General features: G+C 47.3%; 4 protein-coding genes, 1 long non-coding RNA gene, 1 other non-coding gene and 4 pseudogenes across 6 annotated transcripts; 3 read left to right on the top strand and 7 right to left on the bottom strand.

Moving 5' to 3' along the window:
- The first annotated feature begins 7,646 nt into the window (after positions 1 to 7,646).
- On the top strand, positions 7,647 to 11,209 carry LOC139039116 (pyruvate dehydrogenase E1 component subunit alpha, somatic form, mitochondrial-like). The gene has a single exon (XM_070479427.1). It carries the CDS (start codon positions 7,662 to 7,664, stop codon positions 8,949 to 8,951), a length of 1,290 nt encoding a protein of 429 aa, XP_070335528.1. The 5' UTR covers positions 7,647 to 7,661; the 3' UTR covers positions 8,952 to 11,209.
- Positions 11,210 to 12,517: 1,308 nt separating this feature from the next.
- Positions 12,518 to 12,617, top strand: LOC139039254 (U6 spliceosomal RNA; annotated as a pseudogene).
- Positions 12,618 to 14,499: 1,882 nt separating this feature from the next.
- LOC110135193 (large ribosomal subunit protein uL15 pseudogene) lies at positions 14,500 to 15,104 on the bottom strand (annotated as a pseudogene).
- Positions 15,105 to 15,741: 637 nt separating this feature from the next.
- LOC139039117 (cytochrome c oxidase subunit NDUFA4 pseudogene) lies at positions 15,742 to 17,245 on the bottom strand (annotated as a pseudogene).
- A 2,928-nt stretch (positions 17,246 to 20,173) lies between these two features.
- On the bottom strand, positions 20,174 to 46,853 carry TOP2A (DNA topoisomerase II alpha). Its single transcript, XM_020890111.2, has 35 exons — positions 46,661 to 46,853; positions 45,627 to 45,782; positions 45,326 to 45,416; positions 44,993 to 45,056; positions 43,554 to 43,699; positions 43,269 to 43,366; positions 42,421 to 42,633; positions 41,919 to 42,092; positions 41,618 to 41,719; positions 41,373 to 41,510; positions 40,202 to 40,340; positions 39,063 to 39,220; positions 38,638 to 38,763; positions 38,264 to 38,374; positions 38,014 to 38,119; positions 37,813 to 37,922; positions 37,245 to 37,337; positions 36,731 to 36,845; positions 36,519 to 36,640; positions 34,138 to 34,286; positions 31,893 to 32,124; positions 31,569 to 31,703; positions 31,252 to 31,452; positions 30,879 to 31,074; positions 29,238 to 29,329; positions 28,970 to 29,134; positions 28,760 to 28,843; positions 27,555 to 27,737; positions 27,147 to 27,237; positions 23,221 to 23,373; positions 22,861 to 22,981; positions 22,703 to 22,746; positions 22,162 to 22,302; positions 21,522 to 21,721; positions 20,174 to 21,199 (listed from the first exon to the last, which is right to left on the bottom strand). Exons 1-35 carry the CDS (start codon positions 46,679 to 46,681, stop codon positions 21,071 to 21,073), a joined length of 4,599 nt encoding a protein of 1,532 aa, XP_020745770.2. The 5' UTR covers positions 46,682 to 46,853; the 3' UTR covers positions 20,174 to 21,070.
- Positions 46,854 to 66,087: 19,234 nt separating this feature from the next.
- On the top strand, positions 66,088 to 79,382 carry IGFBP4 (insulin like growth factor binding protein 4). The gene is made up of 4 exons (XM_020890114.2): positions 66,088 to 66,685; positions 73,495 to 73,652; positions 74,417 to 74,551; positions 76,509 to 79,382. The coding sequence occupies exons 1-4, from the start codon at positions 66,337 to 66,339 to the stop codon at positions 76,641 to 76,643; spliced, it is 777 nt and encodes a 258-aa protein (XP_020745773.1). The 5' UTR covers positions 66,088 to 66,336; the 3' UTR covers positions 76,644 to 79,382.
- Positions 79,383 to 81,059: 1,677 nt separating this feature from the next.
- On the bottom strand, positions 81,060 to 83,754 carry LOC139039118 (uncharacterized). The gene is made up of 2 exons (XR_011492321.1): positions 83,049 to 83,754; positions 81,060 to 81,617 (listed from the first exon to the last, which is right to left on the bottom strand). It is a non-coding gene; the product is annotated as an uncharacterized lncRNA (long non-coding RNA).
- Positions 83,755 to 90,432: 6,678 nt separating this feature from the next.
- TNS4 (tensin 4) lies at positions 90,433 to 113,471 on the bottom strand. Its single transcript, XM_070479429.1, has 13 exons — positions 113,375 to 113,471; positions 109,060 to 109,588; positions 102,467 to 102,890; positions 100,943 to 101,367; positions 98,682 to 98,768; positions 98,227 to 98,352; positions 96,718 to 96,810; positions 96,548 to 96,625; positions 95,323 to 95,394; positions 94,299 to 94,467; positions 93,458 to 93,526; positions 93,171 to 93,197; positions 90,433 to 92,665 (listed from the first exon to the last, which is right to left on the bottom strand). The coding sequence occupies exons 2-13, from the start codon at positions 109,496 to 109,498 to the stop codon at positions 92,524 to 92,526; spliced, it is 2,151 nt and encodes a 716-aa protein (XP_070335530.1). The 5' UTR covers positions 109,499 to 109,588; positions 113,375 to 113,471; the 3' UTR covers positions 90,433 to 92,523.
- Positions 113,472 to 117,655: 4,184 nt separating this feature from the next.
- LOC139038960 (ATP synthase F(0) complex subunit C1, mitochondrial pseudogene) lies at positions 117,656 to 118,272 on the bottom strand (annotated as a pseudogene).
- Positions 118,273 to 121,847: 3,575 nt separating this feature from the next.
- Positions 121,848 to 121,954, bottom strand: LOC139039360 (U6 spliceosomal RNA). Its single transcript, XR_011492666.1, has one exon. It is a non-coding gene; the product is annotated as a U6 spliceosomal RNA (small nuclear RNA).
- Between the last annotated feature and the right edge of the window lie 19,056 nt (positions 121,955 to 141,010).

Here is a 141,010-nt window from a genome sequence, read left to right on the forward strand (position 1 = left end):
CTTCAGGGCTGGCGCAGGGTTTGATGCTGGTGTTAGTAGCACTGGTATTTTAAGCAGCAGCAGACACCTGCTAACTCTCCTTCAAGCTCTGACATTACAAGTCACTTAGTTCTTCTGGGCCAGAGTCTCCTGGCTTGTCAGCTAAGAAGCCTGGGCCAGCTGGTCCCTAAGTTCCCTTCCAGCTCTGCGTCTTAATGCTGAGGTCCCAACCATGTCACAGAAAACAAACAAACAAAAAAAACCCAAGCCCAGAAAAATTTCCCTTTTGGAAAAACATTAGGGTATCAAGGGTGTCTGGCCTTGGGACTTGAATAAAAGCTTTTGCTTCCTTCCTGCTTTTCTGTAACTTCCAGATTTACTGTAATGAGCATGTCATTTTATAATATGAAAAGTAAATAGAAAGGTTTCTTTTTCCCTCACAAGGCTCTGAACTGAGTCATCTTCTACTGCTCTAGGTAGCTGGAGAAGCTGTCCTATAGAGAAGGGCAGTTAGGATGACCAAGGGTGACCTGAGCGGCCAGGGAGGAGACACTCCCAGGTTAAGTGCTCATTTGTCCTCTCTGCCTTTCCAGGAGTCTGGACCCACACCGTTCTCCTCCTTCGTCTGTGCAGTTGCTCTGGGTTGGGCCCCAGGCCCCACTCATCATAAGAATTAGCTCATGTCATCCTCCTGACAAGGATGGGAAGCTGAGACTCAGAGGGTCTAAGGCACAGTCACGCAGCAAGAAAGAGAGGGTCCTGGCCTCACACCCAGCCTCACTGGTTTGGAGCCCACATTCTGAAGCTCATGGTGGAACTGTCCCGGTTCCAGCCTGCCTGGACTTCCCAGGGTCTGGCAGTCCCCAGGGCTTTGTGTGGGGCTGGCGGCAGCCATGCCAGGACTCACCTCTTTGGTGACACTTTCTCTCCTCTCCGGCCATGGGGGCCTGTCTGGTTTTCCATGTGCTGATGGGGATCCCTGGCCCGATTTCAAGAAGGGGTGGGAAATGTGTCCTTCACCCACACTGGCTCTGGCCCAGCCCTGTCTGGAAAAACCCTAGGTTAATGCTCGGGAGTGCTGGGGTTCCCTAGGGATTGGGCCTGGGTGGGGAGACACTAGCCTGGATCAAGTCCAAAGGAAAGCACATGGTGGGGCCCATTCCAAAAACAGGATGTGGGCTGGGGGCACCGGCGACCTCCCCAATCCCTACCTCCACCTGCTCCTGGAAAAGCTGCTCCCTGACCCCAGCCATGGGGGCCCAGGGACACGCCTCATCGCCCCTGGAATAGTCCCTGCCCTGACTTCATGGCCACTGCCGGGTCAGCCCACCAGCCCAGCCTGGAAAAATCCTCATCAGAGCAGGCTCATCTGCCTGTGGAGAGCGGAAAGTGGCAGAGGTGGCGGGTGGGCAAGGGGGGAGCCGTGGAGCCGTGGTTCCCCTGCACTGTCCCCAGCTCTTGATACCGCAGGGCCAGACACAGGAGACTCAGCAATCTCTGGGGCCCATCCTCCTTCTCAGATAGTGCCAGCCTGGGAGGAGGTGTCACTGATGCTGCCCAGAGCTGGTGGCACTTGGCCCCATTCTTGGCCCAACTCGCAGTCTGGGGCTGGGCTCAGACTGGTTCACACTCGGTCTCCATCCTAGACACCTCACCCTGGTCCATTGGACTGTGGAAACACTTCCCAAGTCCATCACACATGAACACGCATAGGCAGGCACACACATGTTGGTAAATTAATACCCATGACATCAGCAATCCACAACTATATTTTCTCTCCACTGTGTCCCTCTAAGATTTAAAATAATCTTTACATAAATGCTGCCTTTTAATAAGGCCTTTCCTAGCTGCCCTAACTGGAATTTAACCCCTGACTTCCTATTTCCTTTCTGAGCTTTATTTCCTTTTCACTGACCACTTCATAACATACTTCATATTTTTCTTATTTATTCTGTGTAGCATCTGTCTCCTTTATTAGCATGGAAGCTCCAGGAGGGCAGAAATCTTTGGTGCTTTATATACTGTCCTGCCCTCAATGCCTAGACAGTTCCTGGCACTTTAGTAGATCTGTGTGGTGGCTGAATGAGTGAATAGGGGTGGAAGGGTTTTAGAGGGTGCAGATCTTCTCTGCCTCAAGAGGATGACGCTGCTGGGTTCCTCGCCTCGGTTGTTCCCTCTGATCTCCTCCAGGGCTTGTGATCACTTAAGTGACTATTCAGTCTGAGATCAGCAATCAGAATGTCCACTCTTAGGTAGAAAAGAAAACTCCAAAATCGGTTAATGGTGAAAATCTGCCCCAGCTCAAACAGAGCAGGAGGGAAGAGTGGGTGAGAGGCAGGGGGCATGGCCGCTTCTCCTTGATTACTCCCTTCAAGTCGGCTGCAGCCCCGCCCCCACAGAGCTGCGCCGTTTCTGAGCTGGTCCCCAGGCTGGTCTGAAAAGCCTCCAGACCGGATGATCTTCTGGTCACTGGCCGCCCCAGCTCTCTTCCTCCTCCCCTCTGTCCTCAGCCTTTGGTTCCCCATAGATCCCTCAGGCTCTGCGATTTATCACCAGCTGGGACCTGCTTCCCTGTCCAGACTTACTTCCTCCCTTAGCTCTATCATTATTTAAGATGAGGTTCTGCTGTAAGAGCAAAAACACTAAGCAGTGGCTCAAACCAGAGGGAAGCTTGTTTCTCACATAAAAGGATGGCGGGGGCTGTCAGCACGGGCAGAGCAGCTCCGCGCCCCAAAGTCCTAAGCAGGGGGCAGTTGGCTTCTTCCAAACCCCTCCTACAGGATTCACAGAATCTATCAATCATATTCCAGGCAGCGGAGGGAGAAAGCGATGAGGTGGGAAACCAGCGCAAGAACATCTCTCTAAAAAGTCCCGAGAGGCTGCCACGTGACCCACCTGCTCACATATCATTGGTCTTCCCTCTGCAAGGAAGCCTGGGAAATGGCGGCTTTATTCTCAGTGGCCTTCCGTGGAAGAAGCGAGAATGTAGCCCTCACTGTCAGGAGTCCACTTCTAGTATTCACCTTCCGCACTGAGATGGGGAGTCAGGCAGATTCGGTCTCCCCCAGGTCTGCCCCCACCAGCTGCTCCCTGAGGAAGGGAGGCCGCCTCAGTCTACCTTGTCCTCAGGTCCTGCCAAACCAGTGCACCTTCATTCACGGGCCTCTACCAGGCCTTTGTTCTCGTCCTTGGGCAGAAGAGTCACTATGGCCAACTGGAGGCCCCACCTGGTCTCTTTCCCCAGATCACACTTTTCTAGGTTGTACGTGTGGCAGCTTTGTTCAGAAAGGACAATAACTGGGCCTGAGGGTGGTTGGGCCCTGCAGGCTGCCTCATCTGAGACAAAGAGGCTTGGGAGTTCCTCTTCCTTTCCTTGAAAGCCTAGAGTGAAAGACGGAGGAGAGAAACTGCTTTGCGACGAGGTGGGGAAGGGGACAGGTTTGTTATCAAGAAGCGTCTTTCCAAGTCCCATTTCCCTCCCCGGAGCTCTGAATAGCTGATATTTATAACTGCCAAGATCCGTAAGCTGCTACAATCGCTGCTGGTGGACCGGTGACGTGCTCTCCATCACCCTGGGACAGAAGTGGGATCAGGTTGACTCCAGATCAGTTGATGGTCAGACCAAAGTAATTCCCTCCCTGAAAGCGATACTCCGGGGTGCAAAGGAGTGCTGCCCACCAGGTCCTGGAAAATTACAGAAATACTGGAAGACAAAGTCACTTAGGGATTCGGCTTCCTTTTCTCAAGCTAAAATATCTTTTTGCATTCACCGGGATGTATTGGGGCCACCTTGAGGCCATTGAAGATACTGTCTTACTCAAAAGAAACAAATCTGATTCCAGAAATTACTGAGGAAAAAGGTAAGGGGTGGGGGGTGTAAAATGATACAGCTTCTTTGAAAAGTTCCAGCAGGTTCTTAGAAAGGCAAAGATTTATTAGATGACCAACAATTCCACTTGTAGGTACCCAAGAGACATGAAAAAATATGCATATAAACAAGGTTTGTATTCTCATGTTCATGACAGTTTTATTTTTAATGGGCCCAAACTGGAAACAACTCAACTGTCCGTCAACAGGTGAATGGATAAACAAATCCATACAATGGAATGCACGCGTGTGTGCGTGTGTGTGTGCGTATGTGTTAGTTGCTCAGTTGTTTCTGACTTTTTGTGACCCCATGGACTATAGCCCACCAGGCTCCTCTGTCTGTGGAATTCTCCAGGCAAGAATACTGGAGTGGGTTGCCATTCCCCTTCTCCAGGGGGTTGTCAGGATCCAGGAATAGAACCTGGGTCACCTTCATTGCAGTCAGATTCCTTACTGTTTGAGTCAGCAGAGAAGTCCTACAATGGAATAATATTCAGCAATTAAAAAAAAGAATGACTACTTGATACCTAAATATGGTTAAATTTCAAAAACATGATGTCAAATGAAAGGTCGGACACAAAAGCATACATTCATATACATATATATATATGTATATGAAGTTAAAAGCATATATATTTATGTAAAGTTCTAGAATAGGTAAAATTAACCTATAATGGTAGAAATCAGATCAATGTTGGGAGGCAGGGTTGAAGAGACACTTAAGAATTTTGGGGAGTGATGGAAAAGTTTTATATCTTGATAGTGATAGTGGGTATGCATTTGTCAAAAGTCATCAGTATGTATAGTTATAGTGAGTGCATTTTATGTATGTAAATTATACCTCAACAAAGTTGATTTTAAAAGAAAAAAGTAATGTTGGTTTGTGTTGAAATTCTTTTGCAGGAGTGATGAGGGCGATTAAGACTTTGTTAAAGTCATTTTTACACCTCTCTCTCCAATTCTTTTGGCAACTCTCTTTCCTTTTCCTCTCCCTTCACCCTCTTGTCCCTCCACAGTCCACTCTGGTCATCCTTCCCCCCTTAACGACTGCCTCTTTCCCATTCTTTATGAAATAGAGCAAAGTGGCTTTTTCTTACCAATCTGAGTTTGATGTCTGAAGGACGCTTTTGTGCACAAAATCAGTAACTTTGGGTTTGAATTTGGGTTTCAATTTATTAAAACAAAAAAATTCTGACTTTTTCTTTTTTAAGTCTTCAACTTATACACTTTGCTCTTTTATACAGGTAATATAATTTGAGTATAAAAATAATAATCATTTTCACTTGCTCTTTCACATTCAATTATAATTTTTAAGTTAAATTTGCATAATGGACAGTAATTACAAACCTGATTAATTAAATTTCCAAACACTTCCAATGCCTGATGGGACTGAAAACTCTAACAAATAATTATCTTCTGATGCATTAAAATAACTTCTGTAAACCTAACAAACCAAATGTACAAATGTACAAATTCAAGTTCATTTCAATTTTATGGTAGTGTTTACAAATTTAATCAAATCTGTTAAACTTTTGAGAATTCCCTGGCAGTCCAGTGGTTAGGACTCTGCACTTTCACGGCCAGGGGTGCAGGTTCAATCCCTGGTGGGGGAATTAAGATCCTGCAAGTTGTGTGGCACACCTCCCCCAAAGTTAAAATATCACCTAAAAATATGTTACATATTTAAATTGAAATTACACTGAAAGAGCAAAAAAAAAAAGTATGAGATTACAGGGTTAATCTACCAGATTTCTTTACTTAAATTCGTTTAAACATTAGGAACATTAAAAATATGTAATACAGGGACTTCCCTGGTGGTTCAGTGGTTGGAACTCTGTGCTTCCAGTCTGGGAAGGGCACGTTTGATCCCAGGTTGGGGAACTAAGATCCCACATGCCACATGTGGTGCAGCCTAAAAATAAATGAGTGAATAAATAAGTCTTTTAAAAAATACGTAACACAAACACATTCTGAATGATTACGAAATGTTCCTAAATTTAACACAAAATCATAAAGACTGTGAGTTTGACTGCTTCATCATTTCTATAGTTCTATCTTTACCTTCAAGTTTGTATGTAGAGTCATTTACCCAACTCAAAATGGTTTAATCATGTAAGGTGGACTGAAATTTTTTAAAAAAATTGAAGCATAGTTCTTTCTTATAATGTGTTAATTTCTGTTGTATAGCAAAGTGATTCAGTTATACATACATAGGCATTTTTTAAATATTCTTTTCCATTTATCACAAGATATTGAATGTAGCTGCCCATGCTCCATTCATGAACGTGCCTGTCCACAGCAGGACCTTGTTGTTTATCTGATCTGTATATAATAGCTTACATTTGCCGACCCCAACCTCCTCCTCCTCCTCCTCCATCTCTCCTCCAGCCCCTTCCCCCTATGTCCGTGAGTCTGTTTCTGTTTCTATTTTGTGGATAGGCTCGTTTTTAGATTCCACGTATAAGTGATATCATATGTTATTTGTCTTTCTGACTTACTTCACTGACTTACTGATAATCTTCAGTTGCATCCATGTTGCTGCAAATGGCATTATTTTGTTCTTTTAATGACTGAGTAGTCTTCCATTGTATATATGTACCACATCTTCTGTATCCATTCATCTGTCAATGGACATTTAGTTTTTTTCCATGTCTTGGTTATTGTGAATACTGCTGCTATGAATATAGGGGTGCATGTATCTTTTTGAATTAGAGTTTTGTCTAGATATATGACCAGGAGTGGGATTGCTGGATCATATAGTAGCTCTATTTTTAGTTTTCTGAGTAATCTCCATACTGTTCTCCATAGTGGCTGGACCAACTTACCTCCCACCAACAGTGTAGGCATCTGCCAGAGCTCTCTCCACCATGTAGCTCTCCAAACTTTTTGCTTTGGAATTTATTAAAGGTATGTGCTTATGTTCTCATTTTTAGCCTTTTCATGTTTATTGCTTCATGTTTTTTGTTTAGCAAAGACCATTACAAAGCACATAATTTGAATATGTGCCCCGGAATTCTATAACCATACAGGTGGTAAAGTAATTATTTCTCCATCCAATTCAGACTTCTCTGTGCCATCCAGCGAGAGAAGATACAATTGTGATTTCCATGGAGATTCTTGAAGGTGGGATTGTTAGTTTCCCCATCATGCTAATGCTTAGTTTCTCAGTTGTGTCTGATTCTTTGCAATCCCATGAACTGTAGCCCTCCAGGCTCCTGTGTCCCTTGGGTTTCCCAGGCAGGAATATTGGAGTGGATTGCCATTACCCCATGGTGCATGGCAAATCTCTCCCCAGTAACTGCAATGTTTGTTCTGGAATGGGCTTCCCTGAAAGCCCAGCTGGTAAAGAATCTGTCTGCAATGCAGGAGACTCTGGTTCTATTCCTGGGTTGGGAAGACCTGCTGGAGTAACAGGCAAGTTTGACCTTGGAGTACAGAATGAAGCAGGGCAAAGGCTAACAGAGTTATGCCAAGAGAACACACTGGTCATAGCAAACATCCTCTTCCAACAACACAAGAGATGACTCTACACATGGACATCACCAGATGGTCAATACCGAAATCAGATTGATTATATTCTTTGCAGCCAAAGATGGAGAAGCTCTATACAGTCAGCAAAAACAAGGCTGGGAGCTGACTGTGGTTCAGGTCATGAACTCCTTATTGCCAAATTCAGACTTAAACTGAAGAAGGTAGGGAAAACCACTAGGCCATTCAGGTATGACCTAAATAAAATCCCTTACAATTTTACAGTGGAAGTGACAAATAGATTCAAGGAATTCGATCTGATAGACAGAGTGCCTGAAGAACTATGGATGGAGGTTCATGACATTGTACAGGAGGCAGTGATCAAAACCATCCCCAAGGAACCCACCTGGGCTGCACTCCTCGGCTCATTGGAGGTTCACAGCTGCAGCCACTGCCTGCGCTCCATGAGGAAGATGCTCGCCGCCGTCTCTCGCGTGTTGTCGGGCGTCGCCCAGAAGCCGGCAAGCAGAGTGCTGGTGGCATCCCGTAATTTTGCAAATGATGCTACTTTCGAAATTAAGAAATGTGATCTTCACCGGCGGGAAGAGGGCCCTCCTGTCACTACAGTGCTTACCAGGGAGGACGGGCTCAAATACTACAGGATGATGCAGACCGTTCGCCGAATGGAGTTAAAAGCAGATCAGCTGTATAAACAGAAAATTATTCGTGGTTTCTGTCACTTGTGTGATGGTCAGGAAGCTTGTTGTGTAGGCCTGGAGGCTGGCATCAACCCCACAGACCATCTGATCACAGCCTACCGGGCTCATGGCTTTACCTTTACCCGTGGACTCTCTGTTCGGGAGATTCTCGCAGAGCTTACAGGACCAAGAGGTGGTTGTGCTAAAGGAAAAGGAGGATCGATGCATATGTATGCCAAGAATTTCTACGGAGGCAATGGCATCGTGGGAGCTCAGGTGCCCTTGGGAGCTGGGATTGCTCTGGCCTGTAAGTATAATGGAAAAGACAAGGTCTGTTTGACTTTGTATGGTGATGGCGCTGCTAATCAGGGTCAGATATTCGAAGCTTACAATATGGCAGCTTTGTGGAAATTGCCTTGTATTTTCATCTGTGAGAATAACCGCTATGGGATGGGAACATCTGTGGAAAGAGCAGCAGCCAGCACTGATTACTACAAGAGAGGCGACTTTATTCCTGGGCTGAGGGTAGATGGAATGGATATCCTGTGTGTCCGAGAGGCCACAAAATTTGCAGCTGCCTATTGTAGATCTGGAAAGGGGCCTATACTGATGGAGCTGAAGACTTACCGTTACCATGGACACAGCATGAGTGACCCTGGAGTGAGTTACCGGACCCGAGAAGAGATTCAGGAAGTTAGAAGTAAGAGTGACCCTATCATACTCCTCAAGGACAGGATGGTGAACAGCAATCTCGCCAGTGTTGAAGAATTAAAGGAAATCGATGTGGAAGTGAGAAAAGAAATTGAGGATGCTGCTCAGTTCGCTCCTGCTTATCCAGAACCGCCTTTGGAAGAGCTTGGCTATCACATCTACTGCAATGATCCACCTTTTGAAGTCCGGGGCGCAAACCAGTGGATCAAGTTTAAGTCCATCAGTTAAGGCGAGATACACACACCTTCAGGGAGTTCTTTGGCAGCAAGTGTAAGGAATGCTTTGTGTTCTCAACTTTGTCAAGGAGGAAAACCCATAGAGAGAAGGCGTGTAGATTGGGATAGTGTTTGCATGTGGTTTGTACAGTGTTGCATTAAAAGAGGTGATCACACACATAAGGTTATTTTAGTTCTATAGGTGTAAAATAGGTAATAGTTTGCTTAACCCTCCAAATTATTTCTTTAAAATAGTTCTATTTGATTTAGTTGTATACTAGTTTTAACACATACTTTAGTTACTAAGGGCTTCCCTTGCGGTTCAGCTGGTACAGAATTTGCCTGCAATGTAGGAGACCCCAGTTCGATTCCTGGGTCGGGAAGATCTCCTGGAGAAAGGAAAGGTTACCCATTCCAGTATTCTTGGGCTCCCCTTGTGGCTCAGCTGGTAAAGAATCCGCCTGCAATGCAGGAGACCTGGGTTCAATCCCTGGGTTGGGAAGATCCCTTGGGGAAAGGAAAGGCTACCCACTCCAGTATTATGGCCTGGAGAATTCCATGGACTGTATAGTCCATGGGGTCTCAAAGAGTTGGACACGAGTGAGCGACTTTCATTGTTACTCAGTTTCCAAAAGGAAAAACGATTCCTTGTATGTCTGTCCAACTCTGCCACCACCTTGTGGGGGGATCAGTGTCCTATCCCTCGCAGTGCCCAACAACTCACTTAGTGTACCCTAGTGTGCACACACGCCCCTGTTAGTGTGCACGTTGATGCTGAAGCCTGTTCACACTGAACCATCATTTCTCCTTAATAAAGCACGATTATTTATTATAACTTGGCAGGGGTGGGAGGACAATTCCATGTTTAAATATAACTACTTCATTTCAATGGCCAAATAAGTTAGTTTTTTCCATTTATACATTCAATATAAATATGAAGCTATTTTCTTAACAGTTTCTATTTACATTCATATCAAACATTATTAAATACAAGACAGAGTCTTGTTGATTTTATCTTTTTCTAATTTTAAGTGCAATTCCAGTTAATGTATGGAATGTATAATTGAAACAGTGATTCCCAGCCTTTTTGTTAAACATTTTCCCATAATTCTTTAGAACTTCAAGTTCTTAAATCTGTTCAATGAACAGTGGTGTTTTCCTTGTGGAATCACAGCAAGATTGGTGTGTATGTAACAGAAGCTTTAACAAAGATGTCAGCTCTGGCTTCCCTCTATCCCCCACGTGGCTGATTATTAAGCCTCATCTTGGTTTGCTGGGGCCCCCTGAGTCCGTCTTCTGTACTGGGAGACTGCAGTCCAGAGCCTGCAGAGAAGGCCACCGCTACGAACAAACAGAAGTCTTCCTTAGAGTGAGTCATAAGAAAAGATAACTTCAAAGCAGTACCACACAATACTTCTTTAAGAAGCCCTTATGGCAAAAGCTATAGTATGTACTTTTAGACTTGTCTAGTTTTGCTGGCTAGTCTTAAAAACGCAGTCTCTAACTTAAAAACTAAAATAGGGATATGTTCCCTTCACATATGGAAGTGAAATTTCTACCCCAGCACAAGTGGGATGTGGCCTTAGAGGTATGTACAGGAGTGCCAGGGCATCTGTGCTAAGTAGGCTATTAAAGATGACCAGTGGAGGAGAATGAAAGGGTTTGCGTGTAGCCTGCTGTCAACTCCTGTCTTTCCTCATTCCACTCCCAGCCTGGCAGTCTGTTTGTTGACTTTGCCTACTGGGCCTTTAGTTTCTGCTCCCTCTCAGCTTTTCCCCAACTTTACCCTTGGAAACTCCAGAGTTTGGAATGAGGTTGGGTAGTTTTTGTTTTCTAAGGGAAAGGGGGAAAGTTACCAGCACTTTGTTTTCTGCTGCTTTTATGTAAAAGCCTATCCACACCAAAAAAGCCGTTTTCTGTTACACAAAATGTTTTGAGGCTATTCTTACCGTAGTCTAAGGTACCTTAGGTCTTCCTTAGTGATATCATTAAGAATATCAGACAGTGTGTAACCCTCTTCAAGAATCTGAAACAAAGATCACATACATCAAGAGCTAAGCAGCTTTGTAATAACAGCCTAGGAATGGTTTGATTCTCAGCTTACCTTTTCAGTTATTCTCGTATCTGCTCCTTGCAGTTGCAACCAATCGACAAGCTCTTTATCTGTTCGCTGCTCATGAAACCCAGGAGGGGACACTGAGTTCTCTGTAATGATTAGAAATGTGTTATGTTGTATACTGATGTGTAACAGTAAAAGTCTTTGAGTAGCAAGTTGGATGAAATAAACTATTCCAGAATGTTAAAAAAAAAAAAAAAAAAAAAGACCATCCCCAAGAAAGAGAAATGCAAAAAGGCAAAATGGTTGTCTGAGGAGGCCTTACAAATAGCTGAGAAAAGAAGAGAGGCTAAAGGCAAAGGAGAAAAGGAAAGATATATTCATCTGAATGCAGAGTTCCAAAGAATAGCAAGGAGAGATAAGAAAGCCTTCCTCAGTGATCAATACAAAGAAATAGAGGAGAATAATAGAATGGGAAAGACTAGAGATCTCTTGAAGAAAATTAGAGATACCAAGGGAACATTTCATGCAAAGATGGGCACAACAAAGGAGAGAAACATAAGCAGAAGATAATAAGAAGAGGTGGCAAGAATACACAGAAGAACTATACAAAAAAGATCTTCATGACCCAGATAACCATGATGGTGTGATCACTCACCTAGAGCCAGACGTCCTGGAAGGTGAAGTCAAGTGGGGCTTAGGAAGCATCACCATGAACAAAGCTAGTGGAAGTGATGGAATTCCAGTTGAGCTATTTCAAATCCTAAAAGGTGATGCTGTGAAAGTGCTGCACTCAACATGCCAGCAAATTTGGAAAACTTAGCAGTGGCCACGGGACTGGAAAAGGTCAGTTTTCATTCCAGTCCCAAAGAAAGGCAATGCCAAAGAATGCTCAAACTATCACATAATTGCACTTATCTCACACACTAGCAAAGTAATACTCAAAATTCTCCAAACCAGGCTTCAACAGTATGTGAACCCAGAACTTCCAGATGTTCAAGCTGGATTTAGAAAAGGCAGAGGAACCAGAGATCAAATTGCCAACATTCACTGGATCATTGAGAAGGCAAGAGAGTTCCAGAAAAACATCTATTTCTGCTTTATTGACTACACTAAAGCCTTTGACTGTGTGGATCACAACAAACTGTGGAAAATTTTTAGAGATGGGAATGCCAGACCACCTTACCTGCCTCCTGAGAAATCTGTATGTGCAGGTCAAGGAGCAACAGTTAGAACCAGCCATGAAACAACAGATTGGTTCCAAATTGGGAAAGGAGTATGTCAAGGAGGTATATTGTCACTCTGCTTATTTAACTTATATGCAGAGTACATCAAGTGAAATGCTGGGCTGGATGAAGCACAAGTTGGAATCAAGATTGCTGGGAGAAATATCAGTAACCTCAGATATGCAGATGACACCACCCTTATGGCAGAAAGTGAAGAAGAACTAAAGAGCCTCTTAAAAGTGAAAGAGGAGAGTGAAAAAGTTGGCTTAAAACTCAACATTCAAAAAGCTAAGATCAGTGCTCGCTTCGGCAGCACATATACTAAAATTGGAACAATACAGAGAAGATTAGCATGGCCCCTGCACAAGGATGAGAAACAGATCACCAGCCCAGGTTGGATGCATGAGACAAGTGCTCGGGCCTGGTGCACTGGGAAGACTCAGAGGGATTGGGTAGAGAGGGAGGTGGGAGGGGGGATCGGGATGGGGAATACATGTAAATCCATGGCTGATTCATGTCAATGTATGACAAAACCCACTACAATATTGTAAAGTAATTAGCCTCCAACTAATAAAAATAAATGGAAAAAAAAAAAAAAAACCAAAAAGTTAAGATCATGGCATCTGGTCCCATCACTTCATGGCAAATAGATGGGGAAACAATGGAAACAGTGACAGACTTTATTTTCTTGGGTGCCAAAATCACTGCAGATGGTGACTGCAGCCAAGAAATTAAAAGATGCTCCTTGGAAGAAAAACTATGACCAATCTAGACAGCATATTAAAAAGCAGAGACATTACTTTGCCAACAAAGGTCCATCTAGTCAAAGTTATGATTTTTTCAGTAGTCATGTATGGATGTGCGAGTTGGACCATAAAGATAAAGAAAGCTGAGCACCGAAGAATTGGTGCTTTTGAACTGTGGTCTTGGAGAAAACTCTTGAGACTCCCTTGGACTTCAAGGAGATCAAACCACTCAATCCCGAAGGAAATCAATCATGAACATTCATTGGAGGGATTGATGCTGAAGCTGAAGTTTCAATACTTTGGCCACCTGATGCAAAGAACTGACTCCTTGGAAAATACCCTGATGCTGGGGAAGGTTGAAGGCAGGAGGAGAAGGGGACGACAGAGGATGAGATAGTTGGATAGCATCATCGACTTGATGGACATGCGTTTGAGTAAGCTCTTGGAATTGGTGATGGACAGGGAAGCCTGGCATGCTGCAGTCCATGGGGTCACAAAGAGTTGGACACAACTGAGATACTGAACTGAACTTCCATGCTTCCGCAGAGCATGTATTGAAAGCAAGGAATTCCTCCCATTCACTTGTTAAATTAACACTGTGATTTTCCACAATTATGAAAGACCTGTCTACTCTGTCAGAAGGGAGTTTTGTGCACTATACGAAATATTATTACCAAAAGCTTCAGTCCGGGCAAAAGATGTGCTAGTCTGTCTTGTGGCCCCTGTTTCAGACCTTGGGAAGCTACTGTCGAGGTTCAGGATCATCACATGATTACAGTGTGGAGCATGACTGCTGAGCACAAGACAGTGGGCTCATCCATGTCTGCTCATCCTCCTGTGTCATACCTCTCAGCAGGTCTCTAAGTTCTCTGTCCACACGCTCTCCTGCAGTTTATAGTTGTAGCCGTCACAGCAAAGCAAAGATGGATACATGTGGACAAAGAGCTTCAGGACCTTTGGAAATCTTGCTGTTGCATCAGTAAAAGTAATTCCAATTCCCCACCACTTTGGTAACTGTAAGTTTGCTTTCTACATCCATGACTCTACTTATGTTTTGCAAATAAGTTCATTTGCTCTCTCCCCGCCCTGTTTTTTTTTTTTAAGATTCCATATATAAATGATATCATATGGTATTTGTCTTTCTCTTTTGACTTACTTCATTTACTATGATAATCTTTAGGTCCATCCATATTGCTGCAAATGGAATAATTTTGCTCTTTTCTTACTACTGAGTAATATTCCAATGTATGTATGTACATCTTCTTAATCCATCCCTCTGTTGATGGACATTTAGGTTGCTCCCATGTCCTGGCTATTGTAAATAGTGCTGTATGTATCTTTCTGAATTATGATTTTCTCCAGGTACATGCCCAGGAGTGGGATAGCTGGGTCATATGGTAGCTCTATTTTTAGTTTTTTAAGAAACTTGTATTCTGTTTTCTTTAGTGGCTGCACCAATTTACATTTCCGCTAACAGTATAGGAGGGTTTCCCTTTTCTCCATACTCTCTCCAGAGTTTATTATTTGTAGACCTTTTTTTTCATTTGTTTAAAGCAGTTGTTAACATTTAATACATCTCCTACCACGTGGCTTCAAGCTACTAGGACACATGCCCTACTCACATCCTTAACCTTCCCAGATCTTCTACTGAAGAATTTGACCTTCACCATGACAGGCTGCTTTGGGATCTTTCCCTTGTTCAGAACTTTGTATTTAGTAGCCCAACTGCACCGCATTGACGATAGGAGCAGCTCCTCTTTTCCTTGGCAGTGTTTATACCCATGTCTGTTCACTGACCAAAGTCCACAATTTATCAAGGTTGACATCTGGGCAGAAGTTCTGGTTCCTCTTTTTTTTTTTTTTGGCTGCACAGTATGTGGGGTCTCAGTTCCCCAACCAGGGATCCAACCCATACTCCCTACACTGGATGCTCAGAGTCCCAACCACTGGATCACCCTCAACTTCAGGGAAGTTCTGCTCTAGTTCCTCTTTAAGTGGTAATGCCTCGTACCAGCTTGCCCCAAGTATCCTGGGTGATATTTGTTGAAGTTGAGCCTGTGGTGATGAATGCCACCAGTACTGTCCCAGCCTCCTGGGTACTTCCAGTGTTTGTTGATGCAGCCGAGGCTATGGCTCATGTGGCCCCTATGTTTCCAAGCCTTCCTTAGTCTGATGGCTGTAGATTTTTAAAAAATATATTTATTCGATTGCACTTGGTCTTAGTTGTGGCATGTGGGATCTAGATCCCCAACCAAGGATCAAACTCAGGACCCCTGCAATGGGAGCATGCCTGCCGCGTCTTAGCCACTGGACCACCAGGGAAATCCTGGCTGTAGATTTTTTCATGATGACTCTTCTGACTAGTGTGATACCTCATTGTAGCTTTTGTTTTAATTTGGCTGTGCCGGGTCTTCACTGTGGTATGCAGGATCTTTAGTCTTGGCATAATGGGCTCTTAGTTAGGGCATGCGAACTCTAATTCCCTGACCAAGGATGGATACCAGGTCCCTTGCATTGGGAGCGTGGAGTTTTAACCGCTGGCCCACCAGGGAAGTCCCCTGCATTGTAGATTTTTTTAAAAAAGAAATTTTAAATTAGTTTATTTTTGGCTGTGCTGTGTTTTATTTTGGTTGCTGTGATCGGATTTTCTCTAGATGTGGAGAGTGGGGACTACTCTCTAGGTGTGGTGTGCGGGCTTCTCACTGACGCAGCTTCTCTTGTCGCAGAGCATGGGCTCTAGAGCACTCGGACTTCAGTAGCACCTGGGGGGCACTTGGGGGGCACTTGGGGGGCACTTGGGTTCAGCAGTCATGGCTCCCGGGCTCGAGAGCACAGGCTCAGTAGCTGTAGCACACGGGCTCGGTTCCTCCTTGGCCTGCGGGATCTTCCTAGATCAGGGCTGGAAACTATGTCTTCTGCATTGGCAGGTGTATTCTTCACTGCTGAGCCTCATTGTAGTTTTTTTTTTTTTTTAAGTTTCAGACTATTATTAATCAGTGTCAACCCCGACACAATACACTAACATGGTTTTGTGCGTTTAGAGGGGAAATATTTCCTGGTTAGGTGGAAAATTGTGTGAATGGCTTCGGGAAGACCTTCATTCTAAGCAACTTTATAGCAAAATGCTTCATTTAGAAGTCTGGACCTTCTTTCTTCAGTTTGCTGTAATCTACACTCACAGAGTAGAACTTGTACGGATCATTAGGTCCCAGCTGGTCCCAGGGGTCCGGGTTATTCTTTCTGTCCCAACTGACAACGGGATTGAACAATGCCAGGCATGTGACATACAATGCCGTTCTAGTACCTAGTACCTCCTGGGCCGATAAATATGAAGAGGGGGATCAAGCTAGAATACTTCTTGGTCTGACCAATGTCCTGGCGGAGCATGGTTTCAACAAAAGACTTGAGTCCAAATGGAGAAAAAACTAACCTGCAAGGCACGGGATTAAGCAGTCACCCCTCACTGTACTTTTTATTTGCATTTCTTTTCATGTCCGTGTGATCTTCTCTGCAGCTATCAGAACCAAGGCTGCCACATCCACTATCCTAGGTCGTCTTTGGTTCTTTCGGTACCAAAATGGACTTCGGAGCTTGTATAGGTAGGATTCTCCAGAAAAACAGAACCAATAGGATGTATGTATATATATATATATTTACGTAAGAGGAGATTTATTATAGGAACTGGCTCACATAATTATGGAGGCTAAGTCCCACAACCTGCCATTTGCAAACTGGAGAATTGGGAAAGCTAGAATGTAATTCGAGTCCCATGGCCTGAGAACCAGGAGTATGGATGTCCAAGGGCAGAAAACAGACACCTCAGCTTAGAGAGAGCGGATTCGCCACACCTCTGACATTTTTGTTCTTTTCAGTGGAGTGGTTAATCTCACCTGCATTGGTGGGAATTATCTTAACTCAGTCTACTGATTCAGATGCTAATCTTTTCCAGAGACACCCTCACAGAACACACTCAGAAGTTCTATTTTACCAGCTATCTGGGCATGCCTTAACCCAGTCAAGTTGACACATAGTTAACCATCACAGTTTTCAATACAGACTGCAGACATCCTGCTGAGATTTGCAAGGGTGCAGCCCCGGAGTGAAAGAGAAAAAGCCCTGAGGGCATTTCCTGGAGCGCTAACAGTTCAGCGTCATATTAGAACCAGAACCCATACATTACCTGTGCATGCTGCTCACTCAGTCGCAGCCGACCCCATGGACTGTAGCCCGCCAGGCTCCTGTGTCCATGAAATTTCCCAGGCAAGAATACTGGAGTGGGTTGCCATTTCCTACTCCAAGGTATCTTTCTGACCTAGGGATGGAAACCACATCTCTCACATCTGCATTTGCAGGCGGATGCTTTACCACTGAGCAACTTGGGAGTTCACATTATTTTCAGAAGCAGACAAAAATATATAAAGTTACTTTCATTTTGAAAGAGAACACATAATATTTACTATTTTTGTCAACCATAGGAAGATACAAAGAAGAAAACAAAAAGCACCCAAATCTATTATCCAGAGCAAAGCAACTGACATTTTGCTGCAACTTACAGTAAGGCCTTTCAATGCACACTGCATTGGTTCTCCATCACGATTAGGTGGAGGGCTTGTTAAAACAAGCGCTTTTAAAAAGTCAGTAGTTCTGGGGTGGACCTGGTAAGAAATTGCTTTTTAAAATAATTTTATTTAAATATATTTTATTTTCCTGGGTCGGGAAGATCCCTGGAGGAGGACATAGGCAACCCACTCCAGTATTCTTGCCTGGCGAATCCCATGGACAGAGGAGCCTGGTGGGCTAGTCCATAGGGTTGCAGAGTTAGACATGACTGAATCAACCTGGCATGCATGCACTTATGTATCTAAGCAATGTTTCATATGTGTAGGAAATCACTATATTCTCTAAAGGGTTTAAGTGTGTATAAACACTAAGTTTATTAGAACTAGAATTTTCATCTCCTAGAATGTCAGCAGCTTAAGGATTGAGGAGTCAAGGACTGAATTCACTTGAAGTCTTTTTAGTTAGCAAGTACATTAATGATCAGGAGAGAACTTTTGGTTTCTGAAGGGAAACATTTCTGCTGTTTTTTCTTCCCAAAGGTTTATATGCCTTTCTCCCACCTTCCCATGATTCATTTTATAAGCAAATGCATACACACCAGACAGGGATTTCACCTTTAATTTGCAACTTGCTTTCTTCACTTAGCAATGCCCTAAATATCTTTTCAAGTAAGATAATCTCCATGACTTTTTAAAAAATCTTTTGGTTGTATGCCAAGTGGGATCTCAGTTCCTTGACCAGGGATTGAACCTGCACCCCTGCACTGGAGTGAGTTTTTTTTTTTTTTAATTGCCATGGTTTTTGCTGCTGTGCTGGCTTTCTCTAATTGCAGTGAGTGGGGTTATTCTTCATTGTGGTGCGTGGGCTTCTCATTCCAGTGGCTTCTGCTATTGCAGAGCATGAGCTCTAGGTACTCAGGCTTCAGTAGTTGCAGCACATGGACTCAGTAGTTGCAGCTCGAGGGCTCTAGAGCTCAGGCTCAGTAGTTCTGGCGCATGGGCTTTGTTGCTCCATGGCACGTGGAATCTTCCCAGACCAGGGATGGAACCCAAATCCCCTGCATTGGCAGGCGGATTCTTAATCCATTATGCCACCAGGTAGATCCTCGGAGTCTTAACCACTGGACTTCCAGGGAAGTCCCCGCATGATCGTTTGGTGAGCACTTGGTATTCCTCATTGTACCATAATTTGTTTTACTAGATGTCTCTTGTTGGACATTTAGGTTACTTTCAGTTTTATTATTATAGAAACTTTACTAGGGCACCTTTGTATGTAACTTTTTTTGTGTGATATTATAGATTTACATGTAGCTGTGAAAAATAAAGATCGATTGTACACTTTGCCTCCGTGTGTGTTTGTGCTCAGTGGTGTCTGCCTCTTTGCTATCCCATGGACTGTAGCCTGTCAGCCTCCTCTGTCCGTGGAATTTTCTAGACAAGATACTGGTGTGGGTTGCCATTTCCTACTCCAGGGGATCTTCCCGACCTAGAGATTGAACACTTTGCCTACTTTCCCCCATGGAAGCATTTTGTAAAATTATGTTGTAACCAAGACATTGATATTTCTTGTTACTTGAACTCTCCTTTGTATTTACATCAATTTTCGCACATGTCCCCTTCTCCTAAATTTCTTAAGGTGATAATTGCTGGGACAAAGAGCTTGACCTTTTTGTCCAGGTTCTGATAAAAGGGCTCATTTTCCATTCTTTGTCAATGCCACCCTTGGGGATGTGTTTAGGATGGTTATCCCTCTGTAACTTATGACTTTCCTTCTAGTACTTCTTTAAGTAAAAAAAAAAAATTATGGCTATACTGGGTCTTCATTGCTACTTTTGGGTCTTCTCTAGTTGAGGCAAGTAGGAGCTACTCATTGCAATGGCTTCTCTTGTTGTGGAGCACAAGCTCTAAGTGGGTGGGCTTCGGAGTTGTGGTGCAGGGGCTTAGTTGCTCCGTGGCATGTGGGATCTTCCCGGACCAGGGATCGAACTCAGGTCCCCTGCACTGGCAGGTAGATTTTCTAACCACTGGACCACCAGGTAAGTCCCTTCAGTTTTGTTTTTGATAGTTAATAGTCTATGTGAAGAATTTCCCTGGTGGTCCAGTGGGTGACTCTCAGTTCCCAATGCATGAAGCAGGGGTTTGATCCCTGGTTAGGGAACTAAGATCCTGCATAATGTGTGCAATGTGGGTGGGGGAAGGGAAAAAAAAGGTCTATTTGAGTTTAACTTTCCTGTAAGATGAGAAGGGGTTGGGCTTTTCTAACATTTTTTTCCCCCCTCTAAATGATTAGCCAATTGTCCCAATATAATTTACTGATATCATCAAGCAGTTGATTGGATTATCAAAATATTGTTAAAGTAGGGAATCGGAATTTATATTTAAAGCTATTTATTGATGGAGGGTCAACACCTTTTGAGTGTGGAAAAGATGACTTTAGCACCCATGTTTAAAAGCTCAGGGAAAACTCTGCTTGGCCCGGTTAGTTATGGTGCCTTTCTCTTGGAACTATCTATCACTGTGGCCAGGAGTTATGAGGGACATCAGAAAATGAGAACAGTTCTCAAAGCTATTTTATAGTGAATAGTGAAGAGGATATATTTCAGACTAAGATAAAGAGTGTAGTGCAGGGTGAAAAAAGGGCAACAATCAAGGGTTGCAATGTTTACAACATTTTATTAAAGTACAAAATAGTTGGAATTAAGCTAAATAGAAAAACAGTAAATATTTACAAAAACATCGATAATATCACTCAAGTCACACACATGTAATGTATGCAGGAAGGTCTTAAAAAGTTTATAAATTGAAAATTATGGAGATTTCCCAAAATGGATATAAAAGCTCACTGCTGAGTATGGCATCAATATTCTTTAAGAATATTTTGTTCCTCCTTTGCAATCTGAGGGGACAAGTGTTGAGATAATCACAACTTAGGGTCTAATTTTCTTCACTTTATTGACTGTTATAAAGACACAGCCATGGAGTTTTTCTTCAGCTTCTGCTGATATTCAAAAGGATATGAAGAATATGAACAATTTTTCACTGCTTAAAAATTCAGCATATAAAAGGCTGAGTGAGGAGTATTTGGAACTGGAACTACATAGAGTTCTATCAGATGGAAAATTACTTATAAAACTAAGATAAAACAGAGAACTAATCATGCTCTACTTCATATTTACTGAAAGTAGGCAGAGTAGAAACTTTTATGTCAAAGAGCTCCAATTTTGGCTTACTGAACTGTCAAACTACATTATGCTGAAGTTATCACACAATTATCTCAAGAGGCCAGAAGAACCTAAAACCATACTTTAAAAGACAAAAGAAAACAGACTCAATACATATACAAAGCAGAGAAGAAAACAAAACGCTGTCCAGGAGATGGTCACAGTATCATACAGTATTATAGAGATAAAGGGCACTTGGGCTCTACATACTTCACTTTAATGGTTCTGAACTAAAACTACCTTCCCCAAACTAAATTCAGAGGGGAGGAAATTGAGACATTTACCTAACTTTAAGATCATTACTTAAAATAATCACCTCACATTTTAAAAGAAATCATCTTCATCTGATTCTTCAAGGTACTTTATAGGTTTCTTTGTTCTTCCAGATTTTGCCCGAGAACCCACAGCTGAGTTCAAGTCCAGATGGAAATCATCGCTTTCCTCCTTGGGTTTCTAAAAAAGAAGAGCACAAGTAATTTCCAGTATCAACTGGACAGTAGAATTTCAATGCAAAAAATATACCAACAGACTACAACTCAAGGAATTTCTCACCTTCTAACAAGTAGTAAGAAATAGACCAAAGACAAATCTCTCATTGACTAGTTAAATTTAGCTGTTTTACAACTAAACTCCATAGAGTAAAAGGAATGGATTTAAATTAATTTTCTTAAAAATGTGCCAAATTATTAGCAGCAAAACTTGATTACGTGTTTAAAAATAACTTTTCAGTGAAAAAAAAAAAACCTATAGTGAAAGGACTGACTAGAATAAATACCTTGCTTGTGACTGTTTTAGAGATCATTTTCTCAAAATTAGAGTCGGAATCATCAGAAGAGGATGGCTTCCTTTTGCGGCGAGTCTTGGTTTTGGGGGCATTAGGCTTTTTAGAGACCTCAGAATCCAAGTCTGGATCCGTTTTGGTTCTTTTTGGCGCGGCCCTTTTCCTGGCGCCTGTGGTCGAGGTGGAAGGCTGACCTGTAACACAGGCATTCATCAGTCACTCTTAGCTGAACTGCTTCTACAGTGAACTTTCTCGAGCAACTTGTTTTCCGCTTATATTTAATATAGGAAAAGACAACATAATCGAGACTAAAATGCATTAGAGAATCAAAGTATTCTTAAGTATCTGATTTTTTTGTAGTTATATGCTTCATGTTAAATGTTCGTAACTGTTTCTAAGTCCCATCCCTGTCATAGATATGAGTTAGGATAACACCTGGCATTTTGAGAAACACTCTTTTTAAAAATCTTTTGACTAGCAATTTTGATTATAAAGATCTAAGGATTTGTTTGCATTTAGACAAGGTCTTTATTTTAATATCTATAGTAAATTTGGAGAATAAAAATTTGAAGTTGACTTGTAGAAGCCAGTTAGTTAATCCCAATATTAACCCAATTCAAAGACTGAGGCTCACTTTTTGCTGCTGTCTTCTTTGCTGTCACATTCTTTTTAGGAACAGGGTTTATGGTTTCAGTTACAGCTGGGAAATCAGCAGCAGGAGAGCTTGGAGGAGGTGGTACATTATCTTCAGCATCATCAGCATCAAGCTCTGTTACTTCAAATGGAAAGGAAAGTAGTACATATAAGCAATATATAAAAATCTGTGCTTTGTCCCTGCTCTGAATTCCTATTCAAACACCATGTCTGTGACTTTTCTGGAATATTTCAAACACACTTTTATAACTTTGCTCTAATTTCTGGGTCCTTCATCAGCAAAGTTAGTTTTTGTATCTCTAGCACAGTACCTTGCAAGCACATGGTTACTTTTCTTATATTAAATGGAGAACTTATTCATGTGCAAAACTGAATATAATGACCAATATCAATGTAATACTAATAAGAATCCACATTTATTTTCAAAGACAGGACTTGGATAATGTAGTCTGGGTTAGAAGACAGGTGGACCTGAGTGTCCAGTAAAGCAGACATCTCACTATTTTCACTTAAATACCTACCTGATGAGGCACTCTTCAGTGGCTTCAGTTCTTTGTTAGTATGTCTAGAATAAAACAAAACAAAACATCCTGGTGACCAGTTCTAAATGTGTCGAACAAAGAATATATCAACTATTAAAAACAATCATGCTAAAATCCCTATCAGAGAGGATACTTACTTTGGGGAAGTTTGGATCTTAGGTGGACTAGCATTTGATGGGAAAAAATCATCTTGAGTGTCTTCATCAAAATCTGAAAAATCTTCATCTGAATCCAAATCCATTGTGAATTTGGTTTTTGCTATTAAAAATATACATATGCAAAGAATCAAAGAGGACAACAGGAGAAATATTTAATCCACAGATTAATATAATATGTCCTGAAGATATAAGCGTCAGTTTAATCTTTGAAAAGATGTCTTAATTTCTCAAAAATTTAATTACTGCTCTAAGATAACAATTTCTGGGATTATGTGCCTCGAAATACACACATCATTTGAATCTTTCAGAATATGCAGCATGTTCTTCACTTTTCCTTACCTGCTGCTCTCCGTGACTCTTTTTCTCGTGGAGGGACATCAAAATTACTTTCGTTACTGCTCATATCTGATTCTGAATCAGACCAGGGGTTTCTTTTCTTTGCTTTCTTGATTGGTTTAAATGGCAATGTAGCTTGTTTCTTTGTCTTGGTAACTGGAAAGGAGATAGGAATTAACCATCTTTATATATTCTCTGACTCACTTTTCTCCATCTATCCTTCAAATATTAGGTTGGCCAAAAAGTTCATTTGGCTTGAAGTGTAAAAATAAAAGATATATTTTTCATATTTACCAAGAACTTTATTGAACAAAGCAGTCACTAACTGAATGAACTTTTCGGCCAACCCAATACTTAACTCTGTGCTAGTACTGGGAATACAATGGTGAACAGAAACAGACATAGTCCCCCTTGCTAAGGAGCTTTTATCTTGGTCATCTAATCCCATAGTAGTAGTAATCCCACATTAAATGTGTTTACATAGGGCATGCATCAATAGTATGCATGTGCTAAGTTACTTGCTAACTCACTTCAGTCGTGTGTCTGACTCTGTGCGACCCCATCCCTGGGATTCTCCAGGTAAGAACACTGGAGTGGGTCTCCATTTCCTTCTCCAATACATAAAAGTGAAAAGTGAAAGTGAAGTCGCTCAGTCATGTCTGATTCTTCGCGACCCCATGGACTGCAGCCTACAAGGCTCCTCCGTCCATGGGATTTTCCAGGCAAGAGTACTGGAGTGTGGTGCCATTGCCTTCTCTGAGTATGCGTGTATATGTATATAAATATGAGGCTTTTGCGAGAAAGAGATGTTTGAGCTGAGATCTGAAGGTTAGACAAGATTTAACTAGTTGAAGGGAAATGGATGACAAACATTCTAGTTCAGGATATAACATGTACAAAAGTTCTGTAAGAAAATACAGTGCATTTAGGAAGCTGAAAGAAATCCATTATGGCTGGAAAACAGAAGTCAGGGGGAGAGTGGCTGGTCTTGTCAAGAATTTTGTTTTTAAACAGGGAACTTGTTTTAAACAGGGCCAGATTTGCATTTTTAAAGAGTTCTTGTAGGCTACAGTGTGGAGACGGGAAAGGCCCAAGACTAGCTGCAAGATAACAGGCTATACTGCTGAAGTCAAGGCAAGGGAGACGATTCAAAATGCAAGAACGGCCTGGCCCAAACCTTAACGGGCACTTAATGGCTGAGTTGAGGAGGTTTAAAGTCACTAAGTCTTGTCAATTCTTAACCCCAACTGTCTCTCATACCCACCCTTTGCTATTTATTTCCCTCATCTAGGCCCAAAGATAAGGACAGTCTCCTTACTGGTCTACTTAGTTCTTGCTTCATATACCTAGTTGAATCCAACATATCCATCCTCCCCAACAAGCTGGTTTCCTAACTCTCCACAATCTGATATAACTATTTGCTACTATTTTTCAAAATAAACCCTCCCAATCTGCGAAGGGGGCCTTCTCATTGTCCCATGCATATAATTTTTCTTCTCTTAGTCTAGAATATCTAAATCTTACTCAATCTTTAAGACTCTAACCCAAGTGTTATCTATTTCACAAAGCCTGCATGTACCCACACTGATCCCACTTTTCTCTAAATCACTACAGTGGCTAGTATGTACTGCTTTACTTCTCTTTCCTAATAAACCTCTTGAGGGTAAACACCATGCTTCCCCATTTCTTGTGTCCTCACAATATTTGAGATGGTGATGGGAAATGTAAATGCTCAAAATACTTATTTGATTCATTGGTTTTATATGCTAATTGATTGTTTTGTGTTGTTCAGTTGCTAATTTGTGACCCACTCTTTGTGACCTCATGAACTGCAGCCAGGCTTCCCCATCCTTCACTATCTCCTGGAATTTGCTCAAATTCATGTTCATTGAATTGTTGATGCTATCTGTCTCATCCTCTGCCACCCTCTTGTCCTTTTGCCTTCAATCTTTCCCAGCATCACGGTCTTTTCCGGTGGCCGTTAGCATCAAGTGGCCAAAGTACTGATTGCTAGGTAGTTTAAACAGCGTAGTATATACAACATACTTTTATACTTTTTTGGAGGATAATTGTACAACGTTGTGTTGGTTTCTGCCATACAACAATGTTAATCAGCCATAACTATATATATATTCCTTCCCTCTTGAGCCTCCCTCCCATCTTCTTACTACTTCTTTTTCAACACTAAGATGTTTAGGGGACAACAGACATGGTTGGATAGCATCTGAACATGAGTTTGAGCAAACCCTGGGAGACAGTGAAGGACAGGGAAGCCTGGAGTGCTGTAGTCCAGGGAGTCTCAAAGACTCAGACGTGACTGGTCAACTGAACAACAACAAAAGATGCTTCTATTTGTTTTATTCATCTTTGTACTCCCCACAGAACTGAGCACACATTACCTATCAAAAGTAGGGACTCAAGAATAGATATATACATTAATCAATGGAATAGAGTTGAGAATCCATAAATAAACTTTAGATTTTTGGCAAAAGTGAAAACAATTTAATGGGGAAAGTTTTTTCAATATATGGTTCTGGGTCACCTGGATATCCACACGCAAAAGAATGAAGCTGGACCCCTTCCTTATACCATATACAACTTACTTTAAAATTACCTAAATGTAAAAGCTAAAACTAAAAACTCTTAGAGGAAAATAAGTGGTAAATCTTGTATTCATTTTTTTTGGCTATACCACTGGGCTTGCAGGATCTTAGTTCCCCAACTAGGGATCAAACCTGGGCCCTCAGCAGTGAAAGCATGCAGTCCTAATCACTGGACTGTCAGGGAATTCCCTAGGTGTAAATCTTTATGACCTTGGATTTGGCAAAAGATTAGATATGACACCAAAAATATGAGCAACAGAAGAAAAAGGTAAATTACACTTCATCAAAATTAAAAACTGCTTCAAAGGACACCATCAAGAAAATGAAGATATTTCACAGGCTGGCAGAAAATATTTGAGAATCATATATCTGATAAAGATCTGGCATCTAGAATATAAAGAACTCTTGCAACTAACTCAACAAAAAAAGACAAATAATCCAATGTAAAAAATGGGCAAAGGATCTGAACAGACACTTTTCCAAAGAAATATAAAAGCCCCTCAGTGGAAACAATCCAAATATCTATCAGCTGATACCAAATAAATATAATGTGGTATATTCACACAATGAAAAACTATTTGGCAACAAAACAGAATGAAGTACTGATACATGTTACTACATGGTTGACCCCTGAAAACATGTTAAGTGAAGAAGTCAGCCACAAAGGAAGATATTACATGATTCCATTCACATAAAATGTCCAGAATAGACAGAAAGTAGATTGGTGGTTGCCTGGGGGGAGGGGGAGTTGGGAGAAAATGGGGAGTGACCATTAATGGGTACGGTGTTCTTTGTAGGGCAAGAGACTGTTCTAAAACTGAGTATACTAAAATCACTGAATGGTACACTTTAAATGAGTGAATCTGGCATATGAGTATATTAAAACATTTCAATGAAGATGTTAAAAATAAGTAGATATTCAGTAAAGGCATAAACAAATGGTAAGAGTTGTTACTTCTATTTAATTCACGAGTGTTAAGTACTCCCAGGTACAGTGCTGAATACTAGGAATAAAACAACATAACTAAGATGTGGTGACTGTCTTCAAGAAATTTTATATATGAATATATTATACAAATTAAAACCTCGTAACTAGCTAGAAATTGAAACTTAACAAACTGAGCATTTTCTTTAGATCCCAACAAAGTATTTCATTACAAAATGATCTCTTCTAAAATAAATCAAATACCAAGGAAAAAGACAGGGAAGTTCAGATATAGTCCTTCATGTACCTCAAGAACTTCTGAACATCTATGTGGGATATACTAAGTAACAAACATAATTTACTCTCAACTCTACATCATTTTTCTTAAGATGTTTCAATACCTGGCTCTCTTTTCTGTTTCTTTTCCAATCTCTGTTTTAGGCTTTCTATTTCCATTCCATCCTCTTGAGGGCTTCCTTCAGTATTTTCACTCTAAAAGACAGCACGACAAAAATGGTCAAATTCTGCCAGCTTATTATTCAGAATAATATAGGGTCAAATATACAAATATATATTTGGTCAGAAAGAGGATTTTTTTTTTTTCTGTTTTGGCTAAGAGCTCTGAATATCGGTATGGGTATGACTTTTTCAAGATACTTAAACACTGAAAGTAAATCAGGCTCATAAGAATGGGAAGTTATGATGAGTTGATAAATTCCAAACTATGGGATTAGAAGTTTTATGATTAGTTCAGTTCTAAGTGGAAAAATGCTTAAAGTGTTTTATGTATAAGTTTTCAAGAGTATTACCTTAATTTTCTTTTTAATTTTCTTTTCTGCCTCTGCTTTCATCTCTACGGTCACGAGGGGGATGACTCTCTTTCCACTTGGAGAAGGCAAAATTTCTGCCATTTGTGTTTTTTTCCCCTTTGCTTTCCCACCTTTCCCAGGAAGTCCTATTTGTTCATCTTGTTTCTCCTTTGCTTCAACAACCTAGAAAAGGTTGATATAAGAAAGCAAGTCTATGGGGAGGAAGATGGGAGGGAAGTTCAAAACAGAGGGGATATATGTACACCTATGGCCGATTCATGTTGAGGTTTGACAGAAAACAAAAAAATTCTGTAAAGCAATTATCCTTCAATTAAAAAAAATATATGTAAATGGGGTCACACCAAAAAAAAAAAAAAAGCAAGTCTATAAGCTAAAAAGGACATTACAGCATTGATGTCACTTTATCCCTAGAGACAGAATAAAAGGCAATGATTAAAATGATTAACTGATTTCAGTTTGTTACATCTTAAGGTAAATTTGTGGCAAGCTATTCAAACATTAAGGCACACTTTGAAAAGTGGAGACAAAAGACTGAGTTTTACGTTTGATTCTACAACTTAACCATTGAGGAAAAATGGGGAATCAGAATTAAGGATAAAATACACATACACACACATAAATGTATACATTTATAAACTCAAATAAGCAGAAAGGATGTGATTCCAGTCATGTATCCAATCACTGATTGCAAGCTAGACATCCAAACTGAAGTGCAATAATATAAAACTTCACATTAAAGATTTTAGCTTAATTTATGAAATTAAGATACTTTTTCTTATGTTAATGTTGGAAAACAATATTACTGATTTGGTAACAAAGGATCTCCTTAAACTACTGATTAGCCAGCCCTGAAGGAAACTGTTTTTGTCCTTTCAGGTTTACTTGGGGGGCTGGGCTGGTGTTCGTCTACATTTAAATTCTCACTCCCAATAGGTCAAAAATCAACTTTTGTCCTTTCCCCTCTTTGTGTGAAAACTTCTAGGTAGTGTGTTTCCTGGTACCATTTACTTTATTCTAACTTGTTTCTAACAATCTGTCACTTTATATGTTATCTTAAAATGTTTCTTCATGCCTCCTATATTCTTTCTGTTGTCCACTGTGAAATTTCCTGACAAACAGGTATATTGCTAGAATACCTTACTTCATTAATACAAATTCTAACATGGGCATTATAAACTACGCACCTCCAGCTCTTCAACAAAAGCAGCCAAGTCTTCTTTCCACAAATCTGATGGACTCTTTCTCTTTAATGTTTCTAGTTCTTGCTCCTTCATTAAACAGTCAGAAATTTAAGAGTTAATTTATGTGCACAAACAGCATTTTCCCAAAGCCCACAATTTTCTTTCACCGTTAGAAGACAACCAAGAAACATGTACTATCTATCAACAACTCACTTTTTCCTTTCTCAGTTTGCACAGTTCATCTTTCTTTTCCTTGGTTAGATACCAAAGAGGCATATCAAGAAGGTAGTTGAAGCTAGGTCCAGAATCTGTTACAGAGTCACTCTTTTCAGTTTCCTTTTCATTGTCACTCTCTTCATTTTCTTCTTCATCTGGAACCTAAACAAGAAATTAAAATGTATCTTTAATAGGAAATGTGAAACACAGACATTAGACTGTACACAATCTCTAATAACATAGAAAATGCTAACCAAGAAATTACCTTTTGCTGGGCTTCTTTCCAAGCCTTCACAGGATCCGAATCATATCCTCTCTGAATCAGAACTTTAATTAACTCTTTCTTAGGCTTATTTTCTATTTAAACAAATGTGAAAACAGACAGTAGTTTTGAGCAATATTTTAGGAAAGGATAAAGTTTTTACCATATTAAGTCAAAAGATTAAAACTGGACATTATCAGGTCTTCTTGTATAAAATTTGTACATCCTGGTAGACAACAAGTCTTCTCCCTAAACCACTGATAAATATAAATTACCACAAGGGGGCAGTCAAATCATATATGAGGTGATCTAATCAGAGGGAGAAGGCAATGGCACCCCACTCCAGTACTCTTGCCTGGAAAATCCCATGGACTGAGGAGCCTGGTAGGCTGCAGTCCATGGGGTCGGGAAGAGTCAGACGTGACTGAGCTACTTCACTTTCACTTTTATGCATTGGAGAAGGAAATGGCAACCCACTCCAGTGTTCTAGCCTGGAGAATCCCAGGGATGGGGTCACACACAGTCAGACACGACTGAAGTGACTTAGCAGTAATCATAACAGAAGACAATCAAAACCTTTATTTCTGATAAATATCAACCTCAATTATACTCTCTGTTCTTTTAATTTCAACACTTAAGCGGGCAAGTTCTTACTGCCACCATCCAAACATTGATTTCTCTTGATTATGGTCCCTTATAATGCATTTGTTTCCTTTTTTTCTATAGTACCCCTCTCTCAATGTCTACCACAGTCAATTTATTAGACTTTGAGGGATACTGAATGTTACTAGCTGTGATATAATGAGGTTCTAAGTGCCAATTAACTTGACATAAGTCACACCTTTAGGCCTTCTATATTAACTCCTCAAGAATTGCAGAGTCTCTAGTATTTCCTAAATTCTAGTCAACTAAATATAATCTTTACTTTTTATTTGAGTCATACCCAATATTATTTATTTTAGCTTTGTCTTAAGTAGTAGCATCTGTGAAATTAGGGGATGGAGATGCCACTGTTATAGTATTTTAAAAGTTATATGAATATGTAACTACTAAGCTAAACGTTTTTGTGCACCATTAGAAAATTATCCTGTGATCACTACGTAACTTGTGTTGTCATGTTTTGGGACTTGCTACCACAACCCATAGTTACCTGGCTTTTCTAGTTACCCCGGCCAGAGCTGAGGCTTCTAACTTCAGTCAAAACTGTTTTCTTCCTGGTAATACTTAAACTTTGATTTTGTTGCTTCTGGAATGTCTTAAAATTCCCTTAGACATGACTTTCAGTCTTGAGTATACAATTTACTTATAATATAATCCATTTAAAATCCTCCTTCCTTTTTGGTTTTTCTATCAGACTTATCTCTGCTGTTTATCAATCAGTTTACACAGGGGCCTCTTCTAACTCTCCATTCTCTTCCTGTCTAAATGTTAACTAATTCCTGATTTCTCAAGATGCTCAGTCTAGGAAAAGCTATCTCTTTTAAATCATAAATGCTTATTTAGATATATGAAAGATACACATGGAACCAGTAGAAATAAATGAATTTTGCCTTCCCTCCCTATCATTCCTCTCACCAAAAATGTTTAAAGAAGTGAGGCAAGATTGTAATTTTAGTACAGGAAGTTATCGGTCCAGAAACATACCAATGATTATTTTGCCATCTATTTTCTCTAAGATAAAGCGAGCCTGATTATTCAGTTTAGCAGATTCAGCACCAAGCATTCCTAGAAGCCATTCTTTTCTTAATCCATAATATTTAAGCCTGAGTTCAAAGAAGTCTCTTAGAATATCCAAAACTGTGTCGTATTTCTTTAAACAGCCTACATGGTCAAAGAGGACCTAGAAAAGAAAAAACAAGATTAGAGTCAACAGTAGATAAATTGGCTAAACGTTAATGGTTTTAGAGGAATGACCTCATTCTTTGAAAATGTAAAAGTAGCCTAAGATATCCTTTAAAAATTGATATTAACCTTTAATATACATGGAAACATGTGTTTATCATAAAACAGGACATACCATAGAGTTGCATGTGAGACTAGTTTGGAGTTTGAAGACTTTGTGTAGTCCAACTCTCTCTGCCTCTGCCAATTTTTCTTCTGTCATCTTCACAACAAACTTCACAGTGGTGTCTGTGTGATATTCCCTATAATCTGTTATGAGAGGGGGTGTCTTCTCAGTGCCATTCAACATGGGCTCAAGAACCTGTTCTTTATACGTCTAAAAGAAAGAATCCTTTTGTAAGTTTCTAAAACTTAGGCTCCTGTATATTCAACATACGTTAGTATAAAAAATGTTTCCCCATCACAGAAATCAAAAAAGAAATTCTCACTTACCTGGGTCCACGTTCTGATGGGAAGCTCTGAGATTTCAATGGTTGTAGAATTAAGAATAGCCACTTCACCACTAATCACATACTGATTTGGAGCCAGCTCCTCAACAGTACCCTTGAAGTTCTTGTAACTTGGAAGCTAAATTGGTATTTAAAAAAAGAATGTTTTTGAAATGTGATACTAAAACAAATCCCAACAGCATTAAACAGTAAATCTAACTAACATTAAGCAATAAAAAAATTTTTATGCTTGTGTCCTCTTTAACTACACCATCTGCTGAATTGAAACCAGAGGAAAACTAAGGTTCTTAGTCCATAGACTAGTTACCATTGGCAAAGGTTCTTCTCCATCCATCAAACGTCTGATGTTATTCACAACTTCACGAACATCAAAGTTGGGGATTTTGCAGGACCACCCAGTACCAATTCCTTCAGCACCATTTATCAACACCATGGGTATAATGGGAATGTACCATTCAGGCTCAACACGCTGGTTGTCATCATATAAAAACTTTAATGTGTGGTCATCTTTTGCTGGAAATAACAACCGAGCCAAAGGGCTAAAGAAAACAAAGAATGTTGATTTAGAAAAATATTGGCTTTGACACAACTTTCATGGAAAGAACATGTGTTATCTCAGATATACACATAAAAATTACCTTGGCTTTACCTGTTAATATTCATTTACCAATATTATTTATTGAGTATTTTCTACATACATGTGAAGCACTGCAGATATTAAGTCTCAGTCTTTAAGGAGCTCAGTACAGGTAGATACTCTAGTAGTACAGCCAATGAATGTACATTTTGTCAGGTATGGTAAATGTTAAATAGATAAAGTAGCTAAAATCGGTTGAGGGGCTGCTAAGGAATGGTAAGCCCTTTCTGATAGGATAATATCTGAACACAGAAGAAACTGAGAGAAAGATTACAGCAAACAGAGGACCCAGGAAGTTGAAGGCACTGAGGGAGCGTGCTTGGCCCGTTCGATTATAGGCAAAGAGGCCAGGTGTGTCTGAAGGAGAGCTAGCATGAGATGGAATCAAGACACGGGGAGGGGGAGCACAGATTATATAGGGTCTGGCTTGCTAAAATAAAGCTCTAGTTTTTCTCTGAATGAAGTTGTTCCAGTGGTTAAGAATCCACCTTCCAATGCAGGGGGCAGGGCTCGATCCCTGGTCGGGGAACTAAGATCCCATATGCTGTGAGGCAGCTAGTGAGCCTGTATGCTCTAGAGTCCATGCACCACAACTAAAGAGAAGCTCATGTGCTGCAACGAAGATCCTGCCTGTGACAACTAAGACCTGATACAGCCAAATAAATAAACAAATATTTTTTTAAAAGTTGGAAGGTTTTGAACTCGAGTAACCTATTTAAAAAAATTAATCGACTGCCAACAGAAAGAAGGGTGGTAGACTATAATAGGCTATATAATGAATGGGGTGACTAAGTATTTTTACAGTTCAGAGTCCGAGGGACTTGCCGATGAACTGGATGCAAGTGTAGAGAAAACAAGTCAAAGGTCACTCCAAATTTTTAGCCTGAGAATTAGGAGGATGATATTTCATTTACTGAGACAGGGACTAAGGGTGTGGTTTTGAACTTATGTTTGTTTTGAGATATTTATTAGATATCCAAGTAGTAAAAGCTGAGAAGCACATGAAACTTAAGAGGTCAGGGCTGGAGCTGAGACTGGATGCATGAGATATCATCCCTGGATGGAAAGGCAGTGTACTTAGTGGAAAGAGATCAGATGAAGAAGCCCCAGGGCAAGCCATAATTTGGAGGCTGGGAAGATGAGAAGGACCTAGTGAAGACGACTAATAAGGAGGAGAACCAACAGCGTGGTGTCCTGGAGGACAAATAGAGAAAAAAAGATTTTCACGGATGGAATTATTAATTATGCCCTATGCTGTTGAAAGGTTGAATAAGATGACAGTTGAAAGTTGACCAATCATAGTGTACTTTCCACAGACTTGTAAAGGAAGTAGAATTTCCACTTGTGGTATTTAAGAAGAATTAAGTTCTAATCTTGACTCTGGCTCAAACTCTATATCAGAGTTTCTTAATCTTGGCACTACTGGGTCAGATAGTTCTGTGTATGCGAATGCTGTCCTGTGCATTATAGAGCGTTTAGCAATACCCCTGGCCTCTGCTCACTAGATGCCAGGAGCATGGCTCCCCTAGTCATGACAATCAAAAATGTCTCCAGACATTGCCTATGTCCCCTCAAGGGTGAAATCTATCCTGGTTGATAACCACAGCTCTAGATGGAGAAAAGAGAAGAAAATAAAAAGAAACAAGAGTAAAACATTTATAGTTTGGCAAGGAAACATTTTAAGGGATATAAAGGCTAAGCTATCAAACTGAAATAGAATTTTGATTTTCTATTAATTGCAAAGATTAGACTAATTAAACTTTAATGAGCTAGTTTAAAACAATTAAGAATGCAAACATTTGCATAAAAAAATCCATTTTCTGATTAACTGAATTTTTCTGTTTTTGGTCAATTAATTCTCACAATACTTCAAAATTGGAAATGGCAATTTACTAAAAATTGGAATCATACCCACCTGAGCATTGTGAAGATGTATCGAGGACTAGCAGAGTCTTTGCCACCATGTAACCTGGTACCAAACTGACCAATGGGCTGCAAAAGGTTCAGATTATTGCTGCCCACAAAGTTCTGAGCCAAATTGATAATGGTCATCATTAGTGACATCTGGGGGAATAAAAGATTCATTAGTCTCATCCATAGCCTCTCAATAATAATGTGTCTATTGTTATGACTATATTTCACTATAATCCTGTAATTTATGAAGTGTAGATGTTTATTGGCTTTTCCAAGATAAATATCATGGCAGACGTAGTACCTAAACCTAAGACTTCTGGCTCCTAGTTCAGGGTGCTTGCCCTCCAGCAATTTCTATAAAGTCTTAACCCTGAAGGCATAGCTCCTCTATTCACCCTCTGCAGAATGAAGTATTTCCTCTTTGTGTTAAACACTTTACTCCTTTCTATTCTAGCATGTTTCACTCTATTCTATAGTTGTGTGAGTGTATGTGCACATGTGTGGTAGCCCTCTGGCTTAACTGTGATTATATGTTAAGGTAGAGAATATATATAATTTAACTTTGTGTACCACCCTTATGGCAGAAAGTGAAGAAGAACTAAAGAGCCTTTTGATGCAAGTGAAGGAGGAGAGTGAAAAAGTTGGCTTAAAGCTCAACATTCAGAAAACTAAGATCATGGCATCTGGTCCCATCACTTCATGGCAAATAGATGGGGAAACAGTGGCTGATTTTACTTTTCCGGGCTCCAAAATCACTGCAGATGGTGACTGCAGCCATGAAATTAAAAGGTACTTACTCCTTGGAAGGAAAGTTATGACCAACCTAGACAGCATATTAAAAAGCAGAGACATTACTTTGCCAACAAAGATCTGTCTGGTCAAGGCTATGGTTTTTCCAGGGGTCATATGTCGATGGGAGAGTTGGACTATAAAGAAAACTGACCGCAGAAGAATTGATGCTTTTGAACTGTGGTATTAGAGAAGATTCTTGAGAGTCCCTTGGACTACAAGGAGATCCCACCAGTCCATCCTAAAGGAGATCAGTCCTGGGTGTTCATTGGAAGGACTGATGCTGAAGCTTTAACTCCAATACTTTGGCCACCTGATGTGAAGAGCTGACTCATTTGAAAAGACCCTGATGTTGGGAAAGATTGAGGGCAGGAGAAGGGGACGACAGAGGATGAGATGGTTGGATGGTATCACAGACTCGATGGACATGGGTTTGGGTGGACACTGGGAGTTGGTGATGGACAGGGAGGCCTGGTGTGCTGCGGTTCATGGGGTTGCAAAGAATCGGACACAACTGAGCGACTGAACTGAACTCTGTACATGGTAAGCATTAAACAAATATTTACTAGGTGAACACCTACAAAGTACCTGCTATACTTTGATTTGAAGCAACAAGCAAGACAAACATCTCTTGAAAAATCTAGAAACTTATAGGCAATCTTATTCTTTAAAACTGTTTTATATAATAAATGCAAAAAAACCAATTTCAATTACAAAATAAAAAACAAATAGATGTATGTTTGTATAAAGGCAATCAATTCAGACATATATTAAAAATTGGAAAAACTGCTCTTTCCCATTCCCAGGGATAACCAAAGATAACAGTTTGGAGTATATTATTATTCTGCTCTTCTTTTCCCTCACTTGATAATAGATCATGGATGTTCTTCAGTGTTAGTACCTATAGATATGTGGTTGTTGCTAAGTCATGTCTGACTCTTTTGTGATCCCATGGACTCTAGCCTGCCAGGCTCCTCCTCTGTCCATGGGATTTCCCAGGCAAGAATACTGGAGTGGGTTGCCATTTCCTTCTCCAGGGGATATTCCTGACCCCAGGATAGAACCTGTGTTTCTGGCATTGGCAGGCAGATTCTTTACCTCTGAGCCACCAGAGAAGCCCCCACCTATCAGTTATATCACTGATTCCTCGTACAGATGTCATAATTTATAATAATTTTTCAGTTGATGGACACTTTCCATGTCTAAATTTTGGCATAACAAAGTTATAGCAAACATCACTAAATATTAACATCTTTGAATGTAGATCCTTGCCTATCTTTTGATTATAGTAGCCTTGTGTTAGACATTCCTTTCTCCAGGGGATCCTCCCAACCCAGGGATCGAATGTGGGTCTCTTGCATTGCAGACATATTCCTCACCCTCTGAGCCACCAGGGAAGCCCATTATAGGAACATTATTTTTATAAACAGATTGTTAGTGACAAAATAGGCAATTTTATAGTTTGATATATTTCAACAAATTGTTCTCTACTATGGATGTACCAGCTTATACTTTCACCAACTGTTTGGAGAATGACTTTGCAGGTATTTCTCCTATAATGCTTTCCAGAAACATTATAGATTATGTATTTACCTCACCATGATGATAAGAGGACATCTCAGCTACTGACCCAGCTAACTGGGCAACCTTCACCTCTCGCTTGTCATTCCGTTTGAAACATGTAAACAAAACCTTTCTCTGACCTGGTTTCAAACCTTCAAAATGAAAGAAGTCCAAATATTAATATCCTTAATTAAATAATTTCTAGGCATTGATTTTCATCTTATGGTAAAAATAGAACTCACCGTCCACCATAGATGGGATAGATCTTTCATTATCAGAATTTGAGAACAGGATAAGTTCCTTGTTTATGAAGTCATTGTATGTCAGATATGTGGTAGCTTGCCCATACAAATAATCCTGAGGAACCAAAGAGAGTATTACATGATCTAGTTTAAGATAAAAAACATCACCGGTCTTAACAATGCTTAATGCAAAAATAAAACAAAGTATTATCATTTCTATGATAATTCTTAAAGTCCTTCAAAAACAAAGAATTATAAAGTATTCTATGTTTTAAAGACAAAGCAAATTTATTTGCTGCACAATTAGGAAAAAAGTTTATTGACTGTAGTTTCTTTCAGGTCCAATACATTTATGCTACAATCATTAAATAAGAGTAAGGATATTATAAGTAGTTATCTATTAACTTTTTTTTTTTACTGAAACATTTATTTAGTAGCCTTAATTTGCTATACCATCAATTCTAAAAGGTCAGTAAATAGTACATTTTGTGGGATATATTTAAAATTTTCTTACCTCAGGAAGGCCAAGTAACTTTCGTTGCCTTCTATCTTCCATGAAATGAGTTAACCATTCCTTTCGATCATCTATCTGCTTTTTGCTAAAGGCCTACAAATTAGAAGATAAAAAAGATGTTACCAGCACTAACAAATATCAGAATATTTCTTCTAGAAAAAACTAACAAACCACAAAAACTCAGTTTCTAAAATATCTGATTCCTTTCTTTGGAATATGTGTATTGAAAATCATCTATTTTATAAAACATTTTATTATATGAAAATTTAAATGTTTCAGTTGACTAGTTAAACATTGATTTCTAAAACCAGTGTGTGTATGTGCTCAGTTGTGTCTGACTCTGCAACCCAAGGGACTGTAGCCCACCAAGCTCCTTTGTCCATGGGATTTTCCAGTCAACTATACTGGAGTGGGCTGCTATTTCTTTCTCTAGGGGATCTTCTCGACCCAGGGATGGAACCCATGTCTTTTGCATCTCCTGCATTGGCAGGCAATTTTTTTTACCACTGTGCCACCTGGGAAGCCCCTCTAAAACCAGAATGTATTTGTGAAATACACTCAAACTCACCAGGCTGATTGCAGCATCATCTTCGGGACCGGAATATTTGAATTGGATACGATGTCTTTTCATATCTGCAAAGTACTCTTTAGCTTCCTTTGATGTGCTGGTACCCAAACCTACAAAAGCAAGAACACCAAGTTACTCCATATAATCCTGTACAATGGTATATAACAAAATGAGAAGTTCTATGTGAGTTTCAGTACAAACCTTTGTAATACTTGACTTTCCATTTTTTATGATTTGGTGTAGAACTCTTCCATTCTTCAAACTCAGGAAGGCTATAGAATGCCATTTCTTGCTTGTTTTTAGACACCTGAGGTAAAAAACACATTGCTGTCACTTTCCACACTGCTGGGTTCCCTGAATACCATCACACATCACTGAGGTTATATGTGTGTCCAGGGCTGAGGAGCAGAGCCTTCAAATATCCATTATGGTACCTTAGAAATTAGTATACCTTTACAATGGGAGTGATAAATTCCTCCAAGAAACGATGTCGCAGAAGAGAGGGCCAGTTATGATGGATAAAATTAATCAGCAAGCCTTTGATATGGGAACCGTCTTGGTCCTAGAAATGTTTGGAAAGCCAAACACAAAAGATTTGCTTAGAAACTAAAAAAAAAAAATTGTGACTGACATACTGGCAATTTCTCAGAAGTTTTTCTGTGGGGATTAAAAAAAAAAAAAAGCTATTCAAATTTAGACTCAGTTAACCTGTATTATATAATATACATAAAATAGAAACATATCTTATTAGATGTGGACTAAAGATAAATAATTTCCTTTCATGGCAGGAAAGCAATGCAACAATAAGACATGTTTAATACTGACCTGATCTGTCATAATCATTATCTTTCCATAACGTAGAGTCTTCAATGAATCTTCATCTTCATAGTTTTTCTTGTACTGAAGACCAACAATCTTGATTATATTGTTAATTTCAGCATTTTCCATTATCTGAAAAGGACATATAGCCAAAAAAGTAAGATTTTGTTTACAAACTTTAAAGGAACAAAGAATTATAACAGTATATGTTGCTTGGGTTTTTTCGAACTCCAGTATTTTTGAGTTATTTGCAGTAGCCTATACTTGACTAAGTCAGAAAGATCTGTTAAAATATGCTACATTATACCCAATTTTCTAAAATAACAACAAACTAAGATATGTTTAAAAATATCTTATGTATATCTTATATCCTCCCAATAAGGGGATGAAATAGAAGCTTAGATTCTGAAGATAGTTTTTATATACTCTACCTGTTTATGAGAAGCTTCTCGAACATTGAGTATTTTCCCTCTAAGAGGGAAAACCCCATACTTGTCTCTCCCAACCACACCAAGGCCTGAAACAGCTAAAGTTTTAGCTGAGTCTCCCTCTGTCAGGATAAGTGTACACTCAGTAGAGTTTCGACCTCCTAAAATAAATGAATATTAGCATATTTAGTTCAACCTCAAATATACTAACTCAGACGTGATAAAACACAAATAACTTACAATTCATAATAAGTTGGCTTGAGAGTCAAATAGGGCTAAGTAATTGGACATATAGTTTAACTAAAGTTTGTAAGTAGTTTCTTAGACTAATCTTTCATGATGATTATACTGTTGCAAACATTTGCTTGATCATATTACATTTAACATATTTTGTGGGTAATGAAGTTTAGAACATGCCTCCAAAATATGGCACCTTGGCACATTGATTATCTTAAGCTCAGGGAGTTTTGAGAAAAGAAAACTTTGGTAGAAGCAAGATCTCTCCCCTAGACTTCTCCCCTGAAGCAGGTCATAAGATCCTCATGCAAGAGGTGCTCGCCTTAAACCCAGAAGAAAGGAACATTTTAATCTAAGATTAACGGTCACCAAGAAGAATCTGAATGAAAAGGCCATGCTAAGTTTCCCCAGGTTTATTATAATCAGCTAATAATCACTGTCCTATCATATCTTTCCAGAACTTTGCATTCTTCATCAAAGCTAGCATAAAACCACTTAGGTTTGGCCATTTTTTTGGGTTTTCACTTCCTTACAGATTTTCTGGTCACATGAAACTATATTAAATAAATACACTTGCTTTTTTTCTGTTAATGTCTGTCATTTTATTTTTCAGAGATAGCCAGGGACTTAAGAAGGTTGAGACTTTTTCCTCCTCTACATTAGGTAATAGATTACTGTATAAACATTCTTGTTTTATACACCAAAATAATCATTTCAAAACTATTTGTAACAGTTAAAAACTGAAATGACCCAAGTGTTCAGTAACAGAGAACTGGTTGATTTTTAACAAAGTACAAATATTCTGTTGAACATTAAGTGTCAAGGGAAAAATATCCACAGTATGCTGTCAATGAATCAAATCAAGTAAGTGTAAGATTTAAACTTTGGAAACATTAAATGTGTACCTGCATCATTGGCATCATCAAGTTTGGGAATTCCTTTGATTCTGTTATGTTTTACAGCGGAACACTTCTTGTTTAACTGGATTTGAGCCTTAAATTTCACCCAATTTAGTATACTTTCTACAATACCACAGCCAATTGCCTGAAAATGAGAAGATTCATGTTAGGGAAGAAGAGTTCTGTCAGAAATACAGAATACAAATGAACTCCCACAAAAATGGGCAGAATGTGGCACATCTTCCTGTCTCAGGTTATCACTACTGAGGGAGCTGGTTCCTTTGGGTTTTCATCCAATATTTACTGACTACATACTTGGTGCCAGGCACTGAGCTCCAAGTGGAGATCTAGTGGTTAAAACAAATTAGCCACGGTCCTTGTCCTAAAAGAGTTTAGTATACAACAAGGAAGACAGAAATAAAATGAGTGATTACAGTGTGAAGAGATAAGTGGAAAGCATATCATGTATAATAATATATGGCCAGTGTCTTATGGGAACAAATTTTTAGGGAAATGAATAGAACATAAAGGTTTTCCTAAAGAAATGACAGTTAAGACCTAAAGTAGTCAGCCAAGTGAAAAGCATTTCAGGCAGGGTAATCCCTCTGTCTGAAATGTGAAAAACTTCTAAGGAGGGAAACAGTACTCTGTTTTTGAGTAATTTAAAGCCAGTAGGAGTGAGGCTTAGGTAATGTGGGAAAAGTGGTACTGAGGTAAGGCTGGAAATGATAGCCTACTTTCTTGTAGGCTGAATTAAGGAATTTAGGTTTATGCAACCTCCTAGTTGGTTGGGGCCTTTGACTAAAACAGGACATAGTTTTGTTTTTTTGGGGTGGGGAAGTTCCATGAATGGTGATTAGTGAGTATGGAGAGAACTGATTCAGTTTTGGATGTGTCTGCTGAGAGCAACTTAAGGCATTCAATGCTTGGTAAGTAGTTAGATGAGATAAATTCAGAAGCGATCTGAACTGGTGATATGTAATGGGCAAATAAATAGACAGCATATAGAAGATAATTAAGGGCTTGGTGAGACCTGGTAAGAGGTGAGGGTTGTTTTTTTAATTTCCTTTTCAGAGAGAAAAGACATGTGGGAGGAATTTTGGTTTCTGCAGAGCTGAGAAGGGCAATGGAAATAAAAGAAGATGCTTCTATCTTTTATTTCCTTCTAAGTACTCACAGCTTTGATGAATTTTTCACTCAGCTGGCATGTTGATCCAAAGCTCTTGACTTGTAAAGTCATGTTCTCTTTTGTCTGGGAGTCGAAGGTTGGGTTTTCAATTAAGGCATTCACAAAAATCCACATGTGATTTTTTACCTGCAGTAAAAATTGACAGTAAATTACTAAAAATTTACTCTTGCTTTATTTATAGACTTTTGCTTCTTGCTTGACTTTCAAGAAAGAACAGTGTTAAAGTATCGTACCTGATGGGCTTTTACTGCAACACCACCCTTGTTCTTTTTCTTCACAACATCAACAAGTTTAGTCACAATCTGATCAGCTACATAATCAACATGTCTGCCACCCTAATAAGGAAAAATACCAAACTGTAAATCCATTACCCTCAAAATCGTAATAATAATCAAACATTTAAAAAAAGCTAATTTAGCTCCCTTGATGCCAAGGTAGCCAAATATTCAAGTTCATTTTATATATTTAAAACAAGAATACTTATATGAAATGTGTAAAGATAAATCATGATTGATAATTCAAAAATAAAATTACCTTGGAAGTAGCAATGCTGTTGACAAAGCTAATTTGCTGAAAGCCTTTTTCACTCATTGTTAAACATACTTCCCACCTGTGGTTTACTTGTTCATGGATAATTTTCAATGGATTGCCAGTTTCATCTACCTTATCCTTCAGATACAGATCTACATAGCTACGGAATCCTTTCACCTAAAAAATAATAGTATTAATTTTTTTAAAGTAAACAAAAAAGTAGGTTATAAAGATTTTTCAAAATTAAAGGAATGGTGTTCACTGATATGCATAAGAGGATGGTCATTAAAGGACACAAAAGGGTTTATTTAGAAGATTCTTTGAGAAAGACTTCAGTGAACTTAAAATGAGTTAACTGATTTTTAAAAGTGGCATAATGCTTTCTTTCCAGGAACATATCTGAGAAGTGGTAAGAAAAACAAATGGGAGGGAAAAAAAAAAATCAACTTTGTTTTTGACAATAGCCACAAAGTACCTCATTGCCCATATCCAGTAAAATACTTACTGGAAGCTTATTTCCATTGAGATAGACCTTGACATCTTTAGTGGATCCAGCAATATCATATGCTCTTCTAACCATCAGTGCAACAATATCTTTGTCTAGGCTTTGCATTTTAAACTTAGACAAATCAGGGTGGAAGGTAATACATGTATAATCTTCTCCACTAAAGGGTTTGAGTTCCATCTCACCAGCTTTCCCCATGTTATCCATCCATGTCTATGGAAATAAAGAATAGAGGAGAAAAAAAAAATAGAGGAGAGAAAAAAAATTCAAGTTATCTCACAAACTAGAATTAAATAACACAAATTTACAAGTCCTTAAAAAAAAAAACAACCCAACCAACCCCCCCCCCCCACCCCCCACCTCCCCTAATAGACATTTATGAGTAACTCTCTGAGCTTCCCTAGCGGCTCAGAAGGAGAAGGCAATGGCACCCTACTGCAGTACTCTTGCCTGGAAAAACCCAGCAACGGGGGAGCCTGGTGGGCCGCCGTCTATGGGGTTGTACAGAGTTGGACACGACTGAAGCGACTTAGCTGCAGCTGCAGTGGCTCAAGAGGGTCAAGTGTCTGCCTGCAATGCGGGAGGCCCGGGTTTGATCCCTGGGTGGGGAAGATCCCCTGGAGAAGGAAATGGCAACCCACTCCAGTACGCTGGCCTGGAAAATCTCGTGGACGGAGAAGCCTGGTAGACTACAGTCCATGGTGTTGCAAAGAGTCGGACAAGGCTGAGTGACTTCGCTTTCCCTTTCCCATGATTTAATAGATCATAAACTATGTTAAACCATTAATGCCACTATAAATTGCTACAGCACAATTTATAATCAAGGCACAAGATACTCATTTACTTACCTGTTTGAACATTTTCTTGTATTCTCTACTTGCTGTTTCCACAGTAAATTTGGTACTGAATATGTTACACAGTTTGGCTCCATAGCCATTTCGACCACCTGGGCAAATAATTGTAAAATACAATTTAACTGTTCTTATCTCATTTATAGCTTTATTTCTTAATCATTGGCAATGCTATTTAATTATAGAGATTTATTCCCATATTTTTAACCTTTAGGCTACAATCTTTTAAAAGATGTATTTTTTCAGCAACAAATGTGTTTTTTATTTTCCTCAATACTCTACCTGTTACTTTCTTTTCTTCATCATCATAGTTGCTAGAAGTTAGGAGCTGTCCAAAGATGAGAGCTGGGACATACATCTTCTCAACTTTGTGTTCTACAACAGGAATACCTTTTCCATTATTCCATATACTAATTAAATTGTTTTCCCTAAGAAAAGAAGATTGAATTTTTTTTTTGTAAAAGAGATGTTAAGCTAGTGTTTAATTCTTTTCATATTTAAATACCATTGTCTCTAAAACACACACGTCTCAATTTCTTTATGACTCTTTTTCATATATACCTCTGAATTTCAGCATACTTAGTTCCTAACACTCATGAAATAGGAGCCAAGAGGGGAAAAAAAAAAAAAAATCAATCCTTTTCCAACACCTGGGCAGACACTGATAATACTGAAAAAATATGAAGCTTTAAAATGTTAGGATAAACAAAGGGAAATGACTTATGCCTAATGGAAAGAAAAGGACAAAATTTGGAAACAATATTATTATAGCGCTTTTAAGAGGATCATTTGCACTGTCCCAGCTCCCTTAGCTCTCCCACCTGACAAAGCACACTGGCAAAACAAATATGAAAGGGCATTATCAATTGTAAACGTCCCTGCTCACCAAAAAAATGTTCAAAATTTATTTGGACTTATATTTTAGTTCTAACAACACATACTATGGTTCTTATTACACATAGCTTAAAACTAGCTTAATATTTTTTAAAAGACTATGGTACCAAGTCCTTAGGAGCACTGAAGCACATCATTAACACATTTCCCAAAAAGAATCTAAAGTATAGTTTATGTTATAACTGATTAGGATAACAAAGGGAAGCAACACCCTGACTACCCACAAAAGGATATTTATAAGCAGAAATGTTAACTCAAATTATTCTTTATCACCACCTACTGGTTTACTATTTGAATAGCATAATGAGAACAAGTTATAGCTACAAACTCTGGAATACTTAGAGAACTTATTAGAGATGTTTATTGAAATATTTGGAGATAAAATGTTATAATGTCTATAATTTATTTTGAAATGATTAAAAAATATAGATGGGGGGGGGAGAGGAGCCAAGATGGCGGAGGAATAGGACGGAGAGACCACTTTCTCTCCTACAAATTCATCGAAAGAACATTTGAATGCTGAGCAAATTTCACAAAACAACTTCTGATCGTTAGCAGAGGACATCAGGCGCCCAGAAAAGCAGCCCATTGTCTTCGAAGGGAGGCCTCCGGGTTCTAGCTAAAAAATATAGATGGTACCAATATGGCAAAGTGTTGATAACTGTTGAATCTAGATGGTAGTTATCTAGATTGTTCATTTTAGCAATCTACCTTTCTGCACTTTTGCAAAATTCCATTTAAAAAAAGCTCAACTTTACTATAAATCAAATAAATGCAATTAACAGCAACAGGGTGCTATAAAAAACAAGACTAAGCAGGAGACTTACGGGTCAATTGTGATTCTAATACAAGACATTTTTGGGTCCCTTTGTTTGTTGTCTGCAGCATTGACTGAAAGAAAATACACATTTGTAAAAACTTAAAGTATTTTAGAAAACTCTTTACCTCTAAGATATAAAAACAAACAAAAAAAAAATCTCAAGCAGTGCAGGAGTAACATTAATGAGGTATTCATTTAGCAATTTTTACTTATAGAACTGTTTCTAAGAACTCAACTTCCTAGATTCCTGCAGACTGCCTAACCTTTGCCAACTCTTTTTTGCTAGGAATAATACTTCTCACATCTGACCAGTAGATCTTTGTATTAACAATATACTTACCTAGAATCTCATCAAAGATTTTGTACAAACCAGGAACATAAGTGACTTCCCTATAGTTAATGCCAGTATCTTCATCATAAACCCACATTTGCTGAAAATAAGACAAAGAAACATGGTTACTTCGTATATCTTCTTTGTTTTATTATCACAGTTAGTGTAAAGTCTTCTGAATTAGTATGACAATGTAGATGATAGCTTAGGTCAGTTCCAGAAGACAAAGTACATGAAATATAGAAAATTAACCTGGAAAAGTATTCATCTTAACTACTTAGTAACTACATTTAATTAGCCTGATTTTTACCTGGGTCACTGATTCCACAGAGCCAATGTAGGTGTCTGGGCGGAGCAGGATATGTTCCAGTTGTGTTTTCTTTTGATAGATTCTTTCAATAGACAATCTTTTCTTAGCATCTTCATTTTTCTTTGTTTTGCTGACTTGCATATTTTCATTTACAGGCTAGCAATTTTTTAAAAAATTGAAGAAAAGGGATTTTGAATCATAGGTTTATCAGAAACCAGAAACAAAATACCTATCATAGTGATCTGCTTACACACACCAAAACAAATCACAGCCTTTTGGTAGGTATCAGTGGAGCTGACATAGTTTTGTACAAACATGGCAATATAAGTTAACTGCAGCAGGTTCCCTCCAAGTGTCAGTTTAAACAAACATATTATTTTGCCATGTGTATCTGACATGGAAATACTTTCATGCGTTAGATGCCATCAACAGCACACACCCCCTTCTTTCAGGTACTCCACACATATCTACTGAGTGCCTACCAGGTCTCAGGTACATAATAGATTCTACAGTAGCAGTTTGGGAGGATACGGATCCCATCCTTTGGACACGTTAACGTGTTAAACACAGGAGGGATGTATTTTGAGCATCTCGGACCTGCCGGCTCCATAGTGGGAACCCCGTTCCTTGCTCTGCACTGTCCAAGGTCAGGGTCGTCCAATCCCATTTTCAGCCCCAGGTAGGAGAGGAAGGCATCTCTCAGTGCCGCGTAAAGCTACATGCGGACCACGATCCCATCGACCTACACCGGGACCAAATGAACCTCTAGAAACTGAAACACAACGCCGCACCCTAGAAGCCAGTACAGCCGACAATACTTCACTACTAGCCGACAATACTTCACTACTAGCACCAGAAAAAGGTTTCAGTCTCTTCGCGATCACGCAGAGCCCAGGGGACCCGGGTAGACGCGGACAACGCGCGCCCAGCCCTCCGCGGCCGGACCACGACCCAGACGCCTCTCTCTCACGGGCAGCCGGAGAGATGCCGGGCCGCGCTGAGGCTCCGCGATGCGCCCCTCCCGCGAGCTGTACCTGTAGTGGCGACACCTCCATGGTGACGGTCGTGAAGAGGCTCGAGAACCCTGCAAGTGACTAAACCGGTGGGACCCTCGAGACAATCACGGAGCAAGCCTCTTCTCCACAGACGCACGTCGGTTAGGAGAGCGCTTCCACTCCTGTTTGAACCTTCCGCTAGCCCGCCCAAACCAGATAGACCAATCGTTGACGCGTTCTCACCAGTTCCGTCCCGAGAAACCAATCAGAGCTGGTCTTTTATATTCACCAATAAACAGTTGAGCTAGCCGGGTCTCGTTCGAATGAACCAATTAGACGAGGGAGGCGGACTAGAGGGTTTTAAAAGACACCACTCGAGGTCACAGCTGAGGGACGGACAGGGAATCTAGCCAATGAGGAGGGCTAGTTTGTTTTCCTTGTATAACTTTGGAAAGATGCGCTGTAGAAGTGGGAAGGGGTTTTTTGAGGTCCAGGTTGGGGTGAAAAGAGAAAGGAGAGGATATGTATCCCCCGGAGCTGCTATCTTCTTTCAGATCACTAAAATCTGAAGACTGTCCTCCATCCTGATTTTTTTTTTTTAATTGAGAGAAACGGGAGCCCTAGCTCCGTTTCCTGGAAAAACTGAGCGCCAGCTTTCTGGACAAGCTGCCGGGGCTTTTGGTTCGGTTCAGCAAACCAGGTGTCTGCCTCAAAGCCCGCCTCCCACCCCTCGAATTTATCTTTGAAGAAACAAAAGCCATACTTGGCCGTATGTGAACGTAGCTTGGGTTTTCGTATGATGGCAGCGCATAGAGAGGCCGCATAGAGAGACCAGCGTTCAAAACCCCCGAAAGAGCGGCTTGAGGCAGCGACTTGTCAATTAAAGGGGATAATTTATAGTCACCGCCTCAGGAGTTGAGGGTGGTTTAGGTGCCATTCTAAGACAGTAACTTTTTCCTCAGACGACCAGCAGAATGCCCTCGTAGTTGTTACTTTTGCTCTTTCTCTGTATTGTTCCCTGAACCCTGTAGTCCATATTTAACTAGGAAATGCCAAAGACCGAAATATTTACTACTATGACGTTTAAATGTTCAGATGTGTTTTTCTTCTGTCCTCAATCCACAATGTTAAAATGACAAAAAAGAAAAAAGTCATTGCCCTCACAAGATGCTAGAAAAAATGACTGCACAATTTGAGTGACTGCGAATTCCATCAGAAATATTAATACCTCCTTCCAATCATTATTCCCTGAGTTTCAACCCTGACTAGGCAGTTTCCCCTTTGTGTGGTCTTGATGAAGAAGGCAGCTTCTCAGGTGCTTTCTTTTCCTCTGCTCAAAAAAGGGAATAAAATTAACGGCATTACCTCAGGGTAGTGTGAGGATTATAGGATGTAAACATAAGGTGTTTAGAACAGTAGACTAATAGAATCAGGAAGCAGGGGTTTTCTTTAGGTTAGCATACAATTTGTGGACTTAATCCTTTTTTTCTTTCTAAAAGAAACCAAGTCAACCACCGCAGTGTATCCAGCACCCACTCTGCTGGCAAAGCCCCAGGGAAGGCCAATGAGTCTAGTGAGGAGAGAGTATGTTGTGACAGAAAGTCAAGGATGGAAGTGGCCTGTGTGCTGTGTGCCAAGTTACTTCAGTAGTGTCTGACTCTTTGTAACCCTATGAACTGTAGCCTGCCAGGCTGGGGTAATTGGAAAAGCTGAAGGAATGGTGTTTTGGGATTGCTCTGGTCCCTATCCTCTTGGTTTCCTGGTCTCCAGTAGTTTCTGAGTGTTTTCAGCTCTACTCTGCTCACCATGTACATTGATACAGAAAGGCAACCTTAATGCAGCGGACCACCAGGGTCTCAGAGCAGTAGTAGGGAAGTCCGTTCAGTAGCTTCTGTCCGTCTAGAAGGCTGACCAGGCCCTGGGCTCCAGGGCAAGTCTGTCATTCCCTATTGCTTCCCCAAGACAGAGGATGACCTTGAAAGTCAGAGACCTGCCATGCTGCCTTCTATCTCTTGGAACACAAAGACCCCATGTATTAAGGGTGGGTGGGCATCCTTAAAAATGGCAATGCAGTCTCTGCCTCATGGCCTCCACCTTGCCCAGTCTACAGTTCCCTGCAAGACCCATCTGAGGATGAGGCAATAGGAATTTAATAAGCAGCCCCAGTTCTATTTTCTGGTATCCAGTTTTTAAATCCCCCTTGCATTTTAGCCTGATCCTGACTGTGTGGGTCTTTGTTCCAATGGCCCTGAAGCAGAGCTGGGGAGTCAAAAGGACTGTGGAGTCACACATGCCTGAATCAGATATCTCCCTGAGCCTCAGTTCCCCATGCCATTATCTTTTATCAAAGGTGTGTGTATGTGTGCTAAGTTGCTTCAGTTGCGTCCAACTTTGTGACCCTATGGACTGTGGCCCATTAGGCTCCTCTGTCCATGGGATTCTCCAGGCAAGAATATTGGAGTGGGTTGCCATGCCTTCCTCCAGGGAGTTTACCTGATCGAGGGATCAAACCCACATCTCTTAACGTCTCCTGCATTGGCAGGAGGGTTCTTTACCATTAGTGTCACCTGGAAAGCCCTTTGTCTAAGGTGCACAGGGCTAAATGAGATACGGAAGCACCTAAGACAGCCTTCCAGTCCTCTAGTACAGGGTGGTCTTGGGGTGGGCTGGGGCGGTGGGGGTGGTCTTCTCTTCTGGACAAAGCTCTTTCTCTTTTAGCCGCTCCTCCTTTCCAGAGACTATCACAGAGGATCCTGCAGGACTTGAGTGGGGAAAAGGGGAGGCAGTAAGTCTGGATGAGTGTCCTGGGAGGCATTGTCTACAAACAGGGAGTTCTGGGGGCCTGACAGCCTCTAGTCCTGGGAGACAGGAAGGGATTGGGAGTCAGTTCCAAGGAGCGAGGGGGCTGCTATCATTCTCATGATCCTCCCTCACTCCCACCGTCCCCCAACTCTGCAGGGGCCCAAACTACATATTCTGACCGTGTTCCCATCTCTACCCCGACCTATAGGGGTGAAGTTGAGTACCTGAGTCAGACTGCTGGTTTGTTGGGTGTATGACCTTGGGCAAGTCACTCAGGCTCATTGTACTTCCATTTCTTCATCTAAAATAGAGAGAATGTGGGATGTCCCTGGTGGTCCAGTGGTTAAGACTTCGCCTTTTAATACAGGAGGTGTGGGTTTGATCCCTGTTCCGGAAGATAAGATCTCACATGCCTCGCAGCCAAAAAAGCCAAAACAGAAAACAGAAGCAATATTGTAACAAATTTTCATGTGGACTTTAAAAGAACGGTTCACATAAAAACAATTAAGAAAGATGAGAGTACCTTCACAGAGGGTGGGATAATACATGCAAAGCACTTAGTGCACTCCTTGGCAAATAGTAAGTGCTCAAAACACATTAGCAGATATTATCTCTACTCCTTGTCAAGATCCTCCTCCCTTGTCCCGGGGAGTTTTCCCAAGTCCACGCTTCTGTTGGCTTAAAAAAAAAAAAGCACGATGTGAGAGTTGTGAGTTAAGTTTTATTTGGGGTAAAATGAGTACTGCAGCCTGGAGACAACACCTCAGATAGCTCTGAGAAACTGCTCCAAAGAGGCAGAGGGGGAGGGATAGTTAAATATGTGATTTTGGTGAAGGGGAAATAAATGCAATCAACCACGTATTTTACCAAAAGTTTTCTGCTAGTCTCACGAAGCTTTCTGCTAGTCATGAGGAATAGACATCACCTTGAAGGATTTTAGTGCTTTTCTAGGTATGAAGAGATACAAGAATTGGGCTCATAGATTCACTCCTGAAACTGTCTGAAAGGCCTGTTCTGCAAGCTTGCCCCCAACTCCCCACCTCCCAGTACAGAGTGCCTCATTTCTGCTGTCCACCCTGGACTCCTTTCATGGGGTGTCAAAGGTCAGCAGTTGCAGCAGCACTTGATTTAATCCTTGTAGAGGTAGATGGCAAGTACCCATGGCAAGTGCCAATTTCTAGTTAATGCTTGCAAAACCAATTCAAAATTTTCCTTTTCCAGGGAGTCTCCAGGGACTCTTCGCAGGCCAGCTTATAAAACTGAGGCTCTTTCAAGACCTTTGGAGTATATTTTCATATATGGATGAGATCATTTCATAGCATTTCTTCTAGATGTGCACTTCCTGTCTCTCTGCTCAGAGGCAGGAGGAGGGGCTCCACCTTCCAGCTGGACACCCCCCTTGAAAGGGCAGTATTTCTTTCATCAGAATGAAGTTGATCTAGGTGTACTGACATAGAAATATCATGAAGATATATTGTTAAGTTTAAAAAAGTGAGGTAAAGAGTAGCATGTAGGGCATAATCCCATTTGGGTAAATGTTCATGCTTTGAAAACATCTCAAGGAATTGTAAATACATGGAGGCAGAGAAAAATTTTTGTATTTTCCCTTCTATCCTATTTGAAAAAATTTAAGTTATGAACCTATTATTTTTTAATGTGGAAAGTTAGCTTAAATTAGGAGAATTTAAAAGATTTCCCTCAATAAGTGTAGCTCTCGGCAATTCTGTTTCATTACTTTTTGCCATGTGATTTTCCAAATGTTTTCATCGATGTTCTACACCCTTCTTACTCTCATCCCTTTTCTCCACTTCACTGAAGGCGAGGCATACCTAACTCTGCATGTTTGTGTGAGAATATAAGGTCCACAAGGGAAGTCCCTCTGAGGTGTCTTCTGACATTAATCTGTCTGACTTTAACCTGACAGCTATCCCTCCTGAGTCCTCCACAGGGTTAGGTCTGCAGGGCCCAATTCACAGATGATCTGAGAGACCAGGTAAGTTTGAAAGGGATGGAGTGGAGTTAGGAGCAAGTTATTCACCTGAAGAGAACAGAACCTTTTGTTAGGAGGTTTGAAGAAAATCATGGTCTTTCCAAAGCCCTGCAGCTAAATACTGCTTCCTTGTTTCTCTCTCTTCCCTCTTGATCATGAAAGGAAAGAAGTGACACAGGCAGAAGGCAGGCATTTAACAAAATACAGAGAAGGCTCTCGGAGCTGGATATTAGTCTTTTTAAAAAAAAAAAAAAAAAACAAAAAAAAACTAGAGGAACCAGAGGCTCCAACAGGAGAAAACCTCCATGGGCTTTTGGGATCAACCTGTTTGGAGCCCTCTGAATGTATAAGAAGTTTTGACCTGATAGATAAACATCTAGGGCAAGTGTAAGGGAGTATTCTATTTGAGGTTGGGAAAAATCCAGGATATGATTAGCTTTGATAGGTTGTCCTAAGTCGCTTCAGTTGTATCCAACTCTTTGCGGCTCTATGGACTATAGCCCACCAGGCTCCTCTGTCCAAGGGATTCTCCAGGCAAGAATACTGGAGTGGGTTTGCCTTGCCCTCCTCCAGGGGATCTTCCTGACCCAGGGATGGAACCCACATTTCTTATTTCTCCTGCATTGGCAGGTGGGTTCTTAACCACTAGCACCACCTGGGAAGCCCTTGGATGGGTTAAAAGGAAAATTAATAAGACAGATACTGATGTAAGAAAGTACCATATAAAGAAAAAGTTTCCAATTACAGCTGTCCAAGAATGGACAGTCTTAGGAGAGAGGGCTTCTCCCACCACTGGAATGTTTAAGAAGAGTCTAGATGACCATTTTCCAGGTATTATTGCAGGAGGGATCTCTCCAGAGTGAGAGTTAGACTCAAAGGGCTACCAGATCACTTCTAACTTCAAGGTGTTATGATGATTTTACCTAGAAGTTTACATTTCTATAAGTTGTGCTATAAATTATTTATCAGGTCTAAACCTAGCCCCATGTAACTCTGACATTTTACTAGTTTAACAGTGATTTTTCAAAAAGCCTAATCAAGTGGGGAAAGGTAATATAGCTCCTGTCTGGGGTAGCTTCTGCTTGGAATGACGTCTGTAGCAGTTAATTTTCTGTGTCAGCTTGGTGAGGCTCTGGTGTCTGGTTGTTTAGTTGAACTCTAGTCTAGATATTGCTGTGAAGGTATTTTGTAGATGTTGTTCAGTTGCTAAGTGTGTCTGACTCTTTGAGACCCTAGGGATTACGGCACTCCAGGCTTCTCTGTTCTTCACTATCTCCCTGAGCTTGCCCAAACTCATGTCCATTGAGTCGGTGATGCTATCCAACCATCTTATCCTATGTCATCCTCTTCTCCTCCTGCCCTCAATCTCCCAGCATCAGAGTCTTTTCTAGTGAGTTGGCTCTTGACATCAGGTGGCCAAATTATTGGAGTTTCAGCTTCAGCATCAGTCCTTCCAATGAATATTCAGGGTTGATTCCCTGTAGGATTGACTGGTTTGATCTCCTTGCTGTAGATGTAATTAGCATCATCTACAATCAGTTTATTTTAAGTAAAAAGATTACCCTCTCTAATGTCAGTGGGCCTCATCTGATTGGTTGAAGGCCTGAAAAGCAGAAAACTGAGATTTCCCAGAAAGAAATCTGTCTCAGGACTGTAACATAGAAATCCTGCCATAGTCTCCAGCCTGCTGCAGATTGCATACTAGTCAGCCCCCATAATCGGAGCCTGTTCCTCAAAATAAATCATATATATGTAAATTTCCGAGTGCCAGTTATGTACCAGACACCATAATAAGCACTTTACATAATTTCTCCCCTGATCTTTACAACAACCCTTTAAACTGAGAAAACTGAGGCTTTGAGGGGTTAGGTGATTTTCTCAAGATTGTGAATTTCTACTTATCTTTCAAGACTCAGATCCAGCGTCTCCTCCCCTGAAGTTCTTCCTAACCACTCTGGGTCCTCTCTGTTTTCTTGGCATCCGACTGCATTTCTCTCTCTTACACAGCACTGACTGTGAGGTGTTTGCCTGCAGGTCTCCCTTTTCAGGGGCTTCCCAGGTGGCGCTAGTGGTAAAGAACCTGCCTGCCAATGCAGGAGACGTAAGAGACCTGGGTTCAATCCCTGGGTCGTGAAGATCCTCCACCACAAGCCCTTCTGGAGTCAGGGGTTGCCTGCGCCTTGGAATCCTCAGAACCTTGGCGGGGTCCATGATTCCCAAGGAGGCGCTCGGTGAATGGTACTGACAGTACTATCATTGTCCACTTGGGGGCAACATACTCAGCGGCAAAACCCCTGGTGCAGGAGGGCAGGACTCTGCAGGAAGGATGGCCCGGCAAAATCAAGCACTAATGTGCAGGGAAATGCCTCTGCCTGCGCCCCTCCACTGGAAGCTCAGTTCAGTTCAGTTCAGTCGCTCAGTGGTGTCTGACTGTGACCCCATGGACTGCAGCACGGCAGGCTTCCCTGTCCATCACCAACTCCCGGAGTTTTCTCATGTCCATCGAGCCGGTGATGCCATCCAATCTTCTCATCCTCTGTCGTCCCCTTCTCCTTCTGCCTTCAGTCTTTCCCAGCATTGGAAGCTAGGGCCCACTGTTCCAACAGGTGGCTCCATCCTCTGGGAATTCAGTGGAAACTCAGCACCCATTGCTGATACTAGCTGGGGTGGCTTTGAGGACACCGGCGCTCTCCTGGAGCATCTGTGCTTTGGACTCAAGGATCCAGTGAGGGAGCTGCAGGAAAGAAAACCCAGAGGGATAGAAGGGATTAGCTGCAAGAGCCTCAGGAGAGAATTTCCTGAGTAAGGCTGCATCTTCATGAGGTGAAACGGGGGAGGAGAAAGAATTCTCCACTAGAGCAGATGAATCCTGCTCCTAACTGGAAAGTGGATAAAGAGTCAGCAGCCCTAGCAACCTCATTCACAAACTCCCCTCCTCCACCTCTCCTGCTCTCAGATATTCTGTTCTTTCCAGATCACTTCTAAGGATGGGGTGAGGTGGGGGTACGGATAAGTGTGGTGCCTCACGTGTGCTCAGCAGAGAAGCGGGAATCAGGTTCAGTCTGTCCTCTGGAAGCAGAGATAGGGCAGTCCCAGGGCGTCTCTGTGGACACCCTGCTACTTCTTTTCCAGGGCTACCTGGATGCAGAAAGTTGTGTGCTGGGGGATGGTGATGGGGGTACTGGAGGCAGTGGGGAGGAGAGATGACAAGGGCAGCCACTGATGCCAGAACACACAGAGGCGGAACTGATGAAAGAATGAGGTGGGTGGCAGGGCATTGCAAATGACTTAAATTTGGGGCAAACAAATGTGAAAAGACAGATGGAAGGAAGCATCTGGAACCATTTATTTAGAGAAAAGAAAGATACTCGCACAGACTTCACTGATATATACGAAGTGACATGTCCAAGGTCACACAATTCCCAGACTATTGATGTTCTGCTACACACACTGCCTCCTCAAAACCCATTAGTCTTTAACAGTGGATGGTGAGATCTGAGAGGCCGAAATGAGAACGTTGCTTCAGGGAGGAAAAGGAGGTAAAAGAGAGAGGAGACAGTAGCTATGAAGGAGGGGTTCTCTGCCCTGTCCTCTCAGGAAGATCCATAGATGACATTTCCAGATGGGCCTGGGACTCCAGGAGGCCCCTCCAAGCCTACAGGACAGACCAAGGACATCCATGGAACTTCCCTGTCCTTTTTGGCCCTGTACTAAAAAGGGGCTGCTTCATGGATCACAGTCTTGCCATGGCAAAGGGGCTTGAGTGACTCGATGAAGCTATGAGCCGTGCTGTGCAGGGCCACCCAAGAAGGACGGGTCATAGTGGAAAGTTCTGATAAAATGTGCTCCACTGGAAGAGGGAATGGCAAACCACTCCAGTATTCGTGCCTTGAGCTTCCCTGGTAGCTCAGTTGATAAAGGAACTCCTGCAGTGCAGGAGACCCGGGTTCAATCACTGGATCAGGAAGATCCCCTGGAGAAGGAAATGGCAATCCACTCCAAAATTCTTGCCTGGAAAATCCTGTGGACAGAGCTTGAAGGGCTACAGTCCATGGGGTTGCAAGAGTTGCACCCAACTTAGCGACTAAACCACCATTCTTGCCTTTAGAACAAGATCTGTATAGTCAAAGCTATGGTTTTTCCAGTAGTCATGTGTGGATGTGAGAGTTGGGCCTTAAAGAAGGTTGGGCACTGAAGAACTGATGCCTTCAAATGGTGATGCTGGAGAAGACTCTTTGAGAGTCCCTTAGACAGCAAGGATATCAAACCAGTGAATTCTAAATGAAATCAATCCTGAATATTCATTGGAAGGACCAATGCTGAAGCTCCAATCCTTTGGCCATCTGATGTGAAGAGCCAACTCATTGGAAAAGACCCTGATGCTGAGAAAGATTGTAGGCAAAAGGAGAAGAGGGCAGCAGAAGATGAGATGGTTAGGTAGCATCACTGACTCAGTGGGCATGACTTTGAGCAAACTGGGAGATAGTGAAGGACAGGGGAGTCTGGCATGCTGCAGCCCGTGGGGTCGCAAAGAGCTAGACAAAATTTAGCGACTGAACAACAGCAACTGGGAAGTAGGGTAGGACACTGGGTGTGATGAGCTCCCCAGTCCTGGGGAAGAGCCCCAAGGAGAGAGAGATATCCGCATAGGTGGGACAAAGGATCAGTGAACCAACAGTAGATATTCCTGAGGATCTATTATGTGCCGGTCTAAGACCACAAAGGGGTGCGTGGGACACAGTGTCTTACATGTGAATAGCATTTGTTGTGGGAAAGAGTGGAGGGAAAGGATGGAGATGGGTTGCTAAAGAGAAGGAGGGTGGAAGAGAGAGAAAAAACAGAGGGAAGAGGAGGGGAGAAAGGCCTAGTTGTTGATGTTCAGTAACTCACATTCTAATTGTGGCAATAGGACAACTAGAAAAAGGATGGCTAAAAAGCTCAGTGATAAGTGAGCAGGACCCAGAAGGAAGTTTTAAAGGGTGCTGAGGAAGGTTGCAGGAGGGCATGGGATAGAGGAGATTGAGGACTTGGCTGGCTTGTTTGGCCTGGAGGGAACTCTTGCCCAGAGGGTCCTTACTAGTTCCTGAACTCCACACAAGCCCATGTGGGTCTGGCAAACTTGGACAGCCAGTGTCCCCAGGGTTTCTGGGAACCCAGCAATCCCAGTTCCTAGATATCCAGGTGGTCTTGGAAGCCTTCATGGCCAAGGTATCCCTGAGGTTCTGGAAACCATTAGCAGACAGAGGACCAGGAGGACTAATTCCATCCTATATATGAAAGGAGAGGCAGGAGGGGCAAAGGTGAATCACTGAAGGGAAGTGTGTGTATTTGGAGTAAGGGGCTTCTGTAGGGAATGGCAGCGGGGCACAGTCAAGGAGCTCTGATGAGAGTAGAAAGTTATGAGAGGGTTAGAACTTCTGGCTGACTTCCAGGGAGGAGAGAAGGGCCAGAGATTGAGTTCAATCACCAATGGCCAATGATTTAATGAACCATGTCCATGTAATGAAGCCTCCATAAAAACCCAAAAAGATGGGGTTTGGAGAGCTCGTGTATCAGTGAACACGTGGAGCTGCTGGGAGAGGTCGTGGAAGCTCCACCACCTTTCCCCAAATCTTACCCTATGTCTCTCTTCCATTGGGCTGTTCCTGAGTTATATCCTTTTATAATAAATGGTGGCTCAGATGGTAAAGAATCTGCCTGCAATGCAGAGGCCTGGGTTGGATCCTTGGGTCGGGAATATCCCCTGGAGAAAGGAATGGCAACCCACTCCAGTATTCTTGCCTGGAGAATCCCATGGACAGAGGAGCCTGGCAGGCTACATTGCATGGGGTGGCAGAGTTGGATATGACTGAGCGACTAACACTTTCACTTTCTTTTTTTCTAGTAAGGAAAATGTTTGAGTTCTGTGAGCTATCTTAGCAAACCAGTTAAACCCAAGGAAAGGATCATTGGAATCTCTTATGTATAGCCAGAGCTGGTCAGTCAGAAGTCCAGGTGACAACCTGAACTTTCAAATGGCATCTGAAGTTGTGGGGCGGCAGTCTTGTAGGACTGAGTCTTTAACCTGGGGCTCTGATATGTCTCCAGGTAGACAGCCAAAATTGAGCTAAGTTGTAGGACATCCAGCTAGTATTGGAGAATTTCTTGATGGTATTGGAAAACCCACACATCAGAATAGATGTCAGAATTGCAAGAGGCATTGAGGTGGGAGCATGAAAGGAAGGAGCAGGCTGGGGTGTGGGGCTGTGCACTTCTACCCCATCCATCTGTTTCCCAGGTCATCTCATCTCATTGGGCTCCAAGTTCTTCCCTCCCTCCCCCATCCTGGTTGCTGGCGAGGGGAGCCTGAGTAGAGGTGGAGTGTTGATGTGATTTGACAGAGCATGAAGTCGCTAGTTGTAGCCTGTTCTCTGGGAAGTATGTCCTTTCACTTACACAGATAGCCTCGTTTGATCCTCTGGTTAGTCCTACAGAGTGAAGTAGGGATTGGTGTACCCAATTTACAGATGTGGAAACTGAGGATGGCCATGGTGAAGAGACAAAGCCACAATGCACGGTTAATCAGGGCACAGCTGGGATTTGAATCCCTGGTTTTCACTATAGGAGCTCTCTGCTTTACAGCCTAGGCACCCCAACCTGAGGGCAAAGCTCTTCTCCATTACGGGCTGTCTGGTTTTCCCCTGGTTTCGGGGCCAGCTTCTGCTGTGCTTTAGATCATCATGACTGGGTGGGGGTGAGGAACAGCCTGCACAGATCTTGAGGATTCCTGGCTCCAAATATCGAGCCTCTGGGAATGGGGAGGGCCGAGAGTGGGAGGAATACAGGCTTCAGGAGAGAAGAGGATGGCGGTTACGTGGATGGGAAATGTGGTGGGGGTGCCAGTTGGAACTCTGTCATCCCCCTAATGGGTTTAAATCACATTTAATTGCATGTGACCTTAAGCCAACCTTTTGACTACCTGAGGCCCCATCTATAAAATGGGTTTATAGGTTTACCATGGTGCTCCGTGATCATCATGGCTGATGTGAATCTGTGGGGCACTGTGCTGAGTGCTCTGCGTGGATAGTTGCTGTAGGTTCTCGCACAGCTCTGTCAAGCTGGGCTGGCATCATTCCTCTTTTACAACAGAGGGCATTTAAGGATAAGAAGGAGGATGTCATCTGGCTAAAGTCACAGGGCTAGTAAATGGCAAATCCAGAATTCTGTGTAGGCATTTTTGGCTTCAGGCTCTTCATCGCACGCACTGGGTTGATTATGGCTAATAACTAATACTCAAGGGGTGCGTAACAAGGAGCAGACATCACTGTGAGCATGTTACACAGATTCATTCATTTAATCACTATAGCCACCCTCTCTAATAGTCACTCAAGATGAAAGACAAGGACATTTAGGCACAGAGAGGTGAGCTAACTTATCCTAAAGCTACTGCCAGGAATTGAGCTCAGGCAGGCCAGCTTGAGAGCCTGTTGTTCTTTAAAAAAATTAAACAAAATTTTTTTTTCTTAAAAAAATTAAAGCATAACATGCATACAGAAAAGTGCAGAAATAAGAAATGTTTAGTTTAATGAATTCACCTAGTTAATACACTATGTGGCTAAATAGTAAACATTACCTGTACCCCATAAGACCCCTTCCAGTGATTATTCCAACCCTTCTCCCCAAAAAGTAACCTCTATCCTGATTTCTAAAACCATAGATTTGTTTTGCCTGCTTTTGAATAATAGAATCATACTGTGGTAATCCGTTCAATATGTGATTCATCTATGTTGTTGGATGTAGTGACAGTTTATTCAGCTGTAGGCTCACCTATTTTACTATTGATTCCAATGTTTGGCTGAATAATACCAGTATGAATATGCTTACACATGTGTTTTGGAACACACACAAACACGCACACAGACATTTCTTTTTAAAATTTAATTAATTATTTATTTACTTTTGGCTGTGCTGGATCTTCACTGCTGTGCACGGGCTTTCTCTAGTTGCAGCGAGTGGGGTCTGTTCCCTAATTGCCATGTGTGGGCTTCCCAGTGTGGTGGCTTCTCTTGTTGCGGAGCATGCACTCTAGGCACCTGGGCTTCAGTGGTTGCAGCATACAGGCTCAGCAGTGGTGACTCCTGGGCTCCAGAGCACAGGCTTAGTAGTTGTGGTGTCTGGGCTTAGTTGCTGCACAGCATGTGAGATCTCTCTGGACCAGGGATCGAACCCATGTCTCCTGCTATGGCAGGTGGATTCTTATCTACTGTACCACGCCGGAAGCCCCCAGACATTTCTATTGGGTATATTCTTGGGGTGGGACTGTTGACTGCTTCCAAATGGTTGTACAAATTTGTTTTCTTGCCAACTTTGTATAAGAGTCCCCTTACTCCACATTCAGGTATTGTATTTAAAATTGTTACCAAATCTGGTGGATGTGTAGTATCCCATTATGTTTTCCATATGTATTTATTAAATGAGGTATAATCAGAAGCAACACTCTGCACAGCTTCTCATAACAATTCTATGAGGCTGGTGTTGTTATCATCCCTATTTTGCAGATGAAGAAATGGAGGCCAGAGTTACTCCCTTTCCTCTCTTGCAATCCACTCATTTTTCCTGGGGGGGTCTGCCCCACTGTTCCCCAGTGGTGTTGGGACGTCAGCTTGGGAAGCTCCTCGGGCCAGGATGGGTGAGGAGAAGAGGAATGTTGGGATGAAGAGGGCAGGGGTGGGGAGGAGAGAAAGGACACATCAAGCCTGATGTGAGGGACCAGTGATCCTGGCTCAGGGCGTGGGGTGATGGGGCCAGAGGAGAGGTATGGGACTCAGCAGAAGGCAAGACTGGGGTATTTCTGAATTCTCGGTGCTGGCAGGAATGGGCTTGCTGGGGAATCTCTCTGGAACCCTCTCTCCAGGGTTTTACTGAATCTGAGGACTCCTATCTGAGGTCTGTAATCCTAGAGCCCTTTTGGGGTCATCTCTCTGGGTTCGTGGTGCTTTGGTATATCTCTGGGATTTTCTAAGGGGTAGGTAGCACTTTGTTCTCTGAGGCCAGGGGGCTAGGAGGCAGGGCTTGGAGGTCTTCCAGGGAGTGTGGGGGAAGGACTTGGGGTCTGCTCCAATTCTGGGCTTCTAAGCCATCAGGACAAGAGGCACCTGGCAAGCAGACACCTTGCTCTTTGACTTCGTAGGTGTCAGGACAGATAGGGAGAAATGATTTCCCCTCCTAGCAGCTGTCTTTCTCTGTCCAGAGTCTCTTCTGTGTCTCTACTTCTGCAAGTGTCCTGTGCTAGATTCTCCCGGGTAGCACCTGCTTTTGCTCCCCCCACTTCTGCCTCCCTTGAGTCCTGAACCCATGGCTTGCCAGAGGTGCTCTGGCAGCAGAAGCAACATGGTGCAGGGGGGTAAGTCTGCAGGAGGCAGTCACGATATCTGGCTTAAGTCTTGGCTGGATTACTTCCTAGCTATGTGCCCTCGGGTGAGCCTCCTTACCTCTCAGGGTGGTGACAGCACTCTCTTAGAGCCCAACATCATTCACTTGGCTCCTCTGCTGGGCAGGCTTCTTTGAGCCATGAGAAAGAGACTCTGCTGGTGCCAGTTGACCTGGAAACAGTGCGCACTCTGTTTGGAGGGTTGGAAGCCACACCAGCTTTGGGCCTAGGACCACGTAAAAGCACTTCAGAGGTTCTAGATTCCTAGATAGCTCCAGTTTGGAAGGGGCTTCACAATTCCATGAGTTCCCCTCCCCTATTTTACAGATGGTAAAACTGAAGCTGAGGAAGGGGAAGTGCCGCAGAGCTGGCAGGTGGTAGAGCTGGATGAACTGGAGACATGAAACCAGATCCTGGGCTGCCCCGGGTCAGATGGGTTCTCCTTTCCCCACCCGCTCCCTGCCTGGGTGTTCACTTCTGAAGCCACTTGTCCTATGGGAAGGACCCAGGCTCTGTCCTCTGGACCAGACCTCCCTCTTCACTGTAATGTCTTTTTGGAGATCCTCACTCTCCTGATCTGGTCTGTCCAAGTGTGGGGCCCTGGTAGTCAAGGAGGCAGCTGTACTCGGGCTCCATTGCTCAGCCCACACCTGGGGTGACCACAGAGGATGTATCTGGGACCTGGACATCAGCCAATATGGAGGGAAACAGCTCCCTATTTGGTGTGTGCACAGCGGACGGTCTGGGGCAGCCAGAGAGGGGCTAGGAAGCCAAAGTTACGGGTCAGTCTCCTTCCCATGGCAATGCCACCTCTGCTCTGACCCCGTATACCTAGCTTGCACTCTGTACCATAGCCTTTTACCCTTGGAATTTGCTTAGAATGCTTCTGACAGCTGTTTTGGAAGGCTGTAAAACATCGGAATTAATCATACAGACTCTGGAGCCAGACTGCTTGGGTTCACGACTCTGATCTTCCACTTACTTGCTGTGTGACGTTGAGTAAGTCACATGCCTCTCTGTACTTCACTTTCCCCATTTTAAAAAGGAATAATGATGGGGACTACTTCATGAGGTTGTTGTGAAACGGACATAGTAAAGCACTTAGAACATGTCCAGCATATGGTCTATGCTCATTAAATGTTAACTTTCATTTTTGTGTATATTCCATCCCATATATAGGATGTGTGTGTATATATATATGTATATGGATGTATATTCCACCCTACTCCTATGAGCTGCTCCCAAGGGCAAGCCATCAGAGTGGGTGTTCCCTGAGGGCAGGACTGTTTCTTTCTCCTGGGAAGAGAGCTCTCTTTTCTTACTGAAGCCCAGCTGGAGCCCTACAATAGAAATTTGAAACTGAGCTAGCAGGGGAGTTGTGAAAGTGTTAGTTGCTCAGCCATGTCCATGGCTTTTCGACCCCATAGACTGTAGCCCACCAGGCTCCTCCATCCATGGAATTCTTCAGGCAAGAATACTGCAGTGGGCTGCTATTCCCTTCTCCAGGGGGTCTTCCTGACCCAGGGATAGAACTTGGGTCTCCTGTATTGCAGGCGAATTCTTTACCGTCTGAGCCACCAGGGGAGCCCAAGAAGGGGGGGCTAACCCTGGATTTGACCCTGGGACCTCTGGTACCCTAAGTGAGAATCACAGCCCTAGACCAATGAGCTAACAGCGAGATTCTTTCTAAGCAACAAGCTGGTAAAGGGGTGGGATGGAAGAGGCTGAAGAGAGTGAGGCTTTCCACCTGTCCATTAGGAGTCTCTTCCTGGCCCCCACCCCCCAGATCCCAGGAGGTAAGGGATGGACAGGGATGCTGAGGGGAAGAGGAGTTTTCTTTTTTCTGGTAGAGCTCTGGGCTGGGAAAGACTGCAGGGAAGGAGAACCGGGTTTCTGTCTCTGGGGGGCTCCCAGTCCTCAAAGAGACAGCAGTGAGGTGGAGGAAACCCATACACAGCATCTGCTTTCCATTCCTCAAAGTCCTTTCTTGTCCATGATCTCACTTTTTCTTGCAACCGTGCTTCGGGGTGGCTCAGCGGTAAAGAATCCTCCTGCCCATGCAGGAGATGCAGTTTCCATCCCTGGGTCAGTAAGATTTCCTAGAGAAGGAAATGGTAACCCACTCCAATATTTTTGCCTGAGAAATCCCATGGGCAGAGGAGCCTGGCAGGCTACAGTCCATGGGATTGCAAAGAGTCAGACATGACTTAGTGATTAAACAACAACAACAATACTGTGGGGAAGCCCAACTATTCTCTCTCTCCCTTTTTTTTTTAACAGAAGATGAAAATAATCCTTCAAGACATTAAGTGTATGTCCAAGGTCACAAAACTCTTTTTTAAAAATTTGAAGTATAGTTAATTTACAATGTTATGTTAGTTTCAAGTATAACAAAGCTCTTTGTTGGCTGTGCTGCAACTCAAACCCAGGTCTGGTAACTCAAATCCCATGCCTTTTAAATACAGCCTCTCCCAGACAGCAGCAGGCTAGAAGGGAAGGGGACACCCAAGCAGGTCCTCTGGGAGCTTCTAATCTGGGGGAGGAGACCCAGTTCCTGCCACCAGGGCATGTCCAGCCAGGTGGAGAAATTAGTTTCTAGCAGGGGAGGTTAGGAGCATATGTGTGCTGGGCACCGCAAAGGCCACTCTTTCAATCTCTTCCCTCCCTACCCTTCTTTCTGGGTAAGGACTGTGAAACTCAGAGTATCTTGTTTCAGTTACTGGTGACAAAACCAGGATAGAATCCAGGTCAGCCTGATGCTAATGTGTCTGTGCTCATTTGTGTCTGACTCTTTGCGACCCCGTGGGCTGTAGCCCACCAGGCTCCTCTGTCCATGGGATTTTTCCAGGCAAGAATAATGGCATAGGTTGCCATTTACTCCTCCAGGGGATCTTACCGACCCAGGGATCAAATCTGTGTCTCCTGCATTGGTAGGTGGGTTCTTTACCACTAGTGCCACCTGGAAAGTCCCCCTGATGCTAATATCTGTGTTTATCCCTCTAGCATGGATGGAAGACCATTGGTCCAAGAGTCACTTCCTCTATGAAGTCTTTCCTTGTCCTCGGTTAGAACTGACCATTTGTGCATCTGGGTCCCCACCATGCCCCATATAGATACTCCCAGGGCGCCTGCACTTATTTTATTCATATGCCTGTCTCCCCTCACTAGGCAGTGAGCTCCCTGAGGATGGACAGTGGTCTCAGCCGTGTCTGGATGCTCTGTATTAGCACAAAGTCTGCACACAATAGTGTTTAGTAAAGGTGGGTTGCATGTATGATGGGGAGGTGCTTGGAAGAGCTCTCATATCCATTTTCCTGCCTCCTAGGAATTATCCCAGATGGCAATGTGGGCAAGCCTGAGGATGGACTTGGGGTGGGAGGAGCTGCTGGGGTAGAGGTGTGGACATGTCTCACCTGGAAAAATGTCCAGATTTCCGACACTCACCTGCACTCATGCTTGATCTCCTGCCACTTCTCTCGGCTTCAGTTCAGCCTCTTCTGCCCTCCTTCCTCCTGTCCTAGCACCTTTATCCCTCCCAGGTTTGCTATCCAGGAGACAAGTCCAGCATTGCAATCAGAACTATTCTTCCTGGTCCCAGTTTGAGGTAGGCCAGGTGGAGATGACCTACCTCCACTCTAGTTAGGGACGTTCGAGCTCTAAGGGGTGGTGTCCAAGTTCATTCAGTAAGTTGGTGGCAGAACTGCGTCCCATGATGATGAAGGAATTGGGAGAGCTGGGGGCAGTTTTCTGAATTGGGGACAGGCCGGACTTCCCCCAGGGACTGGAGGAGCCTGGCCCTCTTTGGGCCAAGACAGATTGGGCAGAAGAGACCCCAGTCGTCTGTGAGATGTCCATGGAGCATCCCGAAATTGTGTCCCCAGCTGTGACTCTCCAGTCCTTCTGCAGTCCTGCCAGTAGGTGCCGTCAGTTTGCAACTTTTGGTTCTGTCCCTGAGGGGGGCCAGCTTCTAGCCCCTCTGCCTCCCTACTCTCACCTGGACAGTCTGCACTTGCAGAAGGTAGATGGCCCAATCCCTGTGAGACTGAAGGACCTCTGTCCTGGGGGAGGAAGCAGAAAGAGGGTCTCTGATCTGCACTTCAGCTTGGCTACCCTGCAGCTTTCTAGGCCAAGCCAGAAAAATCCACAGCGGGTCACCTATTATGCCTGGACAGGAGCCCTTACCCTGAAATCAGGTCCAGGATAGCAGAAACGTTGGGGGAGGGTGGGGAGGGAGGACCTGAGAGACCATCTAGGAGAGGAGTCCCTGCTCCAAATGCTACTCTAGAACCCCTCCTAACCCCTGCAGAATTGAGGCAAGGAGCATACAGGCACCAACAGGATTTCACGGAGGCCCTAGCCAACCCTGACACTAGCCCAAATAGCACCGTTGGGTGAATTAGAAAAGGCACCCCAGTTCTCAAAGCCATTGAGTGCCATCTGCTGGAAGACGGTCAGAACAGCTATACAAGTCTACAATGACAACAAGAGAAATGGTGCCCTCTGGAGTTGTGCAATGCACATTTGCCTTTGAGAGTGGCAACCTCCTCAGCCAGTTTCCCTCTGGGGATGGGTCTGGGCAATAGAAGCAAACATCCAGGAAGGAGCAAGCGTCTGGGGACCTCCCTCTCCGTGTGGGAGTTTTGTTGATTTCATCCTGGGTAAGCCAGAAGGGACAGGGGCTCCAATGAGCCCCCGGGGAGCTGGGGGCGACAGCAGGTTGGAACGGACGAGTGAGGAGGAGACAGCGTATTAACTTTTTAGGGCCATCAGACCCTTCTGGGCCCCCTTTCCCCTCCTCCCCGGACCAGGTCTCCAGCGGCTGAGAGGCGAAGCCCTGGAGTGGGGTGGAAAGGACTCTCTCCGGCCAGGGAGACTGAATCTCGGACCCGGGAGTTGGGGCCAGGAGGTCGCCGCGCTCTCAGCTTGGGGGACCGCGGGCCATCTCAGGGGTTCGGGGGAGAATCCTCCAAGGTCGGGGGTGGGGGAACCGAGGAGCAGCGCCTTAGCTTTTCCTTGCCCTTCGCTGCCCCCCGGGGCCCCAGTTCGGAAGCGCTCTCGGTCCCTGCCGTGGCTTCCAAACTGCGCCGCTTCCTCCTGCGGCAGAAAAGGACTTTCAGATGTTGTAGCGGCGGCAGCGACTTAGGACAGCGCCCCCTCCCCCTAACAGCCGCCTCTCCGTCTCCCTCTCCCCCGCCCCTCCCCCACCACTGGGACGGCGCTGGGGGTGTGGCCAGGGGCCCGTATAAAGTCCGGGGGAGCCGGTCCCGGGCAGCCGCTCAGCCCCCTGCCCCCCCACCGCCCGCTGCCTGGGCCAGGCCGAGGATGCGGCGCAGCGCCTCGGCGGCCAGGCTCTCTCCCCTCCGGCCAGCTTGCTAACTTCCTCGGCTCCGTCCTTGTCCTCCAGCGGGGGCCACCGCGTGTCCCCGCGTCCTCCGGGTCGGGTCCTCCAGGCGCGCCGGGCGCTTGCCCCCGTGTGTTCCCCGCTGCCAGCCCGCGCCCCGTCCCCGTCCGGTCATGCTGTCCCTCTGCCTCGTGGCCGCGCTGCTGCTGGCCGCCGGGCCCGGGCCGAGCCTGGGCGACGAAGCCATCCACTGCCCGCCCTGCTCCGAGGAGAAGCTGGCGCGCTGCCGCCCCCCCGTGGGCTGCGAGGAGCTAGTGCGAGAGCCGGGCTGCGGCTGTTGCGCCACTTGCGCCCTGGGCAAGGGGATGCCCTGTGGTGTGTACACCCCCCGCTGCGGCTCCGGCCTGCGCTGCTACCCGCCCCGGGGCGTCGAGAAGCCCCTGCACACGTTGGTGCACGGACAAGGCGTGTGCATGGAGCTGGCAGAGATCGAGGCCATCCAGGAAAGCCTGCAGCCCTCTGGTAAGGTGCCCCTGCCCTTGCATGCCCTCCCTGGGGTCTTGCCCTCCCAGAAGCCCCCTTTCCCATTCGGGTTGGCCCAGAAGGCGCTTGAAAATCCGCTGTGAGTTGAGCAGAAGACAGGTACGTGGCAGGGCCCGACTGGGATGGGACAGGGTCAGCCAAGGAAACTGCTATCAAGTCCCTGGCAGCCTGTTGCCACCATCACAGAGGACTCTGTGCCATTCTTCCATCTGAAGGGTACCTGTTTGGGAAGAGAGTCTCAATGGTAGTCCTGGCTGCTGCTGTAAGGGTGGAAAGTTAAGTGACCTGGTCCAGCCAGCAGCTGCAGCCTGCACGTGAGGGGCCAGATACTGGGGGGATGGGGACGGTGGCCTGGAGACTTTCTGTTCCTGAGCCAGTGACCTTCCCTCACTCTGGGCTCAGCTGAAGCCCCAAGAGTCTGAGAACCCAGGGCTTGGACTTTTGACATTGAAGTGGGATGGAGTGGGACACGCAAATTAGAGAGGTTTTGGTGGTGAGGGGGCATCAGAGTGGCCCTTTCCCAAAGTCCCAGGCCGGCTCACCTAGCTTTTTGAGAGGTATTGGGAAGACATGGGTCTCTCTGTCAGGCCTGGGCACCTCCTCCTGCCCTGGTACACAGGCACCCTGCTCCTTGCTCCTGGCAGGTGCCCTCTGAGGTGGCAGAAGAGAAGCAAGTCTTGGTTCCCAGCCCAGAGCTGCAGAAACCTAACGGGATAGGGAGCAGGGATGGAAGGTCGGGGTGGGGGTGGAGTGGGGAGAGAGAGATCGAGATCGAGATCGAGATAGAGAGAGGTTTAGAAGGCCCTCATTCTTACACTTTCTCTTTTTGTATATCTTGGTGAGACTTTCAGTTTCTTGTAATAACCTTTCTCCGTCGCTCTCCTTCTTCCTCTTATTCTTTGTTCTTTCCTGCTGCGTCTCTCAATCTCTAGTTTCACTAACAACATTCTCAAATTCTCCTTTCATCACTATCTCCTGTCCGTTATCAGCTTCTTTCTCCTTATCTTATTCCTTTTCCTGTTTTTGTTGCTCTGCTTCGCTCACTTTCATCTCAGTCTCTTTCTGTTGCCCTTTCTCTTGTCTCTGTCACCCTTTCTATCTCTGTCTCTCTCTGTTCCTGTCTTTCTCTGTTACTTTTGGAGCCTCTGCCTGCCTTTCTCTCCCTCTGCCTCTGTTTCTTGTTCCCTGTCTGACTCTGTTTTGCTCTCCCGGTGCCTCTGTCAGTGTCTGTCTCTTTTCCTGGTGCTTGAAGCTTCCATTGTTGCAGTCCGGATGCTGGGACTGCGGCCCCAAGCTTCCTGCCCTGGGTCCCAGGCCGCTCCACTTCCTCAATCCTCTGCAGCTTGTTAGCCAGAGGAGAGCAGGATGCAGGGAAAACAGGAAGGAGGTGGACCCCAGGGGTCTGAGCCTCAGGCCTCTCTGCCCTTCCTGCTCCTGGGCAGCGAGAGATAGGTCAGCAGAAAACATTCTAGGAGAAATGCCAGCCTGGCACCCAGCACATCTGGGAGGCCGTGGAGGGGAGTCTTGGGGTGCAAGTCGCTGATCCTGGGGTACAGATGCCAGTGCCAGTGGGGAGGAGGGGTTCTGGTGCCAGACCAGACTGGGAGTGAGGGCTGAGCCCTTGGGCTCCTTGGGTACAACAGGTCCACTTTCCCCGTGCATCTTCATCCTCCCCCCGCCAGCGGGTGACTGGCCTCAGATTAGGGTGGCTGGTGGGCTCTTCCTGTCTCACCAACTTGAACCTGAGGCAGAAGAGAAGAGCCTTTATCCCCTTCTTTCCTGGCTAGGTAGGAACAGCCCATCCCATAGTGCAGAAAACTGTTCCGCTAGGAGATCTGGGGAGGCATGGCGTGAACAGTTTGTGAGTGCCCTATGGACATCATGTACACCAGCCTCGACTGGCAGCAGTAGGTCCTCTTTAGATTATAGGGCCCGGGTCTCTCAACCCCTCTCCGCCTTCCCTCCTTGCCTTGGCCTCCATCCTTGCAGGGCAGGCAGAAATCAGGAGAGGGAAAGAGGAGGTGAGGGGACCCTGGGGACACTAGGTCCCCACTCAGTAAACTGTGTCCTTGACCTCTGACCTCCCAGTCATCCCCGAAGTACCCCTGCCCCATCCCAGGCCATGCCGCACCATGTGAAAGGCGCCCCCTAGGGTTGTGTGGCAGCCCTGCAGGGTGTCTGGTGAGATCTGGAGGCCAGAGCTTGGTCCCTCTGCCGGCTATCCTTCTGAGCCTTCCACTGTCAATAGGCCACTGTCCCTGTTATGTCCCAAGGCTTTGGCTTTCTTGCCTAGGTTTTGGCAGAGGTATCAGTTGAACTTTCCTTCCTGCCTTTTCCTCTTGGGGCTGAGTTTCAGCAGGTGACTTGGGGAGGGCAGCCTCCTCCCTTGGTCTGCTGTGGTCCGGAGGCTGACTCTTTGCTCAGGGGGGCAGGTCTCCCCACATCCCTCTCCGTGGTCCCCCGCCTCCACCCTCTGCCATGACCCCCTGTCCCAGCTTTTCGAGCCAGGCCAACAGAGGTGAGGGCGGAGTGGGGACACCTGCCTCAGAAATTCACGATCCTGATTCAGTGGTACTGACCCTTGACTCGTGGAACCTAGGGGAGGGGATGGTGGGAAGACCAGCATTTGAACTGGGGTGATCCGAAGCTGTGCCCTGGTCCCTCTGGGACAGTGTTAGGGAACATGCAGGCTGGGTTAATTTTTAGTCGACACAGCAAATATTGTCCCCCCTACTTCAATACTGGGAATCCAGTCACGTCATGGGAACAGGGCCTTCCCAGAAATTCTGTGCCTTGGGGGAGGGGGGAAGGAGGAGCATGGCTGCTTAACATTTTTTCTTCAGTTTTGGCAAAGTCAGAATTATTGGTGCTTTGGGTATCAGGAGCCTTTCCATTTAAAGGCATAGGAGCCGCAGAGATAAGTTCTCCTTTCCTCCAGCCATTCTGCTTCATTTCCTCATGTGTAAAAAGGGGGGACAACAGGACCCAACTTGTAGGTGTGGGGCATCTGGCATGGAGTAAGAGCTCAATGTTGGAGCAATGAGAGTTTGGTGATGAACAGGAAGCCAAATGGATTTAAGTGGAAGCTTAGCTTCTCCCATGACGCTAGGGCTTTTAGGGGACAATGGGGCAAGTGAGCAAAGCTGAGGGACATGCAGAGGAGTGGAGTGGAGGGGCCAGCTGCCCTTCTCTGACGCTTTGAGGCCAGCAGTCATGGCACAAGGGTGAGAGGGGGCCCCCACTTGAACCAGACCTCAGAGAAAGGCCTGGTACCTGGCATGGGGATCTTGGCTTCTCTAGTGAGAGTCCAGGCCTTTCTTACAGGACAGCTGGGTGACCCTCCAGCTCATGTCTAGGTGGCTGGGCCCACCTACCTCGGAGCCTCACCCTAGGCATCTTGAGCCAGGTGTGGGCTGGAGTGGAGGAGAAATCATGGGGATGAAATTGGGCAGCAAGAAAAAGGAAATCCTCTAGCTTTGACCATGAACTTTGCAGCCACTGGTGCCAAAGCTGTGGAGCCTCTTTTTTCTCTGGGTGCCTGCCCTTCCTCTGTGGCTGGAGCAGAGACCACATTTCCCCTGTGATGGAACATCCTTGGCCTACTCCAGCAGGGCCGGATAAGGTGACCTGGCCTACCTGGGAAGCCCCAGCTCCCAAACAGATCTTTCAGATGTAAGGAGTCTGACCTTTGCTGGGGAAGTGAGGGGGAAGGTCTGACCCTGGCTCCTGCTCAGAGGGAAACCCACCAGGATCGTGGTTTTTCCAGAAGCACCACCTAGGTGAGCAGCACAATGTGGCTGGACCTCCTGGGTGAGCAGGGAAGTAAGTAGCAAGCGTTTAGCAGGTTGTAGAGATGGGAAGATGAACTTTTTTTTTTTTTAAGAGACTCAAGGCTACGAACTTTGCCCTCCCAAAGCTAGTGCCTGGGGTGGATCCTGGGGTGGGGCCTCCGTCTGCCAGTGAAACAAGGCTAGACAATGAAAAGTTACAGATTAAGTGGAAAGTCAACAGCCAGGATAGTCAGTGTGCTCTGCCCAGGGCAGGGTCAGGGCGCCAGGGTGCATGTGGGTGTGCACATGTGGACCAGTGTGTGTCTGGACACGTGATTGTTTGTGTGTGTTTGTGATCCTTGAATCCTCTGCCTCTGTGCTGGCAGATAGGGACATACTCTGTACCCATGCCCCTGCAAGAGGCAGTATGAAGCCACTCTCCCGTCTGCTGGATTCTACTCTAACGACTAAGTGTGCTGGGCGGTGGGGAACCAAGGGAGAAGAGGCCAGGCAGGCAATCTGCTCAGCTTTCCCCAGATAACCTCCCCCTTCCTGCCATGTGATGGGGGCCTGCCAATACAAAACAAGAACTATGTTCCAGGCTCATCCTATGCCCCATGCAGCCCCAGGGTTCAGTGAGTGGACCCAGTTTTCCTCCTTAATGGTACTTCTTAAGTTAGGGGATAAACATTCCAAATATCTTTTAATAATCCCCTGAGTGTCTGTGCGAACTTCGACTCATGGGAACACAACGTTGGAAAGCAGTCAGACCTCTACTGCAGATCTTGCCGGGTCCTTGAGGCCTCTGCCACTCTGACTTGCCCCACCTCCAGGACAGGGAGCTCTCTACCTCCTGAGGCAGCCCCCTGCATTAGAAAAACTCTTCCTAGGGGACCTAAAGAATATCTGGCCACTTATCAAGAGGCACAAGTGTCACTGCGCGCAACTGAGCTTTCTTTTATGGTCATGAAAAGAAAGCAAACTCAAAGGAAAGACAGCGAAAAACCTCCAGGTCAACGGAGGCCATCGAGGCACTTGTGAGTTGTGGCAAATGAGCCCCTGGGATTCTTTCAGCCTTTCCAGGTAGAGTGGTGGCCTCTTTGTTCCCAGCTCAGCTTAGCCCCTGTGGTTCCAAGATTTGGCTTCAATTTTTTCAGTCTTCTATTTCCTTTCTTTCCCATTGCCAGCTCCAGCCTAAACCCCTGCGAAGCTGAGTCCAGCCACAAGTCTTGTGGCTTTGTGCAAGATGAGAGTGGCGTGTGTGTGGGGAGGGTCACTGGCCAGCCTGGGCCTTCTTGGGCAGAAAGTTCCTTGGGAGGGTCTTCAGGGAGGAGCCTGGATCTCAGGTCTTCTCTCTGGTTCCTGGCTGAGGGCTTGGGGTCTGACTTCTTATGGGCCCCTTTGCACAATCCTGGTCTTCTGAAATTGACCAGCCCCTTCTTCTGCTGCCCACACCAGCTGGGAGGTCTTTGTTGGTCTTTGTCTTCAAGGCTTCTCCTTGGTTGACCTTTGGAAACTTGTTGTCATCTTTTGGGACAGAAGTCCCCAACAGACTGTCCTTCTTGAGATGTTACATACGCAGAAGGAAGGATTATATCTCTATGCTTCATTTATTCCTTCCCTCTGGTTCTTTTCTCTAAGCCAGCCCTGCACCCGTGACAAAACCTTTTCCCATCCTTGGTGACTCAGCTTTATAAATAACCTTTGGTGTGGAATCTTGACACAGACTTCTTGGGGGTCTAGATTCCTCCTTGTCTGGCTTCTCTTTATCTATGTGCTTCACCCCTCCACACCCCCAGAACTAGGAGAATAAGAAGAGAACTAACCCCCCCAACTAACTTTGGCTCAGCAGAAAAATACAATTTGACCCCAAGGCAGCTCTGGGACTGCTGCCATGCGTGGAGGAACCTGCTAACTCCTCAGGAAAAAAAAAAAAAATCCTGACGCAAACCAGATGTAACCTTCTGTCCGGCTGCCAACATCTGGAATGCTGGCAGGGGCTTTGCACTTGGGTCAGCAGCAGGCTGCCAAGCCTGAGCGTTTCAGAGGTGGCTCTGATGTGCAGAGAGATCTTGAGACCTCTTCCTCCAGCTCAGCTCTGCGTTCTGGTTTTGGCTGCCAGGAGGAAGGAGCAGAGGTTATAGTTCTGGGACTTCTGGATGGTTTTTTTTTTTTTTTTTCTTGAGTTCAGATAGAGCCTTTAAGAGATCCCAGGGAGAGGGTGGTGGTCCAGCCCACCCCCATCTCCAGATCCCCAGTGCCCTGGCTCTGGGCAGCAGATAGGCACTTTGGATGAGATCTGAAATCTAAGGATGGGAGACTTTGGAGTGGTGGGGTGGGGGGCTGCAGGAATGTGCAAGGGTATTCTTTTGGTCCTGGGGGCCACACAGTGTCTCTCCCCCCCACACACGCACACACTTTTCACATGCAAGCACACACACCCACTCCCATTTCTCCTCTCCAGCCAATGGAGAGAGCTTTAGGGCCATGTTTCTCATCACTCATGGAAACTTTGATTCTGGCCATTTGGAAGAGGGTCAGCAGAGCTGACAGCCCTGGGGATCCCCTGGCTGGCTCAGCCAGACGCTGAAAGGAGCAGGAAAGGAGACAGGAAGAAAGAGCAGACAGAGAAGGGGGATGGTAGGGAGAGCTGAATGGAAGGGGGACATGAATGTGGGGCCCTCGGCCTGCCTCAGACCTCCCTGCAAGGCCCAGGGGACCCTCCTGCTGTTTGGGCGGCTGCAGCTGGTGACTCATCTGAGGACTGGACTGGGTGGAGTGAAGGAAAAATCAAGGACTCCAAGAGGAATATTCTCCTGAGAAGATCCAGGGGAGCGGGGAGGAAACTGGGGTGCTGATTTCATTTCTTCTCACCCCCAGACCCCCTGCTCTTCCCCTGGTTCTTCTAGCACCAGGCTGGAGACTCCCCAAGGAGGAGAATGCAGATGGGAAGTCGGGTTGCTCTGCTGTCTTGCCCTTTATAAGCACTGACCTCTCCCCCTCTTGGCCTGATTGCAGACAAGGACGAGGGTGACCACCCCAATAACAGCTTCAGCCCCTGCAGCGCCCACGACCGCAAGTGCCTGCAGAAGCACTTAGCCAAAATTCGAGACCGGAGCACCAGTGGGGGCAAGATGAAGGTCATCGGGGTGCCCCGAGAGGAAGCCCGGCCTGTGGTGAGGACCGCTGATCAAATGTGCACGTGCATAGGCACACACCACCACCATCGCCACCACCACACCAGATCCGGACAGTGTCTGTTCAGCAAGCATTCTTTGGCTATCTGCTATGTACACCTTGTGTGTGTCATCAGGACCCAGAAAAGTCCTCACTCCTGTTGAAATTCCTTTCTGGTTCAGCAGTTCTAGACATTAGGGACAGCTGAAGTTACTGTTAAATACTGAGACACTCCACACTGGTTGGTGAATAGCAGTTGCCCCAAGCCCCCTGATGTTGCTTGGCACTTCCCCTGGATTCCTTACTCCGGAGCTTCTCAGTAACTTGAGAGTTCAAGCTGGCCATAGTAGGGAGCCTTGGGACCTTGATCCAGGGTCTGGCTAATGTCCTTTCTGATGGGTGGTTCTGATGGATCCGTGCCTGGGTCTTACAAGTTGTTAATTATATGATTTCATCCTTCCGTCTTATTTAGACATCATCCCCTTCCTGTCCTTCTCCATAGATTTCCCTTCCCCACTAGATCCCTTCACGTCACACCCCTCCTTTTTAGAAGCTTTTTGGCTCGAGATCCTCTCCTCAATGTCCCTCTGTCCTGCCCGCCAGCGTGCCCTAAACCCGAGCCCCTCCTTTCATCTCACTGAAGGCCTGCTCGGCCTCCAGGCCTGATCCCTCCTTCAGAGCCTACAGTCCTGATCTGACCCTCAGCCCTGGTCCCTCTGCCTCTTCTGCTCCTGCTAAACAGTTTCATCTTCCCCTCCTCCAGCCCCAGGGCTCCTGCCAGAGTGAGCTGCACCGGGCACTGGAGCGGCTGGCCGCCTCACAGAGCCGCACCCACGAAGACCTTTACATCATTCCCATCCCCAACTGCGACCGCAACGGCAACTTCCACCCCAAGCAGGTGCGTCTCCGTCTCCGTCGGCTCAGCCCGGCCTCAGCTCTGGGCTGTCTGGGATGGCAGTCTCAGGAAGGGGGAGGCTCCCCAGCCCCAACCTCACCCCTTAGACCCTCTCCAAACCACCCTACCCCCAGACTCAGGACCTTAGTTCACTTTGCCAATTCCCCCCTCAGATGAGGAGACTGAGGCCCCGGGAGGGGCAGAGGGCAGCCCAGAGTCACGGAGCAAGTTAAAGGCAGGCTAGTCATCCTGCCTCCCCATCCAGGGCTATTTCCATGGCCTCCGTAGCCACTATCTGTGAGGCAGACCCAGCACCCCTGTCAGCCTCTGCCTCCCAAGCCCTCCCCTCTCCACCTCCATTCCTGTGAGTAGTTTTCCTTTGTCCCTGGATGTCTGAGGTGTCATCTGCGGATGGAGGGGCTAGGTCTTGAGGTGTTGCAGAGAAAACTCAACACGCCCCTTCCCCTGAGCTGAGCCACCCAGAGGACCTGGGGGTCGGCCAACCTGGGGGGAAGGCAGACCTGACAGCTGCGAACAGGCGCTTCGGGTGGAGCAGAGGAAGAAGAAGGCAGGAGAGGAGACGGATGCAGAAACCTCTAGGCCTCCTCACACCCTTGGAACATGGGTTCCTCTGACAAGCCCCCAGGAAGCTGGGATGGTCAGTGAGGCAGACTTGCTCCAGCTACATCTCTGGTCTGTCAGAGTCAGGCTTACCTGGGATGGTGGCATATCTGGGCAGGGCACTGGGTGGCCTTGTGCTGGATGAGGCCTGGATCTCCTTCAGCCCTCCTGGGCATGGACACACACGTTCCCTCACTTCATGCTCTACAGGCGAATCCACAAAGTGGACCACCATTGGGCCAGAAGATGCCTAGCTAGGAGGGGAAAGGCTGCCCCCGAGTCTGCACACCCTAGGGTGGCATGAGGAGGTTATGAGGTGGGGTGCAATGGTGGAGAACCAGAAAGATCCCCTGCCCCAAATCAGTGTCAAACCTTTCTATAGCCTTTGTCCCAATACCAGTTTTATCCTATCTCAATTTTTCTTTTTCCTTTTGTTTTGGCCAAGCCACCTGGCTTGTGGGATCTTTGTTTGCTGATCTAGGATTGAATCTGGACCCCTGGCAGTGAACGTGCCGAGTCCTAACCATTGGACCACCAGGGAACTAAAATTGATTATTAGTTATTAACCAGAGTCCATAGTTTACATTAAGGCTCATTCTTTGTGTTATACAGTTCTGTGTGTTTCCTTCCCATTTTTATTCACTGAAAATCCTGACACTTGACCCTTTATCATCTGGCCAGTTCTGACCCTTGAGACATCCTTCACTTCAACTCTAATTCTGACTCTGAAATATACCTTTACCCCCTACCCTCCCTCCTCTCCCGTCTAAGCCCGACCTAAAGTTTAGCCCAACTGCTTTATTTGATCTCACCTCGGCCTCTATCTCTGTCCCAATTCCATTTCTGACCTGGGCTCTCGGCCTTACCCCACTCAAACTGTAGTCATAATTCCCAATTCGACTGTAACTCTTATCCTAATGCTACCCTAACTTCAATGTGGATAATCACAATCTTAACTATAATCCTATTCTCGAAGTCTCAACACAGTCAGAACTCAAGCCAAAATACAATCAGAACCCAAACTAAAAACTTCAAACTGGACCCTAGCCTTTGACATCCAGCTGTACCTTTCAACTCTGTGGATCCCATCTCCTCTCCAGGGGCTCTATAGAACTTCCTCAGGGCTCTGCCTTCCCAGACTCTTTGGGCCTTTCCTTCTTGGCCACCTTTGCTCCACTCCGGTGAACTCAGAGAACTCATGTCCAAGAGAGCCTCCACCCTCTCCAAGAGAGCCTCCACCCTCAGAGACCAGTTGGAAACCACTGTCTGATCTGGGGGCTGGGCTGGGATCGGGGGTGGCCGCCTGGGAACCTGACCTCTCACACCCTTGTCTTGGCAGTGTCACCCGGCCCTGGATGGGCAGCGCGGCAAGTGCTGGTGTGTGGACCGGAAGACGGGAGTGAAGCTTCCGGGGGGCCTGGAGCCGAAGGGGGAGCTGGACTGCCACCAGCTGGCTGACAGCTTCCGAGAGTGAGCCTGTCAGCAGGCAGGGGGCTCAGTGCCCCCTGCTGCCCCCTCCCCTGGAGGCTGCAGAGCTGACCTGGAGCCTAGGTCTGAGTCTTGGCTTTGCCTCTGGCCTAGAAGTTTCCTTCGGGGTGTGTTTGTGTGTATGTGTGTGTGCGTGTGTGCTGATGAGCATGGGTGTGTGCTTGGGGTGAGCCGAAGCCTAGGGGTGTCCCCTATGGGCTTAGATAGCCCGAGAGAGCCCTGGTATGTTTCCAAATTGATCCTGGATTCATTCATCCATTCAGCCCTTCAGCCCTTCAGCCATCTATAAACACTTGTTGACCACATACTACATGCCAGCTCTAGTTTGCAGCCCTGGGAACTCATCTTGACTCCCTCTGATGTAGATATGTGGGGCCACCTCCTGCAAGGTGAGCCCAAGTCTGTGGGAGAAGAGAAGTCCCGGTTCCATAATCAGGGGAGGAAAGTAGACATGTAGCTTGACCATTGTCCCTTCCCTCAGTCTAGTCAGAACGTGGAGTCCCAGTTCCATAATCAGGGAGGGAAAGTAGACATGTAGCTTGACCATTGTCCCTTCCCTCAGTCTAGTCAGGAGGTCTAGTCCCTACCTTAGGGAAGGTGAGGGGTAGCAGGAGACCCACTGAGACTCAATCCCAAAACTGAAACCTGCCAGGCTCCCATTTACTCCTCCCCAGGTCCTTCCAGGGGGAAGGACCTGTAGGGGCAAGCCCACCTTGGCTTGATGCCTGGCAACTGAGACCCTGCTCTGGGGAAGGGAAGAGGTCAGGGGAAGCCCTGCAGAGAGCTGGGGAGGTGGGGCCCATCTCTGAGCAATCAGAGTAGGAGGAAAGAATGTATGTGCCTGATGGAGAAAGGGATCGCCATGCTGGGAGGTGAGGGACTTACCTGGGGTCCTCCTTCCTCCTCCGTTTGTGGTCACAGACAGGAAGTCACAGGATGACGGCATCCTTCAGTGGTTCACTGTCTGTGGCTCTGCCTTCCTCCCCACGTCTCCTTCCCTGGATTTTCCTCCCCTATATTTCACTACCCCTGGGCATTTTCTGGCTCAACTGGATGGGCGGAGATTTAGGAACCTACCAGTTGGCCATGATGTCTTGTCTTTTTTTTTTTTTAACAAAACAGAACAAAACCAAAAAAACCCTAGACAATGGTGTTTGGTTGATTTATTTACAACTAAAGACAGGGAATTACTAGGGATGGGAGAGCTGTCTTAGGTGGTAAAAGGACTGCAAAGGGTCAGCCAGTTCACCCTCCTCTTCCCTGCAGCCTCTTCCTGGGAGGCCGCTCTGTCCCCAAAGTCTGTGCTGTCTGTGTACAGACTCCTGGTGGGTCAGTAATGGCTTCGGAAGGGAGGGAGCGAGCAGGGACAGCCTTGCTGGGCCAAAGCTATTTCTGAGATCAGCTGGTGAGTGAAGCGGGGGCATTTTCTAGGACATTGGGCAGATTGGGTTTGTGTCTGGATTTGATTTATCAATTTAGTGGGGGGAGGGACTGCCCTGAAGCTGGGGAAAGGGGATAAGCTCTCCAATTCATTCCACAGCTCTGACTGCCTGGATTCTTGACTGGGGGCTGCACTGAGGTTTGATTCTGAGGGTTTGGGAGTGTGGTTGGTTATCTTTAATCTCACTGTCCTGGGCTCACCGGGCTGTGGGCTCTCAGTGCCAGCCCTAGAATGTCTGTCCACGTGGTACCACTGGGTTCCTGGTTATCTCCCAGTGCTTCTCACCCCTCACTTCTGTGGAGTGTGTGTGTGTACATGTATTTGATCTCTTGAGGTGCTCCCAGGCTTCTCGATTTCACTGGCCCCGATGCACTGGCACCTGTGCTGTCTGAATCTTGCGGCTGGGGCTGCGATCCTCATCTCTCTGACTCTGCCTCAGTGGCGGCATCTCACAGCCACCTAGTTTTCCCGAGGCACCACAGGCTGCTGCCTGCAGCAGGAGATAAAGAACAAAGCAAAGCTCCTTCAGCCAGGGGGCTGCTCTTCATAGAGCCCCCTACTTCTGGAGCCGAGGCCAAGGCATACAGGGGGAGGAGGCGAGTGTGGGCTGACAGCGAAGTTTTAGGTCCCTAAGCCAAATGGAGGGAGAGTATCTCTTTCCCTAAGGCATTTCTTTAAATTCCCCTTTGTCTCCAATCCCTCTTTCCAGTGCTCTACCCTTGTGTTCTTGGAGTGGGAGGTAAGAGGTCCTTTTCCTTTCATGGGCCTCCCAGAAAAGTGCTGGGTCTGCTTGGGAGGTGGCTGCCCATGTGGCCTGGGATGTACCTTTGTGATATAAGTGTATTTATAACGTGTGTGTGTGTGCGTGCATGTGTGTGCATATGGCAAAGTGATACCTGAAGTGTGAGTGAGAGTGTAGGCTTTTACAGGGTAAGTGTATCCAGGCACCGTGCGTATAGACGTGGTGCACACTTGTGTGGTGTGTCTCTGCAGGCTCTGTGAGTCTCAGTACGAATGTGTGCGATGCCAAGAGACAGTGAAATTCACAGTGTATGTGTGTACTTCCCTCCCCCACTCATTAGTTGTCATCAATGCAGGGCTTGTGGTGGTGGGGTGGGGGTGGGGGCCGCTGTCTTGCTCCAGAGAACAGAGGATGTGTACTTTGGGAGCAGGAATCCCACAGCTCACAGATTCCCCACCCCCACCCCCGGTTCCTGCCCCCACGATCTGGGAGCCAGGTGCTAGTTGTCAAAAAAGAAGGAAATAAAAGCAACTGCGTGTCAATGTGAGCACCCTCTACCACTACCAGGCCAGAGGAAGTGAACTGCCCCGGGCAGTGTCACAGTGGGGAGAGTCGGGTTCTAGAGAGGAACTGCTGGTCTGTTTGCACCCAAGCCCTCCCACCACGACCTGCAAATCCCCCTGAATGCTCAGTCAGTCTAGTCGCCACAGGAGCATCAACATCCTGGCAGAGGTGGGAAGGGAGGGGGTGCTGAGGACCACAGTGGGGCCACCATACCTAGAATAACTTCAAAGTCCTTGAGCTCTCTGTCCTGCCTCCCGCAGAAATGTCGGCATTATGATCTGGAGCAGAGGGGTGGAGGACCTGCGAGCCCATTGATGCCGATTGGTATCAGGCATTTGGTTTCCATTTCCTAGCTCCTTGGGCTTCCCTGGTGACGCAGACAGTAAAGAATCTGCCCACGTTGCCAGAGACCTGGGTTTGATCCCAGGGTGGGGAAGATCCCCTGGAGAAGGGCATGGCAATGCACTCCAGTATTCTTGCCTGGAGAATTCCACATATAGAGGAGCTTGGCAGACTCCTGGCAGTCCATGGGGTCTCTAAGAGGCATGACTGAGTGACTTTCACTTCACTCCTGGCTCCTTAGTGGAAATCAAGACCCGACGTCTGGCTGTAGTTGGGGGCTGGGTTTTCCATTGTCAGGAAGGCAAGGTGGGAGTAGAGAACAACAACAACAAAAAAAATGGAAAAGTGGGTTGACTCCAGTATTGGGTTCAGGTGGGGAAATCTCTGGAAAGCTGGCCAAGACTCCTGGCCCCTTCTCTTATCAGGGTTCTGAGGTTCCAGACATGGCCATTCCTTCAACTCCTTCCAGGAAAACGCTGCTTGTCCCAACCCCTCTACCCTCTGGGTCAGATTCCACCTTCAAGTTACTCCAGGAATGTTATGAGGCATGCAGGACTTGGGGCTCCAGCTCAGGGACCCCCCCCTTCCTGGGCGGCGGCGGGTGGGGGTGGTGGTTTTGGCTGTGTGGCAAATGACCCTGAAAAATTCCTGGCCAGAGAAACTCCCTCTGCATTCCAGACCCCTATGGCAATATGACCTCTGACCTCGGAAGAGAAAGTCAAGATGATGTGGTTGGATGGAGCTGGGAGGCAGGCTAGCGGCTGGGATACTGCGTTGTTCTAGGGAGGGGCGAGGAAAGGGGGTGCTTTGTGAATTGGGGGAGAGGGTCAATGGGAAGAAAGCATGCTCAAGGCGGGGAGGGAACAATGAGTGGAGGAGGGGCGATGGAGCAGACTTCGAGGCACGCACACACACACGCGCACACACACGCACGCACACACACACACTCATGCACGGGGAAGCAGCCATCACACCAGCCACCGTGGTGACTAATTAAATGCTCACTGTGGAGTAACCTGTTCCCCTTTTGTCTGAGGTCTCAGAGGCTGGGGAGGCCTGAGGTCAGGGAGTAGAAGTGGGGGTGTTGTAGATAATTAGAAACATACTCTAATAGAGTGAGCAGGCGGCACCGGGCCCACCTCTCCCATCTCTCCCCTCACCATCCCCCTCCCTTCTCCAGGCCCCCAACCTCCTTCCATCATCCTGGACTGCTCCAGCGAGGCAAGGGGAGGGGCCGGTGGAGCCGTGGAGTGGAAACCCAGTGGGATTGGCTTCCTGGACCCTTACACAGTCTCCAAAGTGCAAACAACATATTTTTGCCATGCAGTGGTATTTAATTACACATAAAAACAGAGCCATTAAACTGAAATTAAACCCTTGTTGGAATCACTTAATTCAGGGCATGACAAATTGCTTTCAGTGGAGGCAGCAGTGAAGTCCCCTCAGGGAGAGATGGAGATTAGCAGCTTCCATGGCTGGCTGGGTCGCCCCGTTGTCTTGGCCCCCTTGCTGGCTCTAAATTCTGAAATTGGGGTCAGAACTGTCTAAAGACCACCCAAACCAAGGGGGAAGCCTTTTGGTTTGTTCAGGATGACAGGAATGGAGGCTGGGGAATCAGTATCACTGTCCAAGCCAGTTTCAGATAGCTCGGTCCATTTTGTTGATGGGGAAGTTGAGGCCCAGGTGCCAGGGTCACCCAGAGCCAGCATGAGAACTCTGGCACCAAGCCATGACCAGGGAGGCTGCTTTATTCTTTCATCCTGGTCCTGGAGACAAAGGTTGGAGCTGGGTGGTTGAGGGTCCAGAAACAGCGCAGGCCCTGGTTGGGGAGGGCAGATTTCTCTAGAACTGAGCTTCTACCTGGTCCAAGCCTAGAGACAGCAGGGAAGGAAAAATGGGATTCTGGGACTTGGGCTGCTGAGGCAGGCTTGACTCTATGGAGGGTAGCCTGGTACTCAGACTCTGGCTCAGACAGACTTGGTCACTGATCCACCTGGTGAGATTAAGCAGGTAAGACATTCAACTGCTGTGAGCCTCAGTTTTCCCCTCTGTCAAATGGGGATGGTGATTCCTATCTATAGAGTTCCTGTGAGGACCAGTGGGCAGAATGCCTGAATAGGGCTTACAGCCCAGTCCAGTTAGTGGTTCTATTGGCTTTCCTTCTCAGGACCTCTGGTCTCCATTTGTAATAAGATCCAGCTGGGACCTGGTGGTTTCTAGGGCTCCCTTGCCCGGTGTTTGCAACCCTTTCTCCTCCCTCCAAACCCCTTCTTGCAGTTTCCCTTCTCTCCTCTGTGATCTGGTCGCCTAATTATGGGTAGAGGTGTGGGATGTATGGTTAGACTACTGGGTAGGAAAAGGCAGGCCCAGGATCATTCCTGGTGATCCAGTGGTTAAGAATCTGCCTTCTAATGCAGGGGACATGGCTTTGATTCCTGGTTGGGGACCTAAGATCCCACAGGCTGCGTGCGGCTACTACTGACCCTGAGTGCCACAACTAAGACCCGATGCAGTCAAATAATTAATTTTTTAAAAAGTATTTTACAAAGACGAAAGAAGAGGCAGGCCCCCTAATCCCTGCCTCACCTAGTCTTCCAGTGGCTGTGTGAGGCCCCTCTGGGAGGTGAGGTGGGGTTGCACTTTGGGGGGCTGCTGGGGTGCACAGTTGTGAGGCTGTGGTCTCCCTCCCCTGTGTGCCCTCGACGATCTGGGAACCAACTTGCCTGATTGGAACCAGATGGGTCTGCTATGGCCGGAGGCCTGTCCCAGCAGTCCACTCACTCAGTGTCCTTCCCCAGGAGGGAGAGGGGGCATGGGCGAAGGCGACAGGGAGGTGAGCTGGGTCCTTCTCACTGGGGCTGGGAGACAGGCCTTTCCTTCTCTCTCCTCTCCAGGCTAGTGGCCTGGAACTTTTCTGTTACCCACAGGGGATAGTGGTGGGGTGGTGGCCTGCTGAGGATGAATCTCTCACTGAGGCTTAGGGGGTCAGTTCTAGAACTTATAAAGCTCCTCCTCCATCCCCACACCCAGAGCTCGGCTCAGCTGCAGGTGGCCAAATAGGGGACAACTATGTCTGTCCCCTGACTCCTGGAGTGGCCCCAAGGTCATTCCCCTCACCTTTGGCCTCCTTGGCCTTGATAGACAGTGAAGTTCCTGCTCTGGGGGCTGGGAGGGGGAAGGGCTGGGGCCCAGGGTTCCCGTCGTTGCAGGCCTGGCAGCTACCCTACCCGGCTGCAGATGGCTCCCCCCGCCAGCCTGGCGGCCAGCACAAATACTTTACAGCTGTACCTCTATGGACTTACCCTGAGAGCTTGGAGACAGAGGCAGGGAGCTGGGGACGCAGAGCTGCAGTGGGTGGGGGACAGGCCAAGACAGCAGTCCAGCAAACCCAGGGTGCTAAGATAGTGAGGACAAGGAAACCTGAGATCCAGGAAAAGCTTCCCTGACGTGCAGGGCTTGGAATGGAAGCTTCCCGAGGGAAGATCGAGTTTCGGGTTGTGAGTGCTGCCGTCTGGAAGGTCCAGGGCTCAGGGTCCCCGTCTTCCTTCTGGGTCCTGGTCTTTGAGCAGAGCCAGAAGTTTCTAAGTTGAAGCAGCAGGGAGGGGAGCCTGTCCTTGTCCCCACCCAGGGGAAATTGGACCAGACTGCTCAGGAAACAAATTCAATTTTCCAGCATCATGGAAGGTTAGTCGGACAATAGAGGTTTCCCCCTCCCCCCAGAAAACATAAGAAAAAAAAAAAGTCCAATTGCTTTTGGCTGAACTGTTTCCCAACTTCATTTCTCAGCCTCAGTTCAAGGCTTCTCATTCAAAGTGACATGTGACTGTTCGGTGACCCTGGCCTGATCGCCGGCCTTGTGAGGGGTCAGGCTGGGCCAGCCCGGAACTCCTGCTCCCAGGGTCTGTGACCACCCCCACTTATAAAAGCCCTGGGCGGGCCCAGTCCTAAGGGAGGGGCCGTGGTAAAAGCAAAAAGCTTCCCCCAAAGAGATTTTGAATTTAGGGCTGAGTCCTAAATCCCAGGCAACAGGCCCAGACGGGTTTAGGGTTTATATTAAAATGTAAACGGACCTGAAAAGTTTCGGAAAGTTTTCTTTTTGAGGGGTGGGGTGGGGTGGGGGAAGTTGCCTTTAAAATGCAAACAGACCTTGTAAACCCCTGTTTGGGAAATTTCTTGGGGCTGGAATGAGGGGAGCTGGCCTTGCAGGCTGGGGAAGGGCCAGCCTCCAGTTGTGTTCGCTGCTGATGGTGGCCTTGTAGGGGACCCTGGGTACTGGCAGAGGAAGGGAGGTCAGCACAACCTAAAGCAGAGGGAAGGCCTGCTAGGAGCTGGGAGAGACCAGAGGTTCCCAAGAGGTAGATCTGGAAGTTCTAGGATGGGAGGTAGGGGGTGGGGAAGACCACACAGGAAGCTTCAGGGAGAGCTGGGCAGTATCTCCTGGCTGGAGAAGGGTGGGCTTGGGGGTATGGGTTGTGGGGGGAGAGGGGTACATGTGGAGGTGTGGGTAGGGGGGTGAGGTGTGTGGCTGGGCGTGGAGAGGTGTGAATATGTGTGTGGGTGGGGGGAGAGGGGTATGGGTGGGGATGTGGGTGAGAGGAGAGGGGATGGCTCCAGCCTGATGGCTGAGAATGGCCCTTCCCAAGAAGACCAGAGCTGGGAGCAGCCTTCCAGCTCTTCTCCAGTTCACCCATCACACAGATGGGAAACCAAGGCCTAGATGGGTCTATGACTTGCTCGCCTGAAGGCCTAAATGAACTGGTAACTGACAGAATTCAGGGCAGTGTTCTTTTCACACCATCTTCCAGTGGGGGCAGGCGAGACTTCAGGCTCCAGAAAGGGGAAGGGCTATCAAGAGGGAGGAAGGAAGGAGGTCCTGGTGGAAGATTCTGGAAGGAAGATTACAGGGAAATATGTCACCTTTCAGGCCGGAAGAGGGACAGGTGACTTTTGCAACATCCTCAGCAGCGTGGGTCAGGGACTGGGGTGGAATGAGGAGAAGAGGGGTTTGGCAGGGACCTGGTGTAGGTGGAGGCAAGGGATTGGACTTGACCGCTGGTTCAATAAACTCCAGATGTCATCATTCTCATCATCACTGCGGGTTTGGGTCAAAATTGCTTGGGCTTAAATCACATTCTGCCATTTATTATATTGCTGGTTTAGTCACTCAGTTGCGTCTGATTCTTGGGACCCCATGGGGGTGTAGCCTGCCAGGCTCCTCTGTCTCTGGGGATTTTCCAGGCAAGAATCCTGGAGTGGGTTGCCATTTCCTTCTCCAGTGGACCCTCCCGACTCAGGAATTGAACCTAGGTCTCCTGCATTGCAGGCAGATTCTTTACCAACTGAGCTATGAGGGAAGCCCTTGCAGGAGGGAATTTATTACATTGGCCCCTGGGAGATGAACTTTATCTACTAATCCACAGTTCTGTATCCATCAAGAGGGTCCATTATGGTACTCATAAGTGTCAAGACTAAATGAGATGATGCATGGCAAAGTTTCTAACAGATATTGCAGGCCTGATGTATGCCAGGCACTATTTTAGGTACTGGAGATCATGGTGAACAAGTGAGTCTCTTTCTTCTTGAACCTCCTGTTCCAGCAGCCTGTTCCTTAGAACATATTAGGTGCTCAACAAGAGGCTGATAAGAGTGTAAGCCTCCTCATAAAGGACATTGGTACTTTACAGGCTACAAAGTGTATTTATGTCCAGTGTGTCTCCAATTTTGTGAATGGGGTATTTTGTTGTTCAGTCACCTAAGTTGTGTCTAACTCTTTGCAATCCCATAGACTGTAGCACGCCAGGCTCCCCTGTCCTTCACTGTCTCCTGGAGTTTGCTTAAATTCATGTCCATTGAGTCGGTGATGCCGTCTAATCATCTCATCCTCAGTCGCCCTCTTCTTTTCCTGCCCTCAATCTGTCCCAGCATCCAGGTCTTTTCCAATAAGTCAGCTCTTTGCATCAGGTGGCCAAAGTATTGGAACTTCAACTTCAGCCTCAGTCCTTCCAATGAATATTCAGGATTGATTTCCTTTTGGATTGACTGGTTTAATCTCCTTGCAGTCCAAAGGACTTGCAAGAGTCTTCTCCAGCACCACCATTCAAAAGCAACAATTTTTTGGTGTTCAGCCTTCTTTATGGTCCAACACCTCACACCTCTCTGGAAAAACCATAGCTTTGACTATACAGATGGACCTTTGTGGGCAAAGTAATGTCTCTGCTTTTTAATACACTGTCTAAGTTTGCCATGGCTTTCCTTCCAAGGTGCAAGCATCTTTTAATTTCATGGTTGTAGTCACTGTCCACAGTGATTTTGGAGCCCAAGAAGATAAAATCTATCACTGTTTCCCCCCACCCCCCCATTTGCCATGAAATGATGGGACTGGATGCCATGATGTTAGGTTTTGGAATGCTGAGTTTTAAACCAGCTTTTCCTCTCTTCTCTTTCACCCCCATCAAGAAACTCTCTAGTTCCTTTTCACTTTCTGCCATTAGAGTGGTATCATCTGCACATCTGGGGTTGTTGACATTTCTCCTGGCAATCTTGAGGGGGATATTGCAATGAGGAAACCAAGGATCGATGCCCAGAGAAGTGACTTGCCCTAAATCATGCAGCTAATTAGTGGCAGAAGGGACCTGCCACCCAGATCTGCCTGACCACCAGGCTTCTATTTCTTGATGCAGAAGAGAGAAGTTGTGTGTGTGCATTTGTGCACAGGTAGGAGTGGGGTGAACTAGGAAAAGGATACGTCCGATCTTGGTATTCATGGGTCATCCATTCTGAATGCTGTGGAGGAGGGGACCTCTCTCCTGGGGCATATGCAGGCCTCCCCCAACCTCCTAGTCAACCTGGGGTCCCCTATTTCTTCATGGCTCCTGTAGGCACTCAGCATGGTATTTGGTGATTCAGTGAATGAATGTGTCATTCACCCTTTCCCTCCCCCTCCTCTTTCTCTCTTTCTGCTTCCCTCCTTCTGGCGGTCTCCCTGCATCCTCGGCCTGCTCCAAGCCAAGCTCAACTTGCTCTCTGGCAAGACTCGACTGGGGAGAGGTGAAGGCTGAGACGCCTTCCAGGAAACGGAGTTACGAAAATGAGCCCCTGGCTGGCTCTAGGGTCACAGACTCAGGAAGAAGAGGGTCTGCTTTGCTGGGGCTCAGAGCCCCAGTCTGGCCAGGACTAGGGGATTATGCAGACGGGGAACATGGCTGGGGCAGGGACCTGCATGGACGGGTGCTATGGATTAAATTATGTCCCCCCAGTTGAAGCCCTGACACCAATGTGACTGTATTTGGAGACAGGACTCTTAGGAGGTAATTGAGGAAATTAACTGAGGCCAAAGGGTGGGCTCCTAATCTGATAGGATTGGTAGTCTTATAAGAAGAGGAAAATCCACTAAGTCTGTATGTGCACACAGCAGGAAGGTGGTTGTCTGCAAGCCAAGAAGAGAGCCCTCACCAGAACCCGACCATGCTGGAACCCTGATCTCACACCTCCAGGCTCCAGAACTGTGTGAGAATAAATGTCTTTTGTTCAAACCACCCAGTCTATGGTATTTTCTTATGATAGTCTGAGCAGACTAACACTGCAGGGAAGCCCTCCCCTCCCACCTCAGTCCTGCTCTTTCTCACGTGGTCCTTTCAAGCTCAGAGAGAACCCAGGCCCAAGGCCCAGATCAAGTAGGTGCCTGTCCCAGCCTGTCTCAGGCATGACAGCCCCGTTCCCTTTCCTGGCCTGAACTCCAAGTCTTCACAGCTTCCTCTTCCCAACGCACTCCTGCCCAATCCTCAGATCCTTTTTCCTTTTTCTACAAATCTGGTCAGTCACTCCCTGGCTGAAAAGCCTCTGATGTCTTCTCATTACCTACAGGAGGAAGTCCAAGCAGGTTGCCATGTGCAGCTGTGCATCATGCAACTTGCACAACTGTACAATGGTCCTGAGTTCAAACTCATTCATTCATTCAATAAGTATTCATTCCTTCGTATTTTCATCTTAGCACCCAAGGCTCTGAATGATCTGGGTCCTGCCTTTTTCCTTTGCTTCCTCTCTCACCTACTACCTTGGGTACTGTATATTTTAGCCACATTAAACATGGTACTTTTTATACCTATGTGCTTCATGCAAAATTCATCCATCTGCTTGTCTGAGAGTGCACAGTAAATGGAATGGGCACAAGTTTGGAATCTTGTTTCTCTGCCATTTACGGGTACCTGGGTGTATGTGGGCAAGTTAACCTTCTGAGCCTCAGTTTTCTAATCTGTAAGATGGGATTAAACATATATAGTGTTCTTCACATTGCACTTAGCACATAGAACACCACCCCCCGCAGCAAAAGTTGGGTTTCCCCCCTTCTTTGCTGTTAAGCTACTTATCCTTGAAGACCTAACTGTTACCACCTTAGTAACATTGCCCTCATTCTCCCCAGGGGGAAAGTTTATCTTTCCTATTTGTACCCTTTCTGCCAGCCTTGTGTGACACTTATAACCTCCATTATAACAATATTATATTTATCTGTTTTCCTGGATCACATGAGCAAAGCATGCAGCCAGGAGACATTGCTGCATGAATTCAAGGTACTGACTTCTAGGCTGGGGGCCTTTAGCAACCCCCACCCCCACCCCAAGCCTTGCTCTGGTTCTAAGCTCTCAGCCTATTGAATGGCATGAGAGTTAAGGACAGGGGTAGGAGGTAGCAGATAGTGGGGTGGGAGTAGGGTGGTTGAGGATGAAGATAAAAGAGCAGAGCCTCCTGGGGGAGATGAGTATGGGGGAGGTAGCTGGTCAGATGAGATAGGGCTGAGGGTGTTTCAGCCCTCTGGGGAGTTTGCTCAGTAGTCGGAGTGGAGTGGGTCAGGGTACTTGGGAATCTGGGTTTTGAGTAAAGGTCAGTGGCACAGGGCGTGGGCTGCCATCCTCCCTTCCCATCAACTCCAGCAGCAGCTGGGCTTTGCTGTGGGTCCAGACATGTGGGACAGAGGGGAGTGGGGATTAAATGGGACAAAAGTAAGGGGAAGGCTTTCCTGTAAAGGGGATGGGTGGAGAAGGTATTGAAATGGAGCGGGACCCTGGGGCCTTCCCAGGACAGGCCTTCTTCCCTAATCTCTGCTTTAACCCCTCTCTAAAGTACCTAGATAACAGTATTTGATGTACACTTCCTAAGTTTACAGATGTGGGAGCCCCCCACCAGACGGAAGACGTTAACTACTTGATGACTATAAGCACATAGTCCCAGACCTCCTGGAGCCTAAAGACTGATAAAGTTAACCTTTGTGACATCACCCTGTTTCCTCACCATCAGCCAATCAGAGACTTGTGCATGAACTGATTACATACCCTGACCCCCCTGCCTCATCCAGCTTTCAAAAATGCTTTGCCGAGACCCTTCAGGGCACTCAGCTTTTCAAGGCATGAGGCACCCATCTCCTTGCACGGCCCTGTAGTAAATCCCTTCTTTGCTGCAAACTTTAATGTTTCAATTTGTTTGGCCTCACTGGGCATCTGGCACAGGAACCTCTGCTGACAGTATGATGAGGAGAAAGGTGAGGATGGAGAGAGACACTGGGAGGGGTCAGTGAGGAGGGATGGTGTATGTGTGTAGAGAGAACAAGGAGAAAGTGATGGGGTGGATGGAACATTGAGAATATGACACTGGGGGAGGCTTAAGACCCAGGACTGCAAGGCCTGGAACCTGCTGCAGAGAGAACGCCTGGATGTCCTCCCATGGGTGTAAAGACCCCTCCCTTCCCAACTCCTGCCTTGCTGGTTGTCCTTCCCCCCTTCTGCTCTTGCTGGGCTGGCGGCTCTGCCCATCAACAAAAGCCAGGCGCTCTATTAAATCTTCCTGGAGGAAAGATAAGCTACATAAATGCAGTAGGGGTCGTTACCTCCCGTGGCCTCAGTCCGTGGCGAGGGAGGGAGCTGAGAGGAGGCCCTTCTGGAACTGCAGCTGGGCAGTGGGAGGGACGGCAGGGGCTCCTCAGTGGTGGGTGGTTCAAATGCAGTGGGAGGTCTCTTCACTTCCTACAGGCAGCCTTTGCCACGGGTCACACAGCCTGAGCAGAACCAGCAGCTCGCCCCTTGCCAAGGCTCTGCAGGAAAGGGGTGCGCCTGCAGCCCCTCTTGCACCACTTGTTACGGCCTGCCCATCTTGAATCCCTAGCTGCAGCAGGCCTGGAGAGGGCTGGGGGTGGGGCATTACCCCAGGGCTGGAGACAGAACCAGGATGAATGATGAGCCATTGTTCAGGTCGCCAGGGTTGGGCTGGTAGCTTGGGGATCATCTGGATTCAAGGACTCTTCTAGACTTTTCTTGAGCTGTCCATGTTTCACCTGCCTCTCCCCACCCTTTGGGAGTCAGAGTGAGATCCTGGGAGCTGGCAGGGATGTCACATGTCCCCACCTCAGGCCCTGGCATGCACAAGACAGCCCGGGCCTCCTATCTTCCTACCACAGTGGCAGGAAAGGGGTCAGGAAGAAGGAAAACGGGTATGTCAGACACATGGGGGACACAGAAGAGTTTAAGTGAAGGTTTATGAAGTGGAAGCCGGTGGAGGCTGTCCTGCCATGGCCGGGGGTGTGAGAGGGGTGTGGCACATGTGGTTGTCTCTCAGACCAGCTGCCACCAGCCCAGCCAGGTCCCCTTTTTGTTCAGGTTTCCATCTCTGAGAGGACAGCCCTGAATGTCTCAGGACCAATTCTTGTGCAAAGACAGACACTTTATTCTCCATGAGGGGAGCGACAAGGCATCCACAGATATATGGGGGCGGGGGGCTCTCTGTGACCTTGAGAACTTGGGCACTGTGACCTTGAGAACCTTGTCCAGATTCTGTAGTCTCCGGGGTGGGGCAGTGCCTGACCACAGGCTGGGTGGGCTAGGCTCAGTCAGTCTCGCCAGCCCAGGACCGCTTCAGTCTGGTTTGGTTTCCTGGGCTGAAATAATAACCCTTCAGGCCCAACTTTGGCCAAAGATAATGATTCTCTGGCAGGGCCCCCAGCTGGGCGGGGGCAGGCACTGGTCTTTCATAGAGCAAAAGTGGGCTTCTTCCTTGAGCCTCATCTTGCATTCTCATAGTGTGGTTTCCTTAGGTCCCCAGGTCTGCTAGACAAACAGTTCCAACTTCTTGGGGGTCTTGGTGGAGGTGGGGCGGGAAAGACCGCCCACTTCTCCAAGCCTCTTGGGGGTAGCTGCCTGTTTGCATTCTTGACTCTCTGCTGCCCTCATGTGGCTATAAGGCCAGTTGCCGCCCCAGCATTGCACAGGGCAGCGCGCGTGCGCGCGCGCACGTGTGTGTGTGTGTGTGTGTGTGTGTGTGTGTCGCGCGCGCACGTGTGTGTGTGTGTGTGTGTGTGTGTGTGTGTAGGACTAGCAAGGCTGAGGCTGAGGCAGAACCAGAGAGCTGGCCCTTGTGTCCATTCTAGTGAGCAGGGGCTCTCACTGTCCCCACCTCCGGGTCTGGGTGACACAAGTAACACTAGGGCAGCTGAGACACACTTGCTTATGAGAAATTGAAAGAAGAGACGGAACTGATGCTCATTTTCAATGGAGGGGACTAGACATCAAGATTTTAAGGACAGCTGGATCATCTTTTTTGACCACGAGGGCAAGTTCCCACGTGCTTACCTGCTGAGCAACCATGGCCACGTTGGCCTGTAGAATCCAGGACAGGCGGATCTAGCTCTGTCCTGGGAATAGCAGCTCAAGAAGCTGTCAAGAAAATGGGGAAAGGAACAGATAAGGAGGGAAACAGAGTCAGTCCATCCCTCCTTTGGTCCTTGTGCGTGCATGCTAAGTTGCTTCAGTCGTGTCCGATTCTTTGTGACCCTATGGACTGTAGCCCACCTGGCTCCTCTGTCCATGGGATGCTCCAGTCAAGGATACTGGAGTGGGTTGCCATGCCTTCCTTCAGGGGGTCTTCCTGACCCAGGAATCGAACCTGCGTCTCCTGCATCTCCTGCACTGTAGGCGGATTCTTTACTGTTGAACCATCGGGGAGGCCCCCTTTGGTCCTCAATCCTTGCCAACCACCTGCTTTCAGGTTGGCCTCTGGCCATGGCCCCTGGGTCCCTACCCAGCACCTGCTGTTTGCCATGAAACGAGGGTCACAGGTCTCTAGCTCAAGCTGCTGTGTTGGTAGTGTCCAGACTGACAGAGTCCAGAGTCTTCAGAGGTTATTTTCATGGGGGGGGTGGGTCTCAGATGTGGGTCTGCTTCAGAATCACAGGGAGCTCGTTAAGATACCCACAGATGTCCCAGACGAACAGCTGACCCTGTCTGTTGCCTCCTTTTGTTTTTTTAAAGTATCCTTCTAAAACATTTATTTATTTGTTTACCTTTGGCTGCACTGGGTCTTCACCGCTGTGGACAGGCTTTCTCTAGCTGTGGCGAGCAGGGGTTACTCTCTAGGGCTGCTCACTGTGGTGCCCTCTCGTTGCAGAGCACAGGCTCTAAAGCGTGGGCTCAGTAGGTGTGGAGCTTGGGTTTAGTTTCTCCATGGCATGTGAAATCTTCCCCGACCAGGGGTCGAACCCCTGTCCCCTGCATGGGCAGGCAGATTCTTAACCACTGGACCACCAGGGAAGTCCTGCTCCTTTAAGGCTGAAGAGACTGAACCCCGGGAGGGAAGGGGGTCTGGGTGAAGGTTGCTGCTGAAGGTCATAGTGAGTTCAAGGGTTTCAACTTGGTACTGGTCCATCAGTGTGGTGAGAGGCTTCTTGCTCAGGGCAGAGGGGGGATCCTGGGCAAGCCCCTTGGGATGTCTGGGAAGGCACACAGGAAGCTCCCTCCCCTACATCCTTTCCGGGTCCTGTAGCAGAGCACCCACCAGACTGATGACCTGCGAGGCCGGCTGGAGCGTGTCATACTCCGCAAAGAGGTGGCACACATTCTCCTGGGACTCGGTCTGGCTCTTGGCCACAAACCCAAAGATCCTGATGGGAGAGGAGAGCCTTGGTGAGGAGAGCCCAGGGAGGCACAAGACTGGGAGCTGGGGAACTCAGCCCTTCCCCAGTCCTTCCCCAGCCCAGCACCTCCTTCCTGCCCTTCCGCAGCCCAGCACCTCGTCATCATGGGAGCTCTCCTAGGGGGAGGACGTGCCTCCTCCGTCAGACTGGGAGATCCCTAAGTTTAGGATCTGGGTTTCTCTCCTTTGGAATGGGGGCCCCTGAGGACAGGACCTGTGTATTCCTCAGCAGACTGGAGCGTCCCTCCAGACTAAAACCTGTGCCTGCCCGAGAAGACGGAGCTCATGTCCACCCCATTCAGACAGGTGGCTCCCAGAGAGCCGGGGCCTGTGCTGTCCCTCAGCAAACCCATGGGCTCTTAAGGTCAGCCTGGGGCCTCCCTCCTTCCCTGACTCCCTCCCCGTGTTGGGTCCGGGCCCTGCCCCAGGGAGACCTCTCATGGTGACTGACTGAGTGGACAGGAAGGCCTTACCGAGAGGGCTTGCAGTATTTCTGCCACCTGTGGAAGAGGAACAAAGACAGTTCTGGGTACCGATTCTCTGCTCCATTTCACAGAACTCCAGCTGAGCACCGCAGGGTGGGAGGAGCTGATAATGGCCAGCTGTGTTTCCTCTATCCCCATCTGCTCCCCTCCCCTCATTCTGTTGCTCCTCACCCCTTGGGGTTCAGAGGCTCTGTCTGGCACCCTGATCCCAGAGTCAGGGGGCAGTCAAAAGACCCCTGGCTGGCCTTTTCAGTCTGGCCCAGACTTGAACTTACTTCCTTTGCTCAGGATCCATGCCGCAGAATCGGAGGGTGGCGAGGGGGTAATGGCGCCGGAAAAATACCCTGGGAGGAGGCGGGGAGAGAAGGGGAGCTGGTGCGAGCCCGCCCCAGCATCCTGCCCCACCTCCATCATCTCCAACTTGAGCCTCCTAGTTCCATGATCCCTGACAGCCTGCTGTGACCTTTTAACTGCTGGACCCGGGCATGTGTTTGTATTTCTCTCCTTTCACGAGGGTCAGATATCTGCCTTGTGTCCTATGTGTTGGGGTTTTCTACCAACCCACCCAATCGCCCACTATGTCATTTAATGATTTGAGGGTAGAAATTGCTGGAGGAGGGCATGGCAACCCACTTCAGTATTCTTGTCTGGAGAATCCCACAGACAGAAGAGCCTGGTGGGCTACAGTCCACAGGATCACAAAGAGTTGGACATAACTGAAGCGACTAAGCACGCAATTACGGCTGGCCATCTCTTATTCCTCCAGCCCAGAGCCAGGATCTTGCTGGACTGAATCCCTGAGCCTGGGAAGGAGCGATCTCATTGGTCAGCCAGTCTGGCCTACAGGAGATGTTCCATCAGTGGATACAGATTTAATCAGTGCCCAACGACTGCTGTTAATTCCAAATCCATCAGTCATGATGAAGCGGCAGGAAGTCATTGCACTTAGGCCCAGAGAAGGCAGAGAACTTGTCTGGAGCCACTCAGCACATCACTGGCCTCACTGGGTCCAGGAGCCTGAATTCTAGTTCCACCACCACTCTACGGACACCTCAGCCATCCCCTCCAGCTCACCCTGCCCAGCCCTGCAGCCCCAGGACGAGGCAAGTCCCTTACTTCCTCTGGACGTCGGTCAGGGTGATGCCCTGCTCGGTGACTTTGAAGTGGACCACGGTGGGCGTGGGGAGGACATCCCTCTCCAAGGTGGCCGAGATGGCCTTCTCCACGGCCAGGGCTCCGCTCAGGGTCTCCACGCTCACAGAGCTCAGATACAGGGCATGGCAACCTGGGGGGTGGGTGCAGATACTGCGTTGGGGCCCTGCCAGAATCCACTGGGTGAGTGGAGGTCACCCAGGCCCTCCCTGCTGTCCCTCTGCCCAGAGCTGGGGAATAAGGGTGCCATCCTGTTTGGGGAATCTAGCAGGCTTCCTCTTTGAGCCATCAGGCGGGTGGGTAGGGACTGTGTGAGTGACTGAAATTTGGGGCTAACCCCAGAGGACTTTGGGGTCATCTGTTGTTTGCATCACTCTGGTCTCTGGCCCTCCAGCAGGGGGCAAGGAGGAGATGTTGCCCTGTGTGTAGGGGCGTCCTTCTGCCCCATGGCTGGTGCTTCCCCCACCTCTACCCCTCACCCACAACCCCAGAGCCCTGGCTCCTTACTGAGAGAAGAGAGAGGAGACAGGAATGGGGAGGGGGCCTTTGTGCTCAGGACACGGAATAGGAGCTGTCACTCACCCAAGTGCTGACCCATGCCTGGCCCTTGGATGTGATGAAAAGTGACCCTTCCCATAATAAACTGCCCCCAGGACTTGGACCTGACACTCCACGGAGGATGCCCTCTTCAGGACCAGGCCGTTCAGACCCAGAGAGAACCTAGCTCATCCATGTGTACACCCCGTATGCTGGGCTAAGCCTCTCCACACCCGCCCTCCTCTCCTGCCCCTCTTCCTCCTGGCCTGCTGCCCTGAGCCTCTCATCTCCTGGTTTACAGGCAGAGGGAAGAATGTGGCACCTTGTTAAAGATGGAGAAATAAAGCTGCAATGGGAAACACGTGTGGACCTGCGTGTGCCTGCACAGGGCTGGGAGGTGCCCTGGGGCGGGGCCCAGCCAAGCCTCCCCCCTACCCTGCCCCCCACTCACCCGCAGATTTCTTCAGACAGGAGGCCCGGCCATCTGCAGAGGGGTCCGAGGCCCCGTCTCCACCTCCCAATTCTGAGCCAAAGCAAAGGAACAGGCCCCCAGGGGCGGGGTGCAGTCAGTGGACCCCCGTCCTCGGAACAGACCTCATTCAGCTCTTTGAACGGGTCCCACCTCCGCCCCCACCTTCAGGAAGTGACTTGGCTGAGAAACCAGGTGTGATTCCTGTAATTAGGCAATCGGAGCTGCCCTGGGCTCCCCTAAAGCCTAGCTGGCAGATTTTTTGATCCCTCCTTCCCTGTCCCGCCTCAGGCCCCTAGACTGCAGTAGCGACCTGGCCTCAGAGGCCCCTGACCTCCTGCTTCTTTCAGGCCCTGCCCCAAACCCAGGCCTTCTTTTGTTTTTTTGCAGAAAGCAGGGAGGCTCCCGCCATCACCACACCTGGGGCTCCCTCGGCCTTGACTCCTCCCCGAGCCCCCTACAGCTCTCCTGCACACCCCGAGATGTGCTGGGCTGTAAGCTCTGGGGAGGGCGCCCTGACTTGGGCTGGAGGTTTGACCCTGTGCCCTTGGGGAAGTTACTTAATGCCTCGAATCTTCCTTTTCTTTCTTTCGTTCTCCGCGAATTTCACCCATTGATCATTTCTTTGTTCTCATAATTCTCTTCCTTGAGTTTCATGAAACAGCTGTCTGTACCTTTGTGCTCTGTTAGCTCTCTGAACACTTTGGAACAAGACAGTAAGGGAGACTTGGGTTCAGATTCGACCCTTCCCTTTCTTATCTGTGAAATGGGGACAGCCAGCAATGACTGCTTCACAGGGTTGGAGTGAGGTGTGAATGGAGGAGGGGAGGCCCAGTAAATGTTGGACCTGGAAGTAAAAACCAAACCTGGCCGAATGGGCAGATTTATGCTTCTTTTCTCCTCTCCGCAACAGAGCTGCTATTTCTCAAACATCAACTCAGCACCAGGCATTGTGCCAAAAGTCTTGCCTGAGCTTTTTCATTTCAGCCCCCACCCAGCCTAGAAGCAGATGTGATGCTAACTGTGCCCATTTCATAGATGAGGAAACAGAGGCTTAGTGAGGTTGATCTTCTCAGATGCTCACAGCTAGGAGGTAGAGATGTGGATGGACTCCAGAGCATGCACTTTTCACTGGGACACTAACATGATCCCTAAGTAAGGTGAGAGGTGACCCCTGAGAACGAACAGGCGTGGAGCCCCAGCCCACCTTTCTGCGGGATGATGAGTTTGCAGGGCAGGGCCAGGGCCATGATGGAGTGCTGGCACACGAAGGAAGAGAGGCTCCCTATGAGGAAACAGAAGCCCTTCATCAGGAGCCTGCCCCAGGCCACCTACCCTGCCTGGAAGGGGCCTGAGGGCTGGAGAGGCTCAGCTCACCGAAGTAGGGCTCCTCGTCTGCTCCTTTGAGATGCACCCCTTTGGCGGAAGACTCGATGAGGAAGTGGCGAATGAGGTCACTGCTGTCCTCGCCTGGTCAGAGAAAACATGTGGATGGAAGTGCAACTTGTTTCCTGACCCGCCTCTTCCAGTCCATCCAGAGGTTAACTTGTCCATCCCCCTGCCTCTGGATGGGACTACAGGTAGGTATCCTATCCTTGAGGCCTCCCATGAAGGAGGTGCCGACATCTTTGCTCAAAGCGTTCTGTGTCTAGTAAGACACAACCAAGTGACTTACTATGCACACGTGCAATTATTTTTTCAGGAGACCTTGCTCTTGGTTTCAATAACTCTTGGGCTGGGTTTCCCGCTCCCCCTACCTGCTCCCTCCCAGGTGCTATTATTCTGCATCAGATGGTCCCTGCTGGCGCCAGGCTGGCCTTGGGAGGGGGGACCACGCCCCTGGCCTCTTCTCTGCCAGCCCATAGCTTCCTGCTTTCTTTGGATTCCTTGGCAGGGCTTCCTTGATAACTAACGCTGCCCAGAGGTCACTTTCTTATTTGAACACAGAGGTGTGGTGTAGAGAATGTGGACTTGGGGTTTTTATCCTTTTGTGCTATTACTTGCTGGCTCAGGGGTCATTAACTCCCTCTGGAAGTTGTCAGTTCCCTTATCCATTCCCTGTGTAAGAGCTACAATCCTGGGCCTTCGATGAAGGGCTGTGACCCAGGAACCCTGTAATGCAATGGTCTGTTCCTATCTCTGTCCTCAATGAGGTTTCACTGGTGCCTTGCACAGTGTCTGGGTAGGGTGGATGATCCCTCCACACGTGTTGTGTGCAAGACCACAGGGCCTAAGCTAGCACACACGTTATTGTTATTCAGTCACTCAGTTGTTTTCAGCTCTTTGGGACACCATGGACTGTAGCCCCCTAGGCTCCTCTGTCCATGGAATTTTTCAGGCATGGATACTGGGAGTGGGTTGCCATTTCCTATTCCAGGGGATCTTCCCAACCCAGGGATCAAACACAGGTCTCCATGTCTCCTGCATTGCAGGTGACTTTACCACTGAGCCGCTGGGGAAGCTCATAAAACCCAGTATTTACTTATAAAAATAAATTGAATTCATGGAGGAAAAAATCAAACTTTATAAACTTGATGTAAAATGTTACTAGTTACTTCTTATTTGAGAAAAACAGACCAAACCAAAAAGGTCTCATTTTCACATGTTATTACTACATTACAATCTTTTGTGAGAAAGCTGGGCTGGACAGAGGTGGATACCAGAAGAGAGCAGGCTGGAGGGGGGCTGGGACCCTCCTCTTCTTCCCACCAGGGGCAGAGCAAGGAGTCTGGGGACTTGGGGAGCCTCAATACTGGGAGACCAAGGTCCATCCTCCCAGGATGGGAGGCCCAAGGTCTCCCTGCAAGTGAGCGGCAGAGCTGGGACTGGAATCCACCCAACCCAGGTGCCTCTAAGAGGCCTTGATCGAATACACAGACGGCCTACCTGGTCGGCTCTGGGCAGGTGTGGGGGCCTCCTGCACCTTCAGGGCAAGGCCGAAGGAGCCCCGGTATGAAGAACTGTCCCGCACGATGAAAGCCCCCGGCTCCTCCTTCCTCAGCAGCTCGATGGCTGGAACAATCCTTGGGTCAGAGACAGTCACCATCCCACCGGGACACCCTCCCTGCCTCAGCCCCAGTGGGTCCTCATAGAGCAGATGGTACAGAATCGCCTTTGGTCCCCAGGAAGTCCTTTCTGTTGTCTAACCTGCACCGTTCCTGCTACAGTCATTATTTGCTTGGGTCATGGGGTTCGCAGGACACCCCCTTCCCTGGACCTGCCATTTGCCATGCCGTTCCCTCCTCTACATGAACCCAGAGTCCCATCTACCCAATGCAGGGTGATGGGACCCAGACTTGATTCCTGGGTCACTCAGTCCCTGAATCAGGGCTTCATTTTACCTTGTTCTCGGGAGATGCTTGGCTTAAACCAGTATTTAGATGTGTCCATCACAAACTTCATGGTGGGCTGCATGTCCCTGGCAGGACCTGGAGACAGACAGGGGAGGGGAACCCTGTAGGCCGGATAGAGGGAAACTGAGAGACCTTCCCCTTTCTCTGCCCAGTGGTCCCATTCAACCCATCTTCCCCTATCCCTACTCCAGTGTATCTCTAGCTCCCTAAAGGGGCAAAATCTGTCAGAAGAATCCCGGAGCTTGGTGCCATCTAGGAGTCTACCCTTGTATCCTTGGTAATGGATCACAAACAAATAGATTAAAAACTCAATTCAATGAGAAACAGTTTCTCAAATTGAATACTATGCAGTAGAGACAGAAACGGGATAAATAAAAGATTCTGAGATGCATCATTTGCTTGATTTCATGTTTTCTTCCCCTTTAATAATCCTATGAGTTTCTTGGTGGGGGGAGGGATGTTCAGTTTGCAAAAGAAAATGAAAGAAAAGGAGAAAGGAAAGGAAGACAGCAGATCTGGGCAGAAGAGCATCCAGGAGTCAGGAGATGGAGTTGGGCTCTGATCTGGGACGGCTCTTTCCCTGTTGAAACCCAGAGGGAACTGAGTGAACCAGAAGTCCCGTGAGGGTCTTTAATGCTCCAACAACTCGGAAATGAAACTGAATGTTGTCTTGAGAATATTTTGCGGAATTTGCTAAGATTCCAGGGATAGTGAGTGATTATCTGGGCATCACCAATTCCGGATGGTGATATCACCAGGCCAAATAAATGTGCTCTTTGAGATGTGAAAGTGCCCCCCATTTCCCTGGGACCCTAAAGGTTGGATGGCATCACCGACTCAATGGACATGAGTTTGAGCAAACTCCAGGAGACAGTGAAGGACAAGGAAGCCTGGCTGCAGTTCATGGAGTCACAAAGAGTTGGACTCGACGCAGTGATGAACAACAACAACAAAGGCAGAGAGCAGTGGTTCTCGGTTTCAGCATCTTGAAAAGGGTATTACTGCCAGTTGAGAATAACTCATTATAAAAAATGTACTGATATCTGCAAACGATTTGTCCTAGGAAAATGTTCAAAGCATACTTGTCACCTCATTTTCTCTTGTTCTCATTGACTTGACGTCGTGGGTGGGAGCAAGCAGTGGGCTAAAGTGAGCATTTCACACCCCCCAGGAGTACCTTGATGTCTGTGGCCATGCTGAGAGCCCGGGAAGGAGATGACTGAGCCACAGGCAAGCAGCCTCCTGTCCTTGGGGCTCAGTGGGGGGCTCTGCTCCTGGGAGAGAGGTACCCCAGGGTGCTAAGGGTTAGCCTGTGTTTACTGCTTTGGGCCCTGGTTGGCTTTGTTCTTTTTGGATGCCTGTAGTTGCTGACTGCAGGGAGGAGGGTGGTTGCTGTTTTGTGGTTTTTAGCTGTCTGAATTGGAATGCATTGTCTCCGTTACCCTGGCCTTCCCCTGTCTGTGTTCGTCATCCGCCAACGTCAGAGTTAGGACTCACTCGCCCTCTCCCTCTCCTGGGTTAGTCACCCAGCCTGCTGCTTCCATATCCTGAGGGTCTCCTGGCTCTGTCCACTCTCCTCCACCCTCTGCCTCGCCCTGGACCACTTCGTGATGAAAACCCAAACAGAACCAAATAAAAACTGCTCTCCCTGCCAGGCCAGGCCCTGCAATTCATCTGCCATGCAGCTGCCAGAGTGATGGATGGAGCATGGGCCTCTGAGTCCATCACTCTCTGGTTTGAGAGTCTCTGAGGGTCTCCTGGTCCCTAAGGTTAAAGTTTACTCTTCAGCTTGGTGTTCATGGTCTTTCCCAATCTGGCCCCAAGTTACTCCCAATGACCTCACCCTGCACCCAACATCCCAGTCATTTCCTAAACATGCCATGTGCTTCCACACCTTCATACCTCTGGCCCTCTGCTGGGGCAGCCCTTCCTCTCCTGCTCTGGCCATGAACTTTTGATCCACTTTTTGGCCTCCCCACTTCTCCAGGTAAAAAGGCTCACTTCTTCCTCTGTAGCCTCACAAGACTCAGAACATCTCTTTACTTCTGTGTTTATCCTACTCTGCAGTAACCCTTTGGGTTTTTCCCCTCTCCTTCTAGACTGTGTCCCTACTAAGTGGCACAGTGCTTGGCAGACAGTAGGTACTTAATCAATGTACTGACCTGCTCTTGAAGAAACATTGGTGCTTTGCCTGTTCTCCAATAGCCAAACCTTACAAAGCGTGAAGTATTGATTGGTTTACAACTTACCCTCCGGGGATGTGGTGGGAGGGGCTTCTGGGAGGGTCTGGCTGTGGCTCCTGGGGGCTGGACAGGGCGTGCTGGAGGAAGTAGCCCCAGGGCGAACAAAGTCCTGGGGTCCTGGGGTCCTCTGGGATGGGGGAGATCCTGGCTCTGGGAAACCGTTGATCAGCACGATGGGTATGTCCACCATGGAGTTAGTGATAGATGGCGGGCAGCTGCTGGCTTGTTCCTTGGCCAGAGGTGGGGAGCGGGTTGCTCTGGGCTGGCCCATGCTTGGGGTGGCGTTGCTGGGGACCTGGAGGTCACAGGCTCTCATATACGGGGACACTGGACCAAGGCTGTGGAGGCTGGAGGAAGAGCTGCTGGGGCTTTCCAAGGATCTAGAAGATGACTGATGGCTGGAGATGCTGGAGTGGAGGAGGGACTGGCTGCTGCAAGGGGGGAGAGGGCCAGAAAGGCAGAGTGTTTGGAGGTGGGAGTGGACTGTCTGGGGCCAGAGCTGGGCTCTGGAATTTAGTGATGTAGGTGCCCATGGCTTTGGTCAGAGAACTGCATACTTCACCCCCCCCCCCCCCGCCCTCCAACCCCATCCCCAGAGCCCATCTGACTCCTAAGGGATGCTGAAGGATACAGGAGTGTACCTGCAATGGAGGGTCTGTGGTTAATTAAAGTAGCCCATGGGCTTCCCCCTGCAAGTCTCATGGCTTAGGCTGGACTCTGTTCCCCCTGCCTTCCCAGCCAGGCGATCCAACCTGTCATACCAGCCATCCTCCCTACCCACCCACCCCAAGCATTCCCAAGAGTCAGGCACACAGGCTGGACCTGGGCTGGACTATGTCCATGACTGATGCAGAGGGAATTCTCTAGCTGGAGGAAGAGAAAGAGGCCAGCTCTGTAGCCAGCCAGGCTTCTCTCTGAGCTCAGAGGCCCATGCCAACGCATGGCCGTGGAATCCCAGTCTCCTTGCCAGGGACTGCCTGGGCACAGTGGCTTCGGAGTTGGTATGGGGGACAGAGGTCCTGTGGTTTGGTCTTCCAGAGCAAGATGTGTGAGTGTATGGCTCTACTCAGAAGCCTACTGAGAACTGGGCTAGGGTGAATGTAAATAATACCCCGCCAGGTTTGCTTCCTTCCTGCTAGGTTTTGCCAGGAACAAAGATGAAGGAAGCTTTTCCCGGACCCATGATTCTCTTTATATTCTGTGTTTTGGTTTTTTTTTTAAAACAAATCTTCCTACAGATGGGCTGTAGGAGGGCTGGACAGGATACAGGTGAGCCTCATTAATGCAGTAGTTCTTTTCCCAGGAGGTAAATAGAAGTCTAGATTTTCCTATATTGAATGATACTCTAAATGCTTGAGGAAAGCTTGAGAGCCAAATGGTATAAAAGAGAACATTCATTTTTATTTTTGGTACAGTCCCAGATTTTGCTCAGAAAGAGCGGGATGTCTGATTTAGGATGTGTGTGTGTGTGTGTATGTGTGTGTGTGTGTGATGAAGGCAACATCAGAAGCTGTAGTGGGAGTTACCTACCTTCCAAACACATAGCTGACATCAGATGCTGGGCTGCCTGAGAGCATGGAGATCCTGCTGCCCAGCTGTGGGCCCTGGCCGCCCAGCCCCTTCTCCAAGCTTGGGGAAGCCACCAGTGGGGAGCCCAAGCCATGGGGGCCTGAGGTCTTACTCCCCATGCCAGGAATGGAGATGCTGGGAGATGCTGGGGAGTGAGAGGAGGAAGATGCCGAGGTGGGAGCGGGGCGCTGGTGCCCCCTGCCCTGGCTCCCAGAGAAGATGAGGCTCTCGCTGCTGCTTCGGGTCTCTCGGGGGAGGTCTCTGGAAAGGAGGAGGCCGCCAGCGCACGGGGAGCCAAAGGGTGGGGTGACAGATGGGCTGCAGCAGCTCCGCGGGCCATCGTGGCACCTTGGCCTGGTGGAGGTCACCTCGATGTACTTTATATCTTTGGGGAGAGAAGCAGAGCATCGGTGAAACCAGGGAGCTTGGACTCTCAGAACAAGGATGCTGGAAGGGTCCTCAAGGCCATCTGGTCTCTTCTTTATCAGAGAGTGCTGCGCTGGGCTTCGTCACTCAGTCGTGTCCGGCTCTCTGCAACCCCATGGACTGCAGCCCGCCAGAGGGGCCTAGTGGGCCTCAGTCCATGGGGATTCTCCAGACAAGAATACTGGAGTGGGTTGCTGTGCCCAGGGGTCCCGCCTGGCAGGCAGATTCTTTATAGTCTGAGGTACCAGGTAAGCCCACATATATATATATTTAAAGGAGCTTCCTAGATGGTGCTCATGGTAAAGAACCCTCCTGCCAATGCAGGAGACATTAAGAGACGTGGGTTCGATCCCTGGGTTGGGAAGATCCCCTGGAAGAGGGCACAGCAACCCACTCCAGTATTCTTGCCTGGGGAATCCGATAGACAGAGAAGGCTGGCAGGCTACAGTCCATGGGGTCACAAAGAGTGGGATGTGACTGAAGCGACTTAGCACACATATATTTAAAAATTTTGGCTGTGCCCCATGGCATATAGGATCTTCGCACCCCAACCAGGGATCAAACCCATGTAACCTGCGGTGGAAGTGAGGAGTCTTAACCACTGGACCACCACCCTTTCTTATACAGATGAGGAAACTGAAGCCCAGGGAGATGTTTGTTGGAATCAGGATCAGCCTCCAGCTTCACCCTCAGGGACCAGTTTCAATGTCACCTTCTCTGTGACAACTGCCCATGGGTGGAGAGAGACAGTGACATGAACACGGGCTTTGGAGTCAGACAGACCTGGGTTTCAAATCTGGCTCTGCCCCTTGCTCTCTGAGAGGTAGGCCAAGTGACTTGACCACCTAGAGCCTCAGTTTCCAGGCCTGTAGAATTGGATGGCTATACCCAGCCTCTTGGTGTTACAGTAAGGATGAACTGAGATGAAAGTAGGTGGCACAGCACAGTGTCGGGCACATAGTAAGCCCTTTAAAACTGAGAGATCCTCTCTTTAACGTGTGTTCCACTCCCCAGCCGGAAGGACTGCACCGGTCACATCTTGAGATGCCTCTATTACTCAGGCCAGTGAAAGTGGTTTCTATGTCTGTGCCTGCAATGGTGCCAGTTAGATCAGAACCTCCAGGGGTGGGCCCAGGCCTGAGGGTTTTAGCTTAGCTCCCTAGGTGTTTCCACTGTGCAATGGACTTCACCGCTGTGGTCCCCGGCCCTGCAGCACCCCTTCACCAGGGAGCTGGGAGATTGTGCAGAATCTCCAGCTCCACCCTAGGCCTACTGAATCAGTATCTGCATTTTAGCAAAATTCCAGGGGAGCTGGGTGCACCTTGGAGTTTGACAAGTCAGCGTTAGGGTTCACTTGCATGGAGAACTCCCCGGGGGCAGGGCTTGCTTGCCTTACTGAGCTGTAGACTCTTAGCACCTGAGGCTGCTGACTCACTCTGATGCTCTTTCATTCCCCAGTGGGGGCACCTAGGACTCTTGTTCCTCCCTGGAGTGGGGCGCCCTTTGGTTCTCCCCAGGGGGGATGGGTACCTCTCCTTCTGACTTGGGGGAAGGGAGCTGTTCTAGGTGCTGTTCTGGGAAAGGTGGTGAACGATTCGGGTCATTGAGCTGCTCCCTTCTAGAGGGTTGTGAGTCCTGCCTCTGGCTTCCCAGGATGAAAACTAGGGCAGAGTCAGTGGGAAACTGTACCCTCATCTCCCATCTGCCAGCCTCCCAACCCTCTGGGCTCTGGTGCATGCACCAACCCCCCCCACCACCTCTGAAGTCCCTGCCTGCCCCAGCCCGCTCTGGGCTAGGACCTTCTGGCCCTGCTCATGGTTACTGCCTCTGTCTGAGCCTGCTTGGGCTGGGTAGGGGTGGAGGATTGCATCAGATGGAGGGGGGAAGCTGGCAGGTCAACCTGTGCATGCTGTCCCAGGGGATGGAGGAACAGGCCTGGCTTTGTCGACAAACAAACCTAGGTGTAAGTCTTGGCTTTGCCACTTTCCCGCCAAGAATCATCAGGTAATTTTCCTAACTGCTCTGAGCCTCAGTTTCCTCATCTGTAAAGTGAGGATCTAAAACCAACCTCCCAAGATTCTGGTAAGGATGAGATACACTGATGAATGGGGCCTGGAGCCTGGTCCATGGTGGGCTTCGAAGAGCGTCTCCTGCCCGCCTGCTTTTGGGGGGCAGTATTGGCCAGTTGGCTAATACTCTGGCTAAGGTGGCGGTCCCACTGCTGAGGGCGAGAGAATATTTGTTACAATGTATTGTGGGCTCTGAAAGGGAAGTTTTGGAATGGGGTCAATTCTTCTGCAAGGTTGGCAAGCACGACTTTTTTAAAAAAAAAAAAAGGTCTTTATGGTATTCATGGGCTTCCCTGGTGGCTCAGATGGTAAAGAATCTGCCTGCAATGAAGGAGACCCGGGTTCAATCCCTGGGTCAGGAAGATCCCCTGGAGAAGGGAATGGGTACCCACTCCAATATTCTTGCCTGGAGAATTCCATAGACAGAGGAGCCTGGTGGGCTACAGTCCATGGGTTCACAAAGAGTCAGACACGGTTGAGTGACTAACACTTTCACTTTCACTGTGTTCATGCTCATAATCCTTTCAAACCTCAAGACCACCCTTAGGCCCACAGGGACTGCTTTTACAGTGCAGGAAACTGAGGCTCGGAGAAATGAAAGGGTAGAGCTCAGATTTATTGTGCCTTTTACAACAAAGGCTGGGATTTACTGAGCACTGTGGGCTAGCATTGCCACAGGCATAGTGCCTGTGTTAGCTCATTTAACCCTCATGACAACTTGACTGAGGTAGGAAACATCCTTAATTTCATGTCAGATGAGAAATCAAGGCTCTGAAACATTGAGGAGGGACTTCCCTGGTGGTCCAGTAGCTAAGACTCCACGCTCCCAATGCAGGGCCCTAGATCCCACAGGCCACAGTTAAAGATCCCATATGCCGCAGTGGAGATCGAAGGCCCCGCGTGCTGCAACTAAGAGCAGCCAAACAAATGCATGAATAGTGTTACAGAAAGGGTTGAGGAAGCTGATCCCTGCTCCTCTGCTCTGTCTGCAGGGAGCTCTTCCACCGAGACAGGCTCCTCGGGACCCTTTGCCAAGGCCTTGCCTGTAAGTAGATGCTCAGCTGCTTTGGGGAGGGCCTCCCGGCCTGAAGAAGAGAGACCAAAGGCCTAGCTGAGGGAACGAGAAAGAGCAAGCAGACTCGGGCAGGAGCTGTGAGTCACTCCCGCTGCTGTAGCCTGGCCTCGAGGTGGATGTGGCTGGGGTGATGGGGCCCCCGCCCCATCACCTGCATGCAGTTGCTGTTTACAGGCCCGTGGGGCAAGTCTGAGCAGTGCTGGGTGGATGCAGGCGCCGGCACCAGGCCGGGTGGGTGGAGGGGGGCCTGTGTGGGTGGGGGGCGGGCAGACGGTTATTAAACACCCTTCACTCGGGATTGGCAAACTGCCTTGCCTGGCAGAAATTCTGGAAAATAAAATGGGGGCCTGTTCCAAAGATGGGGAGGGGTGGCAGAGGTGGGGATATGGTGTTTGCTTCTAGAAGTTGTGTTCCCTGGGGGTGGTGGGTACAAGCCTGCTCCCTGCTACCACGCCGCCCCTGGCCCACCTCTGGTTAATGTGAAGGAAGGCCAGCAAGAGGCAGAGGCAGAGAAACTGGAGGCGGGGGCGGGGGGTGTGTGTGGTGTAAACTCAGTGAAGCCCTGGAGGGCAGAAAACTTGCTCCGAGGAAGAGAGAAAAGTTAGAATGTGGTTGGAGCCCAGAGGCCTGGGCTTTGAGCTGACCTACCACTCACTAGCTGTGTGACTGTGGCCACCACTTACCCTCCCTGAGCCTCAGTCTTCTCCTCTGTAAATGAGGTTTCCACTATTTCCTTCCAAGGGTAGACGCTGGGATCATGCTTACAAAAATCCTTCCATACATTTTTAAGGGAGGGATCGATATAGGATAGCCAGTGTTTAACTTTTGATTCTGCCAAGTTGGGACAAAGAGAAGCCGTGAACGTCTGCTAGCATCATAATTACAGAACATCTTCCACTCAACATGCCAAAAGTAGGACGAGTGAGACTGCAAACAGAGGGGCCCTGAACACTGGATATATTTGGCTGGGTGAAACTCACTGAGAGGCTGTGGGCCGGTGAGAGCTTTGTCACCAGGAGTGGTGGTCTCAGGGGACGGTTTTGGGAGAGAGGTGCAGTCACCACAGTGACAGGCAGGCTCTTGCTATTCTTGTGATGGCAGAGAACTTTCCAACAGGGAGCTGACCCTCTGGATATGCTAGGAGGTAGTGAGCTCCCAGGCATCACTGGTGTCCAGGCAGAGATAAGAGGAGAGGATTTTTAGAAATTCCATCAAGGGAAGCTAGGTGGCTTCATCAGGACCCTGGGACCACTGCTGCCCTCTGGCGCCCCCTGCTGCCAAGAGTCTGGTGGTCACATGCTCACAAGGGCAGGTTGTGCCTAGGGCATCTGAGAAGGCTGACAACTGCCCATCGGTCCCTTGGAGGAAGGGCCCTGTTATCAACACCCCAACCCCATACATGTGCACCCGACCCAGAGACTGCTCTCACCCCAGTTGGCCTTGAATGCATGGAAGCCCTGCCTTGGGGCATGAGCATTAAAGTCCTGTGCTTGCTCCTGCCAGTGATAATTAGGCCCAAGCTATCTTTCCTGCAGAGACATGCCCACGACTGGCCTTAAGAAGCAAAAGACTGTTGAGGGATGGAGGTGGTTCATTTAACAGGCCTGGCAGGCAATGCTCAGGGGGCAGGAGCAGAAGGCTGGCTAGAACCCAGGAACCTAGGTGCCAGAGGATCTGGGTGCTGGGCTCACCTCCACCCCAGGGTCTGAAACTGTCCTGGAGCTGGTCCTAAATGCAACTCCAATGTTGACTATAAACAGCCACCACCGATCATGACCTATAGTGTCCCAGAATTTGTGATAAACACCCACCAAACGTTATTCCTTTTAATCCTTGCAACACCCTTTGAGGTGAAAACTCATCTCTGTTTTATAGAAGAATCTGAGATACAAAGAAGTATAAGCAGCTTGTGTAAGGTTTGCCGGACTCCAGTGATTAGACTACACTGGCTTTTCACTCAAGTCCATCAACCAAGTCTTTTCATTTGTAAAATGAGGATAAAATATTCATCTCATGGAGGTGGATTGAAGGGATCAAATTATTATTATCAAAGGTTCAATTATTAACTGCTCAACATACAAGTGCCTGGGTAGAATGATAAATGCTCAATAAGCAGAAATTCTCCTGGATCCCATCTCTAATCCTCCATGTATCTCCTAGCCCACACTGATTGTTTAAACCCCTGGAGGCCTCAGTCTTCCAGCCTGTCTAATGGGGCTGCTGCTCCACGATCCTCATCCTCAACGTATACTTGAAACTCTTTGGGAAACTGAAGCCAGATGCAAAGATTTCTGGACAATCGTGGAGGTGGTGGTATCTTGGAGTTGGCTTGAACTAGCTCAAAGAAGCTGATTGTTAAATTTTCAAGATTTTTTTCAGCTGGTTGCTAAATGATGTAAACATTAAGTTAATATAGTTTGATGCTTTAGGCAATACTAAAGAGTAAACGATATAAATTTACAATATAATGACATTAAAAACAAAAGTAATAAATACTCAAAAATTCATCATGTTCTAGTTATTTTACTATGTCTATACTTGAAGTTATTTACATCTATTGTTACTGGTGAGGTGAAAATACTATTCCTATAAAAATTTCAGGGGACCAAGTTAGAACCTAAAGAGAGACACCACAGAAGACTAAGATTCAGGGACCACATATTTATCAAGCTCTTATTTATATGCATGGCACTGTATAGTATTCTTACTTGTATTAGCTTATTTTAATTCTCTGAGACATTACATAAAACAGGTATCCATCACTTTCCAAACTCAAGAACCAGATAGAATTGGACAGTGAGAACTACTTATACTTATCCCTTGTATAGAGCAGAGGAAACAGAGAGGTTAACAAACTTGTTTACAGCCGCACAGCACTCCCCAACAGGACATAGTTCTGTGTTCCTCTGACTTGATAGAAAATTCCTTCCTCATGAGGACTGGTCCCCAAGCCCTCTTCCCGGCACTGTGCCCCAGTTCCTTACCCAAGGCTTCAGGCTCTTCTTTCTTCTTCCTCAAGGTAGTGCTCTGGGTGGGCTGGGCCTCGGGGCCACCAGGCCCTGGAGGGAGCAGCTGGAATGTGGGGTCCAACTCTAGAATCATCTGGTTGAGGCTCTCCAGTGAGAAGTCAATGTAGGAGTCAAGGTCCTCCCGAGCCCCTGAGACCTGCTCCCCTGGGGCCTGCAGGAGGCAGCTGGCATTGGCTCCAGCCTGTGGGGTTGGCTGGAGCCTGCCAGGGGGCCCCTTGCAGGGCACGGGGGCCATCAGGGCCTGCGCTCCCCAGCCTTCCGTGGTATAGTAGGGACACTGCAGCGGCAGGCTCGGGCTGGGGGCCGGGTGCAGGACCCTCCTGGGTTCCTCACAGGGAGCCAAGCCGACTGCGGGGCCTCCTGCAAGCAGAGGGCTGGACATCACCTGTGACATGTTGAGGGCAGTGACTTGGCGGTTTACCTCTGGCTTCCAGCCAGACTCACATCCCACAGTTGTCACTTGCCAACCGGGAGCTCCTGGGACCTGAAAGAAGCCGGGGGTGGGAACTGAGTAATTTCTGTAGATGAAACCTCTGCCTCCCCTCCGCCTAAACAAAGGCATATTTATTCACTCATTAAAAAGCATGGCTGCTGGAACCAGACTGCCTGGGATTTGCATCCTGGCTCCAACACTTACTAGCTGTGCAACATTGGGGAAGTTAATTAACTTCTCTGTGCCTTGGCTTCCTCATCTATAGATGAGTTAATATTTATAATATACTTAGAACTTGCCTAGTATATAATAAGCAGTATGCAAGTGATGGATAAATAAAATAACCTCAATAGATGTTTGATGGCTACCTACTGTGTTCCAGCCTTACTTTAAAAATAAATAATAGCTAAAATTCTGGATTCCTAGGAGGTGCTAATGCCGGAGATGTAAGAGAGTCAGGTTAGATCCCTGTGTCGGTAAGATCCCCCAGAGGAGGGCATGGCAACCCATTCCAGTATTCTTGCCTGGGAAATCCCATGGACAGAGGAGCCTGGCAGGCTACAGTTCATGGGGTTGCAAAGAGTCAGACACAACTGAAGTGACTTAGCACAGCACAGCACAGCTAATATTCATTGAATAATTATATGTACCTAGGCTCTGGTGTATAAAACCTTTAAAAATCCTCATAACAACCCTATGAAGTAGATGCTATTATGGTTCCATTTTATAATGGGAGAACTGAGACACAAAGAGGTAAGTAACTTGCCCAAGGTCTTCAGGCCAACGGGTGTCAGAGTAGGATTGGACCCCAGCTGTGTGATGTCAGGGCCCCTGCATTTAGCTGCTACTCAGCGTGAGTCAGTTGGTGAAACAGACAGGCAAGCAGGTGAGCAATCACAACAGTGTCATCGGGGAGGAGGGGAGTCAGAAGGGACTCAGTGGGCACGGGGAGAGGGGGAGGCCAGGGAGGGGGAGGCCAGGGAGGACTTCCTGGAGGAAGGGACGTGTAAAGGGAGACAAGGATGAAAAACAGGAGCTGGCTGGGCACACCAGGTAGGGTGAGGAGGCAGGTGTACGCAGAGGCCTGATGGACCGAGGTGATCACAAGACGTTACTGAGCATCTGGGAAACAGAGAGAACCTAGGGTGAATGGAGGGAAGGTTGGGGATGGGGAAGCAGGCTGGGCAGACCCTACAGAGCCTTGCAGGCTGGGTTTGGTAGTGCTGACTCAACCCTGAGGGCAATGGAGAGCCACAGAATAGTTTAGAGCTTAGGAGTGACATCATCAGATGATATTCACTCCCTGGAGGCTCATCTGGGAAAGAGACGTCCGAGGCTTCCTGACTGTGGGAAGTTCTTCCCGTTGTCTAGCCTTAATGCTATGTGATAGCAGTTTCTCACAGGAGGTAAGAGGTTCCAAAACAGAGGCTGCCAAGAAAACTGTAAGAAGCTGGGACATGCTGGTTGGGCTACAACTGCCTGCCCTGAGCCTCACCTTCCCCCTGCCCCAGCACTCCCCAACTCCACTTTTCTTTGTTTCCAAAATGCCTCTATTACATTCTGCTTTAGAGTTAGACCTCAGTCGTGGACAAGTCATTGAGACCAGTCTGGGGCAAACAAAATGAATGCAGACTTCGGAGTCTGGAGATTTGAATTCGAACCCCAGTTCAAACAGTTCCTTAAGGTGTCAATCTGACCCTCAGTTTCCTCATCTGTGAGATGGGAATAAGAATTCCTGCTATATATCCTCCCAGAAGGTGGTGTGGAACCAGTGAGATACTGCTTGTGAAAGCTATCGGACATTTCTAAATACTACTTAGAAATCAGGGCTCATATAGGATATAATGCCTTCATAACAATAAATAATAATAGCTCCCATTTGCTGAGAACTCACCACGTGTCAGGCACTGACTTTCCCTATGATAACTCTTCTAATCCTCTCATAACCTTAGGAAGCACTGCACCCCTATTACCAGTCCATTTTACAGATGAAGATACTGAGATTCAGAGAGGTTAAGAAATCTGTGTCGGCCACACATCCAGAAAAGTGGTAGAGCTGGGTTCCAAACTCAGGCCTGGACTTTAGACCTTTAACTCCTTCTATCACATGGAGTTCAAATGCAGAGAAACACCTGAGGTCCAGAGAGGGACTGTGAGTTGCCCAAGGTCACACAGTAAGTTAATGAGAAAAATCTTTTCTACCCCACGGCTCCTGCTAGACCTGCCGCCAGACTTCCCCTTGGCCAGATCCTGGAGGGGGCAGGCATATCTTAGGCTCGGGGAGCGTGTCTATAAATGGCAGTGAAAGGGAACAAGGAACGGGCCTTCAAGCTCCTTTCTGGGGGCAGCTAAGGACATGGAGCTTTGGCTCCAGGCGCTCTGGGTTTGCTGGGGCAGGATCTCTGCACACCCTGCAGGATTTTTGGCTGTGCCTCAGAGAGCACCTGGGGTCGTGGTCTCTGTGGAATGCACTGGGTACCTGGTTCCTCCCCCGGGACTGGGATCCAGGATGTCTGCCTACTGGTTTGGAATCTGCTTTTATGCCACCCTGGCCAAGTGTCCTTTCCTCTCTGGGCCTCTGCTGTCCCATCTGTATAATGGGAATGCAATCATAACAGACACTTAAAATGTACTCATTTTGTTTTCTCCATGGTTCTTAGAAGAAGGTACTCTTATGGTGGGACTGGAGAGGTTAAGGGACTTGCCTGAGGTCATACAACCCACAGCACCCATAGTGGAACTGGGATTTGAACCCAGGTCATCTTGGCTCCTAGTCCCACACTCGGTGCCACTGTTTCATAGATTTAAGATCCATTTCACCTCTCTCTGTCCTTCTGGGATTCTAGAACCCAGTGGGACAGGTATGGGATTGAGCAAAGTTTAGGCAGCCCCTTGGGATTTTCTTTAAGTCTTCTCACTTTTGACACTCCCCGAAGCACCACCAGACCTCCCAGCGCAGGGGTTGGTCTCACTCCTTTATTCCTGGACACTCTTTCTTCTGTCCCCACCAGCACACTTCTCTAGCTCTTTCCTTCCTGCTCGAAAGGTGAGGGGAGGACCCCTGGGCTCAGCACTCTGTGTGTGCCTGTTGGGGGCTGTAGTGGGTATGGAGGGCTCCAGCCAACTCAGTCTTATTTATAGGTCCTGCCCACCCATGGGACTCAAATCTCCTTCTTTGTTCCCAAGGGTTCTGGAGGCAAGGGGATCCTGATTCCTGGGCAAATCCCCTTGTCAGTTTCAGTGCCAGCTTCTTCTCCTGACTCACTCTTTCCCTCCTACAAGCCTAGGGCAGTGGAGAGAGAGGATGACAGAGGGGAGGACAAGTGTCCCCCAGAGTGCCTCACCTCACCAGCCCAATCCCCTCCCCACCCCCCTGCTGAAAGAGTGGCTTCTGATCATCCCGTGGTCCCCACCCAGACCTGGAGAAGCAGACAGGGGCCCGCAGGGTCGGTGAAGGCCTTTCCCTAGCCCTGCTCTGCCCATCCTCTCCCTCCCACACCAGGATTCCTGATGGCCTCTGAATGACCCAGCACGGGGGGCTCTGAGGGCTCTGGGCTGGCAGGCAGGAGGCCAGGTTCTGGGTCCATTCCCTTCCCAAGTCTTCAGGACCCCAGGCAAACCACTTCCCCTCCCCAGACCCTGGTTCTCTCATCTGTACACTGAGGGCTACAGATTCAGTACCCTCAAAGTGCAGAACTGCAGTCTGTGGTCCCGGGACCATCTTATCTGTCTCCACCTTCACTCTGAGCCCCAGGAGAGGAGAAAAACTGGGGACAAGGGCTGGCTGAAGGTGCTGAGCCTCCTCCTCTTTTCTCCTTGAAGAACAAAGGTGCCTACCTGGTGTCCAGGGTGAGCAAGACGCTCCTGCCTTCACTCTCGGCTCCTGCGACAGATGAAGGGAGGCGGTCGGTCAGAGCCCAGGTGAGGGGTAAAGGGAGGCGCCCTTCACCTCCAGCCCCGCCTTAAGAGCAGCTGGCCAACCCCGCCCTCGCTCCGGCCCGCCAGCCCTACACGTGGCCTGACAGCCCACAGGCCCCACCCGCCTGTCTGGACCAGCTCAGGTGGGGCTGGCACAGGCAGGAAAGGGAAGCCTGGCCTTGGTGGGCACTGGAGCCTGGTGTGTGAGTGTACGTGAGAGGCTCCTAAGCATCCTATTTCCTCCCTGGGCGCTGAGTGCTCAGGGGAACCTCTGCTTGGGCAGGGTCTTCTTAGAACCAAGTGTGCTGTAGGTGTTCCCTTCACCTGAGTGCCAGCCAGGGGAGGGATACAGGGTTGGTTGGCAGAGCTAGCAGAGAGTGAAGGCTTGGCTTTGGGGGAGCAGGATGCCAAGGGGCAGGAGACCCTTCTCATAGGCCCCTTCTGTGCTCTCTGAGTTGGGTTATACCCAGGTACCGGGTAGGGGCCTGCTGGGACTCAGGCTGGGCACAGATCTTGTCTTTTTTTCTTAGTCTGGGAATAGGCTTCTAACTCAATGAGAAGAGGCTCTGCGTGTCTGGAGGGCTTTGAGAGGGGGCTCAGCACCATGGTGGTCTTCATTCATTCACTCACAGACTGTCCCTCTGCACTGTTCTGTTCTGGTGGAAGTTCCCTGCGGGAGTGATGGCAGAAAGTCCAAAAGTCCAGACACTCCCTCTCCCTGGCTCCAGCTCCCTTCCTGTTCTGTGTCGGGGTCCCAGAGTGTGGTGAGGGGGCATCCAGACTTTGTGGGGGAGGGGCACAGTGGTAAAGCCAAGCCCCCTCTGGGCAGGTTGGTTGGAAGCTAGGGAGCTGGTACCCTCTCCAGCCCAGGGACTCAGGGTGATCCCAGCAGGGGCTTATCTTAGAGATGGGTGGATGGGAGGGCTGCCTAGTGCCCCCTTGATGCTGAGTAGAAGGGCTTCTGGCCTTAAAGTCTTTGATGTTCTGTGTCTTCACGGAGGCACTGTGGCCTGTGTCAAGGGAGGCCGGGAAGCACAGCTGAGCATAACAGTGAAAGGTGATCACTGAAAGACAATGAAAGGTGTCTCTGGGTGTTCACGCAGCCAGCAGCCCGTGGCTTGGTGAGCAGTTGTGTCTTTGAATGAAGAAAATGATGCCCCTCCCTTGGGGTGTGTGCAGCTGCAAGCCAGCATGCACTGCCCACAGCAGCGTTATTCATGGGCAGCCAGCTGCTAAAATTCTCAGGGGGAAGGTGCGGGTTATGGGGCGGGGGGCGAAGCGTCAGGCCAGGATTGGTGTGGTCCTCACATTGGCCCTGGCTGTGTTCCTGGGGGCTGACAGCAAGGACCGCTTTAGTAGTGGTTCTTCAGGCCTGGGAGCCCTAGGCTTATGACCCTGTGCCTGAGTGTTACAATCTTTCTTGGCAGATTTGACCCTCTTGGTTTACATTTTATTGTTCCCTTTACCTTAAGCAGTCTCAGGAACACTGATTCCAGCCTCAGCTTCCTCATAGACCTTGTGCACTCACACCTTCCTGCCTCTGCCTAATCCCCACCTCGCTCTGCTACTACCATGATCTTCTGACATCATCAGCCTTTCTGCATCTATGGATATGACCATGTGATTTTTTTCCCTCTCTCACTTGTTGATGTGATGGAGTACACTAACTGATTTTTGAATACTGAACCAACCTTGCATACCTGCGCTACATCCCACTTGGTTGTGCTATATAATTTTTTATACACTGTAGAGCTCAATGTGTTAGTATTTTGTTGATGTTTGCACTGATGCTTATGAGAGATCTGTGGTTTTCTTGTAAAGTCTCAGTCTGGTTTTGATATTTGGGTGATGTTGGCCTCTGAATTAGCTAGTATTCTCTTTGCTTCTAGCTTCTGAAGGAGACTATAGAGAATTGGTATAATTTCTTCCTTAAATGTTTGGTAGAATTCACAATAAACCCATCTGGGTCTGATGCTTTCAGTTTTGAAAGATTATTAGTAGACACGGGCCTATTCACAGCATTTCTTTCTAGTCTTAACATACAGCATTTTCCTGGCTGCTGGGGAGAACTTGGTCTACACCTGCGCTTCTGAGAGAAGGGATTCCAAGTCTATATTTTGATGGATCCTGAACTCCACTCACTAGAGAAGACGGAAAACCAATCAACCAAAAAATGTAGTTTCCTACAGGGCTTTTTTTTCTTGTCAAGAATCCATTCAAAATACACATTCATTCAAAATACATTTATTGACTGTTTTGATGTTAGGCACTGGGATACCAAGATGAATGGGACAAGATTCCTGTCCCCATCGAGCATAAAGTCTACGCATGCTCTGTGGAAGCATGGAAGTTCAGTTCAGTTCAGTCGCTCAGTCATGTTTGATTCTTTGCGACCCCACGGACTGCTGCACACCAGGCCTCCCTGTCTATCACCAACTCGCGGAGCTTGCTCAAACTCATGTCCACCGAGTCGGTGATTCCATCCAACCATCTCATCCCTCTGTCTTCCCCTTCTCCTCCTACCTTCAATCTTTCCCAGCATCAGGGTCTTTTCCAATGAGTCAGTTCTTTGCATCAGGTGGCCAAAGTGTTGGAGTTTCAGCTTTAGCATCAGTCCTTTCAATGAACATTCAGCACTGATTTCCTTTAGGATGGACTGGTTGGATCTCCTTGCAGTCCAAGGGAACAGAGACTTATAGACAAATAAGGCCCGAATTCCAGGCTGCTGCTTGCCTAGAGCTCTACAAAGGAGGGGAAATGCACCAGCCTCTATGGTAAACATTAGTCACGGGTGGATGAAGAATGTCGCGGGTCTATACTGAGACATGTCATTAGTGTGAAGGGCTTCCCAGGTGGCGCTAGTGGTAAAGAATTCACCTGCCAATGCAGGAGGAGATGCAAGAGATGTGGTTTTCCTGGGTTGGGAAGATCCCCTGGAGTAGGTAATGGCAACCCATTCCAGTATTCTTGCCTAGAAAAAATTTCATGGACAGAGGAGCCCGGTGGGCTACAATCCATGGGGTCACAAAGAGTCGGAAGTGACTGAACACACATACATAGATGGGAAATAAAATTTAGATTTCAAAGACTTAGTTTGAAGAACGTAAATATCTCGGTACTTTTTCTCTTGATAACATGTTGATAATATTTTGTAGGTGTTGGGGTAAATAAAATAAACCAGCGAAGTTAATTTGACCTGTTTCTTTTCACTTTTTGAGATGTACTTTATTAGTTTCCCGGGCTTCTCTTGTGGCTCAGCTGGTAAAGAATCCGCCTGCAATGCAGGAGACCTGGGTTTGATCCCTGGGTTGAGAAGACCCCCTGGAGAAGGGAAAGGCTACCCACTCCAGTATTCTGACCTGCAGAATTCTATGGATTGTATAGTCCATGGGGTCACAAAGAGTCGGACACAACTGAGCGACTTTCACTTCACTTATTAGTTTCCCCAGGCTGTTGTAACAAATTTCCACAAACCGAGTGGCTTAAAACATCGAAATGTAGTCATTCACAGTCTAGAGACTAGAGGCTGGATTTTGGGTCTTTGGGAAGAACTGGTTCCCTGCCTTTTGCAACTTCTAGTGGCTGCCCTGGAATTCCTGGGCTCTGGCCACGTTCTTCAGTCTCTGCCTTGTCTTGTCTTTGCTTTCTTCTCTGTCTGTGTTATCTATTGGGGGTGCTGCGCTGGGTCTTCACTGCTGCACATGGGCTTTCTCTGGTTGCGGAGCAAGGGCTACTCTCTAGTTGTGGTGCGGAGTTTCTCAGTGTGGCGGCTTCTTTCGTCCGTGCTAGCTCCAGCTCTAGGGTGTGTGGGCTTCAGTAGTTGCGGCTCATGGGCCCTAAAGCGCATGCGCAGTAGCCGTGGCTCGTGGGCCCTAGAGCGCACGCGCAGTAGTTGTGGCTCATGGACTTAGTTGCTCTGCGACATGTGGGATCTTCCCTGACTAGGCAGGTGGATTCTTAACCACTGGACCACCAGGGAAGTCCGTGTCTGTGTTATCTTTTGCTTCTGTTTTATAAAGACACTTAAGATGGCATTTAGGGACCCCCCCCCCCCCCGCCCAGATAATCCAGGGTAATCTGTCTGTGAAATCCTTAATTACATCTGCAAAGATCCTTTTTCCAAATAAGGTAACACTGGAAATTTCCAGGAGTTAAGACTTGATATTTTGAGGGTGGCCATTATTATTATTATTATTATTATTATTTTTTTTTTTTTTTTAGAGAAACATTGTGTTTAATGGTAAAGGTTAGCACACTCCAGCACGGGGCATGGCCTGGAGTCGAAGCAGCAGGGGTGGGTAGGTGACTTCCACGGAGCCTCACATGGCGAAGAGGATGAGGAAGGCGACCATCAAACAGAAGAGCCCATAGCCTCAGACAGGGCAAAACCGAGAATGGCATAGAAGAGCTGCTGCTTCAGAGACGGGTTCCTGGCATAGCCAATGATCAAGCTGCCAAACACTGTTCCAATACCGGCCCCGGAACCAGCCACACCAACTGTGGCAGCCCCAGCACCAATAAACTTGGCAGCTGTGTCCGTGTCCCGGGAGACAACACTGGTCTGGAATTCCCGCCGGGCCACCTGCAGTGGGCCGCTGCTGCAGGAAGGCTGTACAGATGGGATCTCTGGCCTACTCAGGAAGGAGGCAGACACAGGCCTGATCAGACCCCTGGTACAAGAGCGGATCAGAGCAGGAGAAATGAGCAGTGCCCCGGTGGTCTGCATTTTTTTCAGTCTGTGCTCCTACTGCCCTGCTGCCCCTGCTCAGACCACAGCGCTCGCCCGGCTCAAGGTGACTGACTCACGTCCCGGCTTTAGCTCTGAGGGTGGCCGTTATTCAGTCTCTACGTGTGCCTGCTAGAAAGTTTAGAATTACATATGTGACTTGATTATATTTCTGTCTGAGAGTTGCAGGCTATAGTAACCCCTGACTCCTGGACCAGAGGAAACATCTCAGCCTCAGAAGGACATTCAAAGTGGAGGGGGATGGTGAGTAACCTGGGCGAGGTCGGAGAGGTGAGAAAGCCTGGGGTGCTCCTAGACCTTTGGGGTGTTTTCTATAGCTGGAACTCAGGGTGAGGGTGCGAGGAATGCTGGGAGAAAAATCTGGAGAGACGGTGTGTACACAGCATCGACCTCTGCCCACTCTTCTCCTAGTGAGCCTTGCTTAGCTGGAGAGCCTGGACACTGACCACTGCGTTCCTCAGACTCCGTTGCTGCTAGAGTTTTAGTAAGGAAACACGTCTCTCAATCAAACGGACTTGGAAACATGACTCCTCGCTCAGCATGGTTATGGAGGCACTGATTTAGGGTGACGTTGCCTTCTAGCATCCAGTGTCCAGCTTTGTGGGTGTGGAGAAGTTGTTGCTCAAATGGCCTCCTGACCCCTGAATCAGTTAGGTGATGGTTCTTGAAACCAACGGACCTTCTTGGGTGGCTCTGGATTCCTTACCTTTCTGATGGTGTCAGAGGAGGTGCTTGCTTCTTAGGGCGGGTCCCAAGTTTGTCTTTGGAGTCATTTCTGCAGGTGCAGCCTGTTCCTCTAGCCCTTCTGATGAGTTTACCAGCATGGAATTACCTGTATGACATTCCTTTCTGCTGAGTTTAGCCAGTGTGGTTTCTGTTTCTTGCTGCTGAGTGATGCAGGTGGGTTGGTCCAGGGGGTCAAGGGCATGGGGGTCGCCCTAGGCAATCTGACTTTTCTGTTGCGGACAGTGGAGATACAGGAAATGCTTTAAAGCAGAACAGGAGCAGGGAGGGAAAGCTGTGAACATCTTTGTGCCCGAGAAAGATCTCCTTGCTTCAGGGAAGTGCTGAACCCCTTGAGAGGGTAGCTGAGGAGCAGGCCTTACTTTTCTCTGGGACTGTCTCTTCTCTGGGGTCGTGTCAGGTGCCAAAGATTTAAGAGGGCTGTTCTTTGCTACAGTGGGGACAGGAAAGTGACCTAGCCTCCAGAACATTCCAGGCTTTATTTGCAGCAGGCGAGACTGAAATGAATAGCAGGAAGGGCTTCTCAACAGAGACAATAGTGAGATTTTGGTAACTAAAGTAGCTAAACCAGGCTCTGCGTGAAGGATCAGAAAGAACAGAGCAGGAAAAGGGCCATACCTGGCACTCTGGATGCTCGAATTTACACTCAGTCTCTGTTGCCAATTAGCTCTGATGCCAGAGCTAGATGGGCCAACTTTATTATTCATATGTCATCAGTAACAAATGTTGAGCAGGCATCCTGATATCTATTTGTTTATAAATTATTTTCATAGAACTTAATAAATTATAAACATAAACTGTATGCATAAAATACATTAGCATATACATTATAAAATACATATTATTAAATATGTACACTATATACATATTAATAAACTAGACATCATGCATATTATTATATACACATTATAAAGCCACATAACTAGAAAGAGGTAATAAATAAAACAGTTTTAAAATAATTTTGATGGCATTTCATTTCATAATGGCGTAAAATCCCTTTTTGCCCTCCATAATGAGAGCGACGCCATTGAATATCCTTCTTTATTTTTGAAAATCCTAGTTTCACACTCTGCGGGACAGTGACTTGAATGTCTGGTACTAAATTCAGTTTATTTCAATATTCAGTTTTAAAGGCTGTCACAGCTGAAAAGAAGGCTTCATGAAGATACCTAGATCCAGACGGACGAGGTGCATTGTGGGCTCTGCTCATTAAACCATGACATTCATTTTTCAGTTTTCAATGCCATCCACCAATTATGCAAAGGTTTTGTTCAAAATTGACTTTCAAATTTCCATCCTCTCTCATGTCAATCAGTTCTTCGTGCAAAGAAATTGGAATATGTTGCATTTTAATACTTTCACAAATGGATTTTAAACCCACTCAAACTCATTTTAAAGCAAGTTAAAAATTCCTTTTTTGTTTTCTTTGAAGGGTGGATGTGAAAGATCTTGGGAACACATGAGGTTTTCGGCAATAAAATCAAGTAACAATGGGAACACTTTCCAACTTTATTTCTAAATGTTCTCTCATACTATAGTTCTTCCAAAAAGAATTACTTACTTAACAACTGTTTAAACTTCACCTTTGTCCTCATGAAAAGAGATTTCACTTTTGGAAATCTTCACTGGAGCACTCAATACGCAACCCTTGTCTCTCCTTCCTGAAATGTCAAATGAAATCATGTCCTGGGATCAGCGGGAAGTGCTCCTGTTTTCCTGCTGTTTCCTTGCAGAAATCTCTTTAGGCCACTTGTCCTTTTTAAAAAAAATTCTTTTCTGAAATTTTTATTTATTTGGCTGTACCAGGTCTTAGTTGCAGCACGTGGGATCTTCAATCTTTGTTGCCTGCTGCATGCAGTATTTTAGTTGCAGCTTGGGGGATCTAGTTCCCTGACCAAGGATTGAACCTGTGCCCCCTGCAGTGGAAGTGAGAAGCCCTTCCACTGGACCTCCAGGGAAGTCCCAGTTTAGTTTGAATCAGACATTACAATATGTGCATTCCACTGAACTGAGCTTATGTGAACGGCAATATGTCACAATAGGTCAGAAGTTGAGCAATAGAGTGAGGATGCTATCCTCAAGTTCTCTGCCTGATGGACATGTCTCCTACTAGACATTGACTAATGTGGGGGACATGATCGGTCAAAATAGCGGGGGTGCCTGGGCCAATTTTTTTTTTTTCCATTTATTTTTATTAGTTGGAGGCTAATTACTTTACATCATTACAGTAGTTTTGTCATACATTGAAATGATTTAGCCATGGATTTACATGTATTCCCCATCCCGGTCCCCCCTCCCACCTCCCTCTCCACCCGATCCCTCTGGGTCTTCCCAGTGCACCAGGCCCGAGCACTTGTCTCATGCATCCAACCTGGGCTGGTGATCTGTTTCACCCTAGATAATATACATGTTTCTATGCTGTTCTCTTGAAACATCCCACCCTCGCCTTCTCCCAGAGTCCACAAGTCTGTTCTATACATGAGTCTCTTTTTCTGTTTTGCATATAGGGTTATCGTTACCATCTTTCTATATTCCATATATATGTGTTAGTATACTGTAATGGTCTTTATCTTTCTGGCTTACTTCGCTCTGTATAATGGGCTCCAGTTTCATCCATCTCATTGGAACTGATTCAAATGAATTCTTTTTAATGGCTGAGTAATATTCCATGGTGTATATGTACCACAGCTTCCTCATCCATTCATCTGCTGATGGGCATCTGGGTTGCTTCCATGTCCTGGCTATGATAAACAGTGCTGCGATGAACATTGGGGTGCACGTATCTCTTTCAGATCTGGTTTCCTTGGTGTGTATGCCCAGAAGTGGGATTGCTGGGTCATATGGCAGTTCTATTTCCAGCTTTTTAAGAAATCTCCACACTGTTTTCCATAGTGGCTGTACAAAAATATGGAACGCTTCACGAAGTTGCGTGTCATCCTTGCGCAGGGGCCATGCTAATCTTCTCTGTATCGTTCCAATTTTAGCATATGTGCTGCCGAAGCGAGCACTGGGCCAATTTTTATGTTGAATATTAGTAGAGCTGAATTATTTTCTTTCTTTTTAGATAGAAATACATGTGGACGCATGTATGTTGAATTCTAAGATTTTCTTCCCACATACCCATGGATCAGTCGGTTACCTTGTGGTGGTCAGGTCTCCCTGGACTGATGGCTCACCTGAGGCTTGGGCTGGGAGGGGGTAATAAGAGAGTCAGAGGGGTAGTAAGAGACTTAGGTCCTTGCTTTCCTGGGCCTCCCTCCAACGCCCAAAGAGGCAGAGTGGTTACTGCAGCCTCAGCCCCATTGCACTGGGTCCTGCAGTCTCAGGAATACCTGTCCTCTGTCTTCTTGGGGCCTAGGGCTGGGACCTTGGCATCTGCTCTACATTGCTCTCTGGGGAGCACACTGGCTGGGCCCAAGAGTAGGTGTGAACAAGCTTCTGATCATAACACCCTATTCCTTTCCCACCCTTTCCTCTCTCACGACAGACAGAGTCTGCATCAATCTGACCAGAGCTAAGTCACGTGTCTTCTCTAAACCAAACATTTTGTCCTTGACTTTGGAACACAATTTGGTGTTTCTTACACCTTAGGGTTAAAGCAGACGTGTATGCTTAGTCCCTCAGTTGTGTCCGACTCTTGGCAACCCCATGGACTGCAGCCTGCCAGGCTCCTCCGTCCATGGGATTCTCCAGGCAAGAATACTGGGGTGAGTTGCCATGCCCTCAGGGGATCTTCCTGAACCAGGGTTTGAACCTGCATTTCCCGTGTCTCTTACATTGCAGGTGGGTTATTTATCACTAGTGCCATCACTATCCAAACCCAGACAGCCCAGGGGCTCACCAACCTCAGGCCTGCCCATCTTCCTTGGCAGTGGGTGGGGGGCAGAGTGGGGTTACTCCTGGGGACATCAGTGCCTGTGTCCTACTCTTGGCCAGGGTAGCAACGACCAAGCTGCTGGACCATCTGTCCAGGGCCTGGCCTGGAGAATGGGGCCCTGGCCAGCTCAGGGAGGAGGTGGCTGCTGCTGGTGATCCCACATAGCCCTAGGCCCAAGGTGAGCTGTCAGATGAGCAAGGCCTCCTGCTGAGCCTGGCAGGGGGGGGGGGGGGGGGCGGGGGGGGTGGGGGGGGTAACTAAGAGATGCTCTGTGCTCTCACAGTCCCCCAGTTCCTACTGGTGTGCCCACTCTGTCTTTACTTCTTGAGCTTAGCTCTGTGGTCCTGATGGGACCAGGCAGCCTTTGACATACAGCACCTTTGGAGCCTTGTGTGGCCAAAGGGCGTGGCATTCAGGGCCACACCCCTGTGTCCTTCCAATTCAATTCCTTTCCTTCCTGGGCACATAGTGACACTATAGTTCCCAATCTCCCCTGCAGGCAGTCGGAGCCATGGGCTGAGCTCTGGTCAGTGGAATGTAGCTGAAGAAATGTAAACCAGGCCACGTCCTGGTCTGACCTCACTCTCTTCCCTGTCCCGTGGCTGGGTGTGGAGGACCCAGGGGAGGATGGCAAGGCCCTCCCTACAGTGGGCTGGAAGGGGTTTGAGTCCCTGCAGAACTACAAGGAGCAGAGCCTACGCCCATTGCACCTGTGTGAGAAAGACAACTTTATATGTGAAGCCACAGAAACACTGGAGTGGGTACTGCAGGTGGCAGCCCAATTAACAGTGTCTGACCCCAGAAGAGAAGTCAGGGGGCTTGAATTTTTTTTTTTTTTTTTTTTTTTGTGGCACTACAACGCTTGTGGGATCTTAGTTCCCCCATTAGGGATTGAACATGGGCCCGTGGCAGTGAAAATGCAGAGTCATAACCTCTTAAAGAATTCTCAAATTCATTAAGATTTTTTTAAAAAATTAAAAAAGAAAAAAATCTTTTGACTGTGTCACCTGGCATGTGGGAACTTAGTTCCCTGATTAGGAATCAAACCCGCACCCCTTGCATTGGCAGCATGGAATCTTAACCACTAGAGCACCAGGGAGGTCCCTTGAATTCTTTAAGATTTTTTACCGTGGGAGTTATAAGGTTAGTCCCGGGAGGTGGACTCCCGATTTCTCCCATAGACGGGCCATGAGATTCTGGGAAAATTCATGGATGTTCCTGTGGCCCAGTTTCCTCACCTGTGAGTATGTGCACTTCGCAGGGTATTTGGAAGGTATGGACAGTGATGGGCACACTAGGTTTGTTGGCCCTGCTGGATTGTGAAGGATCCTCCAAGGCAGGGTTGGCATTTGATTCTTCTCGCTGGGTCCCTGCTGGGCCTGGCACAGTGGCCAGGTCTGATGGGCCCTGCCCAGGTGGCTCCTGGTCTTATGGGTGACTAGAAAGAGGACCAGAGCTCTCAGCTGTACCCCAAGGCAGGCTGAGATGTGCCCTAGAAGGGAGGTGCTAGCAAAGTGCTCTCTGTGCATACTTAGTCGCTCAGTTGTGTCCGACTCTTTGTGTTCCTTTGGACTGTAGCCCACCAGATTCCTCTGTCTATGGGATTTTTCAGGCAAGAATCCTGGAGTGGGTTGCCCTTGCCTCTTCAGAAGATCTTTCTGACTCTGGGATTGAACCTGTGTCTCCTGCATTGCAGGTGGATTATGCGCTGAGCAATCAGGGAAGCCCCAAAGGGCTCTCTGGGGGAGATTAATTCTGCCTGAGGCTCTAGTTAAAGATTTCACGGGGGAGGTAGCATTTCGTCAGGCCCTTGAAGGAGAAAGGATCATATTCGGACTACAGACATGGGCCATGCTTCCTCTAGGTTAAGCAGAGTTCTGGTGAGTTAAATCCTGAGGTAGTAAGAGCTGGACATGTGTGGCTGGAATAGGCACCTCTAACATTTTCAAGGCCTGGGGGAAGATTTCAAATGGAGGCAGTGGTAGGTAGAATTCTGAGCATGCCCCTATCCCAAGACCCCATCCTCTGGTTCGGTTCAGTTCAGTCACTCAGTCGTGTCCTACTCTTTGCGACCCCGTGGACTGCCACATGCCAGGCCTCCCTGTTCATCACCAACTCCTGGAGCTTGCCCAAACTCATGTCCATCGAGTTGGTGATGACAGCCAACCATCTCATCCTCTGTCTTTCCCTTCTCCTCCTGCCTTCAGTCTTTCCCAACATCAGAGTCTTTTCCAATGAGTCAGTTCTTCCCATCAGGTGGCCAAAGTTTTGGAGTTTCAACTTTAGCATCAATCCTTCCAATGAATATTCAAGACTGATTTCCTTTAGGATTGACTTGTTTGGTCTCCTTGCAGTCCAAGGGACTCTCAAGAGTCTTCTCCATCACCACAGTTCAACAGAATCGATTCTTCGGCGCTCAGCTTTCTTTGTAGTCCAACTCTCACATCCATACATGACTACTGGAAAAACCATAGCTTTGACTAGATGGACCTTTGCCGGCAAAATAATGTCTCTACTTTTTAATATCCCTTGGTTACTCAGTCAAATACCAATCTAGGTCTTCCATGAAGGAATTGTGCAGATATAAAGTCCCAAGTCAGTTGGCCTTAAAATACGGAGATTAATTAGATGAGTCTGACCAAATTAGATGAGCCCTTTATAAGGAAAGTGTTTTCTTCTTTCTGGTAGCAGATAGGAAGTTAGGGAGATTCAAAGCACATGAAGGATTTCACTCAAAAGCATCTATCAGCTGATAGCCAGCAAGGAAATGGGAACCTCAGTCCTACAACTACAAGGAACTGGATTCTGCTAACAATCGGAACAAGTCTGGGAGTGGATTCTTCCCCAGAACCTCCTGATAAGAGCCCATATTGAGTTTGGCTTTGTGGAGGCAGAGAACCCAGTCGAACCCACACAGACTTCTGGCCGCTGAGCTATGAGTTAATAAATGGGTGTTTTTGCCACTCAGTCTGCGGTCAATTGTTATACTGCAACAGAAGACAAATACAGACGATGAATACCACAATCTAAATATTCCAAAGCCAAAAGTCAAGCTTACAAACTGGTAATCAAATACTGTCTACCCATTTATTTTGACATATATATCTTCATAATGACCTTGAAGGCCAGGGTCAAACTTGTAATTCTCTGATGACTTGGAGCTCTGTGCCAGCAGGTAGCTGTCCTCAGAGGCCTGGCCCCTGGGTTCCAGCCCCTGGTCTGTGGTCTGAGCCCTCTTCTTCTGTCATTCCTGGCTCAGTCCAGCACCAGGAGGGGTGGGGAACCTTGGCTGGATGAGCTAAATTCCATTAACTCCCTTGCAAACATTTGTCCCTTGCCTGCCCCTGGGGCCCAGGGTGTGGTTTGCCTTTGGGAAAGGGAACCTGGAGAAATCTCAGGGCAGTTTAGGCAGGAAATGCAATTGCCCTTTGTGTGCCAAGTGTGGTCTAGAAGGGAGGCCGTGGTTCTGGTGGGAACATCCACTAGGACCTTCTGACTCCTCCTTCCCCTGGGGTGGCCAGAGCAGGCTTGCTCTATAGCTGAGGACCCAGGGCAAGGGCCTTTCTTGTCTCCTTTTAGTGTGTTAAAATACATATAAAGTATACCATGACTGGCATTTGATATATTCACAATGTTGTGCAGACACACCCTTTATTTCCAGAACACTTTCATTACCCCAAAAGGAAACTTCCAGACCCATTAAGCAGCCACTCCCTATCTCTCCCTCCTCCAGGGGCTGGCAACCACTAAACTGTGCTCTGTCTCTATGGATTTACCTATTTTGGGTCTTTGTTATAAATGGAATCATACACTACATGGTCTTTTGTGACTGGCTTCTTTCAATTAGCATAATGATTTCAAGGTTCATCCATGTGGTTGCAGGAATCAGCACTTCATGCCTTCCTATGGCCGAATAGTATCCCATTGCATGGATAGACCACATGTACAGGGGCCTTTCTGCCAGGATCCAAGATGGTAACGGGCTGGTGGTTGGGGCAAGTCAGCTGGTTGTTCTGCCTCTTTGTTTATTTCTCCTCTGTGACTCTTGGGGTCTGTCACTCTAGAATATGCTGTTGAGGCCTGGGGACCCAGGGAGACAGCCAGTCTCACCACCTCCCCTTGTCTTTGCAACCTGATCCCCAAATTCTGCTCCGTGGTGGTGCCGGCAGCAGACACAGCTGGTGTGGCCCTATCTGGGGAGGATGCTCCTGTTTCGGGGTTTCCAATTGTCTCTGGTCAGGGGTCCCCAGATGAACCCAGTAGAAGCCGGAGCCCTTCTCTGGTGACAGTTCTGAGGTCACACAGGGTGGGGTGGCTGCTGGTGGGGGCAGGGGTTCACGGCCTCGGGAGCTGGGGTTGCTCAACCCTAGGGCCTGGAAGGCAGTGGGAGTCCAGCCTGGCACCAGGCGAATTCGGCCCCATGCCCAAGGAGACGCTTAGATCTTCACTTGCAGGGCCTATTTTCCAGAGAAATTTAATTCCACATTGTTTGTTCTCTGCCCCGCAGACGCCTCAGCTGAGGAAACCACGAGAATCTCATTTGAAAAAGAATTTGGCCCCTGGAGACCCCTCCCCATTTGCCGATGGGAAGGGGCCAAGACTTTGGTCGCCACCACCAGCAAACCCCAAACCACAGGAATGTGCTGGGGTCACCTGGGGACAGAGGGAGGGTGGCTGGATAGCGGGTGGGCAGTGAGCCGGTGAACCTGTGTCACACAGGGGTCTGCTGTTTTATGACAGGCATATGGGGCTTGGAGGCCCTGGACCTTGGTGTGGCTCCAGGTCCTGCCACTCTGGTTCTGGGCTCTTGGGTGGTCATGTCAGTGGCTGACCACACTCACCTGGCCACTCGGGTCCTCTGCCAGCTGTGGGCAAGGAGCTGAGCTTGGCGGTGAAGGAAGCCAAAGATGCAACTCGGGGCGAGGCAGGGAGGGAAGGAGGTGAGCTGGTCTTGGGCTCTGCAGGCTGAACTGGGAGGCACCCGACATCCACAGGCGACTTCTAGAACCAGAGGAAGGGAACCACATCGATTTATGGCCTCAGTTAGGGGTCTAGCAGTGCGGCAGACACTTTATATCCTTCATAGCATTTCTCCTCTCAGCAAACTCGTGGAGCCTTTCTTCTCTTTAATAGATAAGAAAACTGTGGAAGGCAAAGAGACGCACCTCGGGCTATAGGGACCAAGGGCAGAGGCTGGGCAGAGGGCAGCCACCCCTGAATTATGTGTGCTTTCCACATCATGTCACTGGTCCCTTTCTTGGCCCTCAGACTTGTTTCTTGAGGAGATTATAGTCCAAATTATAGTATATATATTTTTTTTGAAAAAAATTTTTTTTTTTTTTGGCTGGACCACACAGTGTGTGAGATCTTAGTTCTCTGACCAAGAATTGAACCTGTACCCTCAGCAGTTAAAGTGCAACATCCTAATCACTGGACCACCAGGGAATTCCCCAAATCATAGTGTTTTTGAGCTGGAATGGACCTGCTTCAGGCCTCCCACAGTGGCTCAGTGGTAAAGAACCCACCTGCAGTGCAGGAACTGCAGGAGACTTGGGTTTGATCCCTGGGTCAGGAAGATCCTCTGGAGAAGGGTATGGCAACTCTCTCCAGTATTCCTGCCTGGAGAATACCGTGGACAGAGGAGCCTGGTGGGCTACAGTCCATGGGGTTGCAAAGAGTCAGCCACAATGGAAGCGACTTGGCACATGGCACGTGCGGACCTGTTTCAAGCTGCCACTTTACAGAAGGGTAAATTGAGGCCCAGGGAGAGGAGGCAACTTGTCCTGAGTCACCCACCAGAAGGCAGAGCTATCCCCCAATACTCACTGGCCATTTGGCCCACATGGGTAGAGCTCAGAGGCCCTGAAGCCAAGACTGTCTGTAGTGTCTGGTGGGACAGAAACTCCTTGCTCTGCCCAGGTTCAAAGCCTGTCTGTTGGTCTGATCCTGCTTCTGGTACTGAGAGAGTGTGGCTGCCTCGGTGCACCCTGTCCCCACTGTTGTGACAAGTCTGGGTCCTGCAGACAAGGTTCAGCCCTGTGTGGGGAAATGAAGAGCCACTTTATGTTATTTCATCTCAACAGGTCTGTGTCACCTGGGTTGACATGAAGGCAGGAGAGAGTCCAGTTTCTGTCCAGTAATGTCACCTGAACCTGGTCACATCATTGGTTGACCAATATTTATGGGGGATTTTCTGGGAGCAGTCTGTGTGCTAAGAGTTGGAGAAAACAAAGATGAAATTTTATTTCCTTGCCCTCAAGGAGCTCACAGGGGAAGCAGATCTGCGGTTAACAATGACGGTTTCACTATTTCATGATGTTCTTGCTCTGAAGGAAGATGTGTAAGGTACAGTGGGAGCGTGGAGGGAACCAGGATGGGTTTTCTTGAGGAGGCAGAGTTGAGCTGAGACTGAAAGGATTTTTTGCCAGATGGACAAAGCAAAGGATGTTGAGTTTAGAGAGTTGGTTTAGCGAGTGCAAAGGAATGGATATGTGTCAAGGCAATTAGGAATAGTTTAGAATAGTTGGAGCGTATGAGTTGGGGTGGCAGGCATGGTGGTGTGGGACTTGAAACTGACTAGGAGGGATGTGGAAGCCTTTATACCGCACAGAAGTGTTTGACTTCATCCTCAGGGCAGTGGGGGAGGCAGCAAGGATTTCTATCCGGGACACACCCAGCCAAATCTGTGTTTTGGAAAGTTGGCCTGGGCTGCATTAAGGATGGCCCAATGGGGTTGTGAAAGGTAGCCAAGGCGCCAATGTGGGGATCTGGGTGAAAGGGATGAGGCATCCTCAGACTGGGAGGGATGGAGAGGACCAAGAAGTGGTAGGATTGAGGGGCTGGTTGCAGGCAGTTGGTGGTGTGGGAGTTGGTTTCTGGCTTGGGTGACTGGGACTCCCTTAATCTCAGTAGGGAAACTGGAGGTGCAGGTTTGTGGGTGGGGGAGAGTCAGATGAATTAAGTTTAGGATCTGATGATTTGAGGGGCTTGTAGGACATCCAAAGGGAGATGTCTGGGTGATGGTTGGTTGATATAAAGGTTTGGTGGCCAGAGGAAAAGTTAAAACTGGGGAGATTTTGAGGTCATCACCCTAAATCAAATGCAGATGAGTTAAGGGACCACAGAATGCTCTGGAAGTGGTACAGGTTGATTTTGGCAGAAACGGTCAGTGCCCTGTCCATATCCCCTTGGCACTACAACCCTGTAGCTCTTCCAGATGGCTTTCTCTGCAGCAGAAGCGGGCCTGGCCTGTGTGAGGGACAGGCCAGGAGTGTCCCCAGGAGCATCCTCAGCAGTGACAGATGAGATCTGAGTGATGAAAACCACAGCTCTTCTCCCTTAGGAAGGTACGTTCCTTGTGGTCTTCTGAAGGGCACTGGTGGGAGGGGCTTGTTAACCCCCCTCTATTGGCTCCTCCCTTCTCTGTGTCACTTTTTCCCATTTTCCCGTCAGTCCTTTCTGGGGTCACCCCTCAAGGAAGTGATTGGTATGCCCATTTTTTTTTTTTTAATTGCAGTATAGTTGGTTTACAATGTTGTGTTAGTTCAGGTGCACAGCAAAGTGATTCAGTTATATATATACAGAATTCATTCTCCTTCAGATTCTTTTCAATATAGGTTATTATAGAATATTGAATAAAATTCCCTGTGCTATACAGCAAGCCCTTGTTGGTTATTTTATATATAATAGTGTGTGTATGTTAATCCCAAACTCCTAATTTTTCCCTCCCCCTCATGTTTCCCCTTTGGTAACCGGAAGTCTGTTTTCGAAATCTGTGTCGGTTTCTGTCTTATAAATAAGTCTATTTGTATCATTTTTAAAAACTTAGATTCCAGATATGAGTGATATCATATGAAATTTGTCTTTCTCTGTCTTACTTTACTTGGTATGATACCCTCTAGGTCTGTCCATGTCGCTGCAAATGGCATTATTTTGTTCTTTTTTTAATGGCTGAGCAATATTTCATTATATATATAGGTACTATATATATGCATGTACATATATGTACTATTTATGTACATGTATATGTATGTACTATGACTTCTTTGGGTCTCTGGTGGCTAAGACTGTAAAGGATCCGCCTGCAATGTGGGAGTCCTGGGTTTGATCCCTGGGTTGGGAAGATTCCCTGGAGGAGGGCTTGGCAACCCACTCCAGTATTCTTGCCTGGAGAATCCCCCTGGACAGAGGAGCCTGGTGGGCTACAGTCCATGCGGCCGCTAAGAGTCGGACATGACTGAGTGACTAAGCACAGCACAGCACATCTGCTTTGTACATTTCTCCGTCGATGAACATTTAGGTTGCTTCCACGTCTTTACTATTGTAAATAGCGCCGCAGTGAACATTAGGGTGCATGATGTGCACATGCTTTTATTTCGGCCATGCCCAGAGGCATGCAGGATCTCAGTTCCCCGACCAGGGATCAAAGCCACGTCCCATGCAGTGGAAGCATGGCGTCCTAAGCAATGGACTACCCTGGAAGTCCTGGCATGCACATTCTTGTCGCAGAGTCTGCCATAGGGGAACCCAGCCCAAGATGTCAATTTTATTCAACTGGGATGAGAGTCTGCCTTGACCACTTCCTGCCTGGCTTGACTCCCAACTGGCCTGGAAGTGGCTTGCAGGTGCCTTTGTGTCTCCAGCACCAGGACAGCCAGGTCAAGGCATGGCCTGGCAAGCTGCTGTTGAATACAGGAATGAATAAACCCATCAGTGACTTCGCAATGCCTTTCAGAGGCCAAACTCTTCAACAAGCCCCACAAGGCACCTTCCTACTTCTCCATCCTTATGTTACACCACCTTCCCCTCTGCTGTCTTCTTTCCTTCCCTTAGATTTCCCACACTCCTTCCTCTCAGATGGCCCATGTGGTTCTGTTGCAGGAAGGGGGACACCTTCCAGGGCCCGAGACTGGGCTCTTGTCTAACACTCGGAAATGAATTGTCCGAGGAGACACATGTGCTGATAAAGCAAGAGATTTTATTGGGAAAGGGCACCTGGGTGGAGAGCAGGAGGGTGAGGGAACCCAGGAGAACTGCTCTGCCGCAGTTCGTGGGTTTTATGGTGATAGGATTAGTTTCCGGGTGGTCTTTGGCCAATCATTCTAATTCAGTCTTTCCTGGTGGCGCACGCATCACTCAGCCAAGATGGATGCTAGCGAGAGGGATTCTGGGAAGTGGACGGACAGGCAGTGTCTCCTCTCGACCTTTCCCGAACTCTTCCAGCTGGTGGTGGCTTATTAGTTCCGTATTCCTTATCAGGATCTCCTGTCATAAAACAACTCATGCAAATGGTTACTATGGTGCCTGGCCAGGGTGGGCGGTTTCAATCAGTGTGCTTCCCCTAACAGTTCTCTCTGCCTGTCTCACCTCTGCCCTACGCTGGGCTTCTCAAGATAAGCCTATTTATCAGCTTCTCCCTCTCCCCCATCCTCTACCCCTTCCTTCTCCTTCTCCTCCCTGCAGCATCTTCTTCCCTGGGAAATCTTCCCTGACCACCCCTCTCCAGCCTAGACCAGATTGGGTGGTACTATTCTATTTTCTGTTGCACTCCATCCTGCCTGCTCCTTATCACTATCACAAACTTTAGTTATGGGCTTATGGGATTAGTTTAATAATGCTTATTTTAGACTGGCATTTCACAAACCTTTTTGATCATGACCCATGGTAAGAAAAACATTTTATGCTGGTACCCAGTTCACATAAATGCATATATAATCGAAACAGTGCTTTCCCTTACTATACAGGGTACAGTGATATTTTCGATCCCATCCTATCCTATCCCATTCCATTCCATTCTGTATTTTTTTTTTTAAATGCTGACTATGACTCACTAAATGGACTGCAAGTTTGCCACTTAAAAACTGGTCTGGACACTAAGCAGGATGCTTGTAAATTCAGGAGGATAGGGGTCCAATCCAGTGTGATTCATCACTGTAGCCCCAGGGCCTGGCACAGAAAAAGGTGCTCCATCAATATTTGTTGAATGACCTATGATAATGAACAAATACATATGAATAAGTGAATGAATTGCCTACCCCACCCAGACAGGAAAGTGTGGCTTTGATCTGATTCTTCCGTTACTGAAAAAACCAGCCCACTTCCTGTGGCTTTGATCTGCAACCTTCATTCTAAACTGCCCTGCCTCAAGCCAACAGCTCCCCAAGCTCATTTCCTGCTTTTTGAGCACCTTATCTCCCTCTCTAAATATTCCTCAGCTTTCTCTTTCGGTGAATATGCATGCCTCCCCGCCTCCAGTTCCTCTTCTCCACACCTTTGGCATGGGGTGGGGCTGGCTAACCTCTTGGGCCAAGTACTTCCTAAATCTCAGCCTCCAGGGGTGCAGAGCATTTCTAGGTCAGGTGTCCCTCAGTTGGGGCTGGAGAGTGGGTACATCCTGCTGATGGACTTTGGGGCAGGAGGGAAATAGATATTGATGAAAGAACCTTGCATATGTATAATTACAAATGGTGAAAAATGCTATGAAGGAAAAGCTGTGGTTGCCTTGAGAATTTGTAATGCGGAAACTGCCTCTAGGACATCAGGGAGGGCTTCTCTAAGAAGGAGACAATTAATCTGAGATCCAAAGACAATAGAAAATAGGCAGGGAAAGAAGGTGAAGCAGAGAGAAAGAGCTGGCAAATGAAAGGAACTTTAAGTGCAAAGGTCCTGAGGTAGGAGCAATGGTACATAAGAATGGGGCTTAAAATGATGAGGTTGGAGAGGTAGCCAGGGGCCAGCCCTTGCTGACTGGGTTAGATATTTTAGACTTATTCCAAGAGCAGTGGGAAGCAAGTGTTTAAAGACGTGTGATGACACAGCTTTGAAAGATCCTTTGGCTATGGTATGACTGAAGGATGGGAGCAGTGGTCAAGAAAGAAAGCTGCAAGACTAGTTCTGAGGTTGTGGAAGGTCCAAGAGGGTACACGATCGAGTGTGGTGGTGGTGGAAGTGTGGGCACATGATCAGCCTTAAATCCTGTACCTACTAGGTCATTTGTCCAGTCACCACTTTTAAACACCCACCATGAGTCTGCTGCTCTGCACAAATCACCCCGAGGAGCTAGAGCCAGGCTGGGCTCTGCCTTCAGGCAGTTCACGGTCTGTCTGGGAGGACAGGCTGGCAGCAGACCAGCCAGTGTGAAATGCCAGGTGCTCTGGGAGAGTCAGCTGGCACGTGTCCAAGGCTCATGCCCAGAGGGAGAGTGGGCACCTGCAGTGGGTGCTTTCCTGCAAACGCTGTTTGAACTCGTTTGAGCTCCGGGCAGAAAGAAGTCAGGGCTCTGGGCAAGGAATTCATTAATTCCTCCTCCCCGACCCCACCAGCATTTGCAGGACTCTTGGCCCCGGGAACCTCCACTTTGCCCCATGGGTGCCTGTCTTCCAAGGTGCTTTTCTGGGGGTAGTGGCACCTGAGGGTGCGCGAAGTCCCTGGGGTCTCCCAGTAGTCTGGCAGCTGAGCCCACGAGGCCAGGTGAGGGCTTCTCACTCCCCTCTTCCTGCCTCTGAGTCACTGTCCTTGGAAGGGCAGTCCTTGGTATCCCTTCTTACTCAGGAGTCTTCACCCTTGGCCTCTCCCTGCCCTGGGGGAGGGAGTCGTGGAGGAGCCCTGAGGTGTCTTAAAGAGCAAGACTGACCATGCACCCAGACCCCTAGTAGGGCCTGGGTCTCCCCCTAGGAGCGGGGGCTCCCTGAGAGCAGAGCTATTTCTTTGTCTTAAACTGGGGCAAGGCCTTGAGGAGCTTCCATCCCAGAGGCCTCTTGACAGTTAACTCCCCACTGCCCCACAAAGGCTCTGAGGGACCCTCCCGACGTATGGGGTGGTGAGTGGTGGGGCAGGTTTGTGGGACTGCAGCTTCTTGTTGCCCATCTATCTTCCTAGTGCCAAAGACTGTCTGTGGTTCTAGCAGGGCTTGGACCTGGGCTGTGGGAGTTGTTCACAGGCTTCAAGGTGTTTCTCCACTCATTTCGTTCATAAAGCCCCAGGGACCACTTCCTGCTGTGGCTGGTGTTGGGGTCTTGGATTTATGGAGATGCTGGGGACACTTGGAGCTCCGGTCTCTGATCTCGGTCTGGATTTCCCTCTGTCTCCTTTGCCTCAGGCTCCCTCCTCTGCTTCCTGCCTGGCCTCGGGGGTCTGTTTCACGTATCAGTCAACAGACCTGCACCAGAAAGGGAAGAAGTTTGAAGAAGTACTCTGTTGACCTGTTCTCGGGGCAGCCCCACCGTTGATTCTCAGGAGGGAGGGCCCAGGATCATCCAATCCAGCCCCCTGCCTTCCTTCCAGGGAAAGATTTTCCAAAGTGAGCTGTGAGCTGAGCAGCCTCCAATCTTTGTGGGGTCTCACTGCCTTTGGGGGTCCACCCAAAACCCTCAGAACACAGGGTGGGGTACTTGGAGGAATAGGACACCTGCTTCCCCCAGCACTCTTGGTCTGGATGAAGTATCTTGGTGATGTGGGAGATAAACAGGCCCCGGGCTAAGCAGCTGCAACTGGTTTGCTAACACAAGATACCAGCAGGAGCCCTGGGCCCTGAGTAGGTGAAAATTCAGTCTGACATTTGCAGAAGAGGTCCTCAGTGTACGGAAGGGATCAAATGAGGGAGGAGTCGCCAGCCCATAATATATCATACCAACCTCCCAGAAACCTTCACGCTGGAACTCATTTTGGTCGAGAGATGCATGCGCACATCAGAAAGGACACTGAGTCAGAACAAATATGGGCACAATTGAGACGACTGGCCAGAGACAGAAAACTGCCCCATATAAGCAACTTAAGCCCCCATTGTGAGTAACTCTGAGTTTTTGTCCATACGCTCATCCACATGTACTTTCCTACTGATAGATGCTGTCCCCTCATTTCACGATCTCGGTCTCTTTGCTGAATTCTTTCTTCAAAGAAAATAAGGACTGAAGTCTTGCTTCCAGGCATACCACAGTGGAGCTAGAGGACTTAAAAAAAGGCAGTGGACTTTAACAGCTGTGCAGAGGTGACAAGATGTAGGCAGTTAATCGCTAATATGCATGTCAGTGTCAGCTCTGTGACAGCCTAGAGGGGTGGAATGGGGTGGGAGATGGGAGGGAGCTTCAAGAGGGAAGGACATATGTATATATGTGTGGCTGATCCATATACTTGAGGCTGATTCACGTTGATGTATGGCAGAAACCAACACAATATTGTAAAGCAGTTATCCTCCAATTAAAAAAAAAAATAGAACCAGGAGATGGATCCTTCTTGGGCTCCAATGTGCAGGTGAAGCAACATCCTCTTGGAATCCAGGGAAGCTCAAGGGGCTGTAGGAAGGTCAGAGAGCACAGGGGAGGCCCGTTTCTTTGAGGACCTCAGACATATCCCCCCCAAAATCCCTTCTAGAAGAACTGAGGGGAAAACTCTTGGTAGTAGCATCTGAATTGGGCAGGGTAGAATCAAGGTGGGTAAATGAGAGAGGAGGTTGGAGAAAATTCAGATACTAAGTGGAGAGAGGTATTCAGGAGAGGTGGCCTCAAGGAGAAACCATGATTCCTATACTACTGAGGTCAAGAGCTGCTGAACTTGAGCAGAGAGGAGAACAAACTCCCTTGGCCCATGCCCACCCCCCACCTAGGAACTTTCTGAATGGAGAGGGAAATTCTGATTTAAACACAAGAGGAAATGCTTGCAAACAAACCCTGTCCACAAGTATTTCTAAGAAAGCAGGTAGGGGCTTCCCTGGTGATCTAGTGGTTAAGAATCTGCCTGTCAGTGCAGGGAACACTCATTCGATTCCTGGTCCAGGAAGATCCCACATGCTGTGGAGCAACTAAGCCCCTTCACCACAACTATTGAAGCCCACGTGCCTAAAGCCCATGCTCCGCAACAAGTGAAGCCACTACATCGAAGAACAGCCTCCACACACTGCAACTAGAGAAAGCTCGAGTGTTATGATGAAGACTCAGCACAGCCAAAAATAAAATATAAATGAATAAATATATTTATAAATAAATCAATGCAGTAATCATGTATGGATGTGACAGCTGGACTGTAAAGAAGGCAGAGCGCTGAAGAAATGATGCCTTTGGACTGTGGTGCTGGCGAAGACTCTTGAGAGTCTTTGGACAACACGGAGATCAAACTAGTCACTTTTAAAGGGAATCAACCCTGAATACTTATTGGAAGGACTGATGCTGAAGCTGAAGCTCCAATACTTTGGCCACCTGGTGCAAAGAGCCAACTCACTGGAGCCAACTCACTGGAAAAGACCCTGATCCTGGGAAAGATTGAGGGCAGGAGAAGAAGGGAGTGACAGAGGGTGAGATGGTTGGATGGCATCACTTATTCAACGAACATGAACTTGGGCAAACTCTGGGAGATAATGAAGGACAGGGAAACCTGGTGTGCTACAGTCCATGGGGTCACAAAGAGTCTGCCCAGGGTGTTGGCTTCTGGCAAAGCAGGAAGAAGTCTCTGATGTCCCCTTGCCCAGCGTTCATGCCCTCACGCCAGTGGGGTTATCACCCGCATTCCTTCATTCGCGGAGCTTGGGAAACAGTTGGCAAGATAAGCTCCCTGGGTCCACCCTGAGGAGTCTTCGTCTAGAGTCATTTGGTGGCCCCAGAAGAAGAGGGAGATGCCAAAGGCCTTCTGAGGCCCCATTTCTGGGTGGGTTGGGGCACGTGGGGTGCTTGTGGCTCAGCTGGTAAAGATTCTGCCTGCAATGCGGGAGACCTGGGTTCGATCCCTGGGTTGGGAAGAGCCCCTGAAGACGGGAAAGGCTACCCATTCCGGTATTCTGGCCTGGAGAATTCCATGGACTGTATGACCCATGGGGTTGCAAAGAGTCAGACACAACTGAGCGACTTTCACTTGGGGGGACGCCGGAGGGGGGTGTAGATGTGTCTGCCCCTCCCCAGAAGCTAGGGTGGCTGCAGGGTGTTGTGGGAGTCAGGTCTGGGTGTCAGCCTGGTGGTGAAACTTCTTTGGGTCTCTGTTTTCTTGCCTGTGCCACACCAGCCTGATATTGTCAGATACAGAAACTTCGCGTTCTGTAACAAGACGCCCATGGGTGAATTATGCTCTTGGCCTGGCCCCCAAGAGCCCCTCGGCCCACTCTACTCCTGTGTATTTCCTCACAGTGTCCTGACAGTTCTCCCTGAGTCTCCGGGGGTGAGAGGCTCCTCGCGGAATGTCCTCCCACGCTGGGAGCTGTGGGCTGTGGACCACAGCTGAGGGGAACTCCCTGTGGTCACCTCACCGACTCTTCAGACGCACAGACACAAACACATACGTATCCTGAGGTACTGAAGAGAAGTTTGCCTCACCCTGGAGATTCTTTCCACGAAGCCATGAGTCACCCGGCTCCTTCCCTCTGGGCACCCTGCGAATTGATATTTGTCTTTTCAGCGACCACGTCTCCCTTCGCCCAGACGCCGGAAGACGTGGTTTCAAGTCCCCATTCCACCATGGATCCAGGGCCTGCTGTTGGGTGTGTGTTACTTGTAAACTCAGTTTTTTCATCTGTAGAGTAAGGACCATCTGTCAATCAATATCTAGATGGCAGGATGGAAATTATTAGTGTATGGGTATTCTTTCCCTCGGCTTCCCTGTTGGCTCAGTGGTAAAGAATCTGCCTGCAATACAGGAGTCTCAGGAGACACAGGTTCGGTCCCTGGGTTGGGAAGATCCCCTGGAGAAGGGCCTAGCAACCCACTCCAGTATTCTTGCCCAGAGAATCCCATGGACAGAGAAGCCTATGGTCCATGTGATTGCAAAGAGTCAAACACAACTGAAGCGACATAGCACCCAAGCATACACATTCTTTCCTGGGCATTCCCTTCCCTGTGCCCACTGGAGGGAAATTCTGCTTTATCTTCTTGATTTCTTTGCCTCTCTCGACCTCTAAGGAGGCGTCTGATTTGTCAGAATAATCCTTAGACAAATGTGGTGTAGAGTTGGGAAGACAGAGAGAGCGAAAGAAACAGCAGGAGCAAGATTAAGAGAGGAGGGAGGTTTGGGAGCAGCTGCAATGTGTGAGGGGAAAGAGGGTGGGAGCAAGGAGACCCAAGAAGCATCACTGTGATCTGTGAAGCCCTTTCGTTCAGGTTCAGGAATTCAAGTAAACAAACCTAGTTATTTCAAAATTGTCATTTTTCAGTTGCCATTCCTGATGATAACGCAGTTTTGAGACCACACCACTTGGATGATGACCAAGCACACGATGTTGTTGTTCCTGTTCAGTCGCTAAGTTGTGTCTGACTCTTCGAGACCGCATGGACTGCGGCACACCAGGCTTTCTTGTTCTTTGATATCTCCTCGAGATAGCAGTTTGAGTTGATAGCAGTTTGCTCAAACTCGTGTCCTTTGAGTCAATGATGCCATCCAGCCATCTCATCCTCTGTCACCCCCTTCTCTTCCTGCCTTCACTCTTTCCCAGCATCAGGGTCTTTTCCAATGAATTGGCTCTTTGCCTCAGGTGGCCAGAGTATTGGAGCTTCAGCTTCGGCATCAGTCCTTCCAAAGAATATTCAGGATTGATTTTCTGGTTTCATCTCCTTGTTGTCCAAAGGACTCTCAAGAGTCTTCTCCAGCACCGCAGTTTGAAAACATTGATACATATGTCGAATGCTTGGCACATACTAGGTGCCATGGCTGGGGCTGTATCTACTTAGCTCTGGATGATGCCTGTGTACACCTGCACAGTCCCCCACTCTGGACCGGATGTTTCCTGAGTATGGCGGTGACCACATTAGCTGGAGAGCGACTTGAAAGCTGAGACTATACTGTGTCTCCCTTTCCTGTTTCCTGTTAGACTGGGGGTTCCTAGAGGACAGGGACTTTACATTGTGACACCGGTGACACCCAATATGGGTGGTCTATGGGAGGCCCCGGAACAGGGTCCTTCATACAGACTGTGTTGTATCTCTACTTCACTTGGTTCCTGCCTTGACCCTACCTGGGTCAGAGATGAAGACAGAGGGAGGAAGAGGGGAGAGGTCAGGGCCCCAAATGTTTTCTTCTGTCATCTGCTGCCCAAGAAGGCAGAGGAGAATAACAGAGAAAGCATCCTGCCTCGCCCAGCCCCAGAGCTAAATGTGTCATTCTGGAGGATGAAAAATCCTATCCCCACCCAGTGGGTTCCCGTAAATCCAGGTGAGCTCTGTCTGGTCCTCCTGACTCTGTCTCATGGGGTGGGGAAAGGGCTGAGCCAAACCAAAGTTCTGTCTCCCGGCGTTGAATGTGTTTACTTGTGTTTGGCAAAGTGGCAGGACTGGGGGTGGAGGTCATGATGACAGCAGCTCAGAAACTCCTACAGGAAAGGAACAAGGTATTTGCGTTGCGTACAAGTTAGAATCTGTCCATCTGGGTCATGGCTTGGTTTTTGTATCTCAGCCTGGCGGTTGTTTCAGGCTGTCCCTAATTCAGGTTAGTTAGTTGCCATTCAATTAGATTCCAGCATTTACTGAGTGCCTACTATGTGCCAGCTGCCACAGTGGGTGCCGGGAGGAATCTTAGGAACAAGAGCAGGATGCTGCCTTTGGGGACTCTTTCCCCAGCAGAGGGATAGATGTGCGCATAGCTCTCTTGGTTGCAGAGAGATTAGAGGTGTGAACAAGTGCTATGATTGGCAGGGGCACAGAAGACAGAACAGTGAGCCTTCTGGATGGAGGGTGGGGTAGACTTTGTAAAGATGGGAATGTCTGATCTGAACATTGAAGACTGAGCTCAAAAGATATAGAGAAGGAGGGAGGTGGAAGTATCGTAGAATGACTTGCAGCATGGTGAGAAGTTCAGTATGAAGTGGGGAAAAGAAACAGTCTTTAGCATTTAGTGAGCACCTACTAATCACCAAGTTCTGTGCCAGGGACTCTGCATGTATACTGTCTCATTTAATTCTCCCAGTAATCTAAGGAGGTAAGTACCACTGAGCAAAGTAATGTTTGGAGAGGACCAATGGTTGAGTCAGGATCAGTATCAAGTTTATCTGAATCCCAATTCCATGCTGCTTTTACTAGACCAGTGGTTTCTTGAGTATTTTCTATGAAATGTTTAGGATTCTGGGAGGTGCTTTAGGGACACGTCTGATTTTCGTTTCACATTTAAAATATATTTTAATCAACACATGCTCAAATGTGTTATGTAATAAAAAAAAAGTTTTCCTTGCATCTCTGTGCATATTTTTGAATTTCTTGTAAATGTGTCAAGGCTTAGAAAGACT

This window comes from Odocoileus virginianus, chromosome 17 (assembly GCF_023699985.2).
Source record: "Odocoileus virginianus isolate 20LAN1187 ecotype Illinois chromosome 17, Ovbor_1.2, whole genome shotgun sequence".
Taxonomy (NCBI): Eukaryota; Metazoa; Chordata; class Mammalia; order Artiodactyla; family Cervidae; genus Odocoileus; species Odocoileus virginianus.

What these genes read in the sequence shown, in the direction of transcription:
- TOP2A (XM_020890111.2), bottom strand. Translation starts at nt 46,681, where the DNA reads ATGGAGGTGTCGCCACTACAG. An exon ending in TGATGATGCCAATGATGCAG is followed by an intron (nt 39,221 to 40,201) that starts GTACACATTTAA and finishes CATTTATTTTAG; the next exon opens with GAGGTCGAAACTCTACTGAG. An exon ending in GTCTCACATGCAACTCTATG is followed by an intron (nt 31,075 to 31,251) that starts GTATGTCCTGTT and finishes TTTCTTTTCTAG; the next exon opens with GTCCTCTTTGACCATGTAGG.
- IGFBP4 (XM_020890114.2), top strand. Translation starts at nt 66,337, where the DNA reads ATGCTGTCCCTCTGCCTCGTGGCCGCGCTGCTGCTGGCCGCCGGGCCC. An exon ending in GGAAAGCCTGCAGCCCTCTG is followed by an intron (nt 66,686 to 73,494) that starts GTAAGGTGCCCC and finishes GCCTGATTGCAG; the next exon opens with ACAAGGACGAGGGTGACCAC. An exon ending in GCAACTTCCACCCCAAGCAG is followed by an intron (nt 74,552 to 76,508) that starts GTGCGTCTCCGT and finishes TTGTCTTGGCAG; the next exon opens with TGTCACCCGGCCCTGGATGG.
- TNS4 (XM_070479429.1), bottom strand. Translation starts at nt 109,498, where the DNA reads ATGTCACAGGTGATGTCCAGCCCTCTGCTTGCAGGAGGCCCCGCAGTC. An exon ending in AGACGAGGAGCCCTACTTCG is followed by an intron (nt 96,626 to 96,717) that starts GTGAGCTGAGCC and finishes GTTTCCTCATAG; the next exon opens with GGAGCCTCTCTTCCTTCGTG. An exon ending in AAATACTGCAAGCCCTCTCG is followed by an intron (nt 92,666 to 93,170) that starts GTAAGGCCTTCC and finishes CTCTCCCATCAG; the next exon opens with GATCTTTGGGTTTGTGGCCA.
- LOC139039116 (XM_070479427.1), top strand. Translation starts at nt 7,662, where the DNA reads ATGGAGGTTCATGACATTGTACAGGAGGCAGTGATCAAAACCATCCCC.